Source organism: Andrographis paniculata, unplaced genomic scaffold (genome assembly GCF_009805555.1).
Source record: "Andrographis paniculata isolate CXL003 unplaced genomic scaffold, ASM980555v1 Contig80END, whole genome shotgun sequence".
Taxonomy (NCBI): Eukaryota; Viridiplantae; Streptophyta; class Magnoliopsida; order Lamiales; family Acanthaceae; genus Andrographis; species Andrographis paniculata.
The window spans coordinates 5,256,771-5,400,949 of NW_026137618.1; the positions used below are offsets into that span (position 1 = coordinate 5,256,771).

General features: G+C 37.4%; 11 protein-coding genes and 1 pseudogene across 12 annotated transcripts in view; 8 read left to right on the forward strand and 4 right to left on the reverse strand.

The window, feature by feature from the left end:
- Positions 1-1,003, forward strand: part of LOC127241004 (protein ENHANCED PSEUDOMONAS SUSCEPTIBILITY 1-like) — a 1,398-nt gene extending 395 nt beyond the window's left edge. The window contains exon 1 of the mRNA XM_051259880.1: positions 1-1,003. This exon is cut by the window's left edge and continues 395 nt beyond it. Coding sequence (XP_051115837.1) covers positions 1-946 — 946 coding nt within the window. The 3' untranslated portion in view covers positions 947-1,003.
- Positions 1,004-10,698: 9,695 nt separating this feature from the next.
- LOC127240864 (uncharacterized acetyltransferase At3g50280-like) lies at positions 10,699-12,158 on the forward strand. The gene has a single exon (XM_051259712.1). It carries the CDS (start codon positions 10,777-10,779, stop codon positions 12,127-12,129), a length of 1,353 nt encoding a protein of 450 aa, XP_051115669.1. The 5' UTR covers positions 10,699-10,776; the 3' UTR covers positions 12,130-12,158.
- Positions 12,159-23,288: 11,130 nt separating this feature from the next.
- On the forward strand, positions 23,289-24,853 carry LOC127241032 (protein ENHANCED PSEUDOMONAS SUSCEPTIBILITY 1-like). Its single transcript, XM_051259910.1, has one exon. It carries the CDS (start codon positions 23,324-23,326, stop codon positions 24,653-24,655), a length of 1,332 nt encoding a protein of 443 aa, XP_051115867.1. The 5' UTR covers positions 23,289-23,323; the 3' UTR covers positions 24,656-24,853.
- A 5,269-nt stretch (positions 24,854-30,122) lies between these two features.
- On the forward strand, positions 30,123-31,204 carry LOC127241005 (protein ENHANCED PSEUDOMONAS SUSCEPTIBILITY 1-like). Its single transcript, XM_051259881.1, is given in 3 exon segments — positions 30,123-30,688; positions 30,971-30,984; positions 30,987-31,204. Coding segments are annotated over 3 exon segments (798 nt in total).
- An 11,094-nt stretch (positions 31,205-42,298) lies between these two features.
- LOC127241038 (uncharacterized acetyltransferase At3g50280-like) lies at positions 42,299-44,068 on the forward strand. The gene has a single exon (XM_051259919.1). The coding sequence runs from the start codon at positions 42,386-42,388 to the stop codon at positions 43,736-43,738; it is 1,353 nt and encodes a 450-aa protein (XP_051115876.1). The 5' UTR covers positions 42,299-42,385; the 3' UTR covers positions 43,739-44,068.
- Positions 44,069-55,043: 10,975 nt separating this feature from the next.
- LOC127241096 (protein ENHANCED PSEUDOMONAS SUSCEPTIBILITY 1-like) lies at positions 55,044-57,935 on the reverse strand. Its single transcript, XM_051259987.1, has 2 exons — positions 57,493-57,935; positions 55,044-56,237 (listed from the first exon to the last, which is right to left on the reverse strand). The coding sequence occupies exons 1-2, from the start codon at positions 57,918-57,920 to the stop codon at positions 55,262-55,264; spliced, it is 1,404 nt and encodes a 467-aa protein (XP_051115944.1). The 5' UTR covers positions 57,921-57,935; the 3' UTR covers positions 55,044-55,261.
- A 9,267-nt stretch (positions 57,936-67,202) lies between these two features.
- Positions 67,203-69,018, forward strand: LOC127241071 (geranylgeranyl diphosphate reductase, chloroplastic). The gene has a single exon (XM_051259960.1). It carries the CDS (start codon positions 67,438-67,440, stop codon positions 68,833-68,835), a length of 1,398 nt encoding a protein of 465 aa, XP_051115917.1. The 5' UTR covers positions 67,203-67,437; the 3' UTR covers positions 68,836-69,018.
- A 9,763-nt stretch (positions 69,019-78,781) lies between these two features.
- Positions 78,782-81,880, forward strand: LOC127240918 (malate dehydrogenase, chloroplastic). Of its 2 annotated transcripts, none has more exons than XM_051259770.1 (2): positions 78,782-78,956; positions 80,304-81,880. In XM_051259770.1, the coding sequence occupies exon 2, from the start codon at positions 80,312-80,314 to the stop codon at positions 81,536-81,538; it is 1,227 nt and encodes a 408-aa protein (XP_051115727.1). In that variant the 5' UTR covers positions 78,782-78,956; positions 80,304-80,311; the 3' UTR covers positions 81,539-81,880. The 2 variants fall into 2 exon arrangements, with proteins under 2 accessions (XP_051115727.1, XP_051115728.1); XM_051259771.1 differs by lacking the exon at positions 78,782-78,956 and adding an exon at positions 78,978-79,116 and having other exon boundaries at positions 80,304-81,767.
- Positions 81,881-82,581: 701 nt separating this feature from the next.
- Positions 82,582-86,326, reverse strand: LOC127240919 (HVA22-like protein a). The gene is made up of 6 exons (XM_051259772.1): positions 86,165-86,326; positions 86,001-86,070; positions 85,739-85,765; positions 85,475-85,597; positions 83,891-84,137; positions 82,582-82,870 (listed from the first exon to the last, which is right to left on the reverse strand). The coding sequence occupies exons 2-6, from the start codon at positions 86,063-86,065 to the stop codon at positions 82,796-82,798; spliced, it is 537 nt and encodes a 178-aa protein (XP_051115729.1). The 5' UTR covers positions 86,066-86,070; positions 86,165-86,326; the 3' UTR covers positions 82,582-82,795.
- Positions 86,327-88,417: 2,091 nt separating this feature from the next.
- Positions 88,418-90,107, reverse strand: LOC127241006 (protein DETOXIFICATION 8-like; annotated as a pseudogene).
- A 4,741-nt stretch (positions 90,108-94,848) lies between these two features.
- Positions 94,849-98,949, forward strand: LOC127241008 (ABC transporter G family member STR2-like). Its single transcript, XM_051259882.1, has 3 exons — positions 94,849-95,340; positions 96,700-97,403; positions 97,923-98,949. Exons 1-3 carry the CDS (start codon positions 94,849-94,851, stop codon positions 98,902-98,904), a joined length of 2,178 nt encoding a protein of 725 aa, XP_051115839.1. The 3' UTR covers positions 98,905-98,949.
- A 100-nt stretch (positions 98,950-99,049) lies between these two features.
- LOC127241127 (NAP1-related protein 2-like) lies at positions 99,050-103,042 on the reverse strand. The gene is made up of 10 exons (XM_051260032.1): positions 102,742-103,042; positions 101,499-101,621; positions 101,200-101,250; positions 101,008-101,079; positions 100,812-100,925; positions 100,662-100,723; positions 100,001-100,061; positions 99,841-99,897; positions 99,686-99,745; positions 99,050-99,379 (listed from the first exon to the last, which is right to left on the reverse strand). The coding sequence occupies exons 1-10, from the start codon at positions 102,871-102,873 to the stop codon at positions 99,311-99,313; spliced, it is 801 nt and encodes a 266-aa protein (XP_051115989.1). The 5' UTR covers positions 102,874-103,042; the 3' UTR covers positions 99,050-99,310.
- Between the last annotated feature and the right edge of the window lie 41,137 nt (positions 103,043-144,179).

The following is a 144,179-nucleotide window of genomic DNA, read 5'->3' on the forward strand; positions in this document are numbered from 1 at the left end:
CTTCCCGACGAAAGAAAGTCTGAACTACGAAGAGTTGTCGAAGCCTTTGCTTGCGGTGCAAGTGACCGAGCTCGACGACGGCTTCTTCCTCGGCTGCGCCGTTAATCACGTCGTCGTCGACGGAGCATCGTTTTGGCACTTCTTCAAATCCTGGTCCGAAATTTCGCGCGGCTTGGAATCGATATCGAAGGCTCCTGTTTTCGATCGGTGGTTCCCGAGCAACGTTAGCGACGAAAATCGCGCGATCCGTCTCCCGCCGTTAGATCAAAATCCAACGGTCAATCCGGCTCCTCCTCTGCCATTGCTCGGAAGAGTTTTTCACTTCAGCAAAGAGAGTTTAGCCAAGCTAAAAATCAAAGCCAACACGAAACCCGGTTGCGACGGAAAAATAAAAATCTCGACATTTCAAGCTCTGTCAGCTCATCTATGGCGAGGCGTCTCGCGCTCACGACACTCGGAAAGTGTAACTAATTCAAAAGAGCCGCAATTTTTTACGCTAATAGTCGATGCGAGAGCACGAGTGCCCTTGCCGGACGGCTATTTTGGCAACGCCGTTTACGGCGCGAGCGTTGAAGTTACCGAGCACGAACTTCTACACAACGGGCTAGAATTTGTCGCAGGGAAAATCAACGAATTGGTTAGTCGACAGACGAGGGAAGCCGCGATCAAGTCCGTGGAAGATTGGGTCGCGACGCCAGTGATCGTGAGGAAGGGGTCTTTCAAATTTCTCATCACCGGTTCGCCGCGCTTTGATGTCTACGGCTGCGATTTCGGATGTGGAAAACCGGTCGCTTCGAGGAGCGGCGGAAATCAAATTTTTGATGGGAAGGTGACCATTTTTCCGGCGGCTCGATGTGGCGGCATTGATGCGGAAATTTGCTTGTCGCCGGAGGCGATGAAGGCCATGGAAGACGATGTCGAGTTCATGGAAGCGGTAACCATTTAGATCGGAATAAAATTGCTTGTATTTGATGTCGTTTAGTTCGATTTTTTCTTGACACAGTAGCAACGAGTGAAGAAAAATAAATTAAATGTACAACAGAATGATAAATTTAGAATTAAGATGAGATCTACTATAATTATGTAAAAAATTATTTTTACATTAAAAGAAAATTGGGGCCAGCCCCTAGTCCCTATGTAGATCCGCCACTAATAAATTATGATATTAAGGTATGTTGAAGACTAAGTTTTTGGTATTAAGGTATGTTGAAGACTAAGTTTTTGGCATATTTATCTTGTAACATTGTAACAATAGAAAACTTATGGCCGCGAGGTCGGCGCCTTTATAATTTGATTGTCGCATATAATTTGTTTAGTGTGAATTTTTTTTTTTTTATTATTATTGAAAAAAATTGAAGCATAATGTCAACTTGAATTTCATATTATGCACTTGTCATCGTGAGATTATAAGTTTAAATTTGTCAAAAATATGTGCGGACATAAATACTATGTAACTCTTGTTCTGTAGAACCTAATTTGCAGAATAATTCTCACTGTCTTAAAAGAAAAATAAAGAAAAAGTGTATTCACTTCACACCAAAGTATGTAAATATTCATAGAAATACATCCATGTTTGAGGACATGCATAATGATAGGACCGTTTAAATAGATGTTTTGGAGCTTCTGTTAAGAGAGTTTCATAATTTTCACACATTTAGTCCTCCTTCAATGTCTATATAGCATCTGCGTGGAATGTCGGCGGACACATGTCAGCCAGATCAGCACCGCCACGTGAACAAGTTTTAGTTTTTTAGTTTTATTTCTTTAAATATAAAAAATAAAAAAAATAAAATTATATATAAAATAAAAAAAATTATCCATATATCTGTCAAGTCAGCGCCAATTTATATATTAGTATATTTTTTTTTAATTATATTTATTATATTAAAATATAAAAAATAAAAATTATTCGCAAACCGGCCACATGGTACTAACCTGACCGACACGTGGATAGTTTTTATTTTTTATTTGATTTATTTTAATTTTTTTTTAATTTCATACTTTATACTTTATATTTTTAATTTTAATTTTATATTTTTGTATAAAATAAAATAAAATAAAATAAAAATATCCACGTGGCGGACACGTGTCCGCCACATAGGGCTGATCTGAGCGACATGTGTCTGTCGGAATGCCACGCAGATGCCACGTAGGCATCAATGATTAAACATGCGAAATTTTTCTAGTTACGGAACTATTTTAAAATAACCTCCAATAAAGAGACTAAAACAAAAAAAAGAGTCATAACGGAACTAAAAAAACAGATTACTCCTAATATAATGTTTTTAAAGAAATTATTAAAAAAAATAGTACAGCAAACTTCAAAATGTTTATATAAACAGCCATCGTTGCTTATCAGGTGGTCATACTTTAATTTCGCCTTATTATTTTATTCACAAAATTTTAGATCAACGCTAAGAAATTATCATTTTGCACTTATTTTGAGTATCGTATCATGTGAACATTATACATGGCGCGAGTTCAAAGGCCTTAAGCAAAAAATATCGAATCCCTATTTATAATATTATTGTTTTTCTTGTTCTAAGAGAATTTGAAAAAAATAAAATATTTAAACCTTGAAAATTAACGGTTTGTTTTGTTTTGTTTTTTTTTTTTTTTTTTTTATAAACTTGGAAAAATTTTGCTTTTGGAAAACACAGAGTCCAAATAGTAGAAACTTGAAATTTTGGGAGTAAAGAAAGACACCCTAGTATTTGCTCTTTTATTAAAGTCAAAGATAAGATATATGACTATTCGAATGACCAGTTGTGAATGTGGAGAAAGGCCGACAGTGATGTTGCGGAAATAATAACAAAAATAAAAACACACAAGAATATTGCTAGTATGCACACAACTGCAAAATAAATATCAGTTGTTATGTCACAGAAAATGCAAATGCAATATAACAGTGGTGAGTAAGATTGTCTCAGAGAAACAATAATGATTTGATAACGCTAAATAAAGAAAGGGGAATAATTCAAATAGAAAGAAAATATATTAAGCTAAAATATGACCAAATACCAATTAAATACTCTAGCCTATGCACTAATTTTTTCGGGATATAAAAATATGTTCATCGACCGTAATCAAGTTTATTAATTTATTAGATAAATTGGTTATAGTTAATCTACACGCATTCACAATCAAACATTTCCTTACTTTCTTATAGTTAATATAATGTTTCCTTACTTCATCACACTCTTTTTAATTTCTCAATCTTAATCCTTTTTTCAATTTAATATCCATAGTCTTTAAATTGTCAATTTACCTCGGGGCCTTTTTATAAATTATCATTTTTTCCACACTACCGTCTCCTTAGGCGTAATCACGCCTAAGACTTTTCTGTATTCGGTTTCTTTTGTCCATCATATGCCCAAAACTTTTCCAACTCCACATAGCTTAATAAATAACCCAAAACACATCATCATGTGTATATATAAAATTTCACATCCAAAGATCACCCAAAAAATAACAAATATTATAACTTATAGTTAAAAATTTGTTGATCAAATTGGATGTTTACATTAGTTACAATTCAACGAAATGACAATTTTTGGGTGCAAACCCAATTTCTATATAAACAAATTCCAAAAACAAATTCGTGCGGGCTCAGCCCAAAACGGACAATATCATACTAGTGTTGAGTTGACCCAGTCCCAGCAGTACTATTAGAGTCCGGTTCAAACCTAAGCCCCACATTGGAAGTTTTGAAGAAAATTTCACATCTTATAAGTCCCATATAAACTCCATTAGTATGAGACCTTTTGGAGAAAATCCAAAATTAAATCGGTGTGGACTCATCCAAAATTAAATCGTTGATTAAAAACTTTCAAAGTCTCTGAAATTTGTTAATTCATAACAAAAAAAAAAAATAAAAAATACAATACCTAACAAATCTTATAAATATACTGTAAGATAATAGAAATTAGATGAAATGAGTATGATATTTATTTTATTAATATATAGAATTAAGTGATTTATTAATTTACTGGGCTTAAATGTATTTAGTCAGTGCGAGCCTCTTATGTGCAGAAACCCGGTAACTTATTAATTGGTTGATGATGCCAATTAATAATAAGGGATATAAATAGGGTTGTGATCCCAGGTCTAGACACAATAACCATTACGTTCCATATCTCATCGTGGGAGTAACGGCATAAACCCTAGCGGTTTTCTCAGGAACGGTTGCGCCATAGGCTTGAAGAATACAAAACCCTCAATTGTTTGTAGATTCGAATCCGACTATGCTAATGGAATAAGGTTAGACATAATTTGCTTTATTTCTATCTCAATTATTACAAAATTGTAGATTCTGGGCTCTGATAAGTTCCAACAGTTGGTATCAGAGCCTTTTCGTATTGGATTATTGAGATATTTTATTTATCAATGGATAGGAATCAAATTGGTGTGAATTTTTATTATAAGTTTGTCGATACATTATATCCTCCTGCCGTTGCGTTTGTATTTGCTTCTTTGCAATCGATGTATATGATTATAGAATCATGATCAATTTGATATTCTAAGATATCATAATATGTCATTGAATTTGAGAACAGACACGAATCCATGCCCATTAAAAAGGTTCTGCATGAATCCATATATTATTGGAATGAAATTGTTGGGCTTTGTTTGTTTATTTATTTATTTATCTTGATCACTGCGCTGGCATTTATGGATTAAATTCACTTGTTTGATCAAAATCGTTGGCATGGAGACACACATTATATTTGTTGCACAAGTTGATGTCTATTTATATTTTTTATACTATTCATAGACGTCTATTGCAATTAGACGATTTGATATCCATTTAGATTGCTTTTAATTTTTAATTTTTATACTATTATTACATATATATATATATAATATTTTATGAATCAAAGCAGCCGTATTAGATTATGAATATGATTGTGTATGTGCATGTGTTCATTTGTATACATGTTTGCATGCATGTGTACTATGGTAAATTAATTATGTGTAAAATTATGTTTATGCACATATGTTAAAATTCATGTTGATTGAAGTTCAATATATATATATATGCATTCGGTTTAATGATTGTAGAATTTATTAATTTATGTGTGTATGTTATTAAATTTGCAATTAAATTTGATATATGCAGAATTTATTTTTTTGTTTATTAGTGTTGATTTTATAAAATCGAATATTCATTATGATTCGTTTGATAGTCCAATTAAATTTGGATTACATCAGCATGTATTTGGACAAACATGCGTTTATTCAAATTCGACTATAATTATTTAGTGTATTAAATTATAGTCTCTTTGGGTGCCACATTTTGTATATAATTCCGCTGCATTTGGTACCTTCTGGACTACTTGATTATTTTAATTAGTCCATAAATTAATTGTTGTTGTTATAGTTTTCATATGTATTGGACATACATAATTTATTTTCAGGTGAATTTAATTAGCAATAATTAATAAAATATTTTATGAATTGATTGAAATAGTCATGTTGCCAAAGCAGCATCTGCTGTGTAAATCAGTTTATTTATATAGTAGAAGGTTGTGTGTGAGATTTAAAAGGCTGCTGATTGACCCAAAAGCAACTCAGCCACTAAGTAGTTACATGCATGTTTAGTGATATTGAATGTGGTGATAATAATTTGATTATTTGTGTGTGAATAATAGATCTGTCCAAAGATAGGGTGTTGTTCGACACACTACTTTATTGTCAACATTCGATTGTCAAAACAAGTTTATCATTAGTGAGTCAGTAATTTGTCCAAAGATAATTGCTGATGTTGCTCGATAACTTGTGATATGACTGCTAATTTATTTTATGAATTCACATATGGAACATTCAATTGCTTATACACATGTGCATTCAGTTGCTTATACATATTCTTCATTTCTATGGAATCAGACTCGTATGCATTGAACGCAACTTTGATTCTAGTTTAAAAAAATTATAAATTCATTAATAATGTTTGTTGCGTGTTGACGGTGAAAATCAAGTATTTGACGTAAGTGTTTATGTGTATTTTAATTTATGTGATTATTCTTCGGCCCAAAGGCAGTCGGTAATTGACAGAATGAAATATACATCTGCGATAGTTTGTATGAGAAGATTATATGGATTTAACTTATGTGAATAGTAAATCAGTCCAAAGATTGGTTGCTGTTTGACATTACTTATTGTCCATATATGATTATTGCAACAAGATGACTACTAGCAATCAATGTTATTGATCCAAAGATTGATCATTGATGTTGCATTTAGTATCTTGGGATGAAAAAATAGTATTATTGAGCTTCATTATGATTCATTTGGTTGCATTAAGAATAGACCAACCCACTCATACGGAGAAAAGCACTGCAGATGAAAAACAGTTATTCGAGAAGTCTGGTAGGTCCAATGCTTAAGTCTGATGATCATTAAGAAAAACACTCCATAAAATTTTGGAGTATGATATATGATGATATGGATTCCTTGTCGAAATTAAGAAACTTTTTACCAAAAGCGATAAGGCGGAAAATGAGTATTCTTCTTAAGAGTTTCATTACCATGAAATTAACGACATAGGAAACATAAAGGAGGACGTCCTGAACATGTCTAATATTGCTACTAAATTGAGGGCACTTAAGTTAGACTTTTCGGAGGACATGTTTGTCCTATTAGTCTTGCTCTTGAAATTAATTTAATTTAAGTTCATAGACACACCTGGGGGTGGATTTTGGAGTAACAACTCACATCAATGTGTCTATGCAAGATTATTTCTATTTCCGAAAATCAATTGATGGTGAAAGATACATCTATATGGGTGACGGCAAGAAGGTTAAAGTTTAAGTCATGGAAAATTTTAGATTATTATTGAGTACTCGTTACTATTTGAATTTGGATGAGACATTTTTCATGGTACCATATTTAGTCGAAATTTAATTTCAATCTCTATTTTGAACAAATTTGGTTATCATTGTTCATTCAGATATAAAGTTTTAGTCTCTTTCAGAATTCAAAATTGGTTGAAACTAGTACATTATTTGATGATAATAATCGTCATATGCTTAATAGTCTGACTTCATATCATGAATTATTTATTGAACATATTCATATAACTTCCATGATTGCGGATCCGCTTAATTGCTAAAGGGTTTCCACATAAGGTCTAAAGTGAGCATGTTGCTCGTTTGATAGTGGAACCATATTTCGATACTTCGGTTTAGTGGGAGCCGATTAGTAATGTTCAAATACTATTAAAGTTACATTGGTTTACACCACACAGTTCAGTATTCAATGTTCAATATTCAGTGTGCAATATTTAGTTTTAATTCAGTATTCGGTTGTTCTAAATTAAAGTTAAGGTGGATCAGTTGGAAATAAGCATGTTAATATCACATTACATGAAATTTCCATGTTGTGCATCCGCACTTGATCGAATCTTAGGTTATATTAGTGTTGTGACCATTGTTCGGTCCCATTGTGATAAATGCAGTGACGGCTGCCTTGATCACATCTAATAACTACATTATTAAACAAATTTAAGACTTCCATATAGTAAAAATTGAAAGTAAACAAATTATTATATTTTAATAATTTTATGTATTAAAAATTAATATTCAAGAGTATTATCCACCTGCAAAGCAAAGATGTTATTTGAAATTTTGTAATAAATTAACAAATAATAATATTTTATTAACTATGAAACTGTGCAAGATAATTTTGATCTTTTTGCTCTTTATACTCTATGTATAAATTGAATGTTTGTGTAATGATATATTTATAATTTACATAAAAGTTAAATAATATTTTGATAGCGTGAGATTAATTTTACTATAATAGAAAATAAATGCGTTTGAGTGTAATGGACAAAAATGGCAAAAAAAAAAAAAAATTACTTTGTATTGTGACAAAAAAAATATCAATTTTTTACGTGAATATGTTGACGAACTAAACATATACTACTAGAAAATTGAGCTAAAATAAGTATATATTTAATAAATATATATTTTATAATATTATATTTAATAAAATAAAGATCACTTAATGAGGCTAGTTGAGCCAACCACGAACAATAAAAAAAAAAAGCAAAAAATGTAACTAGCCGAACTGGTCTTGCCAGAGTATTTTTGAGACAATTTATTGTAACAATATTTACTCATCAATCTAACAAGACAATTCGTTTCAGCATTATGTGACTTTCCAAATTGTCACTATCAAACGACCATAGAAAAAGTTTCAAACTAATTGCAAGAATATTCAACAAATTATCTCGTAATGGCTGCGGGTTCCCACGTCATCCAAAAAAATTGTGACAACAAAACTTTCAACCTGTAAAAATTTTCAGCGAATCGGGTACAGTTGTACAACACAAATTTCCGGCGAATCAGGCGCGCTGTATAGCGGGATTCTCCGACCACTAACTAAATTGCCGCACTGTTGTCGCTTCTGATTCAGTTCCCTATAACTTTTTCGGCGAGAATTCAAATAGTTTAGGAAAACAAAAGTATTTTAAACGCGGGCATGTTCTTCGATAAACATGGCTATGTTTGAACCTTTTGTCGCTGATTGTTTGAACACCACGCCAGTGTTCATTTCAAATTAAATGCCACGTCATTTTTTTCGGTTTGGATGTAAAACAAGGTAATCCCTTTTTTTATAGGACTAATCTTGATCGATATTTTATTGATTCACATGATCATCATTTTGGTTGTTTGTGAACTAGGAACGGGTAATGGTTGTTTGTGAACTAGGAACGGGTAATGGTGTTTGTTACTTTTATCCTGTATTTATCTCGTTGGCAAAATATATTCTAAATGTTTATAAACATCGCTATTTCTATCATTTGGCTGAGATATATTTTTGCAATTTTCTCCAAATTCTTTTATACCGGAAATAATCGAATAATTTAAAATAATATTTGAATTAGCCATTTGTGACTATCATTACATATCGCGTGCATTGGGTGGGACATAGAGCTTATGATTTCTTTGCTTTTGTCTTTGCCTTTTCTTTCATTTCTAAACATTTCCGTGCTGAAAATATCGGGAATTTTGAATGAAGTGTAATGAATATTATTGTTTTAAAAAGAAGTTGTAATTCCTCCCTATTTCGAGTTAAATCAAATTTTAACATTGAAATAATTCAATAATGCATCCAACATTGAGTTTAAAATCGAGATTACATGTTATACCTCCGGAGTCGAGTTGAATTTAAGAAAGTTTGATTAGATTATTTATGTCAACGAATCCACTTGAAAGAACTTTTAAAGTTAAATATTTGATCTACTTGGAAAGCTTCCAAGGGTGTGAGGGATATGCATCATTAATTATTATATAGTCAACCAAAGTTTTCCGGACATAGAATTTTATGATTCTCAAATCACTATATAAATAAAACAACGTTCCAAAATCCAAGACCAACAACTTCAATGGACTATTGATGCTTAGAATAAACATATTGAATATCTTCTCCACTGCATTCCCCGAATTCTGATCATTCTTTGGGCCTTGCACAGTCATTTATAGTGCCCTGTTCTGTAGTAGTTCCAACATTCCATCCGACTTGCGTCCTTTTTGCCCTTATTTTTCAGCCTTGATTTCAACCTTTCCCGATCTTGACATTTTTTCTTTGCCTCAGATTTATCTTTATTTTTAGTACTTATGGCAAATATGGATCCATCTCCAATATTTAAACCCGAATTTCTTCTAATCTTCTCGTTCAAGATTAAGTCCTTGATTGCATCAAATATTACTTCTTTTTCCTTGGATGATGCACGAACGGCTGTTACTATCGAATCCAAACTTTTTGGAAAACACGACAATAAGATTATGGCTTAGAGCTCCATGTCAAATTCAATATTCACCGACGCCAACTATAAGGTTATCAGGTTGAATTCGTTCATTAGTGTAGCAATAGGAGTACCTTTAGGTTGGATAATTTTCGCATCAGGTAAACTTTGTTTGCGCCAGAGGATTGCACGTACATATCTGACATGATCCTCGTAACTTCTCTTTTTGAATCGGCCGAATTTATGGACTGCAGCACGATCACTAATCTTGGCTTCAAATCAAATGAAGCATAGAGCTTTAATACCAGTTGTTGAGAAAATTGAATCACTAAAATAAAAAAGTTCGATAAGAATAATCTGTCAAACAAGATATTTTTACTAGTATTTTTTTGGTGTATCATATATAGAAAATAAACTAAGTATATATAGATATAGAAAATAAAACCCTAAGCAAAACGCAGTCAAGAGGCTAGACGTGCGACTCCAACTTTGACTTCACAACATAACAACATCAAATATTACATTTTTATAATTTTTAATATCCTCCAAAACTTCAAACTTATGTGATCCTTTAAAGGTTGATTGTAGTCTAGCAATATTCATTGCTTTTTCCTCTTAAATTCTAGCATTAAACACTTATTTTTTATTTAACATATTTTAAATATAAAAATTTTAAAATTTCATTCAAGCATTACATCATATACTATTTTAATTAAAAATTTTACTATGTTTGAATTCGTTTTAAATTACATACCAAAAATATGGATCCTTTCCCGTTTCTCATTTACAACTTTTATTCGATAAATAACCTTTTCGAAATTGCAGTGAGGATTCGAAAAATGATTACTCTGCCACTCTCTTTAGCCCCACCCACTAATTTCATGATTCGGACAGCCACAATGCTACTTTCAAACAAAGATAATTCAATTGGCAAATTCCTCGTGTTTTTGGCCCTCATAAGTTTCAATCATAAATTTTAACGAACTCAAACGATCGATCGTCTCAAATCTGAAGCTGTATTCGGAATGTCGAAGGTTGAACTGATGCCGTCTTGTCGGGTTCGGATGGCCGGCGCCCGCGCTGCCGCCGGCCGCCTCAGACCTCCGGCGATGCCAACAACATTGGAGCTACCTCCATGGGATCTCCTCCACCTCCGGCGCGACCCTATTCGAAGAGGCCTTCTATTCTACAACGACCCTCAACGACGAGGAGAGTTCAAATTCATCGTCGATCGCCTCAAGAATTCGCTCGCTCGGACGCTCGACTTCTTCCCTCCGCTCTCGGGTCGCCTTGGCTTCGTTACGCATGACGACGGCACCTCGTCTTACTTCATCGATTGCAACGATGCGGGAGCTGAGTTTGCTCATGCCGTTGCGCGTGGAGTTTCGGTGTCCGATGTCGTCGAGCACAAGTACGTGCCGGAGATAGTGTCGTCTTTCTTCCCGATGAAAGAAACTCCAAACTACGACGAGACGTGGAAGCCCTTGTTGGCGGCGCAAGTGACCGAGCTTGACGATGGCTTCTTCGTCGGCTGCACCGTTAATCACGTCGTCGCAGATGGGGCATCTTTCTGGCACTTCTTCAAATCCTGGTCCGAGATGGCGCGCGGCTTTGACACGATATCGAAGGTTCCTATTTTCGATCGATGGTTCCCGAGCAATGTTACAGATGAAAATCGTCGGATTCATCTCCCACCGTTGGATCAAAATCCAATGGTCAACACATCGCCGCCCCCACCGTTGCTCGAAAGGGTTTTTCACTTCAGTAAAGATAGTTTAGCCAAGCTAAAAAACATAGTGAACTTGAAATTTAAAGACTGCGGAGAAACCTCCACATTTCAAGCTCTATCAGCTCATCTATGGCGAAGCGTCGCGCGCTCCCGACTTTCAAGGAGTAGTAAAAATTCGGAAGAGCCGCAATGCTTTATTCTATTAGTCGACGCGAGATCAAGAGTGCCCTTACCGGACGGCTATTTTGGCAACGCGGTTCATTCCGCGAGGATTGAGGTTACCGAGCATGAACTTCTAGAAAACGGGCTAGAGTTTGTTGCCATGAAGATCAACGAACTTGTAGGTCGACAAACGAGGGAAGCCGTGGTCAAGTATGTCGAAGATTGGGTCGAGACGCCGGTGATTAAAAGGAAGGGGGCGGCGAACTTTCTCATTGTTGGTTCGCCGCGCTTTGATGTGTACGGTTGCGATTTTGGATGGGGAAAACCGGTTGCTTCGAGGAGTGGCGGAAGGCGAAAGTTCGATGGGAAGGTGACGGTTCTTCCGGCGGCTCAAAGTGGCGGCATTGATGTGGAAGTTTGCTTGTCGCCGGAGGCATTGATGGCCATGGACGATGATCTTGAGTTCATGGAAGCGGTAACTGTTTAAATATGGATCATACATGGAGCTGGCAAAAATAGACACGATTTAAAAATTCTATATGAATTCGGCATGAAAAAATTGTGCCTAGACTTAAAAAATTGGCCCAAAAAAATTTGGGCCGTGCCTGATCCACTACGAGTATAAACAGGGTTGTGTCGGAGCCGATCAAGGTCCGGCCAACTAAGGTGGGACTGAAGAAGTATTTTACATATATATATATATATAAATAGTACTTGCTTCGTCACGTAAAATTATGTGTATTTAGTTGGAAATAGAGACTAAAAAATATGGATATTTTCGCATCTCAATATATAATTATTTGTATAGTATAATAATTATATTTATTAATATACTTTTTAATTATTTTCTAATAATATACTTGTCTAAATTCTCATATTTATAGAAAACTGGACAACTAAAATAGAATGGAGGAAGTATTTTCTTTTTATTTAAAAATTGTACTCCCCTCGTCCCATCAAATTATGTACATTAGTTGGAAATGAAAACCAATTTTTTTTTTTTTATATATTTTAACATAAAAGTGATATAGATATAAAGTAAAATGAATGTATTATAAAAAATTTATTAAAATTTGATTAAAAATTTATGGATAAGTAAAAAAATAGTACAAATTAATTATTGTTTGTTAAAGTAAATATAATAAATTGTAGGTAGATATAATTCTTTATTATAAATAGATTATACATAAAAAAAAAAAAAAAATCAAATAAGGAGAAATAAGTAAGAAAATGATTTTTTTTTGGTTCTCTTTTTTTAATAGTGTTTCATAAGTAATACTCTCTTGTTTTTAGGTGTTTATTAGATCTATTTAGTATAGTAATAGATTAACCCCAAATTGTTGGAATAACATCTAATCTAAAAGGTAAATTATAGATTTAAACACAAACATATATATATATATACACACACACGGACAGAACCAGCCATAAAATTTTGGGTGCAAAATGTCAGTTCATTTTTTTTCGATTCAATATATATAATTTTTTTTGGTGCAACCCGGTTGTGAATAGAAATTTTGTTAAGTTATTTTGATATATGGATAAGTGGTGTCTTAATTCCTGCATAAAAAACTTTCTATTTTAAGCAAACAATGGTTGCAGGGTGACATATATTGCAACCGTGCCCCAGCCGAGGTAGGTGGATTTGGCCTTATCCAATTTGTCCATTCCTTAAATGTTTACAAAAGAAAAAATGTATATTCGAGAAAATGTCAAATCATGGAAACTCACTCTTTTTATTTTGGTGTAAAAGAAAATTAATATGAAATTTTTTATTCCAAGAATGTGAGTGATTTACTCAACCGTACAAGAAAAATAGAGTTGGTGGTGAGTATAGTTGAAAGTAAATTTTAGAAAAACAAAAAAAAAAATTGAGTGAAGCTCTCATCATCTATCCATATCGTTTCTCCTCGATTTTGAATGGCTGTTTGATACAAAAATTCACCGGAGTTGATCAGAGATAGGAGATAAAAGGGGTTTCAACCGGAGAGGATGATCATGCTCTGACCAGCTCGGCTATATGGTCGTTGTCAGTACATGTTTGTGACAACGTTAACCTGTGAATGTATTTTTCAAGGTAAACTATGATAAGAGTATGGGTTGACGAAGTTGTGATTGTTTATGTTCTATAATCAGTATTGATTAGTAGAATCTCTCCTGGATTGGTATCCCTCGGATGTAGATTGGTTGATAATCGAACCGGGTCAACAAATACCTTGTCTTATTTGTTGTTTTGAGTTTTGCATTTTATTTGTCGTCAAGGTGTTGTTTTATCTGTGAACTAACCACGCTTCGTGAGTTGACCATATTTTAAGTGTTCGAAGGTGATTTGTTCAATCCTTCACTTCCCAAAATTTTTATCCAAGTCGTAGTGACTTGCACTTCATGGACATCCTAGAAAAACATTTTCTTTACATATCATAATTTCGCTAAAAATATCAGGTATAGTCACAATTTTGCCAAAATTATCCTGTACATGTGTCATTCAATGGCAGCCGTGCGTGGATTTGGCAGTCAGTGAAACTCACACGCGGTCAATATACTGAAATAACAAAAATATGACACTTACATAATATATTTTGAGTACGGAATACGATGAAGTGAAAGCAAAAGAAACAACTAAGATCGAATAGGGGGTAAGTTTGAATAAAAATTCAATTTCTTTCCCAATTCACTAAACACTACAAAATAATAATAATAATAATAATAATAATAATAATAATAATAATATATTTGTAACAAAAATTAGGGACCGATGGCGTTAGCTATGGAAATTTTAGGGATAAAATTCCCCAAATTTCATTACTAACTAATATAATAAATTTATGGAAAAAAATATATAAAAATATTATTTTCTTATAGTGTAAAATCCGGTTTAAAAATAGGTCGATCTATATATTGAAGAAGAACAACGATGATGATGAAGTTCCGACCATTTTACCTATTTATTTTTTTTATTTATTTGAATTTTGTAACGGAATCTCATATAAAAAGCTATTATTATACTCCCTCCGTGGAAAATAACCCATTTTGGTTAGAAACAAAGTTATTTAGTTAGTGTAGATTAATAAATTTATAATAGTAAATCATGATATTATTATTATTATTATTATTTTGTATGAGTGGTATTATTGATATTTTAAAAATATGTATTAATATATATAATTAAATTTTTTTAGAATATATGTTTAAATATCTTTAGTATTATATTTCAAAAAAATATTCAATATTTATATCATTTTGTAGATAATAAAAATTTATATAATACAAGTAACATATATTTATGGGTAAACTGTTTTTTTAGTCTTGTATGTGACCAATTTTATCATTTTAGGACTTTAAGTGAATTTTGTTCGAAAATAGTCCCGTAAGTAAAAAATTTTTGCTAAAATGGTCCTCCGATGCCGGACTTGCCACGCTAGCCCGTTGTTGTTGTGGCACTAACCCGGCTGACATGTCATCGCCATGTAGATGTCACGTCAGCGACACATGGAATTTTTTTATTTTTTACTTTACAAAATGTCTTGGTAAATTATTTTTTTAGTCCGTATATGACCTCCTTTATCATTTTTAGGACATTTGAGTAGAATCTGTTTCAAAATAGTCATGCAAGTTTTAGCTAAAATGGTCCTCCAACGTGGCATCTACGAGGCGATGACATGTCAGCCGCGTAAGTGCTACGTTAGCAACGGTTGCCAGCGTGACGAGTCCGGCACCGGATGACCATTTTAGCGAAATTTTGTTTACTTACGAGACTATTTCAGACAGGGTCACTTAAAGTTCTAAAATGATAAAGGGTGTTAGATACGAGACTAAAAAAGTAATTTACCCTATATTTATTTATTTGTAATTAACTTAACTAATATTTATAAAAAAAATAAAAAATTTTAAATATAGATAAAAATATTTATTTATTAAAGAGAGAGATAAACATAAATGAGTTTTAAATAAGTCCTATATATAAGAAGTTATACATTTAATTGAATTTATTTATATTTTTTAAATATGTTTAAGATGAATAAATTTATTAAAAATAAAAATGGATCATCTCTGACGAGAGAGAAAAAACCGAAAAAGAAGTCATCAATACCGGGACAGATAGAGTACAATATTTACTTAAAGAATCAAAATGAAAACCTCTCTTCTATCCACTCAAAATGAAATTGTTGCTGAGGACGCGGTCCAGTGGGGCCTTGCACCTGCCCTTTTTGGAATTGCTGGAATTGAGGGGCATTTCTGCCAGCCATATAAAAGACCTCCGCCGGGTTTTGAGCTTCATCATTTGAGCACTCAGCAACCTGCGGACCTTGTTGGTCTTCATAAGCTCTTTCCTCATATTCCGCGGCCTCTTGCAGCGCCTGTTTTCCTTTATTACGCAGGTCCTGCTTCATAAGCTTAGACAGCTCCTTAAGTTGGACCGACAGACTATCGATCCTTGGGTCGTGAGATACGGAAGCAGGGACCTGATATAGACCCCTCGATGGCTCGGGCCTGTTGGACTCTAGCCAACTTGACTGATTGGACGCCATTTTCTCTATCAAAGCCCTCGCTTCAGAGGCACAGCGCCCCATCAACGAGCTTCCTGCCGCTGCATCTAAGGACATTCTGAGTTCAGGAGTAATTCCTGAGTAGAAAATCTGAAGCTCCATGAAGTCCGGAATTTCATGATGAGGGCAGTTGCGGAGCAATTGTTTGAATCGGCTCCAGGCTTTGGGAAGAGTCTCATCACTCGCCATCTTGAAAGTAAGTATTTCATTCCTCTGGCGAATGGTTTTTGAAACAGGATGATATTTGCTCACGAAGGCCTGCGCTGCTTCCTTGAATGAGCCAGGAATGGGATAAAGATTATCAAACCATTTCCTGGCCTCTCTTGTTAAAGAAAAGGGAAACAGAATCAGTTTGGCAGTGTCCTCCGTGATGCCGTGCGATTTGGAGGTGGCAGCGGTCCTATTGAAGTTCTGTAGGTGCTCGTACGGGCTTTCATTGAGCAGCCCATGAAATTGACTCTGGCTCGCCAGGCTAACGAGCGCTGGTTTCACCTCATAATGGCCAGAGCTTCTAGGCGCAGAACTTGTAATTAAAGTGTGATCCAGAAGGGACTGGTAGTGAACGTCCATAGGGACTTCAGCAAGCGGGCGATTAGCAGCCCTGTGTCCCTCAGCCCTCTGGTAAGGCTCAGCAGTAGGTGGTGGAGGAGTGATGGTTGCGGGCATCGCAGGGATGTTGGCATCTTGTGCCGTTTGGGAAGTGATAAATTCTCCCTGCGCAGCTTGAGCTTGTTCCACCTAAGCAAGGTGCGCTTGCAGCCCTGCCATTCCTTGTTGGATGCTATTGAGGGCTCTCAATAGATGCTCCTCAGTCTGTGAAAGTGCAGGAGGAATGACAGCAGGGACCACAGTGGGGACGTGGAGCGGCACCTCCTGCGAAGATGCAGATGTGGCGGAGTTTGAAGATGTCCCAGCGGCAGTCTGGAAAGCTGGGATGACAGTAGAAGGAACGGTGGCATTTCCTTGATTCGCCATGAGTTGTTCTCGCACTTGCTCTCTGAACAGATGTCTCTGTGATCGAGCGGAAGGAATAGGACTCGTGGGACGCTGAAAACGCTTCGGACCCCTACAAAATGACAGCCACACAAAAATAAAAGTTAGAGAAATTAATTAAACATAAAAGTCACGGTTGCAGCGAATTAAAAGTAAATTATGGCGCTTCTTGAGATTTCCAATAGATAATTTTCATGAGTTTAAAATCCCCGGCAACGGCGCCAAATTATGATAACCGAATTTGTTATTATTGCAATTTGCATACAATTTCATAGGGAATTCTATTTGAAAATTAATGAGCAGGATTTTATAGGAAAATGATCAGGTATATCAATTGTGTGGTTGTAGACCCTGAGTAGTTACCACAATTATTTATACTCTTTTTACTGGTGAGTTTTCAGGTCGAACACAAGGATTTTAAGTCATGAATTGCAAAGATAAAAATCTTGAAGAAAGCTACGAAAAAAAGCAAGAAAGGATCCGCTTGCAGCGGGTCCGAAATTTAACTACTGAAAGCGGTAAATAAAGCAATAAAGATGAGCGGAAATGAGCGAAGCGAGAGGTGGGACGCCAGTGGTAACCAAATGATCGGGACGTGAGCGGAAGTGGGGACCAGGTGATCGGGGCATGGAAGAATCGCGGTTACCGGAGGATCGGGGCGTGAGTGAGCGGCACAATATATATATATATGTATATGAGTGAATTAGAGTGAAGGAGGGGTGCTGTGTCTGATCTGTGCGTTACTAAATGGATAGATTTCCCTGGATGAAGTGAGCGAATGATGTAAGTGTGTTATCGGAAGAATATATGTATATTATGGAAATGATAGGGGAAAGGTGTTGTAATTATATAAACTAAATTGTAAAGAACTCATCACGCTGGTATTTTGGCCTGGGGGATTTACAACAAGACTTCAATGACACCCAGAATTAAGACCTTATAAGAAAGAAACCTACTGTCATTAGGAATTTCTGAGACCTAATAGACCCCCGTCTATGTTCCGTTAATTTTTCCAATTTCTGCCTCATTAGTGGCTTTACCCCTTATGTTACTACTATTTAATCAAAATTGAATTTAGCACTGTAGTTAAGCAGGTCAACAAGGCTCCCGCGTAGTTAACTACATTGAACTACCTTGAAACCGCTTTTGGCGCATAACAAGGCTTAGATAATCAATTCTTCTCTCGCTCTATACCAGTGAAATGAAATTCTCTAAACTTGATTTATATAAGTGTGGAAAATTGTAAAAGAATTTAATTTGAATAAGTGAATGATATTTCTTTATATACTACGAAAGCGTGAAAGATTAGAACTACAAAGCTGTAAATGTAAATGAAAGCAGTAATCTAATCTAAGAAAGCAGTAAAAAAAACGTGACCAAGGGAGAGGGGAGACCCCTACTCCCTTGGCCATTCCTGTGGAGAACTCCCTTACAAGGTTGGAGCTCTCTGAAACAGGAAGACGACGAATGTTAAAAGTATGCAAAAATCACCAAAAAATTCGATCCCTTACATAAAGATATCTGGCCCCATTTATAGCATGTGTAAAGAGACGGTTGCAAGTAGTTGTTAGGCAGTTCCAACCGCTGGGCAATTAGGCGGTTGCTGGTAGTTATTCTGTTGAAGCAGTTGCTGGCCATAACTCCCAGGATGCCCGCTTCGCTTGCGTTGAAGGTTAAGGGCACATATCTTCCTCGCTTGCTGGAAAGCTGGAGGGCATCAGCGCAGCTCGGCTTGCTTGTGCTGGCTGGAATTGGAATGGCTGTACCGCTGCAGTTGAAGTACTTAGTTGAAATCTGGTGATAGTCTGCAGCAGTGGGTATCTAGACTGTCGCTTGCAAGTGGGAGAGGCTATCGCTTGCAGGCTGTGAAGGTGGCCGCTTGCCTCTCATGCCTTAGTATTTTCAAAATATGTTTTGGGCGCTTGTGAGCGAAGGCGGCTGTCGCTTGCTGCGTCTGCCTTAACTTTTCTGGTTCCAGATTACCGCTTAAGAGGGCAAAAATCGTTAATAATCTCAACAACGAACTCAGGATCATGCCTAGTGATATAAATCAATATTGTATGCCGATTACGAATTATTTTGATGGTTCTTATGCAGAAATTCGAGTAATACACATTTTTGTCAAGCTAAGAATATGCTCATATTTGGAGTCATCAGTCCTATCGAACACAAAATGTATATTTCTCTTATGGGTAAATTGCATAATACTTAATTATATTTTAGTAAAACTAAATAAACATACCTTGTATTCTATTTATTAAGTAAAACTCTTATGTTAAATTTAAGGCTAAATTAAAAAAAATTTGCCCGTAGATTCACAAAATTACGTAAAATCCCTCGTACTTTCAAAACTGCAACAAACTCTTTCGTGATTTCATAAACTCTGTATCTAACCCCTCGACTGTCCTTATTTAACTTTATTTGACTGGCAAGCGCTCAAAATGCAAATAAGTTTCAAAATCTTCATTTCTAAACCTCGAAATTGCAAATATACGCATTATTCTTATTATTTAACATTAAGAAATAGTCAATATAGTTAGAAAGAGTTATTTTTCTCTGATTTTAGTTTTTTTCAATGTTTTCTAATGCTAAATATAAGAGAATTTATTTCAAAATTTATTAATTTTAATTATAAAAGATAAAAATAAATGTCAACGGAGTATATTATGATAAAAATAATATTCGGCCCGCCTCTAAAGTTATATTTACCTTTTGCGTCACTGTACTTAACATTAAAAATATCATTATATTTATATAATTTTTTGTATAAATGTTCTTCTATTTAGTATTATAAAATACTAATAGAAATATTTTTGCAATTTTTTTTAATTTGTACTATATTTTGATATAATAATTAACATTTAAAGATCAACATGCAAAAAAGTAAATTAGACCCGTAAAGTCGGACGAAGATAGTAATTTTTATTGATAAATAGAATTTTGTAAGTTAAACATATACTTATTATCTTATTTTATTATATATTTAAAAATAATTAAACAAAAAACTTATATGCATCGGATTCAACCGGGCCGGGCTGGCCCGGTCCACAGAAGGAATTAAATCATTTGGATAAATTGATTTAAAGAGTACTATATATTGAGGGTGGAAGAGAATGAATTGATTACAAGAAAATAATGAATATGGGAAAATTTTAGTAAAGTAAAAATCTGTAAAAAAAATAAAATATTGTCATATTTAATTTTTGGGTTTTTTTACTAATAATTTATATGTCATTATTATGAGATCGAAATAATATATTCTTTTAAAAAAAGTTAAATAGTAAATAATAAATAAATAAATAAACACACATTCATGTTCTTAATTATTTATTTTTCAATTATTATTTTTTTTGACTAAAAAAACAATATAAATGGTGACATTTTTATTTTTCTATCTCCATTTTCCTTGCACTACACATCTCTGGTGTCGCTGTGTGTTTGGCTGAGAAATCGAGAAAAATTCCAAAACATAAATAAAGATATGTTTGTTTAATTAGTGTTTTAATTTGATTTTTATTATTTGATAGATTAAATTGTGTCGATGGTATATCTTGCATTGCTTATTAATTTTTTATGAAATATATATATATATATATTATATTGGGGTAAACTGATTTTTTAGTCCATTAACTGGACCTTTTATTATTTTAGTCTCGTGAGTAGAGCATGTCGCAAACTAGTCTCATAGTAAAAAAATTTCGTTGTTTTAGTTCTCCGGCGCCGGAAACGCCCGCGTGGCTTGCCGGAGGTGCGCTGACCTGGCGGACACGTGGGTTTTTTATTTTATTTTTAATTTTTTTTAAAACTTATTTTTAATTTTATTTGGTCCAATTAAAAAAATTAAAAAAAATTAAAAAAATAAATAAATTCACGTGTCCGCCAGGTGTCGCTGACCTGGCGGGACGCCTGGCTGACACGTCACCTCCGGTGAGCCACGCAGGCGTCTCCAGCGCCGGAGGACTAAAACAGCGAAAAATTTTTACTTATGGGACTAGTTTGCTACATGCTCCATTTACGGGATTAAAATAACAAGAGGATTCAGTTACGGACTAAAAAAACAGTTTAAGCATTGTATTGAGCAGTAGAAATATTGAATGAGAACCAAACACCAAATGAATTGCAAATTTATTTAAAGCATTGACCCAATCACGCATATGCACGTATTTAAGAACAATACTATTTCAAATACTTTATTATATATTGTAGTCTTCGAAACAGATCATCAGATCTGGCAGAAAAAAAAAAAAAAAAAAAAAAGTGCAAAATTAAATGACTTGACCCACATCACGTAAATACTCAAATTTAAAAATCCATATTATTTCAAATTCTTTATTTATATAAGGTTATCTTATAAATTTTAGGTAAATTAGTATAAATCTACATATGGTTTATGAGAAAATTGTACGGAATTTCCTATTGTTTAAGTAGTTATGTTTCAAAAATTCTGCATATAATCCATTTTTTATTATTAGTTAATGGTAACTTGAATTTCTGAATTACAAGTTAGGGCCCGTTTAGCACAAATACTCTGAATTAATGGTGGAAAAAGGGATTTTATGTAGGATTTTTAAAGCTATAAAGAAGTTAATTGCCATCGTTGAATTTGGAACTCTGAACATAGCTTCTCTCAATTCAACCAAGTTGCCATAGGACGGGTTTTTGTGGTTAGTTCACCCTGGCGGGATCGCGACCCTTTGGTTCGAGTGTCCATAGACATCGTATGACACAATTTCTAAACAGAAGAGGTTCGTACAAGTTTTATAAACCATATGTGCATTTTATGTTGATTTGCCTAAATTTTAGTTGTATTTAATATAAAACAAATTTGCTTAATGTTAGCGTTGTGAAGTCAAAGTTGGAATCTGAAAGGTATTGTACAGCCAACCCTCGAGTATCGTCCAAATAATTTTATTTCGCTGCGTATTACGATTTTGACTTACACTTTTATATATATTTATATATTCTCTCTACAATCCACATCTGAAAAACTAGTAAAAGTACCCGACTTGCCGCTATTTTGATTGAACTGGGTCAAAAAATTGTATTTTGGTGTGATTTCTTGATCCTTCTTGATTTTCAATTTCTGTAATAACTTAAAATGTTTGTTTGGGGGTTTGGATGTTGAGTTGGGATTTGAATAATAAAAATTTTGAGTTTAAACAGTTATATGATACGATATAAATAGGTATTGGTGTGATGTTTTGAATGTAATATTAATTTTTAATATAATATAAAAAATAAAAAATATGTGTTTGATTTAATGTTTTTGAAAAAAAAAAAAAAAAAGATAAATAGTGTATTTAAAATCCAATCCCCTAACAAACACACCCTAAATAAAAAGTATTTTATGCAGAATTTAAGGTAAGACAATACAATTTTATGAAATAAATTTATGGCTTAATTATTTACTTAATGTGACCTAAAAAAAATAACCACGTCAAATTCTCATCTCAAAAAAAATAAATAAATAAATAAAAAATAAAATAAAATAAAGAAGGCAGCTACATATATATTGTTCAAATATGTATAAGTGTTATTGTATTCTCACCTAAGAGAGACACTCACCTAGAGTTCATAGAAGGGGTCAGTCAAATATTTATGTTATATACTTATAGTTATTATATATATAATTTATTTGATTTACTTGAAATTAAAAAAATATTGTAATTTTATGGTCCTAGGTTATTTTGCAGTGGTAAAGTAGATTCTAATTCATAGAGTTACAAATTTTTGAAATTTTTTTAATACTATCTTTCATCTAAAAATATTAGGAAAAATATTTTATTTAATTATTTAAAATTTTACTATAAATAAAAAATATTATTTATATATATTTAGAAGTCACTATTTTTATTTTATCCCGAGCCTTTAAAAAATTAGAACAGAACCTAGATGAGATGGTCATTTAATACGGTAACTATTCAACTCATTTGTGCTTCGGTCAACTCACGTTATATATAAATAAGTAATATACTGTCATGCCCACGATATCAAATAATAATAATAATAATAATAATAATAATAATATAATATAATATAATGTCACGGGTTTGGTAAGTACATATGTAAATGTCATTGTGCATAAGCTTCAATCGTAAAGGATCGATTGGTGGTAGATCTGAACTTTTTTTTAAATTTTGAATGGCGAGTTCTGTTGATGTGATATCGTCTTGTCTTCTTGGCATCGCCGGCGCAGATCTCCGGCGACCGGCGATCCCGACAACCGTGGAGCTAACCGTATGGGATCTGGTCCAACTTTGGCGCGACCCTATCCGGGAAGGGATTCTATTCACCGGCAGCCCCGGCGGCGACTTCATCGATCATCTCAAAAATTCACTCTCCTGCACACTCGATTTCTTTCCGCAGCTCTCGGGCCGCCTTTGCGTCGTTAGAAATGACGTCGATGATGGCACCGAGTCTTACTTCATCGATTGCAACAATGCCGGAGCTGAATTCATACATGCCGTTGCACGTGGAGTGTCCGTGTCCGATGTTGTCGAGCCCAAATACGTGCCTCGGATAGTGTCGTCGTCTTTCTTCCCGATGAAAGAAACTTTGAACTGCGAAGAGCTTTGGAAGCCTTTGCTGGCCGTGCAAGTGACCGAGCTCGACGATGGATTCTTTATCGGCTGCACGATTAATCATGCCGTCGCCGACGGGGCGTCTTTTTGGCACTTCTTCAATTCGTGGTCGGAAATTGCCCGTGGCTTCGACACGATATCGAAAGCCCCGGTTTTTGATCGTTGGTTCCCGAGAAAGTTTGTTGATGAAAATAGTCGGATCCGTGTTCCACCGTCAGATAAAAATCCAACGGCCGCAGCAGCTCCTCCTCCGCCCTTGATCGAAAGAGTTTTCCACTTCAGCAAAGAGAGTTTAGCCGAGCTAAAAAATAAGGCGAGCCCGGAATCCGGATGCGCCGCGAAAATTTCAACGTTTCAAGCTCTAGCATCTCATTTATGGCGAGGCGTCACACTCTCACGACATTCAGAAAATATTATTTCAGAAGAGCCGCAACTGTTTATTCTACTGGTCGACGCAAGAGCAAAAGTGCCGTTGCCGGATAGCTATTTTGGCAACGTGATTCATCCCACTTTCGCGGTGCTTACCAAGCATGAACTTCTACACAACGGGCTAGAATTTGTCGCCGGGAAGATCAACGAATTGGTTAGTCGACAGACGAGGGAAGCCGTGATCAAGTTTGTGGAAGATTGGGTCGAGAAACCGGTGATCAATAGAAAGGGGTCGGTGAAATTTGTCATTGTTGGTTCGCCGCGCTTTGAGGTCTATAGCTGCGATTTTGGATACGGAAAACCGGTCGCCTGGAGGAGCGGCGGAAAGCAGAAGTTCGACGGGAGGGTGACGGTTTATCCGGCGGCTCAAACCGGCGGCATCGATGTCGAAGTTTGCTTGTCGCCGGCGGCGATGAAGGCCTTGGAGGATGACGTCGAGTTCATGGAAGCCGTGACCATTTGATTTGAACCATTTTGCTTGTCAATCGTTGATGTTATATATATATTTTTTTTTAACGACGTGGGAAACTGCTGCCGCTACTCGAAAGTGCGCATTGGATAAACTTCGATCGAACCTAATATCCTGCAAACTAGGCCCGACAAGCAAGTCATACTAGACGAACCATGTGTGACAGTTGACCTGAGCCGTGTTGATGTTATATTTTTGTTTGTATTGTATTGTGTTTTTTGTTTGTTTTTTTTTTTTTTTTTTTTTTTTTTTTTTTTGTATCATACACATCGGAAATTTCCTCAAACTCAAGCACACACTCACGACTTGAAATCGAACATAAGATTTGGCCCTCAAATGAGAAATGTCTCACCTTTTATTTACAATGATTTGACTATATTGTATCTTTGGTTATGTTCTTGTGAGATCATCTTGATATCTTCACTATTTTTTTACTTATTTTTTCTTTCTGCTACATCGGTGGAGATTTTTTCTTTTAATATTTTATACTCATTCCAACTTTTTAAATTTAATTTTTGTTGTCATATTTTTATTTGTAATTAATTAAATTTTTTTTTCAATTTTATGATTTATTAATAATTTGTGGATTAAAAAAATATATAATTTATTATTTAATTAAGTTTAATTTTAATTTATTTTTAATTTTATTATGAAGTTATTTTGTTATTGTTAATTTTTTAAATAAATTTAATTAATATTTATATGTATATATTATAAATTTAAATTAATAAAATATATTCAATATTGGTGTTATTTTATAAAATAAATATTTTTATGAATTATAAAAGTATTAAAAATTAAAATATAATAATATATTTAATATAAATTAACAAAATAATTTTTATATATATGTATATATAATATGCATATACCATGTGTCCTAATTAAAATGGGATATATCTCCAATTTTTTATTTTTTTCATTTTAAAAAATGTTGAGGTGGCGCATATGCAAACAGGAATCCCCAACACATATGGTGGTACCATGTCGGATGCAGAATGACCGTCTCATCTAAAAGTTTGAATTGTTAGAGAAACACAGTAATTAATATTTATTCGCAAACAGGAGTCTTCAACATTTACTACTTCAAAAGAGCCGCAACCGTTTATTCTATTGGCTGATGCAAGGCCAAAATTGCCATTGCCGAATGGCTATTTTGGTAACGTGATTCATGCCACTTGGATGGTGCTTACCGAGCATGAACTTCTACACAACGGGTTAGAATTTGTTGCCGGGAAGATCAAAGAATTGGTTACTCGACAGACAAGGGAAGCCGTGTTCAATACCATAGAAGTTTGGGTCGAGAAACCCGCGATACTTAGAAAGGGGACGACGAAATTTATCGCTGTTGGTTCGCCGCGCTTTGAGGTCTATAGGTGCGATTTTGGATATGGAAAACCAGTTGCCTGGAGGGGTTCATTTACCTACCCTCAATGTATTGTGCTCCTCCAATACCGATCAATCACCATCCACCACGTGTATTTAAATTTTGTATTTTATTAATTTTTCATAATTTTTTAATTTTAAACATACACATGGCGGATGGTGATTAGTAAGCACAATACATTGGGATAGGGTAACTGAACTCGTTTGAAGCTATTAGGTCTAGCCGGAGATTTACGCAAAGCATATATATTTAATAGCGGTCGCAAATTTCCAAGCTATAAAATAAATAAATTATTAAATAAATGTTAAATTCTCTCCCTATCTTAATTCAATGTATCATTTTTATTATAATAAAAGTAATCGAGACAACTTAAGGGTGTAGAGAGTATTTTTCACTTGCTGTTGGCTGGAGAATGCCAAAACAACATATCATCACGTGGCAAACTAATGAACATAAAGTTGTAGGCTAGGGTTGCTATCCTATGTATTTACATATATATATATATATATATATATGCTTACTTTATATAAGGCAGTGTAGAGTAGGTGTGCATCATAATTGTTGACCATGTTGAATAACTGTAAAATAAATTATTAGATTTGAATTTTTGAATTTGAAATTTCGAATTCAAAATTCAAATTCAAAATTTAATAACAAGATTATGAGACTTTGATTACGAGTTTATTTTAATCTATATATATGCCTCAAACTTTGTAAACTAATCCAATTCTCACCATCATCTTGTTCAATAATAAAAGTTCATCCCATTATAATAATAATCTAAAAAAAAAAAAAAAAACCAACAATAATTTCTTCTCAATTGGGATTGGCTAGCTTTTGAATGTATTATTCTTAGAAGTATTATTCATTTTGTTGTCATAAAAAAAATCAGGCCTACTCGGTTGGTCGGTCGGTGTCGATACAAAATAAAAAGGGCTGAACTAGAAATTGCAAATAGCAAAATACAAAACAATGGAATTTAATTAGTTGAGCTGAAATGATGCAAAAACATAACAAGAAGAAGAAAAAATAAGAAAGCAATAAAAGTAGTTCCGTGAGGGATTGCCGAGTGGTGTGAGGTGGACTCGTGACTATGTGATTATGAGTTCAAATCTTCGAAAAATAAAAGTTGCGTATTCTCACGTCATAAAAGATAGGTGATGCTCTTCTGATTTCAGGTAGAGATGACAATTACGAATCGACTCAATTTTTTTTCTTCCGATCTAAAATTTTACATTAACTATATAATTATTTTTTGATTTACTTATATATTTAAAAATATTTAAATAAAAAACTTATTCTATAAATCGTGCCGGGCCTGGTTAGCAGAGGCTTAATTAGGTATGACCTGGCCAGATATTCAACTGTGTCGGGCTGGCTCGATCCTATAAATAACTGTTCGGACTTAATTTTGATTATTCTATAAATCTTGTCGGGCCTGGTTCGCACAGGCCCATGTATGTCCCGGATTTTCAATCGTGCCATGCTGGTCAAGCCCTATAATTATTTGGGCCTAATTTTAAAACCCAAGTACTTATTTTTCGTGCCTTACTCGATGCAGTTTTTGTATTTATTCTTGCTAGCTATAATTCCAAGCCTCCAAATTTTTACAACCCAAGTTCTCTAACTCTCGCACTTTTACGCACTTTCATAAGTTATCACACAAATTTTTACCACCCGAGTTTTCTAACTCTCGCACTTTTACGCACTTTCATAAGTCATCACACGTTTGAAATTATGGTCCTTCTCCATTTATGTGCTTTTACTCAATCTGCTCTCCTTCCACCTGATCCGTTGAGCCTACGGGCTCTTCGACTTGCCCGAGTTTTGGGCTTTTTTATTTGATGAGTAACAATGTTATTCAAGAAACAAGCCCACCCTTAATTAAAATTTTGGTTTCGCCACTCGACAGACCATCTGTAAAATCTTGGTATGGGCCCTTAGCAGAATCTTCTATAAAAACCTGAAAGATTTGTATTTTTTATTGGCTAAATTGCATACAAAATTTATATGTAGTTTTACGAAATTGCGTTAAATCTTTCATATTTTAAAAATCGCATCTAACCTCTTCGGCCGTCTTTATTTAACAGTCTTTGACCTGCACACATCCACAATGCAAATAAGTTTTAGAATCTACATTTCTAAACCTTTAAAATTACAAATATACTCGTTATATTTATTATTTAACTTTAATAAACAATAAATATACTCATAAATATTTATTTTTCTCTAGTTTTAACTTTTTTTTAATGTTTTTTTAGGCTAACTACTAGAGAAATGAATATATTTATAAGTTTAGAAGTTTAGAAATTAGTATTCTGAAATTCATTCGCAGTTTGAAGCGTCGTGCATGTCAAACACCGTTAAATAAGGACGACCGAAGGGTTAGACTCAAAGTTTATGAAACCACGAGAAAGTTTGAAGCAATTCTGAAAGTACAAAGGGATTTTGCATAATTTTGTGAAACCACGAGTGAATTTTGTATAATTTAGCCTTTTCTATTTGGATTTACACATGTCAATCATGGAACAAAAGAGTAAATTCATTAATTCATTAAATCAATTTCATCCTCAATCACTTCCCCCTCCAAGCTTGTTTATTTGTTTGGATAAATCTATTCCAATCCATTCAAGTCATCATCTTTAGATTTCCCTTTATGTTTATTCATTGGTTCTCACTACTACAAAAAAGAAGTTGAATAGTTGAGTAAATTTATCGCAGATTTTAATTTGTAATAATTAAAAGTTATGAAGAACAATTCGTGGCACATTTATGTCACAACTTTTTATTTTGACTATTCCGTAGGTAATATTTGCAAAAAAATTACAAATAACTTTCGGTGACTATTTGAAATAACGGTTTATGTAATGAAAAATATCCAATATATTTCTATTATATGTATTTTTTTAATATTTTGTCACAAATATTGTCACGAAATTTTTTCGTGACTAATTTAAGTTGCGGCATAAATAACAAAAATATTTGCAACATTTTAATTATTAATTGTCAGTGGCTTTTTAAAGTCATATCATATGTAACGAAAATAACCACAATTTTTTTATTACCATTCATAGGTATTTAAAGTAACAACAAAATAACAAATAATATGCATAGCATTGATAAATATTTATTGGCTACGGATCCGGTGGTGACCCGATATGCTGATTTGATTGGGTTAACATATCATATAAAGACATTCAACATATATTATATATTATCATTACATATTTATGATACAACATATGTAATATTATAATTAATATATGATATTTTATAATACAGTCTATGTTGTGTTATACAAATATATATATATTGTATGTCTTTATATATGTGATATGTCGATTGATTGCATCAATTAACACCTGGTCTGGGCTATATTTATTACACATTTATCTTTTGCATCATTGTACTTAATATTAAAAATATTTTTATATTTGTATAATTTTTTTTACAAATGTTCTTCTACTAGTGTTATAAGACACTAATGAAAGTAATTTTATAATTTTTTCTTAATTTGTACTACGTTTTGATATAATAATTAATATTCAAATATCAACACGCAAAAAGTAAATGAGACCCTTTGGAGCCGGACGGAACTAGGAGGTAGGACTATATATAAATACAAAGATTACATCTTTAATATTCATTCAATGCTACCTTTGTAACATAACTTAAAATATTTACGCAGTTTTATTCATATATGTATGTGTGTATATATATATATATATAAATAGCACACATTACTGAGTATATATGTCATTTTGTATAAACTTTACTTGCAAAGGATCGACTCCTGGTAGATCTATACCTAATTTTAATTTCAAATGGCGAGTTCAGTTGACATGATATCATCTTGTCTTGTCGGGATGGCTGGCGCGGATCTCCGACAGCCGGCTATCCCAATAACGGTGGAGCTAAACGGATGGGATCTTGTCCAACTTCGGCGCGACCCGGTCAGGGAAGGGATTCTGTTCAACGGCTTACCCGGCGGCGAATTCATCGATAGTCTCAAGAATTCACTCTCCGGGACACTCGATTTTTTTTCCGCCTCTCTCAGGTCGCCTTTGCGTCCTTATGCATGACGGCAACGAGGGCACCGAGTCTTACTTCATTGATTGCAACGATGCCGGAGCTGAATTCATACATGCCGTTGCACGTGGAGTGTCTGTGTCAGATGTTGTCGAGCCCAAATATGTGCCTCCGATAGTGTCGTCGTTCTTCCCGAAAAAAGAAACACTTAACTGCGAAGAGCTTTTGAAGCCTTTGTTGGTGGCGCAAGTGACCGAGCTCGACGACGGATTCTTCGTCAGCTGTGCCATTAATCATGTCGTTGCTGACGGAGGGTCCTTTTGGCACTTCTTCAACTCCTGGTCCGAAATAGCCCGCGGCTTGGACACAATATCGAAAGCCCCTTTTTTTGATCGTTGGTCCCCGAGCAAGGTTCTTGATAAAAATAGTCGGATCCGTGTTCCACGGATTGATCGAAATCCAACGGCCACGGAAGCTCCTCGTCCGCCCATGCTCAAAAGAGTTTTCCACTTCAGCAAAGAAAGTTTAGACAAGCTGAAAATCAAGGCCGGCTCGGAATCCGGATGCGGCGCGAAATTCTCCACATTTCAAGCTCTATCAGCTCATTTATGGTGAGGCGTAACATGCTCGCGACATTCGGGAAGTATTACTACTTCAAAAGAGCCGCAACCGTTTATTCTATTGGTCGATGCACGACCAAAATTGCCGTTGCCGAATGGCTATTTTGGTAACATGATTCATGTCCCTTGGACCGTGCTTACCGAGCATGAACTTCTAAACAACGGGTTAGAATTCGTCGCCAGGAAGATCAACGAATTGGTTACTCGACAGACGGGGGAAGTCGTGATCAAGGCCATGGAAGATTGGGTCGAGAAACCCGTGTAGTCAGAAAGGGGACGTCGAAATTTATTGTTGTTGGTTCACCGCGCTTTGAGGTCTATGGCTGCGATTTTGGATTCGGGAAACCGGTTGCCTGCAGGACCGGCGGAAAGGAAAAGCACGACGGGAAGGTGACAGTTTATCCGGCAGCTCAGCGCGGAGGCATCGACGTCGAAGTTTGCTTGTCGCCGGCGGCGATGAAGGCCTTGGAGGATGATGTTGAGTTCAAGGAAGCTATAACCATTTGAATGATAGTAATGATATTAGTCGGATCGTATCTTCTGTCCCATTAATACTCCCTATCCCCTATCCTCACATACATAGTATATATGCATATATACATGTATATATATTATATATATACATGTGTATGTATACACATTATATGTGTGCGGATAGAGGAATAAGGTTTAGTTCTGGGATAGAGGATCCCATGGGGATATTAGTACTTGCAATTGTGTTTATTTGTTCATGTTGAATAAATCCCAATAGTCATTTTAAATAATAGAAAATTATATATCACATTTAATAATCAATTTAGAGAAAATTTCACAATATATCTTTACATATATCCAAATTATAGCTCTTGTCTTACAAATTTTGTGCTAATAATTTATATCTTACACCTTCCTAAAAATTGTAATTTTTGTATCCCATATTGCTTTTGTTTCTATTATTGCGTTATTTATCATAACTACTATTACACCAAGGTTGCAAGATTAGGGATTGGCGAACTTTTTCGAGACCCTGAGCAAAAGACATATTTTAGACCTTATAAATACACTGTTAAATCTATTTTCAAAACAATATCACTAACGTTGGTGTGAGCTGGATAAGAGGTTGATGACGGTGATCCGGCGGTGTCGATTCAGGAGAAGATGTGAGGTGTATCGGCAGCGTTTCATGGTGGTGTTCGAAGGTTTAAAAAATGAGAAGGCTGAGGGAGGGAGAAAGAGAAAAAATGGCAGGTTTGATCTAGGTGGGTGGGCGCGGCATGGTAAAATGTGAACGAGATAGATTTAGGCGAAAATTAGATTTGGAAAAATGAGGTGTTAGAAAGAAAATATAGAAAAAATATATATAATTAAAATTGAATTAGATAATTCAGAAAACAAAAAACTATAAACTATAATTTATAATTTAATTTAAAATTTTAAAATTTAGTAATAATAATAATAATAATAATAGGATAATATTTTAAAAGTACGAGTCTTCTTTTAATTAAGAGCTCGAGCAATTGCTCACCCAACTCCTACTAAAGTTGACTGCGATTAGGGACATAGGTAAAATTATAAGTATTAGCCCATGGAAGAATCTCTATTGAGTAATTCTTTTTCAACATAATCATTATTTGTCAAGAAAGAAATAATAATAATAATAATAATAATAATAATAATAATAATAGAGGATGAATCAGATATTGAATTGGATTGTACTGAATCATGCCGAATGCTTTAAATATAATACCTTAATTTATACCATTAAATTATATAATTAATATAATTAAAGTATAATGATATTTGAAGGTATTCAGCATATTTCAACATGATTCAATTCAGCATCCAATCCACTGATAGTTAATAACCAATTTATGTGTCCGATCAGAAAAAAAATAATAACCAATTTATGTGGCTTAATCATGGTTTAATGGTGGCTTAAAATAGAAGATTCATAAGCTTACAAATTAGAGACATCAAAATGGGTTGAGCCCGAGTTGGCCCGCCCCGTCTTACTGTTAAGGAAGGTTCGGTTGTGATTTTTTAAGCCCGTTGAAATGCGGGCCTAAATGGGCCAACCCGCATTAGCCGCAGGTTGAGGGTGGATTAGCCCGCAGGTCAAGTAAATATAATAATTAATACTCACTCGTCTAACTAAATATATTTTTTTATCTTTTTTACTGTCATATTAAAAAATTATAATAAGACTAATCAAATATTAGTATAAGAATATATTTTAATTTTTTATAAATTACAAACATACCATTATAAATAAGTTAAGACGAATAAAATAAAATTTATATTATCATTAACTTAAATGAATTATCAATATTGTCTACACGGTTGTTTCTCTTCTCTAACTATGTTATTCATGACATTGTTATTTGTTTCGATTTTTCATCATTTGTTTTGTTCGTCTTCCATTTTATTATTTTATAATTTTAAAAATTCATAAAATTAATTATTATTTATTTTTAAAATGATGTATTTTTTATTATTAATTTTTTAAATACACCCATTAATAATATTTAGAATTGAGAATTTTTATATTTGTTATTTATTTTAAAATATTTATTATTTAAATTCTACAATAAAACTATTTTTAACTATTTTTAAATATTAATTACGAAAATATTTATAATATTAATATTCTTTTAATATTTTTAAAAAGTCCGTGGGCTAGCCTGCTTAGCTCGCCACCCGCCAGTGGGTTGGATTAGGCTGATGAAATTTTGATCCGCTTCGCCGCGGATGGACCCGCACACAATACGCTTATTTGCGGGTTAAGGTGGATTGTGGATCAATTCGTCCTACTAACCCGTTTTGACAGATCTATCACAAATTTATGTCGTTTAATCATGACTTAATTGAGGCTTGAAATGGAGGATCCATAACTTCAAACTAAGAGATAAACACAAGCAAAGTGTAGTACAACATTTGGAAGTTGTCGTAGTCAAAGAGTAATTGTTGTAATTTTCTTCTTCTTGATTGTTAGTATTTCCTAATTTGGTCGCCCTCGACGAAAATAGTAATAATGTGCTTTCATTTTCTTCATACAGCGTGTATTGTGTTCCAAAATATACATGGTACCAAATCCTAAAAGATCTGTGTTTTCCATTTGGATTTACACTTGTCGATTTATCGTGGAATGAGTAAATTAATTATTCATTATCAATCACGCACCCTCCAAGCTTGTTTATAAATTTCGATAAATCTATTCCAATCCATTCACGTTGTCATCAATTATTGCCCTTTCTGTTTATTCACTTGAAAACAAAAAATTTAAAAAATTTAAAAAATAAATAAATATACAATGATTAGAACATTAAATCAAACAATGGTAATTTAAAATGCAAGTTCTATAAAAGAACACACTCTACTTTAACAAAGATTTCGACACTGAATGTTGAATCAATCTGAATAAAATCATAAGCAAAACTTGTTAGTTTTGCACTTTAAACCAATGCTTCTACTATTTCATATGATTTATAATAAAAAAAATACATAATTTTTCTTTAAAAACATCGTGACATCAAAATTCTGTTTAAAATTTAGAACACAAATAAAAGACTCGAGCTCAAACAGAAACATGCTTGCTTTCTGAAGGATGGGCTAATGGCGAAAAACAATATAAATAGACGTAATCAATGACTAGACGAATAAGCAACCTAGCTCGCCATAGAATTGATGCACGAACTCGCTCGCTTTGGTCTTCAAATAAATCACTAGAATTTGATAAAAACATGACTAGTACCTTGACCACCATATGTGTAGCTAGGCAACGAATTTGATAATTGTTAAAATATAAAATTGAAATTCTCTATTTCAATTATAAGAATTCTCTCGTATTTATAATGACATAGAAATCATCTAAATGATATAAGAAACTTACAAATTTCTTAAATAAGATAACTATTATAAATATAATATATATTTTCTAAATATATTTTAACAATGATGTCGATTAGACTCGCAAACTTTCTTGAATTCGATTAACTAGGATTGGGTGGATAAGTAACTCGTTCGACAAACTCGCTTGGTAGCAAATTTTTTTATCATCAAATTCAACAATACTCCATTATTCAAACACCACAAACCAAAAGCAATTCTCTTCCTCTCTCTCTCCTCTAGCCTCCTAACACAATTTAATCTCCTCATGTTTCGTCGTATCTCTGAAATATTAGGATGTCACCTAATTTAAAAAAAAAAAAAGTTATTTTATTTTTGAAAATATTACGCCAAGAACAGGTGACACTATCGTAATGTATTCATGTTACGGAAAGAGATTTTATATTTTTTTTATACATGAGGTGTTGCTGATATATATTTTGTGTGCCGTCAATACAGTAACAGCCGTCCAAACAAATGTCTACTTTTTTTTTTTATGTTATTTTGATACTTCCTCTGTTATTAAAGTAAAAAACGCTAGCATTCTTTATTTGTCTGTCATATAAAAATAAGTTTATTTTGTTTTTTGATAAAATAACAACAAAAACAACCAAAGCGTCCTCAATATCCGTTACAAAAATTTTAGCTAAATCTTTTTCGTTACTATTTAATATTATATATGACATATATAATGAAACACAATATCTTGATTGTTACATATATTTTCATAAAGTTTCTCCATAACTATTTAAAGTCATAGTATAAACTATTTAGCTTTTATTTATTTAATTAATGCATATTAATTTAATTTATTGTAGATATTATGATAAAATATTATTTGCGAAAATTTACTGGCATCATAAAAATAAAAGATTAAATTAGTATAACACTGAAAAAAATTTATGATGTATTAAAAAAATAAAATGATCGAGTGAGTCCGGGTTACAACGAAAGATAGAAAATTGGTCGGAATGAAATATTTTTTTTAAAAAAAAAAAAATGGTTTGTTTTTCACCCACACACACATCCCATGGGAATTGTATACCAAAGGATTCAACAGCTTGAACTATACACCATCAATTTTAAATAAAAATGGTTGATGGTTAATGGATAAAATTCAAGAAGCCTACATGTAGTACTAAACAAATTCAAACACATTAAAAAAATAGAATTTTGATAAATTTGAAAATTAAATTGATAAGATCAAATTTTTTGTTAAATAAGTATGTAACAATATATCCAATACATATTTCATGGGCAACAATATTTATATAGTAAAAATATGAAAATTAAAAATAAAAGCAATTATTTATAAGGAATAACTAGGCTAAATTTTCTTCCAAACATAATAGTTTGCAAAGTAATTTAGACTAAACAAACTATTTGTGGGAAGCAAGATTTGAAGGCGTCAGTGGTTTAAATACTCGATATCGTCAAGTCATTCCTTAGATGACACGTGGCTTACCATGTTGCGAATCGTGTCCGTAATATTATCCCGTGACTATTTTTATTGGGCATATTTTATGGTAGTGATATATATATATATATACATATGAAGATCATCTTTGTTCTATAGAAATGTATCGACAAATGTAATAAAGTCAAGAGTTTTTTTTTTTTCTGAACACTGCAAGAAATTATCAATTTTGTAACGAGGTTTTTTCGTTCATAAATTCACTTTTTCCGTTACTAATAATATTAAAGACGGAATTAGAGATGGAATTACGTTAGCTATGTGAACTTTAGGAACAAAATTCTGTTACAAATATACTATTTTTTTAGTGAAATAATCTGAATTGCAATGGATAGAATTTGTGTGGTCTCTATCTCTGGTCCCGTACGGACCGGACCACCTGCAATGTCCAACTTAGGTGGGAGAAAAAGAGAGGGGGAGGCGGATTTCATATGGGTGGATGAGCGCGGCACCGCGCGGCGGGGCGCGTGATATATATTAGTGTTTTGGTTACATACTCACATGTATTGAACCTGGGACTCAACCTTAAAAAAAAGAATGTCTCACCACTTGAACTACAAGGTTTTGACAAAGGGTTTAGTTCAAAACACTTCGGCATTATGGACAAATGGTTGTACATAGAAATATTAAACTTTACTTTTATTTACATAAAACATCGGGTTCAATTATTAATTAATTTTAAAAATATTACTCTCTTCGTTCCACTTATTGTGTTCATTTTTTTCATTTTCGTATGTCCTACTTATTCTATTACTTTCCTTTTTTAAGGAAAGAATTATATATTTTAATCTCATTTTAAAAATTTTAATTTATAATTTTTTCTAATTTTAATTAGACTAATTAGTTATCTAAATTTTAATTTAAAATTATTTTTATTATACGATAATTATTTTCACTAATAAATTCTTAATTATTTACTAATTATACTTCTCTTAAATTCTCGTGTATACATTAAAGAGGATACGACAACAGACGAGACGGGGGGGAGTAAAATTTTGAGAAAAATTATTTTTGTTTTTACGGTAAATTATACTTCCTCCATCCGTTATAATTATGTCGGATTTTAATTTTTATGAACAATCAAGTTATAGTAAACAACTTTATTCCCTTATAATTTTATTATATTATTCTTACTTTAGTAAATAATAACAATTTGTCACTACCTTTTTTATTTTATCACATTACTTTTTATCTACTCTTTAATAAATTATCTGTAATAATCTCAATTTACTTTTCACATAAACTTATTTTTATATTAAAATATTATTATTTCTTAGTTTGTGTATCTAAGCAAAATGGCATAATTATCTTCGACCGAATGAGTATTAATTAATTTTGATCTCATTAAAAATTTTCAATTAATATTAATCTCATTCAAAATAAAATTAAATTTTAGTGTCACCAGTAACTTTCCAACCGAAATTATTGACATGGAAAACATGGATGAAATGCATCCGCATTGATTTACTTAAAAGATTAAATTTTACAGTCATCTGTCAGTACGACTGTGTTCAAATATTGTTGCAACATGTTTAACATTGACATAGGTTTTTTTTTTTTTTTTTTTGATAAAAAATAATAATAAAAAAAAAAGTACAACCATTTTGGATCATGGTTATAATGTACATATTTTTTAACTATTTTAATTCAATGTGGGTCTATCGTAGAGTTGGCAAAAATTCACCAAACACGACAATTCGATACGAAATAATTAGGTTTGGGTCAAAGATTTCAACCTAATTATGTATACGGGTTGACACGAACCCGACATGATAGTAAACGGATCGGGTTAGGGTTGAGGCTCTCAACTCGAACCCGACACAACAACTCGATTATAATATATTAATATTGATTAATATATTTATTATATATGTAAAATAATCATAATTTAATAATTTTCTCATAAATTAATGTAAACTAAGTTCAATTTTAAATAATTTAACCTAATTTACGCTCAAACCAATAAAAATTAACATAATACGACAACATAACAAAAAAAATTATTTAATTTGAATCAAAGAAATTCGGCTTAATTATGTATACAGGTCAACACGAGTCAACTCGAACCCGACACGATAATAAACGGGTCAACACGAACTCGACACGATGATAAACAAATCGGTTTAGGGTTGAATAATTTAACCCGTTTAAAGTATTTAACCCGACACAAACCCGGCATGAATCGACCCATCGCCGGCTCTAGTCTATTGTATAACAAAATATCTTGAGAGTGTTCAAACATAACTATATTATACATGTTCCAACTACTTGAATTCAACATCGACGTATTGGGTAACAAAATATCAAAATAATTATTATTTTTGTACTTATTTTATTTACAATAAACATATATAATCACATTATAAAATCATTGATTTTAGTGCAATTTTGTATATAAACTATTGATTCAACTAATATTTATTGTATTAAACTCAATACTATATATAGTAGTATATAATAAAAATAAAAAGTATTTTAGACCAAACATATATATATATATATATATAACTAGTTTTAAGCTTGTGCGATGGACAATTTTATTATTTATTTTATATTTTGCCATCACATTATAAAATATAAATTTAGATACTGTAATTATTTTGGCTTTTTTTTATATTTATTTTTGTATTTAATTATATTAAAATTTTTGAATTAAATAGGCGTTGGATTTAATATTTTGTATGCAAAATATATAGTTTTATACAGAATCATAAGATTATATACAAAGAAACTCCATAGAGTTTAGTATTTTTAGTTTTATATATATATATATATATATATATATATACATATAGAGGTAAGAATATAACCAATTTTGTTTACTCAATGTGCAAAAATTTTCAAATTATACTATGTCATGTATATAATCTTTTAAGATATAAATAGTTCATTATTGTTTTGTATTCAAAATATTCCACTACAAGAAAAAATAATTTTTGTAACAAAATTTTTTTGTCTTTAAATTTACTTTTTCCGTTACTAATGACATTAGAGACATAATTAGTAATGGAATTACGTTAGCTACGTGAACTTTAGGGACGGAATTCGGTTACAAATATATTATTTTTTTGTAGTGTTCAAAAAATAATATTTAAGGGGAAAAAAATGAATAGTAGTCCTAATATAACCAAAATGTATCAATTTTGATTCCAATATGAAAAAAAAAAAAAAAAAAACACACATAAATTTTAGTATCATTATAAACATTATCAATCAATTTTAGTCTTATCGTTAAAACATCAACAAATAAATGTTGTAGCTGAATTTGAAAAAACACAGTCATGTACAATAAAACATGGGGCCGTCGAGTCTGATTTGCAGGGTATTAAGTTCGGATGAAAGTTTACTCAATGCGCACTTTTTAGTAGCAGCAAAAATATGGACATGTTGTCACAGTTAAGTCGTGTGTGATAGTACATGGCCGTGTAACTCTCTAAAAACTCAAAGCCTCACGGCTGTGTATGATCGCGCGTGCGTTCCTTTGGAATATAATTGGATTGGAAAGCACTACAAGAAAAAATAATTTTTGTAACAAAATTTTTTTGTCTTTAAATTTACTTTTTCCGTTACTAATGACATTAGAGACATAATTAGTAATGGAATTACGTTAGCTACGTGAACTTTAGGGACGGAATTCGGTTACAAATATATTATTTTTTTGTAGTGAAGATTTGATTTGGGTAATATTTATCACTATATATAAAATTAAGATTATAAAATAATTTTTAATATTTATCATACAATTATTTAAATAGTATATTTGTAACGAAATTTTGTTCCTAAAGTTAACATAGCTAACAGAATTCTATTCCTAATTTCATCTCTAATATCATTAATAACGGAAAAAATAGATTTAAGAACGAAAAAACTTCGTTACAAAAATGATATTTTCTTATAGTTTGGATTTATTTATGATATGATGATTGATATTGATATACAAATAGAATTATTTATATTATACACAACATTATTAGTTTGTATTATGGAATGATTTAACATCAATATAATTTATATTGACATTCAGTTGATGCGTTATTTTTATTAAAATTTAGCATATCATAAAGAAATTAATAATAGAAAATATTGATAAACACTTATACATATGATATATGTAAAATATATTTTTTTTATATTTTAAAGTTTAATCATATATATAAATAAAAATAAAGTTTAATTATATAACAATAGATAAAATATACATATAAAGTCAGACTAATATAATAAATATATTAAAAAAAATATACGAATAAATAATATTGACTTCAATATATATACACACACAGTATTGTTGGAAGAACAAACCATTTAAAGTTTAATTATCAAATTTTGGTAGTTTGACAAAAATTATGGTTAAAAAATAAAAAAATCAAAATCAAATTGCATAATTTTTACAAATATAATAGTTTTTTAAAATCATACTTACATATGTGTAAATATATATATTAATTTTAAATTTATAATTTATGGATTAAAATTATTTTTGAATATTTATTATGAATTTTGAAATAATATGTTAATGATTATTTTTTTATAAAATGGCAATGAATTTTTAGAATATTATTAAGTGACTTTGTTATATATATTTTATCTAATTATGAAAGTTATTTTAGTTTTAAGTAAATATATATTTGATTGAGATTTTTTTTTTTTTTTTTTTTTTATAGTATGCATTTAACAAGTAGTACAACTAATTGATACTTATTCGCTCCAAAAACGCTGTATTTAAACAGGGCTGCAACGTATGATTCCGTGACACAGAATTATCTCGAAACTTTTTACCGAGACAAAATTTCGAGATAAATTGACATTTTTATGGTAGTGCATGTTCAACATGACCATGTTGTCGCATTCATATTTGAATACGATTTGAACACGGTCGTGTGAAATCCAATGTGGCTATGTTGGTTACTTATAAAGTTTAATTATTATTATTATTTATTTTTTTTTGCGTACAATCGAATTCCATCAAATACGATCGTGTTCGATCCATATTAAATGTCGGCAATTTTCATTGGGAAGCTAACAATAAGACCAAAATTAATTAATTTTATTTTGAATGAATCTAAAATTGATTGATTTTTTATCAAGTTTGAACCATACAACAAAAACACGTGAAGAACGTACTATTTTTGTTTGTTCAATTTTTACTTACTTTCTTATATATATATATTCTATCTTTTATGAAATTTTCTCCATTTTTTTTTACTATTCAAAAATTCTGGTTTTCTACACAAAACAATTCATGTCTGAATTATTTCTTTTAAAAAATAATAGAAATAAAAACATTAAAAAATTTGTCATAATTTTCATCAAAAAATAAGAGCAGGCAAACACCCTTAAAAATACACTGCCATTATTAGTAATTTTCCGTTAAAATATACTCTTTTGTAGTAAAAAAATAGACTCATTTACTTTTTGCTTCGAATTTTAATATTACACTATGTGCTTTTTTATCCTGTATAATAATAATAAAAAATAATAGAAATAGTAGTAAAAAAGTAATGAAACAAACTAGAGATATTAAAACAAAAGGCTTATTTTTGGGTAATTTGATTCCTTTTATTATTTTAAAATTTTAAATAGATAATGTATGAAAATAATCTTATAAATAAATAAATAAAAAATCACTAAAATGGTACTCTGGTGCCGAATTCACCACGCTATCCGCCACTGTTGACGTGGTGCTCATGCGTCTAACATTTATTGGCATTAGTGACATGTTGGATGACCAGTTTAGAGAAAAAAATTTAGGTGTGAGACTATTTTCAAACATGCTTCATTTAAAGTCTTTAAATAATAAAGGAGGTCAAATATATGACATTAAAAAAACAGTTTACTAAGATATTTTATAAAATAAAAAATTTTCATTCGTCGCTGACGTAGCATCTACGTGACAATGACATGTCAATTACGTCAGCAACGGTGGCGAACATGGCGAATCCAACACCAAAAGACTATTTTAGTGAAAAAAAAAATTACTTATAAACTATTTTCGACATAGTCCATTTAATCTACTAAAATAATAAAAAATGTGATATACTGGACAAAAAAATATTTACCCTAAATATTTTTGCTAAAATAATAAAACAAACTTATTTTTATTAGTTCTATAACAAAAAATAAATAAATAAATAAATAAAATTATTATCATAAAATATTAGCTTCAAGTTATTCAAATAATTAAAAAAAATAAAATCAATCGAACTAGAGATACTAAAACATAAAGCTCCATTTGTTTTTAGCTCCACCCACAAACAATAATCGAAATGCAATTCGCAGATTGTCGTATAGTATATATTCAGCCAAGTCGAACGATCAATTCAATGCAGTACTTCTGAAAATTATTGCCAATGGCGACAATCAACGTTGTCCAATCCTGTCTGGTTCCGATGACCGGCGCGCGACTCCGACCGCGGCCGCCGCCGCCGGAGGTGCCGAAAACTATGGAGCTAACTCCATGGGACCTTATCAACCTTTTGTACGAATCAAATCGCGCCGGGATTCTGTTCGACGAACGTCCGAATCAAGAGTTCATCGATCGCCTCAAGAATTCGCTCGCCCGGACGCTCGATTTCTTCCCGCCGCTCTCCGGCCGTCTCGGCGCCGTCACGCACGTCGACGACGGCGCCAAGTCGTATTTCATCGATTGCAACGATGCGGGAGCTGAGTTCACTCACGCTGTCGCGCGCGGAGTGTCGGTCGCGAATCTTGTCGAGCCAGAGTACATGCCTCGGAAAGTGTTGGCGTCGTTCTTCCCGGAGAAAGAAACTCCGAGCTGCGAGGAGCTTTGGAAGCCGTTGGCGGCGGTGCAAGTGACCGAGCTCGACGATGGCTTCTTCGTCAGCTGCGCAATTAATCATGTCGTCGCCGACGCGATATCTTTCTGGCACTTCTTCCACTCCTGGTCCGAACTTGCGCGCGGCTTCGACACGATATCAAAGCCCCCGGTTTTCGATCGTTGGCTCCCGAGCAATTTTGGCGACGAAATAAATCATCCGATCCGTATTCCACCGTTCGATCAAAATCCAACGGCCAACGCCACTCCTCCTCCGCCCTTGCTCGAAAGAGTTTTTCACTTTAGCAAAGAGAGTTTAGCCGAGCTAAAAAACAAGGCCAACTCGAAATCCGGCTGCGACGAAAAAATGAAAATCTCGACATTTCAAGCTCTATCAGCTCATCTATGGCGAGGCGTCGTGCGCGCGCGACACTCGGAGAGTATTACTCATGTGAAAGAGCCGCAATCGTTTATTCTATTAGTCGACGCAAGATCAAGAATACCCTTGCCGGACGGCTATTTTGGCAATGCGGTTCATCGCGATGCGATTGAGGTTACCGAGCATGAAATTCTACAGAACGGGCTCGAATTTGTTGCCGCAAAGATCAACGAACTCGTTGGTCGACAAACTAGGGAAGCCATAATCAAGTCCGTGGAAGATTGGATCGAGAAACCGGTGATCCCGAGTAAGGGGTCCGTGAAATTTCTCATCACCGGTTCACCGCGCTTCTTTGATATCCGTAGCTGCGATTTTGGATGCGGAAAATCGGTTGCTTCCATGACCGGCGGAAGGCAAAAGTTTGATGGGAAGGTGACGATTCTTCCGGCGGCTCAAGATGGCAGCGTCGACGTGGAAGTTTGCTTGTCGCCGGAGACTATGATAGCCATGGAAGACGATGTTGAGCTCATGGGAGCGGTAACCATTTAATTATTTCGTTGTTATTAAAATAACGCGCGTGTTGTGTGTAATTAAGATATTAAAATGGCGGCATTCAGATGCTGGTTAGGGCTAATCAATATTGTGTCGATTAGCCGTACGTTGTTGTGTTAGCTTTTTGGAGCTAATCAATAGTTTGTTGATTAGCCATAAGTCGTATTAAAGGATCTGTTATCCGATCAAAAAAAAAAAATGACGGCATTCAAATGCTGATCAGGGCTAATCAATACTGTGTTGATTAGCCGTACATTGTTGTGTTAGCTTTAATATGTTGTTATTGTTGAAAAAAAATTGGGAGATAATATTAAGATGAGAATAAATTGCTGCCAAAATTGTATTTATTAAAGCATACTGGAGCCTATATATATAGGCTTAGTCTAGAAAATTTTCAAATGGTTAACAGACTCCAAAAGACTCTCAACAAATTTAATAACAAACTCTGACTTAGTCTACTAGTGATTCTAGTAAACTCTTATTTAAATAACACCTGAAAAATGAAATAATATTTCAACAGTTATCTCCGATTAAATTAAAAAAAAAAAAAAAAAGAATATGTTGTTATCCATATGCTGATCAGAGCTAATCAATATGGCCCGTAAATGATGATTTGGTGGCGTGGAGAGTGAACTTGTGTGTGTGAGGTCAGGGGTTCAAATCTTGCGCCTTCAGGTCCACGGCCTAGTTTGGCAACAACTGCGGATTTCCATGTTATGTTATTATTTTCAAGCATATAATTTTTTTATATTTCATTCGTGTTATATTCATATTAGTATTTAAATTATTTTTAAAAAATCGTACTAATTAATACATTCAAGGTGCATTTACTTTGTAAGATATAATTATAATACATGTATTATTTTAATGAATCCTATGATAAGATAATCCAATGTTAACTAGAATTGATTATTGTATAATATTATTAATTTCGCCTAAAATACTATTAATTAAATGATAAAATTAATAGTAAGTTATCATTTTATCATGCGATGGAACAACGATGTTCTCCGAATTTTACTATTTTTATGTAATCCCTCCTTATTGCAGCAATACTAGATATATTGCACGCGCTCACGATTATTTTTCAACATTTTTTACATTTGAATCCGAACAGAAAACTCTTATATATGAGCAAACTCACAATAAAATTTGTATGAAACTACAATGCTTGAAAAAGCGCGGCCGTCTAGTCATAGTAGTCTACATGAGTATATAATATGAATTGTTACATTATATGTTGTATTCATCAACAGTGTAATATATTTTGAAAACATCGACATATGCTATATTACCCATATAAAAATAATATTATTCGCTAAGACTACGATATAATTTATCAATTTTATTTAAAGAAAATATTTTATAATAATAAATTTATTCGAAACGAAACTTATCGGGATTCAAGTAGATATTGAAAGGAAAGATATGATTGATAAATGAAAAAGGCTAGACTAATGTGAAGGGGAAGATGGTTCTTCCCATATATATGATTGATTTTAGAATATAAATAAAAGTTATTTATGTACTATGTAATGATAAATTATATTAATTGATGATGTTAACATCAATATAATTTTTACTGATATTTATTTACTTAATGTCTTATTTAACATGACATGAATAAGTCAATAATATGAAGTATTAATAAACACATCTACATATTTTATATTTAAAATAAAAAATTTTATTTTTTGAGCATAATTATATAAATAAAATATAATAAATGCATAACAACTAATATGCAATAAGCTATATATAAGGATACTTAAGCTCCTTAAATATATTAAAATCATATTCCCTCAGTCCCGATAAGGTGTCCAGTTTATTGTAGATACAAGAATTTAGGAGAAATATAATTAGTAAATAATTATGAATGTATTAGTGAAAATAATTATTTAATAAAAATAATTTTAAATTAAGATTAAGATAACTAATTAGTAAAATTTATTAAAAATAAAAATAAAAATTTTAAAATGAGATTAAAGCGTATAATACTTTTTCAAAAAAGAAAATTGACAGAATAAGTGAGACAGACGAAAATAGAAAAATTGATACAATAAGTGGGACGGATGGAATATAACGTAAAAACAATATATAAACATCATTTTAGTCGACCATTGATACAAAAATTTATTGTATGGCAGATCATGTGCTGATCCGACCAAGTCATGATGTTGATTTGACCGGATCAGCATATGTTATACACATAATCAGCATATATTTACAAATAGTACATATGTTGAATTATAACAGAACATGTGTTGAATTATAAATATATATATACAGAGGCGGATGCAGTAGTAGGCAAGGTGGGTCAATTGACCCACCAAAAAAAATTAAAAATAATAATAATTATCACTAAATTACAAATATATCCTTCTTAAGTATTAATTCTATTTTTATTTCATGAATTAGTTTCGGTATTCGAAAAGACTCATCAAAAAACTTATTGATGTCTTATTTTTTTCCCTCCAATCGACTTTCTTCTTTTAATAAAAAGATATTACAACTACTTGCATAATTATATTCTACAGAATTGTCAGAAGCAAAATTGATGATTTTCGAATCGTTATTAGGTAATTTCATTATTGATGTTTAATGTGGAAATATTTTGAGATTTGAAAATTTCAAATGAATGTTCGATGGAACTTGTTAAGACAAGAAAAAATAGCAACTGTAAACGTGGAAAAATTATTTTCAACTATAACTATCAATCAAAAAAAAATTACGGAATAGTATGGAAGAGTAATTATTAAACGATTGTTTTGTTACTTTTCTAGAAAGAGATGTGTTTACGAAAGTTAATATAAATGCTATTTTCGGCCGATACCAAAATATAAGATCTCGTCGTGAATATTTATAACTATTTTGATGTATAAATTATTGTTAATTTCAAATTTCGTATTTTTCTAATGTAAATTTTTGTTGATATATTTATTTATTTATATTTTAATTTAATTATATTAATTTATCGACCACCAAATTCAAAATTCTAGATCCGCCACTCTATCTATATATATATATATATATAAATTAAGAAGTGGTGACTAGTGACTACTACATGATCATGCATTGGAAGATTTGAAAGTGATTGTTGCTGCCTTCAGATTTGTTTTTATTGATTGTTGTTGGCTACACATCAGAATTTTGTATATTCTGTCTATAGTATCCTCCAATTATTGTATTGATGATTAATTAATTGTAATATTCTCACATATTTGAGATAACTGTGTAGTTATAAGTGGATTTGTTTAGGGGTGGATGGCCACAATATACCGAAATTATTTATTTATTTTTATAGTTTTTGTAAAAATTAGATAATAATTTGTCTTCAAAAACTATAAAATAAAGTTTAATCAATTATTTTATTTTTTTTCCAAAAAAATTATTTAAAATATTTTATCTCTTTTATTTGTATAAAATTTGCATTATTGGATTCATATTTACAATCAAATATTAGTTTTGAACGAATATAGTGTTTCATGCAAACTTTAAATTAACACAAGAGGGTTTCACGATTTCCATTTTTACTAAAACACAAAATAGTGTTATATAATTTACCTTTAAAGTAATGACATGAGTAACCAATATATTCATAATATTTCAATTTCGTACTTTATGTTTCAATTAAATGCCGGTTAATTTCATTTGTTATAGATATTGTTATGAAAATTTTCCGTGATTAATTTAAGTTGTGGTGCAAATAAAAAAAAATGTATGGAATAATTTAAATTGTTATAAATATGATTATAATATAATTTTTGTGACTCTTTAAAGTCATGCTATTAGTAACATGAACATTTACAATTTTATTTATTTTTTTCTCATAGAATATTGCTCACAACTATTTAGAATAATAACAAAATTAAACAAAGTGTCCTCAATATCGTAATTTGTTACAAAAAATTTAATTAATCTTTTTTCGTTACTATTTAAAATTATATGACATATATAATGAAACACAATATCTTGATTGCTGCATATATTTCTATATAATTTATCAATAACTATTTAAACCAATAGTATTATTTAGCCTTTATTTATTTAATCGATACATATTTATTTAACTTATTGTAGATATTATGACGAAATATATTTTTTAAAATTTACTGATATCATATAAATAAAAAATTTAAATATATTATTAACTCTAAAATTTTCGTTATGATATGTTAAAAGAAATAAAATGATCGAGTGAGTTCGGGATACAGCGAAAGATTAAAATAAAATAAAATATAATAGTTGATGGTCAATGGATGAAATTCAAGAAGATTTTTTTTTTTTTCAGAAATAACTTAAATGAATGAATTTTTTACCATAAAATATTCCCCTTTTTCTTTTTAGAAGTATTGATTTTACCGATAGTAATAATATTCCCATTCATTTATAGTATATTGTATATACAATAATCGAATCCGAATTTCTTTATAAACACCTTATTTTGAGAATTTAAATCAATCAATCCAATTTCAAATCTACATTTAGTACTAAACAAATTCAATCACATTAAAAAATTGAATTTTGATAATTTTGAAAATTAAATTGATGAGATCAAATTTCTTGTTCAAAATTTTATGAACAATATATATATCCTTAAATATATATGTAACAATATATGCAATAAACAAATTCATGGGCAACAAAATTAATATAGTCAAAATATGAAAATAAAAATAAAAGCAAATATTTTATAAAGAGTAACAAAGTTAAATTTCAGTCTAAACTTAATAGCCTGCAAAGTAAGTCACATTAGCTGAACGAACCATGTGTGACCGACAAGATTTGTAAGTGTCAGATAGTTTGAACCCTCAACCTTACAATCATAAGTTCATCCCTATACTACCAAGTCAGGACATGACTTACCTTCTTGTGAGTCATGTCCATGATATATATTATCCGGTGACTATTTTTATTTTATCGCGAATATGATTTGTTAGTGATATATATATATATGAAGAATATCTTTGTTCTATAGAAATGAATTATTCTCACTCTTTTAGCCTTATCGACAATTCTAATATAGGAAACAATTTTTTTCTGAATGATCTGGATTGCAATGGATAGGATTTGTGTGGTCTCTATCTCTGGTCCTGTAACTTTGGATTTACCTCATATATACACAAGTTTTGAGGGTCTAACCTGAGTCATAATCTCGAGACAGAGATATTTCACCATTTTATCTACAAGAGTTTGATTTATTGAAAGTTGTATGTCGTAACCGGTTGTTTGATGGAGTGTCAGAAGTTTGCTTGTCGCCGACCGGACAGCTTGAAGGCCATGGACAATGATCTTGAGTTCATGAATGAAGTAACCATTTAAATCAAATTCAAATTACTTATATTTGTGTTTTGGTTACATAAGATCTTGGAAGTTTTAGTATTATTTCATAAATAATAATAATGGATTTGTTCATTTTGTTTTTTTTTGCATAAATATTTATTTTTTATGTTAGGTATAGAAAATTATATTCGTAATATAAAAATATATGTATTTTGTATCAAATTATTAATTTTTGTGAGTGGATAAAGTATATATTGTGTATATATATTATTTTTTTAATAATATTTATGGAGAATCGTTCCACGTACAAATACTAAATGAACAAACTCATTTTTTATGTTAGGTATAGAAAATTATATTCGTAATAATAAAAATATATATATTTTGTATCAAATTATTAATATTTGTGAGTGGATAAAGTATATATTGTGTATATATATTAATTTTTTAATAATATTTATGCATAATCGTTCCACATACAAATACTAAGTGAACAAACTCATTTTTAAAAATATATATACATTTTATTCACCCAATTTATTTTTTAGTGGTAAGATTTTCATAAATATTACAAAAATATATTATATTTTTAAAAAAATTTTGGATAAAATAATTTTTAGGGTATGGTATGAAAAATTGTGTTAGAAATATAAAATATATGTATTATTTTAGATTGAATATTTGCTATTTAACTTCTTATAATAAATATTTTGACTTTTTTATTTATGTATAAGATATTTTGTACTTTATTATTATTATTTTTAGAGAATCACAAAAAAAAAAAAAAAAAGTATTGGGATAACAGAACGAATATATATATAACATATATACTCATTCACCTTTAAAAGAAAAAAAAAATAAACAATTTAATAAAACATATTATTTAACTTATACATTTCTAATAAAAAATAATATTTTCCTATACAAAATATGACTTGAAATATATTGTTCAAATTTTAAAATCAAAATTCAAACCAAACACAAGACATAACATGCAAATTACTATTCAAACCAAAAATCAAAATAAAAAACAAAATCGAAATAAAACCATCGTAATAAATGGCTCCCATTCTCTTTAACCCCACCCGCACAATCATCGACTAGGCAAAATCCATTGTATCTGTTTTGTACAAATTTGCAATGTCGAGCTTAGGAGTAAAAAAAATATACTGAAAATTTTAGTATATTGTTTATTTTTTCTATGCCATAATTTTTTAGGTACATTTTGTATATCGCATTATATTATTACTGTTGGGTGCAAACTCAAGTCTCACATCGAAAGTTGTGAAAAAAATTTCACACGCAAATCTGTGCAGGCTTAGCTCAAAATTGACCCAGTCCCAACTGTTATGAAATGTTACATATATTGGGATTAGAGTATAAACCAATACATGAAATATAATTAACACTACAAAAAAATAATATATTTGTAACCGAATTCCGTCCCTAAAGTTCACGTAGCTAACGTAATTCCATTACTAATTATGTCTCTAATGTCATTAGTAACGGAAAAAGTAAATTTAGAGACAAAAAAGTTTTGTTACAAAAATTATTTTTTCTTGTAGTGTAAATAAGAATAAAGAGAAGTAATAATACATATTTATAGTGTTATTCTTAATTTTGATATTTTTGTTATTTTGGCATATTGATAATTTCTCGATATACAGTTAACTTTTGGTACAATGTACATTTTTATTTTTTTAATTTTTTTGACGTGGGAATTCGCTTTGGTATGATATTCTTTTTACACCGGTATTTTGTGTATTGTATACGGTATGACATCAAAATTATCGCCTCACCTCTAGTAAAGCTCAAGCCCGAGTACATGCCATGGATAGTGTTGTCGTCTTTCTTTCCGATGAAAGCCTTCAATCACCATGAACACAAAGAATAGCTGCAATCAGCAGATTTCTGCAACCTTTCGATTCTATCTTCAGTGCTCCCTTGAATTGATTCTTTCAATTTTGACGGACTGACGGTCATATGAGTATGATCGGTTTGCGACATCCCACTTAGCTTCCTTGCGTACTCTTTTGGGGTCTCTCCCTCTATTCACATTATGTCAAAATTACTTTTCATTGTCTCCAGATGTATCGTTTTGACATGATCTTACAAATTTTCTCAATATACGTCGAATATGTATAAAATTACTTATAAAATCTATTTCTCAGTACAAGTACATTCAATCCAATCAGAAGTATGTAACTTAGTGAAATAGAGAAATAAATATCATCGTTGGAGGTATATATGGCTTTCACTTAGGGATCTTTTGACACCATGTAGAGCTGTTAACAAGCCGAATCGAGCCAAATTTTAAGTGTTTGTGTTCGTTCGTTAACGTTCGCGAACAAGGCTCGCGTTCGTTCGTTAAGCTTTCGAGCTCGTTCGTAATGTTCAAGCTCGGCTCGTTAAGGATTTTTATTGTTTAAGTTCGTGTTCGGCTAGTTTAGGCTCGATTAAGCTCGTTCGAGCTTGTTTGTCTCACTTTTTTTAATTTATATAGTATAAATTAAAAAAAATTAAAATTATTTTATTTATTTATTTTAAATTGATATTTTATTTATTTATAAATTATAATTCGATATGTACATATAATATTTATAGTAAATATATTAGTTTAACGAAAGTTCGCGAACAAAGTTCAGGGTCCTTCGTTAACCAAACGAGTTTGTTTATATTGTTCGGCTCGGCTTGTCAATGTTCGCAAACGAACTTTAACCGAGCTGAGTTTACGAATGGATCGGTTCATTTAACAGTTGTAACACCAGGTATGATTGTAGCTAGCTTAGACGGCTATAGGTTGAATATATCATTACAATTTCGTCGAATATTGATTTTACGACACCCAACAAATCTAGTTTGAGGCAATCCCAGACCTCCTTGGCAGTCATTCTTTTTATGACTTGTAGCAATAGATCTTCCGGGAGCAATTGGAGAATGAGCTCCCTCGATCCGTTATCCTTTCTCACCTCAACAATCATGCATTCCATTGGTTCGATAGCAATTAAAAATTGATTGAAAGAATGACTCCCGACACATGTATTCATAGAGTTTTGAATTAGTGGATAAACTAATACTAATGCAAAAGAGCCCCGGTTGTTTATTCTATTAGTCGACGGAAGAGCAAGATTGCCGGACGGCTATTTTGGCAATGTGGTTCATCGCAATATGATTGAGGTTACCGAGCATGAACTTCTACGAAACGGGCTCAAATTTCTTGACGCGAAGATCAACGAACTTGTTTAACTTGTTGGTCGACAAACAAGAGAAGCCGTAATCAAGTCCGTGGAAGATTGGGTCAAGAAACCGGTGATCCCAAGTAAGGGGACTGTGAAATTTCTCGTCACCGGTTCACCGTCCTTCCTTTATATTCAAAGCTGTGATTTTGGATTAAGGATGTCAACGGGGGCGAGTTCGGGACGGGTTTTGCAAGCTCCGCGGCTCGCTCTGCTAGAAAATATTATGACCTAAAACATGCAACGGTTTTTAAAATATTGGGGGGTACCATGCAATTTTTAAAGTAGAGGGGGAATTTACGCTGAGTTTCGAAACCACAAGGCAGTTATGGGCAATTTTGCCTTTTTATTCGGTTTTAAGAGTTTATTTTTACTATTTTTGAGGCTAAATATAAGAAATATATATATTTGTAATTTTAGAGGTTTAGAAATTAAAATTCTAAACACAGTTTGGACGCATTTAGGTCAAATACTGTTAATAAGGACCGTCGAGAGGTTAGACGCTGAGTTTATGAAACCATAAAGGAGTTTGACGCAATTTTAAAAGTACAGGGGATTTGGCGCAATTTCGTAAAACCACGGGTGAATTTTGTGCAATTTAGCCTAATAATAATATGCAAAGATTATCATGCAAAATGTAAATGAGACCATGAGAGGTGGACAGAGGTAATAATAATTATTAAAATATCCGGATTCAGATCCGGGTCCGGGAAGGGGCGGGTTTTTAGTAAAACCCGTAATCCACCCCAAACCCGTCCGGGTCTAAAACTCAAAATCCACAATCCGCCCTGAACCAAATCTTTTAGACTTGAACCCACCCCATTAAAATCGAGTCTGGGGCTAATCCGCCCCATTTGACATCTCTATTTCGGATGGAGAAAATGGTCGCTTCAATGACCGGCGGAAGGCAAAAGTTTGATGGGAAGGTGACGATTTTTCTGGCGGACAAAAATGGCAGCGTCAACGTGAAAGTTTGCTTGTCGCCGGAGACTATGATGGCCATGGAAAACGATGTTGAGTTCATGGAAGCGATAACTATTTAATTATTTTGTTGTTATCGAAATAACGTGTGTTACGTGTTGAATTAAGATGTTAGAATAGCGACATTCAGGTGTCGATCGTACTATGTTGTGTTAGATTTATAGCTAATCAATAGTTTGTTGTGTAGCCATAAGTCGTTGTATTAAAGCATTTGTTGTTATTATTTTTACGAAGATATTTTTTTATCGCTTTCATTCGCGTTATATTAATATCAGTATTAAAATTACTTCTTTATAACATTTGTACTAATTAATATTTTTAATTCATTATTTTTACTATTTTATTTTAATATAATTATTGTCATATTAATAATTATTTATATTTTTAAAATAATATTAATTGTTTGTCTATTTTTTATTAATTTTATTCATATACATTTACGTATATTTTTACATTTTACTTTGATTTATATATTTGGATTGGACTATTTTTTAGGTAATGAGAAATTTATACAAGATATCAAATATATATTTTCTATTATATATATATATATATATATATATAGTGATGATGGCCACCGTAGTGTACCACATTTATACCAAGAAAAATCAAATTTCAGACTACGAAAATAAATGAGAAATTGATAACTCTTTCATTCCACAGTTTGTAATATAATGAAGAATCGTAACTTAATTTTTATAAATAGTGAAATGGAGGGTTATCAAATTTTCTTTTATTTATTATATTCAAAAAATAATATTTAAGACATTTCTTTTATTTTTTTTTAATAACACTTACATAATTAAATGTGTAATTACAAACATCAATTGAATAAAAAAATATATTTTGTTCGTATTTTAATATAACCCACGAAAAAATTATACAATAAATAAAATACATGATATTTATACACACAGGCGGATCTATGAAGACAAAGTGGGTTCACCGGACCCCGCTTGAATATTATGTATATCTATTAATTATTTAATTTATTTGTAATTCAAATATTTAAATAGCAGATTATATTTACAAATTTATTTTTTAAAATTATTTCAAGGATTGTGATTTAAAAATAATAAAAATAATTAATTATATAATTTATTAATATTCTTCTTATTCAAGTTCTAATCTCTTTTCATTTTTATTTTACTCTAAAGTGTTATAAATAATAATGTAATTAAATATTTTGAACTTATGAAAATGCCCTAGGAAGAATTATAATTTATCTCCTGTATATTACTCCCTCCATCCTAGCCACTCTTTCTATTTCTGTCGGTCTCAAGTCATTTGTTTTTTTTATTTGAAAATATAATTATACATTTTAATAATATTTTAAATTTTTTAATTTATAAATTTTTTTATTTTAATTAAACTATTTAGTTATCTTAATCTATAATTATTTTTATTAAATTATAATTATTTTTACTAATACACTTCTTAATTATTTATTAATTATACAATTCCTAAAACTCCGCAGTTAAACAAAATAGAACAATTTAAGTGAGACGGAAATAGTACAATGATAATTTATACTCACTCCGTCTCATAATTATGTATCCATTTGCTTTTTAGGTAGAGTTTTAGAAATATTAGTATTACAGTGGGATGTAGTAGGAATAAAGTAGAAATTACTAAAATAACCTTATTAGTATTGTTTGATATAAAGGTAATAGCATTTGTGTAATATATTGTAAGTTGTAAGGGTATTTATAATATTAGGTAGATAGTACAATTACTAAAAAAATGAATACTTTATTACGACGGACTAAAATGAAAAAAATGAATACTTTATTACGACGGACTAAAATGAAAAAAATGAATAATTTGTTATGAAATGGAATGGAGTACAATTTAATCCTAAATAAATAAATAAAATAGGAGTTATCCTATGTACATGAAGATGTTATTGCATAGCAATGGCAACATCACAACCTTATTATTTTCCATAGCCAATTTTATTCCCAAACTTATCTTATCTCCTAACATCGATCTCCAACCACATTCATTCTTTTAGACAACACTAAAGACTACTAAGAGCTTCCAAGAACTCTTCATCCTCTTCCATGGCCTTCATAGTCTCCGTGCCCAAGCAAACTTCAACGTCGATTCCGCCGGGAGGTCCGGCCGCCGGATAAAACGTCATTTTTCCGTCGTATTTTTGCCCTTTCCCGCTCCTCACGGTGATCGGCTTCCCCCATCCAAAATCGCAACCATAGACGTCGAACCGGGGCGAGCTGCTAATGACGAAGTTCGTACACCCCTTGGTGAACAAAACCGGGTTCTTAACCCAATTTTCCGCATACTTAATGGCTTCTTTCGTCGTTTGCTTCGAAACTAACTCGTTAATCTTCATCCCCGCAAACCCTAAATCATTCTTGATGATCTCGGCGACATTCACCGCCGCTTGATCGACATACGCCGCGTTTCCAAAATAGCCCTCCGGCAAAGGGATCCGATCCCTTGCGCCGACTAGGAGAAATAAAACGGAGTCTTGATCGGTCGTTTGGTTTTCAACGCTATTCTTGATATGTCGAGCGCGCAAAACACTTCGCCATAGGTGAGCTAGGAGTGCTTGTAGAGAAGAGATTTTATCCGTCCCGGCTTGCAAATTCGCGATGGATTTGAGTTTTTGTACGCGTTCTTTGCTAAAGTGAAAAAATCTCTCGAGCAATGGAACCTCGTCGACATTTTTTGTGTCATCTTGGTCGAGTAATGGGACCGGGATTAGGGGATTTTCCTCGGCGACATTGCTAGGAAACCATCGCTTGAAATTAGGATTCTTCGATATGTTAGGTAGGCCTCGAGAGATCTCCGACCATGAGTTCATGAAATGCCAAAACGAAGAGCCGTCGACGATTGTGTGGTTCACCGTGCAACCGATGAAGAGGCCGTCGATGAACTCGGTGACTTGCACGGCGAGCAACGGCTTCGACACACCTTCGTAGTTGAGAAGTTCGTTGTAGGGGAATAAGGAAGCGACTATTTCGGGTATGTATCTGTCGAAATCGAATACGAGTTAAAAGAATAACAAGTGAAAAATGAATAATACTCCGTAGTAGCAGATGACCCATTTATTCCGGACATAGTTATTTAGATAGTGAAGATTAATACGGTATTAAGTTAAGATATTACTTTTTTTTTTATATATGAGTAATGTGCTCGTATTTTTAAAATATGAATTAAAATTTGAGTTTGAAAAAAATATATAGAATATATGTTCAAATAATTTTAGCATTATATTTAAATAAATATATATACAATAAAATCTATATATTATGATTTAACATAAACTAATTTTTCTAAAAAAAAAAGTCTTAAATAGAAATAAAAATATTTGTTCAATAACAAGAAAAGATGAAAATAAAAGAGGGCTTAAGATATTAGAAATTTAATAAATTAATTTATATTTATTGAATTTTAAAATAAATAAATTTATTAATAATAAAAATTGTATATGTCCTAGGACGGACTATTACTCTAAAAAGGTTTAAGACTCTCACTACCTTCATATTTTTTTGAAGTTTTTTATTATTTGTCAATAGTAATTTAAAAATATATATCATGTCAATATTTATTATTTTTTTAAATACTACATTAACTATTTATTTTATATACAAAACATCACATATAGTAATAATTATTTAAATCAAATCACAAATTTACTTTTTATTCTAACATTTTACTATTTTCATAACTATAAAAAATTCAAACTTTTCAAACCTCTTATATACCGCAAATTTTAAAATTCGACACAAAAGAACAGTAATTTTTTAAAATAAAAGATACTCCCTCTGTTCCACTTACCATGTCCATATTGCCATTTCTGTTCGTCCCACGTCTCATGTTACTTTCTTTTTTCGAAAAATGATTACTCATCTTAATTTTATTTTAAATTTTGTAATTTAAAATTTTTTTAATTTTAATTAAACTAATTAGTTATCTTAATCTTAATCTATAATGATTTATATTATAAGTTAATTATTTTCACTAATATATTTTTAATTATCTACTAATTATACTTATCCTAAATTTTCGTGTCCACAGTGACCAAGACACCCAATATGGGACGGAGGTAGTAATATATTAGAATGATGCAAAAGTTCTTTTCGAGAGTTCTCTTTATATTTTTTCCTCACGTTTTCCCAAAAAAATTAATATATCACACACATTCATTATTTTTAACAAACACACCCACAAAGCTAAAGAACAATACCAAACTAAAAAATCAAATCACACATATTATACATATACCTCGAATCAACGATGTCAGAAACTGACACATTCGAAGCGACAGCATGAATAAACTCAGCTCCATCGTTGTTGCAATCGACAAAAAAACATGTGTCCCGGCTTTCACCATGTCTTAGAGCTACGAGGCGGCCGGCGAGGGTGGGGAAGAAGGAGAGGGTTCGGGAGAGCGAATTCTTGAGATGATCGGCGAGGGCTTCGAAGGAAGTGTCGGGATAAGGTTTTTGTAAGAAAATACCCTTTTGGATAGGGTTAAGCATGAGGTATGCCAACTCCCATGTGGTAAGTTCGATTCTTGATTTGGTTATTGATGAATTATTGTTGTTTGTTGCCATTGGGACACTCCATGAAGACTTGACAACAATTTTGGCCATTGTTCTTTGATTAATGTTGTTTGTAATGAAACTCATCGAATGTGTTGTCATTTGCATCTATATATAGAAAGAAAGAACAATGACAAAAACAAAGACGTGCATGTGTTGGATTTCTTTTGTGAGTTTTTGGATTATCTCAAAATGTGTTTTTTGCTATTTTGATAAGCTTGATTGTCTAGTTTTTTTTTTTTTTTTTTTTTTTACGTAACCAATGATCAATTTTATTATCTCATTTTTCGCAAAATGACGACGAACGATACAGAATGTTCGAAGTACATATTCATTAATTTCTTTATATTTTATTCAATCAAAAATTAATATTTTTTATAAATATTCTGTATTAAAATTTAATAGTTATAAACATTTAAATATATATATATGTAATTTACTTGTAAGTATTTATATGTAAAATTAATCTACTGTATTTGTAAAATTGAGTATCATATACATTGATATTTTCTATAAATATTTTGTGTTATTATTTAATGGTTGCAAATATATATATATATTATAATTATTTACTTTTCATATTGTTATCTATCTATTTATTTGTTTATTTTCTAATGGTAAAAAGTGAAATTATATGGTAGAAATTAAGAATTATATGCGAAGATAACGAAAAAAAAAAATTGAAGTTAAAAGAAGAAAATAAATAAGGGTATTGTAGGAATTTTAAGTAAATAGAGAGTAAAGAATAATAAATTAATAAGAATAGGGAGTAAATGAGAAGAATTTAGGGTTGGTTTGTTTGGGGGTTTGGATTTTGAGTTAGGATTTGAATAGTAAAAATTTTGAATTTGAATAGTTATATGATGTGATATAAATAGGGGTTGATGTGATGTTTTAAATGTAAAATTGATTTTTAGTATAATATAAAAAATGAAAAATAAGTGTTTGATTTGATATTTTTTAGGGAGGAAAATTGGAATAAATAGTAGAAGTCCATCAAAATCCTTCAAACAAACACACCGTTAGTGTACAGAGAATAAATAGAAGATTGAATTTAGAATTAGAAAGTGTAATGAAACTTACCTATAAACAAACTTATTTACTTTTCACATATAGTAAAAATATTAAAAAAGAAAATTATAAAAATATTTTTATTAGTGTCTTATAATATTAATAAAATGATATTTGTATAAAAAATTATACAAATATAAAAATACTTATAATATTAAATATAATAACGCAAAACGTAAATGTGACCCACGAACGGAGAGAATATTTGATATTAAAATAAAAATACTCCATGTGTCGCCCGCATTGAGGTGCGTGAAGATAATGGGGTCCGGGAGTCAGGCGGGGCCAATGATCCCGGCTCTATTTAACACATGGGTTTGTATACTTGTCTTTTTAAATTTATTCTTTTTATTATTTAATTATTAATTTGTTAGTATTACTTTTAATATTTATTTTTAATAATAATATATTCAATAATTATTTTATTTTAAAATATCAAATAAAAAATCAAAATAAAAGTAAAACACAAATAAGCACACCTATATAGTGATGTACATTGACATGAGTAATTTTGTCGGAAAATTTATGTTCGAAAAATTTGAACATGATGAATCAGCTTACTCGAAACGAGTTGGGCATGTCTAGTACTACCTCAATCATTTTGTTTGAATATGTTAATTAATTAATGTTAGGTAAATTAAAATATATATATATAATATATACTCCCTCCATTCGGCTCTAAGGGTCTCATTTGTCTTTTGCGCCGTTACACTTAACATTAAAAATATCTTTATATTTATATATTGTTTGTTAAAATGTCATTATAGTAGTATTATAAGACACTAATAAAAGTATTTTTGTCATTTTTTCTTAATTTGTACTACGTTTTTATATAATAATTAATATTCAAATATCAATATGCAAAAAATGAATAAGGCCTTAGAACTGGACGGATGAAGTAATATTTTCTCTATGATAAATATTCATGTGCTAAGAGAAGATTAATTAATAAATACTGAAGGCACACGAACTATAACATGATAGCATGTAAAGTATAAATAGACAATAATATATAAGTAAAATTGTTCATAACCCCTATGTGATTTTGAAACTTCACGTAAAATTTCAATGTATTTTAAAATTTGTATGACATTCTTCTATACTTTAAAAAATGTTGCATAAAACATTCACTTCCATGAAACCTTCTTTGTGTGATAAGAAGACGTTCCTATCCTTTTTTTTTTCTTTTTCTTTTTTTCTTTTTTTTTTTTTTTTTTTTGCATAGTGGATGATTTTATGCAATATTTTTTAAAATATAAGGGGATGTCATGCAAATTTTTAGGTAAAGTGAAGATTTACACTGAGTTTCAAAACCACATAGAAGTTTCATGCAATATTTTTTAAAATATAAGAAAGTTATACAATTTTTAAAACAAATGAGGAATTTACGTTGAATTTCGAAATCACGAGAGAGTTATGGAGAATTTTGTCTAATATATATATATATATGTGTATTAACATAATATAAATATAATATACAAATTTACAGCATATGGTAATAGTTCATATAGCACATACTATCATTAAATTCAGCATATAAAATATATATATAAAAACAACTCATCAGTAATATGTGAACTTTCAGCATATAGCTTTGCTTAAGAGTGTGTTAATTAATTAAATTGTTTACCTTTTATATCTGATGATTAAAGTCAATCAGCATAACACCCTAACCACCTTGGTGATAAATATTACTACCTCTGTCCATTTTTTATTATCCTAAAGTATATTTATACGATTTTTTAGATAATTATCTTTTTACTATGAATTGACAAATTTATCCCTTATGATATGATAGAGATTAAAAGCGATAAATGAATTCAGGGTAAAAAAATAAAATTTGTGTTTAAAAAATGAAATAGACCAGTAGTTATTGGACGTTTCAAATAGGAAAATAGAACATTAATTTGTTTGTTGACGGGAAAGAGTATATACATATATATATATATATGTATTGACTAAAATATCTTAGAAAAAAGTTGCAAAATGATATAATTGTATGCTAATAATTTTAAGTGAATCATAAGGATATTTTATTATTATTATGTGAAATTCACATTTACTATATTAGAAAATAAATATATCGATTATGTACCATCTAAAATAATCTCATGAATACATATTTTGTTTGTTCTCTATCCTACTTTTCGAATGTAAAATAATTGTGCTTGGGTAAACAATTTTAACTTAGTAAATATCCAAACAACTACATAGGAATTTCATTCACATTTTATTTAAAAAACTCAACGCCTCACTTCATCCCTTTCGCGCCGTCGTCTGAAGATCATTTCTAATTTTTTAAGGAATTAGAGAGAAATGTTTTTTAGCTATTTATGTAGCATTTTCTATCATTTTGGTCTTATAATTTAAGCATGTATTAAATTGGTTTTATGTATAATATAAAGTCGTTGAAAAAAATCTCAAGTATTAGAATATTACTGTATGTGCTGATCGGCACAGTCGGAGCTAATATTGGCTTTTCACGTGACAATTTATAGTACTAAATATAGGAAATCAAATTAATATTTCATTGTCAAATAATTTTTTTAGTAACTATAAATTTGATATAAAAATATTTCTAGATAAAATATATTTAAATGACGAAAATAATAAAGAGTGTCACATAAATAAAATAGGATAAAATCAAAATAAAAGATCATTCTTGAATTTATATATATGTATATTATTAAAAATCTTTTTTATTATTATTATTTCTAAATATAAATTACTATTTATAGCATTAATATTAATATTTCTCACCTAGATATATCTAATACACATAATTTTTAAATTATAGTTTGAACTCATCGTATTGTGACATGCAAATATTTTTAATAAGTTGAATTTTGAAAACTTCTTATAGCAAAGGTAGATAATAGCGCGGATGCAAAATCACCGTCTCACCTAAAAGCTCGAACGTTTAAGGAAATGCAGTTATTAATTATTCATCCGTAAATGGGAGTCCTAACAAGTAGATACTATTTGTTGGATATGCGAATCAGTTCCAAAAGAGGTATAACGCTTCTAAGTTTTATACGCAGCAGAAATATGAAACCGTCGGTGGTTAGTAAAAATTTGAACGAGGTTGTCGTGTGGTTAAAACTCCAGTGTGTGTATGTGCACGATTTTGTGGCTGAACTAGTGCAAAAACAAGAACAAACAACACACATGATGATTTGTTAACCCAGTTCGGTTTTAAAACCTACACCTGGTAGATACCAATCCAAGAGCTTTTCACTAACCCAGTACCAAGTTTACACCATATAAGACACTAAACAAATCGACCTAACATATCGTCTACCTAAGCTCCTTTTTTAAAAAAAAATACAAACATGCTGGTTTTTGTTACACCGCGACAACAATTTCAGTAGACTCGCAGTCAAGCAAAAAGTAAGGTGGCATACCGGTTGGTCATCTCCTTGGGATTTGACGTCATGAACTCCTTCTTTTGGTAAACTTTAAATCTCTATAAATACACTTCTCAACTCTCTATAAGAAAGAAGGGAATATTTTGCTTTTTTGGTGTGAGAAATTCATGTGATTCACACACTATTATCGAATTCAAAATACACTTTGCACACCAAAGACAAATATGGTATGTGTGCATATTTTGTGCAGTGTGTTCGAGACATTAAATGTCATGAAAGCTGTGTGTAATACGTGACTTCTCTTACATATCCTCTACACGAGACAATTTGATTTGTCTCATTCCAACATAAATAAGGCATGTTTTGATATAGCCAAAGCTGACTACTCGGTCAATTGTATGATTGTTTAGCAGATTTTTCAAAATGACGTCAAACAACGATTGTGATCATTGACCTGCAATTTTGTTCATACGACAAAAATAGATGCAAAAAAGGGGGTTTGTCTTTTTTCATAATACAACACTATTAATAAACTATAACAAGTAATTAAAATATGTTTTTAATGATCTACACTTTTAAATACTCAAAATTTTGTATTAATTATTCTTAATTATTTGGAAAAATCATTGTATAAGTCTTAGTTCAAAAGTAACATCTTTTAAATCACTATCAAATGATATATCGTATGTGAAAATTATATTTAAAAATTAATAAAATATTCATTTATTTTAAGAAAATTATTTATCTACATCATATTATGCTTTTTGCCATGTCCAAAAGTTAATGAAATGATCGATGTCAATAGTCATTAATAGATTTATATTATTTGGAATCACTTCTAAATCTACTTAGTCCAACAAACAATTGTTTATTTGCCTTTTCCATATTAATCGACATATTATTTAATATATATATATATATATATATTACATGTACTATGTTCTTTTACAAAAAAGAAAAAGAAAAATAAAAATAAAATAAAATAATTTTGATTAAAATTATAAATATATATATAATTATGCAAATATTCATACAAAATATAATATAAATTTTATTTTTTAAAAAAATTAATAATTCAACGTATAATATTATTTTTATATTAACCGCGTGTTTCTTTGTAATTAACATCCAAAACATCTCAAACTAAAAATAATAAAACAAAAAGACATGTTATGTATAATAACTACTTTTAGTTAAAAGTATTTGTTGGTTGACTGAATTATATATAAATAATTAAAAATTATGTGTATCCTTCAAAATATGAAAAATAAAAATATCAAAATTATTTTATATATTTCACAAATCAATAAGATATTATTTTTTTAAATTTATTATAAAAATTCGAAAAAATATTTTGATTTGGAATAGAAAAAGTATTATTTTTTTATTTACTATATAAATATATATAGATATATATATATATATATAAATTCAAAATAATACAAACTACTCCAAATATATCTAAACTCGAGATTGAAACCAAAGGAAAATAATTGATGATTTGAATTGAGTTGCGTGTACCTTTGAGTCACTCAACATGTAATAAATCATAACATACGTCAAGTTACAGAATTATTTTGTAAACAATAAAATTTTTTATAATATAAATAAATAAAAAAAAATTATTTATTAAAGAGTTAAGTTTTAAATATATATAAATTAATTTTTTTTTAATATATAAAAATAAAAGGATTTTGAATGAATTCTTATATGATGTATGATGTTATATACATCCTCCGTCCACTTATAAACTTTACATTTATTTTTGGCGCTGTGTTTAAGAAATAATAGTATTTTAATTATAGTAAATAGTTAAAAGTAGTGTAATGACATTTTTGTCCTTACTTTTTTGTGTAAAAGTAATGATGTGATGTAAAGTAAGAGTATTTGTGGAAAAAAGTAAGGTATTTAATGAAATGTTAACTTTGTAATTCGACGTCCCAAAATAAAAATATGTAAACATCGTAAATGGACGGAGGGAGTATTATTTAGTTAATTAAATTTATTTATATTCCGTAATATATGTTTTGATTTATTAAATTTTACCCCACAAAAAATTATATTATTAGAAAATAAATAAAAATAGAAATGGTGTCTATTTTTATAGGAATGAGGAAGTACAACACACCAAAAATATATATTAACCACATAAATCAAAATTGATAAGTTTTTTCTATTTATTTACATATACATATTATATGGTAAGGAAATGAACCAAAATATTGATGATTATCATAAATTGTACTCCAATAATTGGTCGGAATGGGTGTCCTTGTATTATTGAAAAAATAAATAAATATTTTTATTAAAGCGATTTTTAATAAATGTAAAAAAAAAAAATTATGTAATATATTACTTTCTCCGTCATTTAAATTTATATTTTTTTATTATTATTATAAAAATATATTATTATTTTTCCATTAGAAAAAAAAATGTACTTTTTTTTTACCAATAAAAGAAAAAAATAATAATTATTATTATTTACGTTTAGATGTATCATACAATATTTTCTCTTCATTCAAGTTCATCTCTGTTCTTCTATTAATCTCCGCCGACGAAGATTCACGAAGACGACAACAATTCTTTTTATTGCAGACACAAAATATTCATTTTTTTTTAAGTACGTACATATTACAAATACTCTCACATTTATATTTATTTATATTAATACATTTATATTCATTTTACACATCATAACGATAAAATAATTTTTACCTACCAAAATTATCACTAACTATCATTAAAATATAATATTTATTAAATTTTGTGCAAAAAAATAAATATTTATTTTCTAAAGTAGATGATCATTCATATATACTTTTACATTTCTTTTTGAATTACTATTGTTTCTAATAAAAAAAAAAAACAATTATTATCCAATTTCACTAAAATGTATACCAAATATTTGGGCATATGTTACAAGGGAGAAAGTATTAACTAATGTATAACAAAACTATTAAACCATTATAAAAAATTTCAAAATAAAGTGGATTAGTTTTAGTGTGATTTGTTTTATCGAGCCTAGTTGAGGCTATTAGTTTCGGTCAAAAATTTGCCTAGAAGGCCAGAACGCACTTGACAAATAAGACTGTGAATCCCACATTATCAAATTAAAATAAAATAAAATAAAAATAAAATGGGTTGGTGGACCAAGAACAATTGGGCCATTTTGGGCCCAACACAATCGCCATTACAAACCTTCCAAACGGCCTTTTGTCATTATTCACATCAACATAAAATAGTATACAAATAAATTTTAAAATATATAAAATATTTATTGGGCCGGGCCAATCAAGCCCATTTAGTATCCGGGCCTTGTCCGTTATCCAATCGGCCCAGACAGTTTAAAAATTGTAGACCCAACAAACCACTGTAAATAAGGGCTTTATTAATTCAAATTATTTTATACATAAATTCAAATTACATAAATATCAAAATCTCTAGTATTAATAAAATATTATTATTTTTTAATTTACTATGAAATTCCAAATGACTCAAGAAGAAGGGAATGTAAATTTTATTTTTTTGGAAATTGATTTAATTTTAATTTTTTTTTTTTTAAAGTAATTTTACTTTTTAAAAAGTGACAGAGTATATAATTTTATTTTTAAAGTGATGTAAAAATAAATAATTTAACACGTAGTTTATAAATATGAAAAATTATACTCTCTTTATTTTAAAAGAGTGTGTTGTTTTTTTATTTTCGTCTGTCTCAAAACAATTGTCTTATTTTTTTATTTAGTAATTGTGGTTTCTACTATATAACAAAACTACTCGTATTTTTCTACAATATTTATACAAATGTCACTACAATTATCTCTTTAACCTACTTTTTCAACTTTCATAAAGTAAGAACAATTTGGTCATTTACATTATATTTTATACTCACTTTCAATTTAATATCATTATTACTTAAATCTCGAGTCCTTCCCAATCAAACATCTCTTTTAGAAAAAGTGAATATAAAAAATACTCCCTCCGTCCAAACAATAAGTATACATTTACTTTTGGCGCGAAGTTTAAAAAATAATATTATTTTAATTATAGTTGGTAGGTGAAAATAGTGTAATGACATTTTTACCATTAATTTTTGGTATAAAAGTAATGATGTGATATAAAATAAGGGTATTTGTGGAAAAAAGTTGGGTATTTAATGAAAATGTTACTTTGTAATTGGACGTCCCAAAATAGAAATATGTATATTTTGTAGCTGGACGGAGGAAGTATAGAATTAAAAAATAAAATGTACTTTAAAAGTAAAAATTGAAGTTTATGCTTAGGATTAAATTCAGTTTACTTAGGTTAAATTTAATGTAATTGTAACTACTACCAAAAAATAATGTAATGGATCAAAGTTAGGAATGTCAAATGGGGCGGGTTAGCTCCAGATCTGCTCTGGACTTGGTCTTAATGGGATGGGTGCCGATCCAAAAAATTTGGTTCGAAACGAATTGTAAATTTTGAGATTTAGACTCAGCCGAGTTCGAGGCGAGTTAAGAATTTTGCTAAAAATTCGTCCCTCTCTGGACCGAATTCAAATATTTTAATAATTATTATAATTTATTTATATTTTTATACAATATAAAATATATTATTTATTTATTTAAATCAAATTTATCTTCTTGTTTATCTTATAGCTCGAAGGATTTGGGACATGACGGAGCTGAAGCCATGTTAAAGCGCATTACGGATTTTGGGTTCCGCAAAACCCGCCCCAAACCCGCGTGATAACATCCCAAAACAGCATAAGAGCAATCTATTCTACACAGGTCCGGGGGAAGACCCATTTTTAATACGGGCCGGGCCGGACCGCATTAAATATCCTACCTGCAACTTCACGTACAACTACTACGTGGTCAATCGACAGCCAAGTCAGTAAATTTCAGTGGGCCCCCATAAAATATTCTAAACGTCCAGGACTTCAAGACCAAACAAATCCCGCTCATAGATGATGAGAAATGTACACTTTGGCTCTGAGATCCCGGGACCTTCCGTAAATTAGAAAAGTAACAAGGACAATATCTGCCTGCTTTATCCTGAATCAATCTTCACCGTCCGATCCCACCGATCCTACGGCCGTCCCTTCCTCAAATCTCAAAACCATATCCACCAGAAATCACTGCACCCCATAAACTTCACCGCCAGTTCTTCTCCACTGCCTCAACTGATCGGAAAATCTCACAACAATGGCCGCCGTCGCCGTCAAAACCTTTGTCGGCCTCCGCCGGATCTCGCCGGAGAACAACGACATCCGCCTCCACAAGCCACCCGCCGGATCTACACAACACCACCGGAAATTCCGCGTAATTGCCTCAAAATCAAGCCCAAGAGTCGCCGGCCGGAACCTCAGAGTCGCGGTGGTCGGCGGAGGACCTGCAGGCGGCGCCGCCGCGGAGACGCTCGCGAAAGGAGGAATCGAAACGTACCTAATCGAAAGAAAGATGGACAACTGCAAACCCTGCGGCGGAGCTATTCCTCTCTGTATGGTCGGCGAATTCGACCTCCCGCTCGACATCATCGACCGGCGAGTCACCAAAATGAAGATGATCTCGCCGTCGAACGTCGCCGTCGACATCGGACAGACGCTTAAGCCGCACGAGTACATCGGAATGGTCCGCCGGGAAATCCTTGACTCCTACCTCCGCGACCGCGCCGCCGCCGCCGGCGCAAACCTAATCAACGGACTGTTCCTGAAAATGGAAATCCCCAACTCCAAAACGACGCCGTATCTGTTAACATACACAGACTACAACGCCAAGGCCAGCGCCGCCGGCGAGAAGAAAACTCTGGAAGTCGACGCCGTAATCGGCGCCGACGGCGCCAACTCGCGCGTCGCCAAAGGCATAAACGCCGGCGACTACGAGTACGCCATAGCTTTCCAGGAGCGCGTTAGAATCTCCGACGAGAAAATGAAGTACTACGAAAACCTAGCAGAAATGTACGTCGGAGACGACGTCTCCCCCGACTTCTACGGCTGGGTATTCCCCAAATCCGACCACGTCGCCGTCGGCACCGGCACCGTCACACACAAAAACGACATTAAAAAGCTCCAAATCGCGACGAGACTCCGGGCGCGCGACAAAATCGCCGGCGGCAGAATCATCCGCGTGGAAGCGCATCCAATCCCGGAGCATCCTCGGCCGCGGCGCGTGCTCGACAGAGTAGCTCTGGTCGGCGACGCGGCGGGGTACGTAACGAAGTGCTCCGGCGAGGGGATCTACTTCGCGGCGAAGAGCGGGCGGATGTGCGCGGAGGCGATCGTGGAAGGATCGGAGAACGGAAAGAGGATGGTGGAGGAGAGCGATCTGAGATCGTACCTAGAGAAATGGGACAGGACGTATTGGCCGACGTACAAGGTGCTGGACATTCTGCAGAAGGTGTTCTACAGGTCGAATCCGGCGAGGGAGGCGTTCGTGGAGATGTGCGCCGACGAGTACGTGCAGAAGATGACGTTCGACAGCTATTTGTACAAGAGAGTGGTGCCGGGGAATCCATTGGAGGATCTGAAGCTGGCGGTGAACACCATCGGAAGTTTGATTAGGGCAAATGCTCTGAGGAAGGAGATGGAGAAGATAACTGTATAAGAAGACTAAAGGGGCGACTACGCTGCACCGCGGTGCACTGCGCCGCCGTGTCGTTTCGTACGCTGCTGCTGCTGGCGCTGCCGCTGCCTTTTCTTTTCTTTTCCTTTTTTTTTTTTTTTTTTTAAACTAATGTAAGGTAAACGATATTTATTCGCTTATAAATTATTATTATTTTTTTTTTAACCCACACATTCCTATCCGTAATCAAATTTAAAATAGCAAAAATTAAAAGTAGTTTCATTCAAATTTTATTTTGTCATTTTTAGTATCATTCAATAAAATTTATCAAAATTAGTTTCCTTCAAAAATTAGTTTCATTCAATAAATTGAAACACCGTCGTGTTTGAATATGTGTCTGTGTTTGAATTGTAATTGCTTGAACACGGCCATGTAGCGTGCTGCTTCAAATTTTGTTACAGCCACGTCAGTATAAATCGTTAAAATTTTTAACGGTGTGATAAAAAATAATAAATAAATTTTTGAATGGGACTAATTTTGATGAATTCTTTTGAATGAGACTACTTTTGATTTTTGTTCAATTTAACCTAGGGTGTGTTTACCCGTGAGATTTGGATTTTGATTTTGAATAGTAAAATTTTGAATTGAAATAGTTTTTTTGATGTGATATAAATATGTATTGGTGTGATATTTTGAATATAAAATTTAATTTTAGTGTAATATAATAAATAAAAAATAAATATTTGATTTAATATTTTTTAGAAGGAAAAAATATCGGAATAGTAAAACATGAAATTAAATATACGCCTAGTTCTCAAGCAAAGGATTTTCCTTAAACTTGATTTACAATGTTTGAATGAGAAGGGAGGTGAATGAGTTTAGAATTATTTATAAATAATAAAATTAATATATTAAGATAAGTATTTAAAATGATGTTTTAGATATAAAAATTTTAATATTTTATGGAAAAAAATATTAAATGAAAATCGAAGATTCTAAAAAAAAAAAAAAAATTTGTTGTGCGCAACAAAACTTTGTGCTATTTCATTAAACTGTTTTGTATCTATATATACTTACATGCTCACGCTTAACAATCCTAACCAAATTGTACAACAAATAGACACAACAAGAATTTGTTATGGTCTTTTGCTTTCGGAGTGCATCAGATGTAGAATGATTGTCTCACCTAAACTTTCAAATTATTAGAAAAACAACCATTAATCATTTATCCGCAAACGAGAGTCCCCAACAGAATGAATTAATTAAAATGAAGGTCAAGATGGAATATTTGCATGTGATTGTATGTTTGAGGTGCACTTCTAAATATCTTCAATTTTGAATAATTTGCAGTAGTATAAAACTAATTTTTGACAGCCCCTCAAAATATTCATCGATATTTTGGATGAGCATTTTGGACAACAAATTATGAAACACTGGTCCAGAGAGACCTTTCGTAAGAATATCAGCAAGTTGTGCCTTGGTGGGTATGTAATCTATTTCGAACAATTTGGCTTGTATCCTTTCGCAAACAAAATGAACATCCAAATCGAAGTGCTTTGTCCGATCATAATGCGTTGGAATTTTGCTGATTTAGATCGTACTTTTATTGTCACATAGCATCTATGGTACTCCCATGCAAGCAATCTTCAATTCGCTGAGCAAATTTTGGATCCTCGTAATTTTACCAGCGCAGCTCGCCAAACCACGATATTCAGCTTCCGTGGAACTTCGAGCCATGCCTGACTGTTTCTTTGATCTCCAACTAATCAATGAACTCCCAAGGAAATGCAGTACCCAGTCACTGACCAACGTGTCTCCCAACAAGCGCCCCAATCACTGTTGTTATACCCGAGTAATGTCATCGGAGACTGATGGCAAAATAAAAGTCCTTATTCGGGTCTTGATGTAAGTATCGGATGACACAAATAGCTGCCCGCATGTAATTTTGAGTTGGGGCATGCATGTACTGTGAGAGGACCTGTATACATAGGGATGGAAATGGGTCGGGTATGGGTCAGGTCCATCCGGACCCGAGACCCGACCCGAATACACATGGTTGGACCCGAGATTCGAACTGGACCCGATTATACCCGGACCCGACCCGAATAATACTCGACAAGACCCGATGGACCCGAAATTATTTTTTTAATTTTTAAAATTTAACTTAAAATTGGACTCGAACCCGGACCTAAACCCAACATATATTAAAATTTATATATTTTATTCAAAAATATTATAATAAAATAAATAAATAAAACTAAAAACGTATTTTCAATATAATTTATATTATTAAAAATTAATTTTTTATATATAATTAATATATTAGTAATATATTAATCGGGTCCGAGTCCGGGTAGAGTCCACCATTGACCCGAGACCCGATAAGGGTACACAATACCCGACTCGGACCCGGATCCGATGCCCGTATAATTGGACCCGATCCCAAATAAATGGGTCGGGTCCAGGTCAGGTCTCGGGTCTACTCGGACCCATTGTCATCCCTATGTATACATAATATCCACACGAGTGAAGGTTATATAAATGAGCTTTACCACAAGTTGACGGAAGGCTGTACCATCATCAAGAGGCCTTGAGAAGTCTTCGGCCAGGTAGTGATTTACCTCAATGAGAGTGACATGAGATTTAGCTTCTATGCAACCATATTCCTTAAGTAGATTTGAGACAAATTTTTGTTGACACAAGCGGATGCCAATGGAGGAATGTGTGAGCTCAATCCTAAGGAAAAAACGAGGAATTCCTAGAAGTCGCATGCGAAATTTCTCTTGAAGCACCCTAATGGTTGTGTCCATATCTTCACGACAACTGCTAGCCAAAATAATATCATCCACGTAGACTAATAATATAAGAATATTAGCATTACCCGAATGTTGGACAAAGCATGATGGGTCAGAAATCGTCTGAACAAATCCCATCTTTAACAAGGTAATAGTAAACCTCGTATTCCATTATCGAAATGCATGCTTTAATCCATAGAGCACCTTCATAAGCTTCCAAACATGAGCGGATGGAATATCCTCACCAGTGAGATCAGAATATCCGTAGGGGAGCTCCATGTAAATATCTTCATCGAGATCGTCATTTAGAAATGCATTGTGGACATCAAGCTGCTCCAAATGCCAACTAAAGTGAGCTGCAAGAGCAGACACAAGACGAACAATAGTGTGTTGAAAAACATGACTAAAAGTCTCATGGTAATCAAAATCTTTGCGTTGATTATAACCTTTAGCAACAAGTCTAGCCTTATATCGTTCTAAGCTCCCTCCGGCTCTCCGGCTCTCACTTTAGTTTTAAAGATCCACTTGCATCCAATAGAAGCGCAACAAGGAGGAAGAGGAACAACCGACCATTTGTGATTCTCCTGTAAGACTATTATTTCGTCAGTCATAGCTTGTCTTCATGTTCCCGCGCCACTTTCATTTCGGACCGTGGTTCCGGACAAGAAGGGAAGCCGTAGAAATGAGATGAGAGGACAGTGCAAAGTCAAGAATAGAATTAAAAAAAAAATGAGATGGAACCTGTGAGTGCAACGAAACATCCAATACCAATAATCTGAAATGCAAATGACATGGATATGCTAATGTTTTCAAACTATTATTTATAAAATGCACTCCCTCCAAAATATTATTTTCTATTTTAGTAAAAATAATCATACACCAATATCAAAATACTATTAACTTTTATCTGAATTAAAAATATATCATTACACATATATAACAAAAATGTCAAAATTTCTTGCATACTTTCACTAACTAATAAAATACTACTCCCTCCGTCCCACATACCGTATCTGCTACACTGTAGATACGGTATTTTAGGAGGAGTGTAATTAGTAGATAATTAAGAATGTATTAGTGAAAATAATTATCCTATAATATAAATAATTATAAATTAAGATTAAGATAACTAATTAGTTTAATTAAAATTTAAAAAAAATAAATTAAAAAGTTTAAAATAAGATTAAAGTGTGTAATCATTTTCCAAAAAAGAAAAATAATATGGTATGTGGAATGGACAAAAACGGCAACGTGGACATGGTACGTGGGACGAATGGAGTATTATTTATTAATCTAATATAAAACCCCAAATACCCCTTTGAACCGAGACAGTGGGAGTATTTTTCTAAAAATATTACATTTAAAACATATTTTTTAATTTAAAATATTTATTGAAAATATATTTTTCACAAAAAATAATATAGCCAATAACTGTTGTATATTCTGCATCAAATAATTATTTTCTTCTATTATTTTTAAATTTTTCAAAATTACAAACATTTTCAAAAAATTTATTTGCTTGTTTGTGGGTTAGGAAACTGAATTTTAAGTTTTTAATTGTAAAATTTTAAATTAAAATAATTTATAATATAATATAAATATATATTAAAATATATTTTTAATGTAAAATTTATTTTTTGTGTAATATAAATATAAAAATTTAATGTGAAATTTTGATTGCGTCTAAAAGTAGGTTATTTATATAGAGTCCCATTGGATTTTTTTTTTATTGTCCATTGTGGCTCTTACAATTCTTTATTCGACAAGACTTCCAAATATACAAATTGATTTTTTCCTTCCACTTATAAATATATTTCCAAAGGTCAATGGTTTTTTTTTTTTATTTTTATTATATTTTTTTTTTTTTATTTTTATTTTTTATTTTTGTTACTTCTAATCAGGTCAATTATGTTATTTTATTTAGTTAAAGAAACTAAAAAATAATACTGTTTTAACTCAAATTACTTCTTCGTTTTTATCAATTTGTTTTTTCACGTAATTTTAAAAATATTAATATTATATTTTGATGTAATAAAAATAAAATAGAAAAATGACTAAAATAATTTTATTAGCATGTATGATATAATGATAATGATATTTGTGTAATATCTGGTAAGTTGTAAAGTTATTTGTAATATTTATGGGACGAAGGGAGTATAATATTTTACTTCATTAACGTATATATTTTTTATTTAATAAAAATAATTATATACTAATATTAAAATATTTTTAATTTATCCTTACATTATTAATGATATTATTACACTTACAATTATTTTGTACATAAAATTAAAGGACAAAAATATTAAAATTTTTTACGCACTTTTATTGACTAATAAATTAAAAATTAGTGTATTCAAGTGGGCGGAAGAAGTAATATTTTAATATAATAAACATGTAAAAAAATAAAAGTACTGTTTTTTTTTTGTATTTATGAATTTTAAAGGTTTTTTTTTTTTTGTTAATCGTTGACAAATATATATTAAAATATTTTTTTATTATTTTCTAAATTTGTAGGAGTAGAAATAATTAATTTGTACATTCAATATTTTTTAGAAGATACATTTCTCTATAAATATTATAAAAATATAATATAAATACATATTACATAATATATATAATATATATATTTTATTTACTTACAAAAAGTCAATAATCCAAAATATTATTTTTTATATTACCGAAACAATTTTTTATATCTAATACTATCTTCGTCCGACTTTAACAGTCTCATTTACTTTTTGCGTATTGATATTTGAATATTTAATTATTATATCAAAACGTAGTACAAATTAAAAAAAAGTTATAAAAATACTTTTATTAGTGTCTTATAATACTAGAACATTTTGTAAAAAAAAAATTATGCAAGTAAAAAGATATTTTTAATGTTAAGTATAATAACACAAAAGGTAAATGTGACCGTTGGAAGCAGACGGATGGAGTATAAAAAAATTCATTGAAATACTTCATTTGACTCTCTCTTTCTCATTGGAATGGTGATATTTGCTTTTTGCACGTAGATTTTTGTTGGATTGTAGTAAAAAGACAAAAATATCCTTATTAGTATAGTGTAATATAAAAGTAATGACATTTGTGTAATATATTGTAAGTTAAAAAGATATTTATTATGTTAGGTATGTAGTACAATTACTAAATTAGAAAATTGTAACTTTGTTTTGGGACGGACGAAAATAGAAAATGACAACCTTTCAACAAGGAGTATAAAAATTGAACAAACACACAATTTCACTTCTTCTTTCTTTCTTTTTTTTTTTTTTTTTTTTTTTTTTTTTTTTTTTTTAAATTATAAAGTACAATCGTCACTCAATTTATTTACTTCAATAATTGAAAATTGACCAATTTCGAATTCTATAATTAGTCCTAATGGCATTTGATATTCAAAATTAGATTCATACTCCATTAGATAGAAGTTTTTTTAATTTAAAATTTCTATAAATTTATTACTATTAATTATTAAAAATTATAAAATATTAATAGAAAAATACGTGTAATTTTCTTTCCGAATGTACTATCCGGAAGTCGAGTAGAAAAATAACTTTAGCCGATACTACGCTCAACTCTCTTTTAAAATTTGAATTTAAAATTTTCAAATTTTAAACTCAAATATTAATTTGAATTATATTTTTTTAAATATGAAATTAACACGAGTATTTTCAATATAATATTTTTAAAATTTTTTTTTTAATGATAACATTTAAAAAAATATTTTGTGTATATTTTGTGGTCACACAATATTTATATTGACCATTTGTTTTTTTGAAGAGGTATCAAAATAAAAAAAATTAAATAAAGACAAATTGGCCGAATGGAATCCTACCTTTCCCTTGTATCAACCGACATTAATGCGCTTTTCGTCACGGCCAATCCCAGCCGTCCATCCATAACTTTATCAACGGCTACGATCGTTCCTCTCAGAATCATGCTGGCCCAAAAGTAGATTCCCTTCTTTTGCTTGAGCGACTCTTATACCGTGTTTGGCCAAGCGTTTTTTTTTTTTTTTATTTTAAATTTTTAATAAATCATAAAAGATTATTATTTATTTTTTTAAATATCTATAATATATATAGATTTATTTTGTTTAATTTAGTAAATACTCGCTCTGTCCGTCACGTTACATTTAATTTTTTTGCATCATTGTATTTAACATTAAAAATATTTTTATATTCTATTAATATTATAAGATACTAATAAAAATATTTTTATTTTTTCTCCTTATTATACTATATTTTGATATAATAACTAATATTAAAAAGTTAACAAACAAAAAGTAAATATAATCCTTAGATCCGAACGAATGTAATACTCCCTCCGCCCAGCTAGATAGTATACATATTTTTATTTCGGGACGTCCAATTACAAAGTAATCATTTCATCAAATATCTCATTTTTTCCACAAATACCTCTACTTTACATCACATAATTACTTTTATATAAAAAAATTAAAGGCAAAATTGTCATTATATTATTTTTACATACCTACTGTAATTAAAATACTATTATTTCTTAAACTTCGCGACAAAAATAAATATATATTTTTTGGTTGGTCTGAGCGAGTATAATTTTTACGTACTTATAATGATATTGGCATTTTCTCTAAAATTACAATTATAAAATTTTCTATCAAGTGTATTTTTGAAGACATTCAATTAATACTCCTATATTTTTACACAATATTATCACATAATAAAATATAAAAATTCTTTAATTTGCGTGAAGTAAGGTATAAGATGTTTGTTTCTATTTATATATTCACTCCATTCCGTAGTTCAAATTTATATTTATTTTTATTTTAAATTGTAATAAAAAATATTTTTGTACGTAACATTTTGATAATTTTTACTATAAAGGCAAAATGTAACCATTATTACTTAATTCTATTAAAATAGTGTTAAAATATTTAAGCACTAAGCACACAATTTGACGACGAAAAAATATTTTTTATTAAATAACGAGTAAATATAACATTTTGAAGATGTGTCTTCATTTTGTATTTTTATTTTAATGTATATTTCAGATGTGTTTCCCTAATAGTTTGAACTTTTAGATAAGGCGGTCAATCTGGCATACTATCAGAGTTCTAAATTAGGGTTTATTGCGCTCCAACTGCGTTGCCGCCTCGTTTCGCTGTCAACTGTCGCTCACCGGACGACACCGTCACCACCACCGCCTTCGTCTCGTCAAGACCACCTAGCCCCCAAAGTTTCGTCGCTGTCGGCGGCGCGTTGCGTCTCCACGCACTAGTGATGCAAATTGGCGTTGGAAGCCTATTTTCGCTGCCACCTTCCCGCCACGTGTGACAGCACGTCTGGCGGTTTCCAGCCGCCGCCTTCGGTTTCAATCCCCGCTGTCCTGGTATAGTCATCTGATTTGAATTCATTTTGCGAATGTTATTGGGTTGGTTAACTCAGTTTGATTATTTTTTGCATGCAATACTATTTTTTATCTTCTCACTTCATAATATGACTTTTAATATGGATCGTGTGGACAGTTTCAGAATTATTGTTCTACTTTCCGGTAATAATGATGATTTGTGGGCTGAATCTATAAAAAACTTCTTGAATGCTAGAAGATTATGACGTTATGTTACTGATATTTTAATGGACCGGTTGCTCCTAATGTTACTTTGCGGTGCCTCTCACCAATAAGGAGCTAATGAATTATCGGAAAGCCTTGAATGATTGGGATAGTAAAACTAACATTATTTTTACTTGGATTCGGAATACTTCTTCCAAGTCCATTCAGATCCATCTGCACCGCATGGACACTGCCAAAAAAGCATGTAATTATTTGTGTATCGATATCAAGCCGCTTGGGCTATGCATTATTATCAGTGTATCTGGTCGTTGAATGCACTGACACATCACCCGGGCCAGGATATAAATGAGTTCTTTTCGACAGTACAGTATGTGAAATCGCATTGATGAAGTAGATAAATAGATCGAGCACTTTCGGTTGATTCAACACTTGATGAAACTTGGTCCAAAATATGAGTCTGTGCGTGCTTCTTTGCTTTATCGCCATTCCTTGCCTTCCTTGGAGACAACGATCAAAACGATTGTGGTTGAGGACATTCGTCTCAAGATGCTCAAGGCTCCTACATTGATTCGGCTCCTCTACTCCTCGTTGCAAGGATACTCGCACAGATGTCCGACCATCTCAATTTGATAAATATCGCAGTTGTCCGAATGCTGATCATTTTTTTATTCACTACCCTAAGATTGAGTGTCGCTACGGTCATCAGAATGGCCACACATCTATCCTAATTGTCCCAAGAATTTGAAGTTTGGTTAGTTCTCTTCTTCCGGCTTTTCCTCTACCATTGTTGCTACCACTAGCATATCACAGCCGTCTCAGCCGCCTCCCACTTTTGAGGACTTGCGTCACATGCTCACTCAGGTCCTATCAGTCCATCATTCTTTAGCATCAACATCACAATACATAATATCAGAGCCCTAAGATCTCGAGTTTAAGTCTCACCGTCCCCATTTTGGCATATACATGTGCAAAATTCGCATATCTTTCTTTGCACCTGAGAGGGCGTATTGAGGACTCCGTTTGCAAATAAATAATTATGAATATATATATTGTTATATATTATGTTAATATGTATATATATATTTATATTTTTTATTATATTTACGAAAAGTGTACTATAAAAAAAATTCAAAATGAATAAATCTTTTATACTTGTATTTTATGTTAAATTATACTAAACTCGTTTTGTCTGGCTATCTATATTGTATTCGTATTTAAATTTAATTGAAATTATACTCATTTTGTTGTGAAAAATGTCACTGAAAAAATATTTAGGTAACAAAAATTCTATATATAAAAATATATTTTATTTTAAAAAATACATAGTGTAAATAGTAGGATGGAAGGTTCGAGACAAAAGAAATATATATTATTTAATAAACTTAAATAAATAATTATACTTTATTTAATTTAAATTCATACTATATTTATTTGAATTTTTTTAATGTGAGAAAAATTAAAAAAAATATTTTTAAAAAAAATTTAAACGTGATTTTTTTTTTTTAATTAAAAACGATATAAAAAAAAACCAAACAGTGACTATAATAATTCGAAATCCAACAAATATGCTAGGCAAACAGAGCCTACCATTTCTGACTCTATTTGTGTGTATATATGTGTATATATAAATGCACATGTGGTGTATGTATAGGTTTTAACGAAAGCTTTCGGCGGAGGACGACAGGAAACCCCTCTCGAGAGCTTCACATTTCTCCGGTGTTTTCCGCGTGAAAAGTTTCCTTAGAATAACCGACGAACCTTCGGTGACCCTTCAAAATCGTTCACCAAACTTCGAGGATTTCACGCCGGAAGGTACGCACGCTATTGTATTTTTATATTTAGCTGTTTTTTGAGATTCTGTTGAAAAGCTGCGGTGAACAGTTGCGGAGATTTGGAATTTATTCGCTCTGTTTTAGTTTGTAGATCTGACGCATTATATGTGGTTTTCCGATTAATGGTTGATTAATTATCGGTAATTTTTTCGCGTGTCGATGGCAATCGCTCCTTGTTTATCTCTTGATTTGGATGTTTCGCGACAACTGGCTGTAGATCTGGAAGTACTTTTTTAATGAAATCAAATCTGAGTTTTGCTACCAGCTGCTGTATTTTCGTGGATAATTATTTATGGTTTCGTTACAGATGAAATTGTGAAGATCTTTTATCTTTTCAAAAATTTCTTATCTGATTTCATCTGTTAATCGGTGTAATGTTTTGGTAGTTCACTGGTTTCTCTGTTATTTGATGATTAGGGTATGAGGATTGAGTTTGCAGGTTTAGGTTGAATTTTGATTGATTTTTCTCGCCACTTGTTAGGAAGAAGAAAAAGTTTCAGATCTTGGATTTAAGTCCTCGAATATCTGTTGATGTATAAAATTAACTGTAATCAGCAATAGTTTCAGATAGAACATTTTGCTAAAATTGATATGTTGTTATCTGCCATTAAACTGCATATATGATAATATGAAGCTTCTTTTCAGAGTAGACATTATCAATGTTACAAACAAATTTTACTTGTCGTAATATTAGAGTTGACAATGGGTCGATTTGTGTCGAGTTGAATACATTAAATAGGTTAAATCACTCAACCCTAATCCGATCCGTTTATTATCATGTTGGATTCGTGTTCATCTGTTTATTGTCTTGGCGGAGTCGTATTGACCCGTATACATAATCGGGTCAAAATCCTTTATCCAAATCCAATGTTTTTTGTCCGCAGGTTGCCTAATTATCAAAATTAGAATTATTTTACATATACAATAAATATATTAATTAATATTAATATATTATAATCGGATTGTCGTGTCAGATTCGAGTTGAGGGCCTCAACTTTAACCCGACCCATTTATTATCATGTCGTGTTCGTATCAATCTGTATACATAATCGGGTCAAAGTCTTTAACCCAAACCCAATTATTTTACGTCGGGTTATTGTGTCGTGTCAGGTTTTGTCAGCTCTACGAAACATGTAATCACTTTCTTTATATGGTGAGTCTTGAAATCAATTATCAAGATCTGAATAATACTCAAATGAGCATTCAAGATTTCCATTTTTGTCTAGTTGGAAGATTATTTGTGCATAACATAAATAGTCAGTTGCTCATATTCGACGTCTTTCTTTTGTAGTCCTCAGACGTAATCGATATTTTGTAATTTCTGTAGGTTCCGAGATGGCCGCAACATCAGCAACCACTTTTTCGATTGGGTCGACCGCATCCACGCGCCCGAGCATCACCCGTCTCACGCAATCAAAGGCATTAGGCTTCAAAGTCGACGTAAAAAACAACCTCAAGAGTTTCAGCGGCCTCAAGGCGTTCTGTGAATCGGAGTCGACATTCTTAAGCAGTGAAAGCTGTGCAGCCCTCAAGCGTACTTACCGTCGCCGAGCGCAAAACCAGAGCAACCGCGCCCCCAGCTGTGTCCAGCCTCAGGCGTCCTACAAAGTGACGATTCTCGGTGCCGGCGGTGGCATCGGCCAACCTCTGTCCCTCTTGGTCAAAATGTCGCCGCTCGTCTCCGCGCTGAATCTCTACGACGTTGCGAACGTCAAGGGAGTCGCTACCGATCTCAGCCACTGCAACACGCCGTCTCGAGTGTCGGATTTCACGGGCGAATCCGAGTTAGCAAATTCTTTGAAAGGCGCCGACGTCGTCGTCATTCCCGCCGGCGTTCCGCGCAAGCCGGGCATGACCCGCGACGACCTCTTCAACATCAACGCCAACATCGTGAAAACCCTCGTCGCCGCCGTCGCCGACAACTGCCCCGACGCGCTGATTCACATCATCAGCAACCCGGTGAATTCGACTGTCCCTATCGCCGCTGAAGTTCTGAAGCAAAAAGGGGTTTATGACCCGAAGAAGCTCTTCGGCGTCACGACCCTCGATGTCGTCAGAGCGAACACTTTCATCGCTGAGAGGAAAAACCTACGGCTCGTCGACGTTGACGTCCCCGTCGTCGGTGGCCACGCCGGAATTACCATCCTACCCCTGCTGTCGAAAGCGAAGCCGCCGGTTACGTTAACTGACGAGGAAGTGCAAGAGCTGACGGTGAGGATTCAAAATGCCGGGACGGAAGTCGTCGAGGCGAAGGCTGGGGCCGGGTCGGCCACACTATCAATGGCGTACGCGGCGGCGCGATTTGTTGAGTCGTCACTCCGCGCGCTCGATGGGGACGGCGACGTCTACGAGTGCGCGTTTGTGGAGTCGAACGTTACGGAGCTCCCGTTCTTTGCGTCGAGGATTAAGCTTGGGAGGAAAGGAGTCGAGGCGGTGATATCGTCGGAGCTCGACGGGTTGACGGATTACGAGCAGAAGGCATTGGAGGCGCTGAAACCGGAGCTGAAATCGAGCATTGAGAAAGGGATCTCTTTCGTTAAGAAGCAGCTTGTGGCTGCGTAAGGGTAATAAAAATGGAATCTTGAGTTGAAAGATTGTGCTTTTTTCCTGAGGAAGAATAACAACAGCCACGCCGGTGAAAGGTGATATTTGATTTACGTTTCAGTTTTGTAGTGACTTATTGATGATTTGAAGGCTTGGTATTGATATTGAAAGTGCTTTTGTTATAGCATAACAAAAACGCAAATACTAATTGGTTTAGTGTATCATATCCATTGGTGCGTTTACTTGATTTTGGGTTTGGCTTTTTGTTTTGGATATGGTATTTTATGAAAAAAAATAATATACTCCAAATTTGTCATTTTTTATTTTTGTCCGTTCCAAAACAAAGTTATTATTTTCTAATTTAGTAATTGTACTACCTACTTAACATAATAAATATTCTTTCAATTTACACTATATTACACAAATGTCATTAATTTTATATTATACAATACTACTAGGGGTATTTTTGTGTTTTTTTTATTACAACTTATTATAATATTAATATTTAAAAATTTACGCTAAAAAAAGTAAACGATAACTTTGCACCGAAATTTATGTGCAAATGCAAAAAGTAACCAACAACTTTGCACCGGAACGAAAGGAATATTTCTTACGTGGATTGTGATTGTTGCTTATTAAAATTTTTATATGATTTGATAATCTGCAACCTTTATTCTTATGATTTTACCGTCATTGAAAATAGTTGTAAATTCATTGAAAATTTTAAGACATGATTGGTTTGTTTTTTATTTGTATTTTGTGAGGGGTTATTTTTCATATTTAATTTCTCAAAAAAATATTTAATATAAATATTATTGTTTATATTATTTTTATAACTTACATACAAAAATTCAAATCAAATCACTAAACAAACAAACCCTATGTTGTTTCCAAAACATCACGTTAAAATCATTGTTCATACCAAAACTAAATTCCAAAAAAATACACAGTGGCGACAAAATTGAGATAGAGGTAGTAAAATGAAATAATTTGTACTTCATTAAAAAAACAGAGGCAACATTTTCCCGCACCGAAGAACAAATAATGATCTTCAACAAAAGAGAAACTAAAATAGAAGTTCTACTCATGTCGATTGCGTAGTTAAGTTAGAACACGGAATATATAACAAACACGGGAGACGTGATCAGTGTAAACTATAGTAGGACGACGCAAACATCAAGTCATAGCACCCTTCTTTACAAAAGCATGTCGGAATTCCCCTACATAACGAAGAAAAAAAAAAGGCATTTTACCTCAAACAGTATGTAAAAGTGCTCAATAGTCGTCATCATATCTGTAGGTGTCGTTGTAGAATGTGTAATTGCTGCTCCTTGAAGTGCTCTCCCTCGACTGTACGACCGAACATAATGTAAAGCAAATTCGACTAATATATGCGGAAAATAGATTAAGGGCAGTTAAACAATAATAACAATGGTAAATTATATAATATACACCGCATCTTTGTTTTAACCTAAATAGTTAAAATGCTTTGTGTAAATTTTATTGTATAGTTCACATTCGTGTTACTGAAAAATGCACATATAACACAAATACGATCAACATATTCTCTGTAACTTAATGGTGAATTATGAAATAAAATTTTATGGAACATGTTTCTTTTTCACTTATGCAATTCTCGTAGTTCTCCGCAAAAATTTATTCTCTTTTCACAAAATCTATATTTGTTTTTCTTTTTCGTTTATCCACCAAACATATACATTTTTCGTTTATACACTCCCTAATTTACACTGTTCAAACATTATACTTACACCTCGTCAACTCAACTATACACTTCCCAAAATACCCCATTTTATGCCACAATAAACTAATATAACATTATATTCAGTAAAATTCAATTTCAGCTCATACAAATATATTTTTCGTGGATGGAAAAAGTACTATTTTTTTCATAAAATATCACATTAATTTACTATTTAAAAAAAATGCAAAGAGAACATTTCCTTTACGTGCATAAATGAAAGGGTAAATTATATAACATTCCATTTTGTTTTAATAAAAATGCATAATAGTGATTTATTTATTTCGTGAAACTCCGTAGTGTTAATGTAAAATTCGCACGAAACATCATTTTCATCCCAAATAAAGATTATTTAAAATATTTTGCGTTTTTTATTTGTATAAAACTTGCGTAATTTAGGCCTTTATTATAATCAAACATTAGCTTTGGACAAAGAAGATATTTCGTGCAAACTTTACATTAACACAAGGATTTCACGCAATAAATAAAACAGATGATATTTTGTGCATTTTTACTGAAATACAAAAAAGTGATATAATTTACCTTTAACTGAAAAAACAAATGTGATGCAAATATATTACCCTTACAATAATAATAATGCTATAGCATACCTTGTGAATCATTTTCTCGAAAGCTTCGGATCCATTTTCTTGGATATATTTTTCTGCGGCTGTCAGAATGTCGTCAGGTTTGCTGAAGATATCCTTCTTCCTCGGAACATACCAGATGTTAACACTCTTCTGCCGAGTGACCAGGTATGGCCGAACAAAGTGCTCGTACACATAAGCAGCTCCACTGAAGTACGGTATGACTAACCAGCAGGTGAAAATCAGCTTCGTGTATGACCAGAACGGTAGCCTGGAGGCACGCACATAGATTTCAGATAATCACAAGCTTTTAACAGCACCAAAAGGTTCGCATCACAGACTACGTAATAGAGAATTATAAAAATACTCTTCATAAAATGGCACATTCGATCCCACAAAAAGTGATCGTTTCAATTTCTTGATCCACTAGTGACGAAAAATCGAGTCTTGGCCAAAGCTTATAAAGAGATCACTTCACACTTGTTGAGAATCAAGGGTCTGTTCTGTTTAGGATTTTTTTTTAAAAAAAATTTCTTTGTTATGCAATCATCACGATATCTTATAATAATACATTATTTTTTCTTACAAAACATTACATCAAACCCTAAACATAATCCCAAACACCCTAAGATCTCGGAATTGCTCCCCTTTATTATCAGTCTATCCATCTATTGTAGTTCATGTTCTCTCTTCTATACAAAGGTGTGTTAACTTTGTGGGATGAGATTATAATACATAGGGCTATTTTAATGGATTATATAATCACACGATAAAACAATATAATGTTTACTATAGTGGATTATTATATAAATTTATTATTTTTTAATCAAAATATCCATAATTATATGATTAAACTAATACTACATTAACTATTAATAAAAGACAAAATAGTCTTTTTAGCATCAAAACTACTTAATATTATTTAATCCTACTTAGAAGAGAATGAATAATCCTTAATTATGCTGCTATAGCTTCACTTAATTACGAACTATAATAATATATAGTAAACATATGATTAAGTTGAATAAAATAATATTATATTACCATAATAATCCAAAGTAAACACACTCAAACTGTATAGGAAGAACTATAATCTATAAAAAATGCACAAGTTTCGCATAGCATCAAACTTTTGCTCCATAAGACTCCAAATTATTTTTGTGAAGGTCAAAAACTTAATGATGAACAATTTATCAACAGCAACAAAGGAAAATTCATAGGATTTGGATCTTACTCGAAATCCTCCAAAATGGTACACATTATAAGCATTTTCTAAAATTCGGCTCCGTTTGTTTGTGGGTTTTCAACCCGAACCTTACTATTCACTAATTTTTCCACTCTAAAAAAATATTAAATTAAACATCCATGTTTTATTTTTTCATATTACTATAAAAACTAATCTACATTCGAAACATTAAATCAAACAATATCTGAATATATAGCATCAACCAACTATTTCAAAATTTAGTATTGAAAACCCAACTCCCAAACTGTCAAACAAACATCGAAGAATTGATCAAGGCCAACCACACAGAAATAAGGCATCAATCCAATAAAACCCTCTCATCTCAACATCGAAAATTAGAACTAAATTAGACAAGAACTCACCATTCGATAAGCTTTGCAAATGTAAGCTCAAAAAGGGTGATCATGGAGTAAAGCACCCAATAGGTAAGCCATTGCTGATCATCAACAGGCGATTTCGTCTCGATCGCCCTAATCGATGCATATCTTCCCAATACATCAAAAGGCAGCCACAATTAACCAAATTACAAACATTTATCAATAAATCACAGCTGCAAAAACTTCAAATTTACCATAAAATTAAGAGCAAGCAATTGAAATACGATGAAAAAACAGAGCCAAACTTACAGAGGATAAACAAGGCTAACCACCGGTCTGCAAAAAAACGCCCAAAAAACATAATTATTTCACATAACAATTCTCACAATTCAAAATCAACATTCTCTAATTTCAATTCACATTTCCCATTATCCAAATTAAGATAGAAAACTGAAAAAACACCACCGCTAAAATTAGGGATTGACCACAGCCAAAAAAACCCTAAAAATCGGGCCAAAAATTGACTAATTGAACAGTTAGAAGCCAAATAGGAGAAACTAAGATATGATACCCAGCAAGAACGTCGAAATTTTTGGCGAGAACTTTGAGGAAGCTCGCGGCTCCAGATCCGCCCATTTTTTCTGAATAATCAAACCACAAAATTAACCGCCGCGGTCAGAGGAATAAAAATGGCTACTGATTAGATCAGAAGTTGAGAAATGGGTGGGAAGGTACCTGGTTGGTAAAAATGATTGATCACAAGAGGTGTGGTGTAGGTAGTCTGAGAGTAGAATGAAGTTCGTTCACAGAGAAGAATCGAATCAAGACTGGAAGAAAGATGACGAAGGCAGATCGACAAGTGCTTCCACAAAATAACGAAGGCTTGCTGAGTAAGCAATTTCTACTTATTAAAATATTCTCTATATTTCTATATATAGAGAATATAAATAAATAAAAATTAAAAAATAAATATGGTATAGAATTGGATTTTAAATACATTATTTTATTTTATTTTTTTTAAAAAAATATATCAAATTAATTATTAATTTTTTATTTTTTATATTATATTAAAAATTAATTTTACATTCAAAATATCAAATCTACACCTATTTATATCACATCAAACAATTATTTAAATTTAAAATTTTTACTATTCAAATCTCAATTTCAAATTCAAACTCAAACAAACGTACGTGTAATTTTTATATTTTTTGCTTTTATAAATAAAAATATTTTAATATTGGTAGGATTATATGCTTCTGAGTTTTAAATAAACCATAAAAAACAGTGAAATGAATACATTGATCTGAAAATATTTATATTTATATTAAAATTATATATTTTTAAAATTAATTTAAATAAAAATATATCAAAAAATATATATATAATTTTAGATATAAATAACATTTTCCTTGATCCAATTGAATGCATCTTTAGGTTCTTGCAATAGAGATTTTAAATATATATATATATATAGATATATCACATGTGTGTTTATTTTGTATTTCAGTTTGAAGAAATATTTATATATAAAATATTATAAATTGTGTATATAATATAAAAATAATGAACGAGTGTAAAATATATTAATTTATTGAAAAATTATATTCAAATTTTTTTTTTCAAAATATTTTGGAATTTTATGTAATTGTTTTTTTTTAAACATCGGATAGTCTCACACTTTCTAATAACTCTTAGTTTTAAATCATAAAAGAATATATAATTAAAACTTTTCAAACAAATTTGAATTATAAGAAAAATTTATGTACATTTTACTGGACGAAGAAAATAAAGTTAATAATATTTTGATACGATGAATAAAATATTTTATTATAAACTAATTATATATAAATTTAAGTAAACAAAAGAAATGATTTTTCTAAACAAATTGTAATATAACTTTGAAAGAATTTTAAAATAGTCATAGACTATGGTTGATATAATATTAACAAATATTGAATAAAAAAAATTATAGTGTAAAATTTTAAATAAATATATATTCAAAAATTATTATTTATTTCTATTAAAACCACCTATTCTATCAAATAAGCTTACAATTCATAACGAAGGGAATATACTTTTATTTTAATTTGAGATGAAAATTATTATTTAATTTGATGCATATGGTAGAAAATAGTGTGTTAAAATAATATTTTGCATGATTGTTTATAAAATAATATTTTAAAATATTATTGAATAAAATTTCAAATACAAAGCAAACAAGCTATTTATTTTTCATACAAAAATATTTTAGGGTGTTTCTTTTATCATATTTGATCAAATTTTTACCTTTTACTAAATTTTTTATTTTTTTTAGAAAAATATCAAATTAAATATCTTATAGATATTAAAAATTAATTTTGCGAGCTTTGTTTAGAAAGAGAAAGTGTTGTTCGATACTCTCACCCTAGTCCATCTATCCTCCATGTTTTGAATGACTATTTAGCACTTTAACTTGTCAGAGATCTTGCCGGAGATTGGGAGAATCGGAGTTCTAACCGAAGAAAATGATCAAACTCTGAGCAATTTTGTTCTGCGATCGTTGTCAATATGAATTTGTGATAACTTGAAAATTGTGGAGAGAATTTTCAAGGTAGATCATTATAGAGGTGTGAGTTGAAGGAGTTTTTCTTTTTTTAAAAACTCCAAAATTTTCTATATAAAGAAAGCTTGTGCTCGGGTCTTTTTTTCATTTCTACATCACGGCCTTATAAAGATTTACCTATTAACACGGTCGTGTCATTACACTTAACTTTGCGAAATCATAAACAAAGCTATTTCAAAATCTCAATATTATCTTGTGTTGCAAAATTATTTCTTATTTCAATTGTAGGGTATTATCTTTATTGAATAATAATTCATCGGTAGCTTTACTCGTGCCTTGAAATATTTTTTCTCTTGCTTCAAATGCATGTTTCTCATAATCCTATGATTTGTTATTATCAACAATGAGAAGGATTTCAATGTCGATCTCACCACGAGACCACATCAAAGGCCTTTGCCTCTTAAATGCAGCACAAATCTGGCTACTAAAGCTACTGGAATTCTCGATTAGATCGTAAGATCTGATGTTGACGTAGACTGCTATGTGTTGCCAACCGTTTCCCCTAACAATCCCGGAGAAAGCTATTTCGAAGCCATCCATGATGATGCAAAGTGAGAGAAATAGGGAAATTTGATTCACATAATCAATGACTTCGTATTCGTGATTGTATGATATCCGAACACATGTTGACAACTTAATACAATTGCGCTTGCTGCAATGCACTCTGCAACACTATGTAGAAGATTGTTTGGGCAGTTTTTGGTCGCGTTGCTCCTAGTTCATTCGATATCTGAGTGCTTGCAGTCGCTTCAAATGAATTGGGTATGTGATAATGGAGCGACATGGCCATAAAACAAATGGACAATACAGATGTCTCAAGCTATCCGTAGCAGCCCATAGAGTAAAACGATAATTTCATAGGACCATCACGCCAAATAAATCATCAAGGCTTCCGAAATGACCAAAGATTAAAATGGTCTTATAGTTAGAAAAACCTCCCGTGAGAAAGAAGCCCAATGTGTTTTCTTATAGGATGAAGAATATACCATATAAAGCCCAAGAATAAATGCATTAAACCAATACGATATAGCAATTGAAAGGCTAACGTCTGCACTCCCTAATTTAAGCTGGAAAATAAATGCCCAACAAAGAGGCAGATGGAAACACAGAGTAACTACTGTGCTTAGAAGCATCAGAAAGATCATACTTTGAATCTACAAATATCGAACCAATGTTTGATATATCACATATGGGAATAGTGAAGGGATCAACCACATCACATATTTTCCTGCCTCGACTAAAGTAAAAGGGTCATGGCTAACAAATATAAATAGTTTGTTGATATATATCCACAGAATAGAGATGAGGAAAGCCACAAAACATAGACATATAATGCCGGTTAATGTGTATATCCCAACTCTTCGGTATTGTTGTGCTCCATATGCCTGTCTACATAGAGTTTCCAAAACAGTGGTCATACCAAAGATGATGTTGTAGCCGGTGACATTAGCGATGGAAGCACTGGAAAAAGAGAGCTTGCCAAGATGGCCGAGCATAATAACAACAAAATGCACAGAAGGTACTGCGAAACCGTAACCACCAGCATTGGAAACGATATGCTATTAACCTTATTCATCTCCGCCCAATCAGAATCGAATTGAGGCGCCTCGTTCCTTTTTCCTTCGGCAGCAACAACGGTGCTTCACACTCCTCTATTTCCATAGGTGCGAGGCTAAATGGAAAGGAGGAAGTAGAGTTGCATAGGAAAGGAAATGCGGAATTGCAGGCGACACTTCACTTTCTATTCCGAGTTGTGGTTATTAGGTTTTGTAATCAAGGTGGATTATAGTAAAACTTTTAATGGATTGAAATCCCCGGATGTAGGTTGGTTTATAACCGAACCATGTTACCAAACACCTTGCCTCATTTACTATTTTGAAAGTTTAAACTTATATCGTTAGAAGTAAGTTGTTATAACTATGATATAACAATATTTCAGAAGTTTGCCCTATTTTAAGTGTTCCAAGGAGTTTTGGCGGAATACTCATTCGACATTAATATTTTCCTTGTGAGAAAATTATGGCCCGTACCTGATTTGGAGGAGACCCAAGAGGTGGAATGGTTGGTTTTCATGGTTGTGGCCGTGTTCGTGGTAGAGGTCGTAGTGGTCTACGTGGCTGTATCAGCCTTGTCCTTAATCCTGGTGAATTTTTCGGACTTGTTCTTCTTGTTGATCCCATTACCACTATTTCTGCCATAGAAGAAGATCGTCCATAACAATATGATGAAAAGTTGTTGCTGGAACTATTCTGTATATACTTGGTAGTCAACTGATGTTCTAGAGGAAACAATTTCAAAAGCTCCAGTGGGAACTCATGCAGATGAAGTTGGTGTTGTTGGTGTTATGAAATCGACGTTGCTGATGTTAGGGATGTTGAGATTGAAGATACTAGAAATATTTTTTATGAGCAAGTTATTATTGAAAATGATGCAAATGGTGTTCCTAATGAACGTATTGTTACTGCACCATTGTTCAACAATCTAAAAGTGGTGAAGTTTCTGACGATGAAAGGATCAAAACAAATGTTAATCCATCTGAGGCGGTTGTAGAAGCGCATGTCCCATTCACACTGATGCTCTTGGTGCCGAAGAAAAATGTACAAATTTTGATTATAACAAATCTGCCTCTAATGATAGTCTCAATTCCATTATAGACAGGGCTATGGATAGCCTCTCTCCTCAACAGGAGGAAACACCTACAGACAAGTCAAACCCCCATTTGGAACATGAAGCTCATCAATCTGTTCGTCGTGAGGAAGAAAGTGAGGAAGTTGTGGTCACACAAGAATCACAATTGGTGAAAAGAGAAACTGAGAATTCAAAAACTCATTCCTCATTCTCAAGAAAGGAAGATTGACAAGAAAGAAGCCTATTATCGTGGCTCATGGAAAATCTGGAAAAAGACTCAAGCGCACTACTTTGAAGGAAAGATCAAAACTAAGAAAATCAAAGTCTCGGAAACAAGACGAAGGGTCCCATCCAATTTCTACAGACCAGACAATGGATATCACTCACTTTGATGATTCCGCTGAGGGTTTTGAGTATGATGTTGTAGCAAATCATGGGTTCGTAGCAGATACACATTTAAAAAATCGTGTTCATGTTGAAGTTGGACTCTCTGAATATTTGTAGGAGAAATGAATACTCTATTGGGTTGTAAGCATCAAAAGGTATAGTCTCAAACTTGTAAAAGAGTTTTATGCTAACATTTCTGTCAATATTTTGAACGATGGAACCCTCTAGTTCCACAGGGCTTACGTTCATAGGAAGGTGTTTGAGTTGAGCCCTCGTGTTATCAACAAGTTATTGCAGTTACCTCTTGACAACTCTGAAGAACTTTTATTCATATTGCTTAAAGAATTAAACCGAAATGTTGCATTATATATCTCTGCCAGAAAGTCGAGGGACTTTGGCAGAAAAGAACTCACAACAACAGAACTTACAATGAAGTTCCAATACCGATTCCATTTATGTGCATTGAACGTGTTTTCCACAAACAATGCATCCAACATCAGCTCATAAATGGGTCAACTATTGTTTTCTATTGATAAGTTATGTTCCAACATCAATTTTGGTTTTCTGGTAATGGTAAAATACACCATAGGTCCAAAATTAAAAGCTACCAAATACCTTGCCATGATCTCCCTTCTTTTGAAAGAAAATGGGATTGTGCTCAAACCAAGTGAGGATGTGGTTCAGATTGGCTTCTTCAAGTTGAAGACAAATCTTCAAAAGCTTCACAACGACATCATAGAGAACACCCCCTTGGACGTTACTAATCAGCTTATGAAAACGCGTTGTTCACTCCTTGAGGTAATGTAGGAAAAACTGACTATCAAAGTCACTTTGGGTGACCATCGACAAAACATCTCCCGTGCAATCACTCTGCTTCCGAAAGATGCCTCTGAACTTGCTGATGATGAGGCTTTGGAGTCTTTTTAGTTCTTGGAGCCCGTTCGGATGTTTTTGGCATCTGCTCCTCTGATGAGGAAAGATGTGCAAGAAAGGGGGAGCTATGGAGTTTTTGTTGCTGATATGTTGCTATTCGTTTGTTGAACTTGTTGTTTGTGTTATTGTCTTGTTGCTGAAATGTTTATGGGTTGGATGTAATCACAATCATTGTAATTCAAAAGGGTTGTCACATTTATCTTTTATTGGTCTGTAATCAAATTTTAAACTTATCTTTTGAAGTATTAAAGTATTTGGTTAGGTGTGGAAGATTTTCTTCTGCACATTGAACGTAGTCCCATATGCATAAAAGAGAGAATATAAAAAGAATAATTTTTCCCATTATTTGTTTTGGCATATGGGTATAACTCACTCCTACAGACATTATTGTCAAGGGCAAAAAACAGCAAGCAATCACACTCAGACTGCAACTCCAGTATGTATTTATTTTTGTCTTTCCCTTCAAATATCCATACAAGAAAAATTGTAAATGAGGATGCAAATATTATCAGAACTGTACAGAAACTCCCCATGCCATTTATGTGAAAATAGAAAATAATGATTTTGTTTTTGCATGGACAACATCTTGGTTGTATAGTCAACCGATGATAGTTTTTTGGTCGTGAATAGGGTTTGAGAGATTTGTTTATAGAGAGAAAATATTGTTTGATAGTTTCACCCTTGCCTCATCCACTCTCCATATTTTGAATGAGTGTTTAGCACTATAACCCGTTGAAGGTCTTTTCGGAGATGGGAGGAATCGGAGTTTTAATCGAATGAGATGATCAAACTTTGAGCAACTTTGCTCTGTAGTAACAACTTGAACATGTTGAGAGAATTTTCAATGTAGGTCATTGTAGAAGTATACATTGAAGGAGTTATAGTTATTAAGTTTTATAATCATGGTGAATTATAGTAGAACTTCTCTTTTATTAGAATATTCCGGATGTAGGTTGGTTTATAATCGAATCGTATTACCAAACACCCTGCCTCATTTACTAGTTTGAAAGTTTATGCTTATATCTTTGGCAATAAGTTGTTATAATTGTGATATAACCATATTTTGGGAGTTGACCCTAGTTTAGATGTTTGAAGAAATTTTGGTGGAACATCCATTTTGCAACAATATCAAATATTTATTTTTATGTGAATATTTTCGAAGTATTTTATCTCAAAAATATTAAAATTCAAAACATAAATAAACAAAAAATACAAGTAAAGTAACCGTAAATTTTTAAGAATTATATATATATATAATTGAATAATAAAAAACAATTTTTATACAAAATAGTAATTCTATATATATCAAAATTATAAAATAAAAAAAAAAATCTTTAAAGAAAACATTTATATTCAATATTTGATATTTATTGTTTAATATGTATTTATCAACTTATTTGTTCTATTTATATTGTATTTACATAATTATTTTAATATGCAATATTCGCATTCTTTATAAAAATAGTTTTTTAAATAAAATATTACATTCAATATACTATTTAAATTAAAATTCTAAAATGCTATCAAATAAACATATTTTTTAAATATAAATTTGAGACAAATATATTTTTAGTTTTGTAGATATCAAATTTTTTAGAAAACTATTTAGAGCACAATTGACCCATGTAGTAAATTTGTTTAGAAAAATCCAAAAGTGTGGATATTGGTTTTCATAAGCATCAAGTAAGCAAAGAGGCAATAACTCCATTAATATTTTAGTAATTTAAGTAAAATATTTATAAAAATAATTTTATATCTAATTTGTAGTCGACTAAAAAAATCATATTAAAGCCCAATTTTTAGGCGGTTTTCTTTTTTAAATAAAATACACACATCTTACAAAATTAAATTCATACCATTTTGTGTTAAAAATTAACAACTAAAGATTATATATAAAATTATTCTACAAGTAAATTATATAACACTGTATTTTATTTATTGCTTGAAATTAGACTGTGTTAATTTAAAATTTGAAGAAAATATCCTATTTGTCCAAAAATAGTGTTTGATTCTAAATAAAAATCTAAATTACATGAATTTTGTATAAAATATTTTAAATAATTTTTAAATAATTGATCAATCATTTATTTTTATAATATTTTTTTTTAAAAATCAGATAATAATTTCTCTTAAAAAAGATAAAATGAATGATTAATCAATTATTTATTTATTTATTTATTTATTTTATTTAAAAAATTATTTAAGATATATATATTTTTTTGGTATCAAACTTGCATTATTGGGTTCGTATTTACAATCAAATATCAGTTTTGGACGTATAAAATGTTTTGTACAAACTTTAAATTAACACATGAAAATTTTGTGCAGTAAATAAATATATGATGTTTTATTCATTTATACTAAATACATATTGGAGTGTTATATGATTTATTATTTATTTATTTATTTTGTATAAACTTTATTTAGAAGACCAAAATGAGAATATATACCACATAAGTGATTAAATATACATTAATAACTAAAAATTTTCTAAATAATTGAGTCGACAAAATCGAGGGATTGAATCCAAAACAAACAAAACTAACACCAAAACACTAAACAACTCTCTATTTCTTGGCATGATTCGAATGTTTACAAAGACACAATCACAAGAATCCAAAATCAAAATGATTTATGAACCAAACAAGAACTATTCGATCAAACTTTCGAACCCAACAAAATTCCCCAAACGGATCTCCCAATGCACAAAACCAATTAATCACTTAGAAAAAACCTCCCAAAGACCAACAATTTCTTGGCAACAAACCCTAATTTATTACCTCCATAAACCTCATTTTTTTGTCTCCCCTCACATACTCTTCCTCACATTTTTTTTCATTTTTTTTTTCAATAATTTTTTTTAGCTATGAAGACTAATAATTCCGGCGAGGGCCGCCGCCCCGACATGGTGATCGACATCGGCCGGCCGGTGGATCTCGCCGGAGGGCTCGAGTTTTCCGGTTTAACGTACACGGTGATCAAGAACATGAAGGACGCAGATGGGCGTTGGACTAAGCAAGAGGCCGACTTGTTGCACGAGATCACGGGGTACGCGCCGAAGGGTTGTGTCACGGCGGTAATGGGCCCGAGCGGGGCCGGGAAGTCGACATTTTTGGATGCGTTGGCCGGGAGGATTTCTTGGGAGAGCTTGGCCGGGATGGTTTCCCTGGATGGAGTCGAGGTTAGTCCGAGCTTGATCAAGAGGACATCGGCGTATATAATGCAAGATGACCGGCTTTTTCCGATGCTCACAGTCTACGAGACGCTCATGTTCGCCGCTGATTTCCGGCTCCGGGGAGTGTCGCGGGCCGACAAAAGACAACGTGTCGAAAACCTCATCGAGCAACTTGGTTTAATGGTAACTTGATCTTTAAGCTTTGTATTAAATTTATAAGATTTTAAATAAAAATATACTCCCTCTGTCCCACTTACTGTATCCACATTGCTGTTTTTGTCCGTCTCACATCTCATGTCACTTTTCTTTTTTGGAAAATGATTATACACTTTAATTTCATTTTAAATTTTTTTATTTTATAATTTTTAAAATTTTAACTAGAGTAATTAGTTATCTTAATCTTAATCTATAATTATTTATATTATAGAATAATTATTACTAATTATATTTATTCTAAATTCTCATGTCTACTGTAACTTGAACACGGTACATGGAACGGAGGGAGTATTATTTTATCACATAAAAGATTAAGTTTGTTTATTTAGCATTTATAGGTGGAACTATTTTTTATAAGTATTATAAAAATATATATAATATATACATATTAATATAATATATAATGTGTATTTTATCAACTTAAAAAATAAAAAAAAAAATCAACCATTAAATTTGAAATATTATTTTTTCTATTAACAATCCAATCCCATAAAGAATACTTACTTCTAAAAACACAAAGTGAACAAAATAATTACTCCCTCCGTCCCGCAAGAAGGTTGTCATTTAGTTTTTGCATCGTTATACTTAACATTAAAAATTTTCTTAGTCGACCAATATTATTGTATTTGTATTATAAGAGACTAATAAACGTATTTTTGCTTTTTTCTCTTGATTTCTACTGCGTATTGATATAATAATTAATGTTCAAAGATCAATACGCAAAAAGACCATGGCAACTTTCTTGCGGGACGGATAGAGTATATCAAAATAGTATTCAAATAAAAACTCAAATCAAACACTCTATTTTAAATTAGTTTCAAACCATAACTAAGTAAACTATCATATTTTATTCTTTTATATCGGCAAAAAAAAAATCCAAAAAAATCTATTTTTTTTAATATATTTAAAAAATAATAAAAACTTTCACTCAAATAATATAATAATTTTCAAAAATACATTAGTAATTCACAGTAATAATGGTAAAAATTCTGTAATATTAAAAATGTAAGTGTTTGGTTTCTATTTGAAACTAAAATTACATATTACTATTTATTACATAATTTTCAATAAAAATAAAGTAAATTAATTGAAGTTTTGAAAATAAACTGTTAATTAAAAAAAATTTAATTTTTATAATAAAAACTTATTATTTCTTTACCATGGATTTGCTTTTAATTTTGTGTTTGCCTTAAATAGTAGTTTAATTTGATATTTTATATAAAATTTGATATATTTTTTTTTTATATAGAAAATCATAAAAGTAAATAGTAAACAAATTTATAACAAATACTCAAACCTAACCATCGTTATACTTATTGCCAATAGTCAGCCAGAAACACATACATCGGCGATGAGGGGACGAGGGGAGTCTCTGGAGGCGAGCGGCGCCGTGTCTCAATAGGCGTCGACATAATACACGGACCGCCCCTACTATTCTTGGATGAGCCAACCTCCGGACTCGACTCTACAAGCGCTCATAGCGTCATCGAAAAGGTCCACAACATAGCCCGCGGGGGTAGCACCGTGGTCCTAACCATCCACCAACCCTCGGCTCGGATCCAACTCCTCCTCGACCACTTGATCATCTTGGCTCGCGGCCAACTCATGTACCAAGGACCGCCAAAAGACATGACGCCCCATTTGGAGCGAATGGACCGTAAGGTCCCAAAAGGCGAAAGCTCCATCGAGTATTTCATTGACGTCGTGCAAGAATACGATCAATCTGAATTCGGGGTCGAGGCTTTGGCCAAGTATACGCTCACGGGGGTCAAACCACCGCCACTTTTTACACACGACGAGATGCCTTCGCCGGCCGGCCACTCTTTTCCGACCCGACCAAATGGCCACCACCACCACCGCCACCGCCCTCCGGCGGCGGCCGGAGCCACGCCTAAACGCCTCCCTTTGCAAACACTTAAACATGGATTTGATCATAGTGTTAGGAGCCAATATTCTTGGAGTGTTAGCCAATCCATGACTTTTACACCGGTTAGGAAATATGGAGATCAGAGGACCCTAGCTCAGAAAAGGTACGTATCATTTTTAATAAAAATATATAAGTAATATTATATAATTTATTTTTATATTAAAATATATTCATTATTTTATACATGTGAATTTTTTTTGACGGGATGAAAAGACAACATGTGAATAAGGATGGTACAATAAGGATGATACAAAATAATAGTAAAATATTAAATTTTTGTTGTATCAAAAATTTTGATACGATATGGTATCATATCAAAATTTTTTGATACGATAACTATATACCGTCTGATATTTATAGTATATATCAAAAATATCATATACTATTTTGATATTTCGGTATAAATTAATATATTGATACGGTACTATAATCGGCTATACCAATTTGTCATTATGATATCGGTAAATATATCGATGTATATTTTTAACATATTTGAAAACTTTAGTACGATATACAATATGATAACAAGCTATTCTAATGGTTTTTCCCACATTATATCATATATTAAACTTATCTTATATCGTTTAATTCTGATACCACTTGTTTGAATTTTTCGTTGCAGTCCCTCTCGCGGGTACTATGCGTACTCAAGCGACGTCCTACAAGGGACCCCGACGCCTCGTAGTAGCGACTACACCGTAAACGAAGACGACTACATAACACATAGTAGCTTATACCCGAGCGACCTCCCGCCCGACCGTCGCCACCACCTTGTCGGCCCCAAGTTTGCGAACTCGTTCTTCTACGAGACGTGGATACTCATGCGGCGCAACTTCATCATCATCATGAGGACGCCAGAGCTTTTCCTCTCCCGTCTCGTCGTCCTCACGTTCATGGGGATCATGATGGCAACGTTGTTTTGGCATCCGAAGGGCGACTCACAAGGGATAACGAATCGGATAAGTTTCTTCATCTTCACCGTTTGCCTCTTCTTCTTCTCGTCCAACGATGCCGTCCCGGCGTTTATCCAAGAGCGGTTTATATTCATCCGGGAGACGTCGCACAACGCATACCGATCGTCGTCGTACACCGTCGCCGGCCTCGTCACCTACCTCCCGTTCCTCGCCCTTCAGGCGGCCTTGTACGCCGTCATCGTATGGTTCCCATTGAAGCTCGAGGGCCCGTTCGTCTACTTCCTCCTCGTCCTCTACATGTCCCTACTCTCGACAAACTCGTTCGTCGTGTTCATTAGCTCGATCGTACCAAACTACATTCTCGGATACGCGGCCGTGATTGCGTTCACCGCGCTCTTCTTCCTCTTCTGTGGATACTTCTTGGACAGCAACGCAATCCCCGGGTACTGGAAATGGATGTATTACGTCTCCACGATGACCTACCCGTACGAGGGGCTGCTGATGAACGAATACGAGACGAGCAATCCGTTCGGCGGGATCCAAGGATACAACATTCTGAAATCGCTAGCCATAGGGACGAAGGCGAACGAGAAATGGGAGAAGATCTACGCGATGCTCGGGTGGGCGGTCTTGTACAGAGTTCTTTTCTACATCGTGCTTCGATTCTTCTCCAAGAATCAACGGTCGTAGATATACCTGCAGCTCAAAAACAGAGTAACATCGTACGATCGTGTCATGTACTTCACCTACTTACATTTTTTTCGAAGTACAACACAACTAATGCACACGACGCAATATACCCATCTTTGATCGAAGAAAAGAATCGCAATCTTCATGTCAAAACTAAGACTCGAACATTCGATTAATGAAAGAATCTACTATAGTATCGCGAAGGAGAATGAGCTTTACACGCAATAAATAGTGAGCTATACCTCTTCAATGGCTCATTTCAACACAAGTATCAAAAAGCCTTTCAAAATATGGGACGATTATCAATCAATCGATGCAAAAACAAAAGACATAATTACTCTCTACCAAAGGTCCATCATGTATAAATTAAAAACTGTCCTAAGGAAGTTTAATGGCCTCTCGAACCTTAATCTTCACCCCTGTTGTCTTCATTGTCTTGCTCGCCTTCATCCTCGGAGTCATCGTCACCATGCTCCTAAATGTTGTAGATAATGTTTTAGAAAATCAAACTAATCCGTAACATGTTTTCTTGGTAACAAAAAGCAATGACGAAAATTTTCCTACTTATCATATACGCAGGTGTGCTAAGTTGTGCTTTCGCACTTGTTTTCATAATATGCAAATATACAAAAAAATATTTTTTTCGTCTTAAACACATTACACCAAGAACCTAATTTTGATTCGAAATTTTTTAAGGGTTATAACAAAATGTCGACATTTAAGCAAAAGCTGCAATCATGTCGACATTTTCTAACAAAATGTAAGGAGATTATGCACTTACTTCAGCATCGTCATCATCTTCGTCATCATCAATTCCAGGAAACTCTTCCTCGTCGCCGTCCTACAAGAAGAAAATTTACAACAATGATAAATAAATATCACATTTGAGCAGAGTAGAATAAAAATAAAATAAAACCAAGGCGCCGGATAAATTACATTGTTAAAGTACGTAATAGGATTTGGCCACAAATCATCCTTAATGACATCAGCCACCTGCCACATAATTTCAGGTAAAAGTTATTTTAGTTAGCTCAGAAAACCATCATTTCGATGTATATATATACTTAAAGCTCTTCAATTCCATCACAAAAGTTACCTCATCCACAATTCCAAAAATATCACCTTTATACTCCGCATTGCTGAACCAGGCAAAGAAGCTGCATTTGTAGAAGTGAAATAAGATCGTTGAGATATATATTTTATACATCTTTTGGTTTTAATTATTTAGATTTGATGTTTATTATTTCGGCATATCTACTTAATTATCCATTTTGTACCATCCCTAATTTCATTATTAATGAATAAGTTCGACTTTCTACCAAAATATATCATGGTAGCAGAAGTAGTTCTCGTCGGGTATATCCTTATAACCCTCGATTCTACCCGGAGATACTTGGGCTTTTTTTTTCTATTATTTCTTCCCACACATGTTCCCAAAAAAATTAATACACTACACACATTTATTATTTTTATATTCTCTACACAATTCCCTACATAAAAATTTTTTTTTTCCAACAATCTCACAAAACAAACACATCCTCAAATCTACGGCACTATGGTGTAGTTGCACCTCGCATTCAAACTTGAAATTTAGCGCTAATACCTCCAAAAAGCCATGTTTAACTAAGTTTTAGATAGTAGCAATTTTTTTTTAGTTCGAGTGAATTCATATCCCAAACGAACCCAAAAACGAATGAATATAAGCATTGCAAAGAAGCAGCCCGTCATTGCCAAAGAAAGAGGAGTAAAGAGACTACCTTTCGTCGACAAGAGGGCGTTTGTTCCCTTTCGCATCTTCAGGAACACCATTAGAAATGCCCTTCATATGTCCAAATTTATACAATGAATTCAAAACACGGTATACAAAATGTTTAGCTCTTCAAAAGCACCAATGCAAGAGAGCTTACCGCCCCTTCTTTCCATTTTATAGATGTTGCGGTGACTTTCGTCATCCCATCCTCTTGGAAGGCAAAAGTCTTTGTGAGCTTACTATCCTCAAAGTACGGATTTGGGTTGAATTCCTGAACAGATTTACGAATCAAACTCAAATCAAGTCATTTTCACAATAAATTACCATGTGATTGTAAGTGATAGAGCACTCACAAATGAGATGGAGTAACCAGATTTCACATCTTTGAAATCTTCAACTTCAAGGTTGCTTAGGTGCTTGAAAATCTAGAACAAGTAAAGGGAAGCCAGCCACGGGTTTATGCAAACACACACATACCAAGTACAAATTATGCTTTTAGAATTAGAAATCAGAGCAACAATAATTCTTAATGACGAATTACATACCTTTTGGTCTTCTTCATTCAACATATCACAAAGGGCAGGATGACTCATAAACTGTGGACACAATCCATTGCAACAAGAGTTAAGTGTGTGTTCCAAAGCTTGGGGAAAGAAAGATGGGAAATGACAAAATACTATTCGACGCGATATAATTAGGTGTTTGATGTGATGCCTTGAATGAAAAATAAATTCTGAGTATAATGTAATGGTTTGGAACGGAAATAAATTCCTGTAGATTTATAGTATAAAATAGGGTTGTGAAAACATAACCAAACAAATCTTGAGCTAAGACAAGCACTAACCGCAGTCAACCAAAAATCGGGAATGGATTTGATGACATCATTCCGCCTATCATAGATAGGTTTGCGTATCTCATTATACTTTTGTTCCACTTCCAAGACTTTTTCACTCGCTTCTTCGTTGATCTGAAAGCACACAAGGAAGACAATATTGCTCATAGTGTCAGCATCGGCTCCAAGAAAAATAAAATAAATAAAAAAATAATGATAATAATAATAATAAGAGAATACCTGAACATAACATATTAACACATGCAGCTTTCAGATTTGTGTAATGCCTCTTAATCAAAAAGAAAACTAATCAATTTACCGCCGGGAATTCACACAAAGTACAAACGACTTCATCCTTTTTTTTTTTTTTTACGGCAACTGTAACATAGCTAAGCTAATGGTTTGACAAATGCTTCACAAAATGATAATTTTTAATTGGTCGAATTTCACTCCTTTGGGTTAAATCAACAAAGAATTTGGGTAAACCTATATATTGACATTATCAGAAATGGAAAAAATTAAACATAGAAACACTCCTTCCGTTTTTATTTTTACATTCTACAGCACATTCCATTTTTAAGTCAAACTTTTCATTATCAAAACAACCAAAAAACACCGAAACAAAACCAAAACAAAAGTGTCACACTTTATTGAAACCATAAACAAATTTGACTGCGAAAATCTCAAACTGAGGAAGCCTCCGGGTACATTTAGAATTTCAGAGTTGCACATTATTAATAATGAAATTGGAGCCTACATACAAAACATACCAAATAAACTTAAATAACTACATAATCTAATAAATATAACCAAATAATAACGATTTAATCTAAAGAATCATAACAAATGGTGTGTTTACCCAACAAAAAAATTGGACACACTTAACGATTAATATTACTAAGAAAAATACAATGTATACACTCCATCACACAATCCATATCCTATCTATTAACAAAAAAAAACTACAATTCAGCTCAAAATATTAATATATTTTTTATTACCTATATTAAATATAAAAAAATATCTCAAACAAGGAAACACAAATCTGTAACAGAGGATATATCATGGATCAAAGTTTAAGTCTTTTACAATATCAAACAATTATTTCAATTCAAAATTTTAGTATTCAAAAAAACAAATCCAAAATTCAAACCCCAAACAAACACACCTAAAGATTTCTAGACTTTCGGGAAAGGGGATTCAATCAGTAAATAAATCTCATCCAATTTAGAGAACAATTGAAATCAGAAGTTACTTTTTCAAGCTCATCTTGAACTTGCTGAAGCTTTTCGATGGAGACGACGAGCTCTCTGTCAATTACTTCGGCGCCATTGTTTGCGCCTTCCAATTCCCCTGTCTTCTGCTTCTTTCCTTTGTCTGCTCCCATTTGCAATCCGAAAAGCGACGTTGTCAGAGGATTTCGGCAGGATTTTTGAATTTGGGGAAGAATTTCGTTAAACCCTAGATAAACCCTTCTCCCTCTCTCCCTCGGCGGGTGTTCTGTGGTCTTACTCTGACAACTGATTTTATTTGTAAGAAATGGAAGTGCGCCCGGGCTGCTGCGCTAGGGTTTCGACCAAAACCTAATACGATAATAATAATAATAATAATAATAATAATAATAATAATAATAATTTAATATCTTATCCATGTGTAAATTTTTATTATTATCTTAATATAGAATATTTTTAATTTTCTACATTTATTTTTATTTATATAAATATATTTTTTTAAAAAAAATTTAATTTATAGATTATTAAAATTCAAAAAAAAAAGGGATAAAATTAAAGGATAAAATAATTTAAATTAAACCATTTCAAAATATAAAAAAGTAATACTTGCAATTTATTGAAAAGACTGTGTCAAAAATAATAGGAAGGTGTTTATTTATTATTCATAGTTAATTTTTTTTTTTTTTCTGTAAAATATGAAAAATTATTATAAAAATAATATTTTAAGTATTTTTTGTTTACTTAATTATGCTTATGTGAAACTACATAAATTTTATGTAGGTTTGCCTAAATTAATTCAAATCCTATACTAACTTCAAATGTCTTTAAATCTTATTTGCCGCACATTATTCATTTAATATAACTTATAAAACACCTTTAAAAACTAGTAAAATTTTTCAATCCTCACCCACTCGTGAAAACATTTGGGCAATGAGCAAATTTTGTATTAGTCTTTGTAAATGTATAAAGGTATTTTTATAATACTATCTTCGTCCGACTCTAATGGTCGTATTTATTTTTTGCGTTTTAATATTTGAATATTAATTACTTTCTCCGTCCCGAATATTTTGTCCACGTTACTGTAGACATGGGAATTTAGGAGGGGTATAGTTAGTAAATAATTAAAAATATATTAGTGAAAATAATTATCGTATAATTAAAATAATTATAAATTAAGATTAAGATAATTGATTAGTATAATTAAAATTAAAAAAAATTATAAATTAAATTTTTAAAAATAAGATTAAAATGTATAATTATTTTCCAAAAAAAAAAATGACAAAATAAATGGAATGGACGGAAATTGATTAAATTTTTAAAAATAAGATTAAAGTATATTAGTAAGTTTTTAATTTTCGTTTGCATACGTATTTAATATGCCGGTTTTATGAAATGTATTGAAATCCTCTTAGCTTTAGGGCATAAATAAGTGAAATAGTTTCGAGTACATTATATTTTTAAGATTAATTGTCCAATATCTCTAATAGAAGCTTATATATATAGAACATATATAAGTCTTCATATGCCTAAGCATATTACTGATTCTATGGATACTTTTTAGCAATATATTTATTTCTATGGATACTTTTAGTAATATATCTATGATCATATTTTTTGTATTTAGCCATCATGTGTACTTGATCGTTAGGTTTATCAATAATTAAAAAAAAAAAAACTTAATTATTGTTGATTCCTCCAACCTCTTCTTCACTATATTCAAATTGTACAATAGGATACTAGATGGTTAGGATCATTTTTGTTCTTTTTATTATACACCGAAAAATTTAACAAAAATCAAATTATCAATAAAATAAAAATTTAGACATATTATTACTATAAAAAAATAGTATATTAGTAACGGAATTCCATCTCTCTGAACGATAAGGCTTACTGGATTTCTCGCGTTGATGCGGGTTCGTCGGCGCCCGTGCGCGAATCCTCGTTCGCAATATACGGCTGGACGACGGGTCCGTGAACCGCGTACAAGGTCGTCGTTCGCGATTTTTGGCCGTGACATGCATCGCAGGAAATCCATTTTCGCTGCCTACATATTCGTAAAAAATCCGCGCAGGAGTTTTTTTGGGAAGCCCACTCTGTCTCGATGGACGGCCTTTCCGGCATTCGTACGTCGGGTCACGAATTCGCTGTTGTCTGCCGGGGCAGACATCGACAATGATCCTTTCGCAGGTTCAACTACAGAATCCTAGTTACGAGTTCTCTTTTTTCTGAACGATAAAGCTTACAGGACTTCTCGCATTGACGCGAGTTCGTCGGCGCCCGTGCGCGAATCCTCGTTCGCTATATACGGCTGGACGACGGGTCCGTGAACGGCGTACAAGGTCGTCGTTCGCAATTTTTGGCCGTGACATGCATCGCTAGAAATCCATTTTCGCTGCTTACATATTCGCAAAAATCCACACAGGAGTTTTTTGGGGCGCCCACTCTGTCTCGATGGACAACCTGTCTGGCATTCGTACGTTGGGTCACGAATTCGTTGTTGTCTGCCGGGGCATACATCGACAATGATCCTTTCGCAGGTTCAACTACAGAATCCTTGTTATGAGTTCTCTTTTCTCTGAACGATAAGGCTTACAGGACTTCTCGTGTTGACGCGGGTTCGTCGGCGCCCGTGCGCGAATCCTCGTTCGCTATATACGGCTGGACGACGGGTCCGTGAACGGCGTACAAGGTCGTCGTTCGCAATTTTTGGCCGTGACGTGCATCGCTAGAAATCCATTTTCGCTGCTTACATATTCGCAAAAATCCGCACAGGAGTTTTTTGGGGCGCCCACTCGATCTCGATGGACGCCTGTCCGGCATTCGTACGTCGGGTCACGAATTCGTTGTTGTCTGCCGGGGAAGACATCGACAATGATCCTTTTGCAAGTTCAACTACAGAATCCTTGTTACGGGTTCTCTTTTCTCTGAACGATAACGCTTACAGGACTTCTCGCGTTGACGAGGGTTCATCAGCGCCCGTGCGCGAATCCTCGTTCGCTATATACGGCTGGACGACGGGTCCGTGAACGGCGTACAAGGTCGTCATTCGCAATTTTTGGCCGAGACATGCATCGCTGGAAATCCATTTTGTTGCCTACATATTCGCAAAAATCCGCGCAGGAGTTTTTTGGGGCGCCCACTCGGTCTCGATGGACGGCCTGTCCGGCATTCGTACGTCGGGTCACGAATTCGCTGTTGTGTGCCGAGGTAGACATCGACAATGATCCTTTTGCAGGTTCAACTACAGAATCCTTTTACGAGTTCTCTTTTCTCTGAACGATAACGCTTACAAGACTTCTCGCGTTGACGCGGGTTCGTCGACGCCCGTGCGCGAATCCTCGTTCGCTATATACGGCTGGACGACGGGTCCGTGAACGGCGTACAAGGTCGTTGTTCGCAATTTTTGGCCGTGACGTGCATCGCTGGAAATCCATTTTCGCTGCCTACATATTCGCAAAATTCGCGCAGGAGTTTTTTGGGGCGCCCACTCGATCTCGATGGACGCCTGTCCGGCATTCGTACGTCGGGTCACGAATTTGTTGTTGTCTGCCGGGGCAGACATCGACAAGGATCCTTTTGCAAGTTCAACTACAAAATCCTTGTTACCAGTTCTCTTTTCTCTGAACGATAACGCTTAGAGGACTTCTCGCGTTGACGCGGGTTCGTTGGCGCCCGTGCGCGAATCCTCGTTCACAATATACTACTGGACGATGGGTCTGTGAACGGCGTACAAGGTCGTCGTTCACAATTTTTGGCCGTGACGTGCATCGCAGGAAATCAATTTTTGCTGCTTACATATTCGCAAAAATCCGCGCAGGAGTTTTTTTTGGGCGCCCACTCTGCCTCGGTGGACGGACTGACCGGCATTCGTACATTGGGTCACGAATTCATTGTTGTCTGCCGGTGCGGACATCGAAAATGATTCTTTCGCAGGTTCAACTATAGAATCCTTGTTGTGAGTTCTACTTTCTCTAAACAATAAGGCTTATTGGACATCTCGCGTTGACGCGGGTTCGTCGGTGCCCCTGCGCGAATCCTCGTTCGCAATATACTGCTGGACGACGGGTTCATGAACAGCGTACAAGGTCGTCGTTCGTGATTTTTGGCCGTGACGTGCATCGCAGGAAATCAATTTTTGCTGCCTACATATTCACAAAAATCCGCGCAGGAGTTTTTTGGGGCGCCCACTCTGCCTCGGTGGATGGCCTGACCGGCATTCGTACGTCGGGTCACGAATTTGCTGATGTCTGCCGGGGCAGACATCGACAATGTTCCTTTCGCAGGTTCAACTATAGAATCCTTGTTACGAGTCCTCTTTTCTCGGAACGATAAGGCTTACTGGAATTCTCGCGCTGACGCTGGTTCGTCGGCGTCCCTGCGCGAATCCTTGTTCGCAATATACGGATGGACGACGGGTCCGTGAACAGCGTACAAGGTCGTCGTTAACGATTTTTGGCCGTTACGTGCATCGCAGGAAATCCATTTTTGCTGCCTACATATTCGCGAAAATCCGCACAAGAGTTTTTTGGGGCGCCCACTCTGCCTCGATGGACGGCCTGTCCGGCATTCGTACGTCGGGTCACAAATTCGCTGTTGTCTACCGGAGCAAACATCGACAATGATCCTTTCGCAGGTTCAACTACAAAATACTTGTTACGAGTTCTCTTTTCTCGGAACGATAAGGCTTACTGGAATTCTCGCGTTGATGCGGGTTCGTCGTCGCCCCTGCGCGGATCCCGTTCGCAATATACGGATGGACGACGGGTCCGTGAACGGCGTACAAGGTCGTCGTTAACGATTTTTGGCCGTGACGTGCATCGCAGGAAATCCATTTTTGCTGCCTACATATTCGCGAAAATCCGCACAGGAGTTTTTTGGGGCACCCTCTCTGCCTCGATGGATGGCCTGACCGGCATTCGTACGTCGGGTCACGAATTCGCTGTTGTCTGCCAGGGCAGACATCGACAATGATCCTTTCGCAAGTTCAACCATAGAATCCTTTTTACGAGTTCTCCTTTCTCTAAACGATAAGGCTTACTGGACTTCTCGCGTTGACGCGGGTTCGTCAGCGCCTCTGCGCGAATCCTCGTTCGCAATAAACGGCTGGACAACGGGTCCTTGAACAGCATACAAGTTCGTCATTCGCGATTTTTGGCCGTGACGTGCATCGTAGGAAATCAATTTTTGCTGCTTACATATTCACGAAAATACGCGCAGGAGTTTTTTTGGGCATGCACTCTGCCTCGGTGGACGGCCTGACCGGCATTCGTACGTCGGGTCAGGAATTCGCTGCTGTCTGCCGGGGCAGACATCGACAATGATCCTTTCGTAGGTTCAACTATAGAATCCTTGTTACGAGTTCTCCTTTCTCTAAATGATTAGGCTTACTGGACTTCTCGCGTTGACGCGGGTTCGTCGGCGCCCCTACGCGAATCCTCATTCGCAATATACGGATGGACGAAGGGTCCGTGAACAGCGTACAAGGTCGTCGTTAACGCTTTTTGGCCGTGACGTGCATCGTAGGAAATCCATTTTTACTGTCTACATATTCGCGAAAATCCGTAGAGGTGTTTTTTGGGGCTCCCACTCTGTCTCGGTGGACGGACTGACCGGCATTGTTACGTCGGGTCACGAATTCGCTGTTGTTTGCCGGGGCAGACATCGACAATGATCATTTCGCAGGTTCAACTATAGAATCCTTTTTACGAGTTCTCCTTTCTCTAAACGATAAGGCTTACTGGACTTCTCGCGTTGACGCGGGTTCGTCGGCGCCCCTGCGCGAATCCTCGTTCGCAATATACGGATGGACGACGGGTCCGTGAACGCCGTACAACGTCGTCGTTAACGATTTTTGGGCGCGACGTGCATCACAGGAAATTCATTTTCGCTGCGTACATATTCTCGAAAATCCGCACAGGAGTTTTTTGGGGCGCCCACTCTGCCTCGATGGATGGCCTGACCGGCATTCGTACGTCGGGTCACGAATTCGCTGTTTTCTGCCAGGGCAGATATCGACAATGATCCTTTCGCAGGTTCAACTATAGAATCAATGTTACGAGTTCTCCTTTCTCTAAATGAAAGGCTTACTGGACTTCTCGCGTTGACGCGGGTTCGTTGGCACCCCTGCGCAAATCCTCGTTCGTAATATAGGGCTGCACGACGGGTCCGTGAATAGCGTACAAGGTCGTCGTTCGCGATTTTTAGCCGTGATGTGCATCGCAGGAAATCAATTTTTGCTGCTTACATATTCTCGAAAATCCGCGCAGGAGTTTTTTGGGGTGCCTACTCTGCCTCGGTGGACGGCTTGACTGACATTCGTACGTCGGGTCACGAATTCGCTGTTGTCTGCCGGCGCAAAAATCGAAAATGATCCTTTCGCAGGTTAAATTGTAGAATCCTTGTTATGAGTTCTCCTTTCTCTAAACAATAAGGCTTACTGGTTATCTCGCATTGACGCGGGTTCGTCAGCGCCCCTGCGCGAATCCTCGTTCGCAATATACGGATGGACGACGGGTCCGTAAACACCGTACAAGGTCGTCGTTAACGATTTTTGACTGTGACGTGCATCGTAAGAAATCCATTTTTCCTGCCTACATATTCGCAAAAATCCGGGCAGGAGTTTTTTGGGGCGCCCACTCTGCCTCGATGGATGGCCTGACCGGCAATCGTACGTCGGGTCACGAATTCGCTGTTGTCTGCCAAGGTAGACATCGACAATGATCCTTTCGCAGGTTCAACTATAGAATCCTTGTTACGACTTCTCCTTTATCTAAACGATAGGGCTTACTGGACTTCTCGCGTTGACGCGGGTTCGTCGGTGCCCCTGCGCGTATCCTCATTCGCAATATACGGATGGACGACGGGTCCGTCAACAGCGTACAAGGTCGTCGTTAACGATTTTTGACCGCGACGTGCATCACAGGAAATCCATTTTCGCTGCCTACATATTCTCGAAAATCCGCACAGAAGTTTTTTGGGGCGCCCACTCTGCCTCGATGGATGGCCTGACCGGCATTCGTACGTCGGGTCACGAATTCGCTGTTTTTTGCCAGGACAGATATCGACAATGATCCTTTCGCAGGTTCAACTATAGAATCATTATTACGAGTTCTCCTTTCTCTAAACGAAAGGCTTACTGGACTTCTCTCGTTGACACGGGTTCGTCAGCGCCCCTGCGCGAATCCTCGTTCGTAATATAGGGTTGCACGACGGGTCCGTGAACAACGTACAAGGTCGTCTTTCGCGATTTTTGGCGGTGATGTGCTTCGGAGGAAATCAATTTTTGCTGCTTACATATTCTCGAAAATCCACGCAGAAGTTTTTTGGGGTGCCCACTCTGCCTCGGTGGACGGCCTGACTGACATTTGTACGTCGGGTCACGAATTCGCTGTTGTCTGCCGGCGCAAAAATCGAAGATGATCCTTTCGCAGGTTAAACTATAGAATCCTTTCTATGAGTTCTCCTTTCTTTAAACAATAAGGCTTACTGGACATCTCACATTGACGCGGGTTCGTCAGCGCCCCTGCGCGAATCCTCGTTCGCAATATACGAATGGACGACGGGTCCGTAAACACCGTACAAGGTCGTCGTTAACGATTTTTGACTGTGACGTGCATCATAAGAAATCCATTTTTGCTGCCTACATATTCGCAAAAATCTGGGCAGGAGTTTTTTGGGGCGCCCACTCTGCCTCGATGGATGGCCTGACCGGCAATCGTACGTCGGGTCACGAATTCGCTGTTGTCTGCCAGGGTAGACATCGACAATGATCCTTTCGCAGGTTCAACAATAGAATCCTTGTTACGAGTTCTCCTTTCTCTAAACGATAGGGCTTACTGGACTTCTCGCGTTGACGCGGGTTCGTCGGTGCCCCTGCGCGAATCCTCGATCTCAATATACGGATGGACGACGGGTCCATCAACAGCGTACAAGGTCGTCGTTAACAATTTTTGGTCGTGACGTGCATCGCAGAAAATCCATTTTTGCTGCCTACATATTTGCAAAAATCTGCACAGGAGTTTTTTGGAGCGCCCACTCTGCCTCGATGGATGGCCTGACCGGCATTCGTACGTCGGGTAACGAATTCGCTGTTGTCTGCCAGGGAAGATATCGACAATGATCCTTTCGCAAGTTCAACTATAGAATCCTTGTTACAGATTCTCCTTTCTCTATACGATAAGGCTTACGGGAGTTCTCGTGATGACACGGGTTCGTCGGCGCCCCTGCGCGAATACTCGTTCGCAATATACGGCTAGACGACGGGTCCTTGAACAGCATACAAGGTCGTTGTTCGCGATTTTTGGCCGTGACGTGCATCGCACGAAATCAATTTTTGCTGCCTACATATTCGCGAAAATACGCGCAGGAGTTTTTTGGGATACATTCTGCCTCGGTGGACGGCCTGACCGGCATTCGTACGTCGGGTCACGAATTCGCTGTTGTCTGTCGGGGAAGATATCGACAATTACCCTTTCGCAGATTCAACTAGAAAATCCTTGTTACGAGTTCTCTTTTCTCTAAACGAGAAGGCTTACTGGACTTCTCGTGTTGACTCGGGTTCGTCGGCGCCCTTGTAAGAATCCTCGTTCGCAATATACGGCTGGACGACATGTCCGTGAACAATATACAAGGTCGTTGTTCGCGATTTTTAGCCGTGACGTGCATCACAGGAAATCAATTTTTGCTGCCTACATATTCGCGAAAATCCGCGCAGGAGTTTTTTGGGGCGCCAACTCTGCCTCGATGAATGGCCTGACCGGCATTCGTACGTCGTGTCACGAATTCGCTGTTGTCTGCCAGGGCAGATATCGACAATTATCCTTTCGCAGGTTCAACTATAGAATCCTTGTTACGAGTTCTCCTTTCTCTAAACGATAAGGCTTACTGGACTTGTCGCGTTGACGCCGGTTCGTCGACGCCCGTGCGCGAATCCTCATTCGCAATATACGGATGGACGACGGGTCTGTGAACAACGTACAAGGTCGTCGTTAATGATTTTTGGCCGTGACGTGCATCGGAAGAAATCCATTTTTGCTGCCTACATATTCTCTAAAATCCGCACAAGAGTTTTTTGGGGCGCCCACTCTGCCTCGATGGATGGCCTGACCGGCATTCGTACGTCGGGTCACGAATTCGCTGTTGTCTGCGATGGCAGATATCGACAATGATCCTTTCGCCGATTCAACTAGAAAATCCTTGTTACAAGTTCTCTTTTCTCTAAACAATAAGGCTTACTGGACTTCTCGCGTTGACGCCGGTTCGTCGACGCCCGTGCGCGAATCCTCATTCGCAATATACGGATGGACGACGGGTCCGTGAACAACGTACAAGGTCGTCGTTAATGATTTTTGGCCGTGACGTGCATCGGAAGAAATCCATTTTTGCTGCCTAAATATTCTCTAAAATCCGCACAAGAGTTTTTTGGGGCGCCCACTCTGCCTCGATGGATGGCCTGACCGGCATTCGTACGTCGGGTCACGAATTCGCTGTTTTCTGCGAGGGCAGATATCGACAATGATCCTTTCGCAGATTCAACTAGAAAATCCTTGTTACGAGTTCTCTTTTCTCTTAACAATAAGGCTTACTGGACTTCTCGCGTTGACGCGTGTTCGTAGGCGCCCCTGCGAATCCTCGTTCGCAATATACGGATGGACGACGGGTCCGTGAACAACGTACAAGGTTGTAGTTTACGATATTTGGTTGTGACGTGCATCGCAAGAAATCCATTTTTGCTGCCTACATATTCGCGAAAATCCGCGCCAGAGTTTTTTGGGGCGCCAACTCTGCCTCGGTGGACGGCCTGACCGGCATTCCTACGTCGGGTCACGAATTCGCTGTTTTCTGCCGGGGCAGACATCGAAAATGATACTTTCGCAGGTAAACTATAGAATCCTTGTTACGAGTTCTTCTTTCTCTAAATGATAAGGCTTACTGCATTTCTCGCATTGACGCGGGTTCGTAGGCGCCCCTGCGCGAATCGTCGTTCGCAATATACGGCTGGACGACGGGTCCGTGAACAGCGTACAAGGTCGTCGTTCTCGATTTTTTGCGTGACGTGCATCGCAGGAAATCCATTTTTGCTGCCTGCATATTCGCAAAAATCCGCGGAGGAGTTTTTTGGGGCGCCCACTCTGCATCGGTGGACGGCCTGACCGGCATTCATACGTCGGGTGACGAATTCGCTGTTGTCTGCCAGGGCAGATATCGACAATGATCCTTTCGCATGTTCAACTATAGAATCCTTGTTACGAGTTCTCATTTCTCTAAAAGATAAGGCTTACTGGACTTCTCGCGTTGACGCGGGTTCGTCGGCACCCCTGCGCGAATCCTCGTTCGCAATATGCGGCTGGACGACGGCTCCGTGAACAGCGTACAAGGTCGTCCTTCGCAATTTTTGGCTGTGACGTGCATCGCAGGAAATCAATTTTTGCTGCCTACATATTCGTGAAAATCTGCGCAGGAGTTTTTTGGGGCGCCCACTCTGCCTCGTGGACGACCTGACCGACATTCATACGTGGGGTCACGAATTCGCTGTTGTCTGCCGGGGCAGACATCGACAATGATCCAATCGCAGGTTCAACTATAGAATCCTTGTTACGAGTTGTCCTTTCTCTAAACGATAAGGCTTACTGGACTTCATGCGTTGACGCGGGTTCGTCGGCGCCCTGCGCGAATCCTCGTTTGCAATATACGGCTGGACGACGGGTCCATGAACAGCGTACAAGGTCGTCGTTCGCGATTTTTTGCCGTGACGTGCATCGCTGAAAATAAATTTTTCCTGCCTACATATTTGTGAAAATCTGCGACGGAGTTTTTTGGGGCGCCCACTCTGCCTCGGTGGACGGCCTGACCGGCATTCGTACGTCGGGTCACGAATTCGCTGTTGTCTGCCGGGGCAGATATCGACAATGATCCTTTCGCAGGTTCAACTATAGTATCCTTCTTACGAGATCTCCTTTCTCTAAACGATAAGGCTTACTGGACTTCTCGCGTTGATGCGGGTTCGTCGGCGCCGCTGCGCGAATCCTCGTTCGCAATATACGGCTGGACGACGTGTCCGTGAACAGCGTACAAGGTCGTCGTTCGCAATTTTTGGCCGTGACGTGCATCGCAGGAAATCCATTTTTGCTGCCAACATATTCGCGAAAATCTGCGCAGGAGTTTTTTGGGGCGCTCACTCTGCCTCGGTGGACGACCTGACCGACATTTGTACGTGGGGTCGTGAATTCGCTGTTGTCTGCCGGGGCAGACATCGACAATGATCCTTTCGCAGGTTCAAATATAGGATCACTCTGCCTCGGTGGACGACCTGACCGACATTTGTACGTGGGGTCGTGAATTCGCTGTTGTCTGCCGGGGCAGACATCGACAATGATCCTTTCGCAGGTTCAAATATAGGATCCTTGTTACGAGTTCTCCTTTCTCTAAACGATAAGGCTTACTGGACTTCTCGCATTGATGCGGGTTGTCGGCGCCCCTGCGCGAATCCTCGTTCGCAGTATACGGCTGGACGACGTGTCCGTAAACAACGTACAAGGTCGTCGTTCGCAATTTTTGTCCGTGACGTGCATTGCAGGAAATTTATTTTTGCTGCCTAAATATTCGAAAAAATCCGCGCCAGAGTTTTTTGGGGCGCCCACTCTGCATCGGCGGACGGCCTGACCGGCATTCGTACTTCGAGTCACGAATTTGCTTTTGTCTGCCGGGGCAGACATCGACAATGATCCTTTCGCAGGTTCAACTATACAATCCTTGCTACGAGTTCTACTTTCTCTAAACGATTAGGCTTACTGGACTTGTCGTGTTGACGCGTGTTCGTCGGCGCCCCTGCGCAAATCCTCGTTCGCAATATGCGGTTGGACGACGGGTCCGTGAACAGCATTCTGCCGGGGCAGATATCGACAATGATCCTTTCGCAGGTTCAACTATAGAATCCTTCTTACTGTTCTCCTTTCTCTAAACGATAAGGCTTACTGGACTTCTCGCGTTGACGCGGGTTCGTCGGCGCCCCTGCGCGAATCCTCGTTCGCAATATACGGCTGGACGACGGGTCCGTGAACAGCGTACAAGGTCGTCGTTCGCGGTTTTTGGCCGTGAAGTGCATCGCAGGAAATCCATTTTTGCTGCCTACATACTCCCAAAAATCCGCGCAGGAGTTTTTTCGGGCGCCCACTCTTCCTCGGTGGACGGCCTGACCGGCATTCCTACGTCGGGTCATGAATTCGCTGTTGTCTGCCGGGGCAGACATCGACAATGATCCTTTCGCAAGTTCAACTATAGAATCCTCCTTACTGTTCTCCTTTCTCTAAACGATAAGGCTTACTGGACTTCTCGAGTTGACGCGGGTTCGTCGGCGCCCCTGCGCGAATCCTCGTTCGTAATATACGGATGGACGACGGGTACGTGAACAACGTACAAGGTCGTCGTTCGAGATTTTTGGCCGTGACGTGCATCGCAGGAAATCCATTTTTTGCGCCTACATATTTGCGAAAATCCGCGCAGGAGTTTTTTGAGGGGCCCACTCTGCCTCGGTGGACGGCCTTACCGGCATTCCTACGTCGGGTCACGAATTCGCTGTTGTCTGCCTGGGCAGACATCGACAATGATCCTCTCGCAGGTTCAACTATAGAATCCTTGTCACGAGTTCTCCTTTCTCTAAACGATAAGGCTTGCTGGACTTCTCGCGTTGACGCGGGTTCGTCGGCGCCCCTGCGCGAATCCTCGTTCGCAATATACGGCTGGACGACGGGTCCGTGAACAGCATACAAGGTCGTCGTTCGCGGTTTTTGGCCGTGACGTGCATCGCAGGAAATCCATTTTTGCTGCCTATATACTCCTGAAAATTCGCGCAGGAGTTTTTTCGGGCGCCCACTCTTCCTCGGTGGACGGCCTGACCGGCATTCCTACGTCGGGTCACGAATTCGCTGTTGTCTGCCGGGGCAGACATCGACAATGATCCTTTCACAGGTTCATCTATAGAATCCTTGTTACGAGTTCTTCTTTCTATAAATGATAAGGCTTACTGTACTTCTCGCGTTAACGCGGGTTCGTCGGCGCCCCTGCGCGAATCCTCGTTCGCAATATACGCATGGACGACGGGTCCGTGAACAGAGTACAAGATCGTCGTTCGCGATTTTTGGCCGTGAAGTGCATCGCAGGATATCCATTTTTGCTGCCTACATATTCGCGAAAATATGCGCAGGAGTTTCTTGGGGCGCCCACTCTGCGTCGGTGGACGGCCTGACTGGCATTCGTACGTCGGGTCACGAATTCGCTGCTGTGTTCCGGGGTAGTCATCGACAATGATCCTTTCGCAGGTTCAACTATAGAATCCTTGTTACGAGTTCTCCTTTCTCTAAATGATAAGGCCTTCTGGACTTCTCGCTTTGACGCGGGTTCATCCGCGCCCCTGCGCGAATCCTCGTTCGCAATATACGGCGGGACGACGGGTCCGTGAACAACGTACATGGTCATCGTTCGCAATTTTTTTCCGTGACGTGCATCGCAGGAAGTCAATTTTTGCTGCCTACATGTTAGCAAAAATTCGGGCATGAGTTTTTGGGGTGCGTACTCCGCCTTGGTAGACGGCCTAACCGGCATTCGTACATCAGGTCACGAATTTGCTGTTCTCTACCGGGGCAGACATCGACAATGATGCTTTTGCAGGTTCAACTATAGAATCCTTGTTACGAGATCTCCTTTCTCGAAACGATAAGGCTTACTGGACTTCTCGCGTTGACGCGGGTTCGTCGGCGCCCCTGCACGAATCCTTATTCGCAATATACGGCTGGACGACGGGTCCGTGAATAGCGTACATGGTCGTCGTTCGCGATTTTTGGCCGTGACGTGCATCGCAGGAAATAAATTTTTGCTCCCTACATAATCGCGAAAATCTGCGCAGGAGTTTTTTGGGGCGCCAACTCTGCCTCGATGGACGGCCTGACCGGCATTCGTACGTCGGGTTACGAATTCGCTGTTGTCTGCTGGGTCAGACATAGACAATGATCCTTTCGCAGGTTCAACTACAGAATCCTTGTTACGAGTTCACCTTTCTCTAAACGATAAGGCTTACTGGACTTCTCGCGTTGACGCGGGTTCGTCGGCGCCCTTGCGCGAATCCTCGTTCGCAATATACGGCTGGACGACGGGTCCGTGAACAGCGTAAAAGGTCGTGGTTCGCGATTTTTGGCCGTGACGTGCATCGTAGGAAATCCATTTTTGCTGCCTACATATTCGCGAAAATCCGGGCAGGAGTTTTTTGGGGCGCCCACTCTGCCTCGGTGGACGGCCTGACCGGCATTCGTACGTCGGGTCACGAATTCGATGTTGTCTGCTGGTTCAGACATAGACAATGACCCTTTCGCAGGTTCAACTATAGAATCCTTGTTACGAGTTCTCCTTTCTCTAAACGATAAGGCTTACTGGACTTCTCGCGTTGACGCGGGTTCGTCGGCGCCCTTGCGCGAATCCTCGTTCGCAATATACGCCTGGACGACGGGTCCGTGAACAGCGTACAAGGTCGTGGTTCGCAATTTTTGGCCGTGACGTGCATCGTAGGAAATCCATTTTTGCTGTCTACATATTCGCGAAAATCCGGGCAGGAGTTTTTTGGGGCGCCCACTCTGCCTCGGTGGACGGCCTGACCAGCATTCGTACGTCGGGTCACGAATTCGCAGTTGTCTGCCGGGGCGGACATCGACAATGATCCTTACGCAGGTTCAACTGTAGAATCCTTCTTACATGTTCTCCTTTCTCTAAACGATAAGGCTTGCTGGACTTTTCGCGCTGACGTGGGTTTGTCGGCGCTCCTGCGCGAATCCTCGTTTGCAATATACGCATGGACGACGGGTCCGTAAATAGCGTACATGGTCGTCGTTCGCGATTTTTGGCCGTGACGTGCATCGCAGGATATAAATTTTTGCACCCTACATAATCGCGACAATCTGCGCAGGAGTTTTTTGGGGCGCCAACTCTGCCTCGATGGACGGCCTAACCGGCATTCGTACGTCGGGTCACGAATTCGCTGTTGTCAGCTGGGTCAGACATAGACAATGATCCTTTCGCAGTTTCAACTATAGAATCCTTGTTACGAGTTCTCCTTTCTCTAAACGATAAGGCTTACTGGACTTCTCGCGTTGACGCGGGTTCGTCGGCGCCGCTGCGCGAATCCTCGTTCGCAATATACGGCTGGACGACGGGTCCGTGAACAGCGTAAAAGGTCGTGGTTCGCGAGTTTTGGCCGTGAAGTGCATCGCAGGATATCCATTTTTGCTGCCTACATATTCGCGAAAATCCGGGCAGGAGTTTTTTGGGGCGCCCACTCTGCCTCGGTGGACGGCCTGACCGGCATTCGTATGTCGGGTCACGAATTCGCTGTTGGCTGCCGGGGAAGACATCGACAATGATCCATTCGCAAGTTCAACTATAGAATCTTTGTTACGAGATCTCCTTTCTCTAAACGATAAGGCTTACTGGACTTTTCGCGCTGACGCGGGTTCGTCGGTGCCCCTGCGCGAATCCTCGTTCGCAATATACGCCTGGACGACGGGTCCGTGAACAGCGTACAAGGTCGTGGTTCGAAATTTTTGGCCGTGACGTGCATCGTAGGAAATCCATTTTTGCTGCCTACATATTCGCGAAAATCCGGGCAGGAGTTTTTTGGGGCGCCCACTCTGCCTCGGTGGACGGCCTGACGGGCATTCGTACGTCGGGTCACGAATTCGCAGTTGTCTGCCGGGGCGGACATCGACAATGATCCTTTCGCAGGTTCAACTGTAGAATCCTTCTTACATGTTCTCCTTTCTCTAAACGATAAGGCTTGCTGGACTTTTCGTGCTGACGCGGGTTCGTCGGCGCTCCTGCGCGAATCCTCGTTCGCAATATACGCATGGACGACGGGTCCGTGAAAAGCGTACATGGTCGTCGTTCGCGATTTTTGGCCGTGACGTGTATCGCAGGAAATCCATTTTTGCATCCTACATATTCGCAAAAATCCGGGCAGGAGTTTTTTGGGGCGCCCACTCTGCGTCGGTGGACGGCCTGACCGGCATTCGTACGTTGGGTCACGAATTTGCTGTTGTCTGCCGAGGCAGACATCGACTGTAATCCTTTCGCAGGTTCAACTATAGAATCCTTGTTACGAGATCTCGTTTCTCTAAACGATAAGGCTTACTGGACTTCTTGCGTCGACGCTGGTTCGTCGGCGCCGCTGCGCGAATCCTCGTTCGCAATATACGCATGGACGACGGGTCCGTGAACAGAGTACAAGATCGTCGTTCGCAATTTTTGGCCGTGAAGTGCATCGCAGGATATCCATTTTTGCTGCCTACATATTCGCGAAAATCCGCGCAGGAGTTTTTTGGGGCCCCCACTCTGCCTCGGTGGACGGCCTGACCGGCATTCGTACGTCGGGTCACGAATTCGCTGTTGGCTGCCGGGGAAGACATCGACAATGATCCATTCGCAAGTTCAACTATAGAATCTTTGTTACGGGATCTCCTTTCTCTAAACGATAAGGCTTAGTGGACTTTTCGCGCTGACGCGGGTTCGTCGGCGTCCCTGCGCGAATCCTCGTTCGCAATATACGCATGGACGACGGGTCCGTGAACAGCGTACAAGATCGTCGTTTGCGACTTTTGGCTGTGACGTGCATCGCAAGAAATCTGTTTTTGCTGCCTACATATTCGTGAAAATCCGCGCAGGAGTTTTTTGGGGCACCCACTATGCCTCGGTGGACGGCCTGACCGGCATTCGTACGTCGGGTCACAAATTCGCTGTTGTCTGCCGGGGCAGACATCGACAGTGATCCTTTCGCAGGTTCACCTATAGAATCCTTGTTACGAGATATCCTTTCTCTAAACGATAAGGCTTACATGACTTCTCGCGTTGACGCGAGTTCGTCGGCGCTGCTACGCGAATCCTCGTTCGCAATATACGCCTGGACGACGGGTCCGTGAACAGTGTACAAGTTCGTCGTTTGCGATTTTTGGCCGTGACGTGCATCGCAGGAAATCCATTTTTGCTGCCAACATATTCGCAAAAATCTGCGCAGGAGTTTTTTGGGGTGCCCACTCTGCCTCGGTGGACGGCCTGACCGGCTTTCGTACGTCGGGTCACGAATTCGTTGTTGTCTGCCGGGGAAGACATCGACAATGATCAATTCGCAGGTTCATCTATAGAATCCTTGTTACGAGATCTCCTTTCTCTAAACGATAAGGCTTACTGGACTTTTCGCGTTGACGCAGGTTCGTCGGCGCCCCTGCGCGAATCCTCGTTCGCAATATACGCATGGACGACAGGTCCGTGAACAGCGTACAAGATCGTCGTTTGCGATTTTTGGCCGTGATGTGCATCGCAGGAAATCCATTTTTGCTGCCTACATATTTGCGAAAATCCGCACAGGGGTTTTTTGGGGCGCCCACTCTGCCTCGATGGATGGCCTGACCGGCATTCGTATGTCGGGTCACGAATTCGCTGTTGTCTGCCGGGGTAGACATCGACAATGATTCTTTCGCAGGTTCAACTATAGAATCCTTGTTACGAGATCACCTTTGTCTAAACGATAAGGCTTACTGGACTTCTCGCGTTGACGCGGGTTCGTCGGCGCCCCTGCGCGGATCCTCGTTCGCAACATACGCATGGACGACGGGTCCGTGAACAACGTACAAGATCGTCGTTCGCAATTTTTGGCCTTGACGTGCATCGCAGGAAATCCATTTTTGCTGCCTACATATTCGCAAAAATCCGCGCAGAAGTTTTTTTGGGCGCCCACTCTGCCTCGGTGGACGGCCGGACCAGCATTCGTACGTCGGGTCACGAATTCGCTATTGGCTGCCGGGGCAGACATCGACAATGATCCTTTCGCAGGTTCAACTATAGAATCCTTGTTACGAGTTCTCCTTTCTCTAAACGATAAGGCTTACTGGACTTCTCGCGTTGACGCGGGTTCGTCGGCGCCCCTGCGCGAATCCTTGTTCGCAATATGCAGTTGGACGACGGGTCCGTGAACACCGTACAAGATCGTCGTTCGCGATTTTTGGCCGTGACGAGCATCGCAGGAAATCAATATTTGCAGCCTACATATTCGCGAAAATCCGCGCAGGAGATTTTTGGGGCGCCCACTCTGCCTCGATGGATGGCCTGACCGGCATTCGTACGTCAGGTCACGAATTCGATGCTGTCTGACGAGGCAGATATCGACAATGATCCTTTTGCAGGTTCAACTATAGAATCCTTGTTACGAGTTCTCCTTTCTCTAAACGATAAGGCTTTCTGGACTTCTCGCGTTGACACGGCTTCGTCGGCCCCTCTGCGCGAATTCTCGTTCGCAATATACGGCAGGACGACGGGTCCGTGAACAGAGCGTACAAGGTCGTCGTTCGCGATTTTTGGCCGTGACGTGCATCGCAGGAAATCAATATTTGCTGCCTACATATTCGCGAAAATCCGCGCAGGAGTTTTTTGGGGCTCTCACTCTGCCTCGATGGATGGCTTGACCGGCATTCATACGTCGGGTCACGAATTCGATGCTGTCTGCCGACGCAGAAATCGACAATGATCCTTTCGCAGGTTCAAATATAGAATCCTTGTTACGAGTTCTCCTTTCTCTAAACGATAAGGCTTACTGGACTTCTCGCGTTGACACGGGTTCGTCGGCGCCCCTGCGCGAAACCTTGTTCGCAATATACGGCTGGACGACGGGTCCGTGAACAGCGTACAAGGTCGTCGTTCCCGATTTTTGGCCGTGACGTGCATCGCAGGAAATCAATATTTGCTGCCTAAATATTCGTGAAAATCCGCGCAGGATTTTTTTGGGGCGCCCACACTGCCTCGATGGACGGCCTGACCAGCATTCGTACGTCCGGTCACGAATCCGCTGTTGTCTGCCGGGGAAGACTTCGACAATGATCCTTTCGCAGGTTCAACTATAGAATCCTTGTTACGAGTTTACCTTAATCTAAACGATAAGTCTTACTAGACTTCTCGCGTTGACGCGGCTTCGTCGGCCCCTCTGCGCGAACGGCTGGACGACGGGTCCGTGAACAACGTACAAGGTTGTCGTTCGCGATTTTTGGCCGTGACGTGCATCGCAGGAAATCAATATTTGCTGCCTACATATTCGCGAAAATCCGCGCAGGAGTTATTTGGGGCGCCCACTCTGCCTCGATGGATGGCCTGACCGGCATTTGTACGTCGGGTCACGAATTCGATGCTGTCTGCCGGGGCAGATATTTCCAATGATCCTTTCGCAGGTTTAACTATAGAATCCTTGTTACGAGTTCTCCTTTCTCTAAACGATAAGGCTTACTGGACTTCTCGCGTTGACGCGGGTTCGTCGGTGCCCCTGCGCGAATCCTCGTTCGCAATATACGGCTGGACGACGGGTCCGTGAACAGCGTACAAGGTCGTCGTTCGCGATTTTTGGCCGTGACGTGCATCGCAGGAAATCAATATTTGCTGCCTACATATTCTCGAAAATCCGCGCAGGAGTTTTTTGGGACGCCCACTCTGCCTCGATGGATGGCCTGACCGGCATTCGTACGTCAGGTCACGAATTCGATGCTGTCTGACGAGGCAGATATCGACAATGATCCTTTCGCAGGTTTAACTATAGAATCCTTGTTACGAGTTCTCCTTTCTCTAAACGATAAGGCTGACTGGACTTCTCGCGTTGACACGGCTTCGTCGGCCCCTCTGCGCGAATCCTCGTTCGCAATATACGGCTGGACGACGGGTCCGTGAACAGCGTACAAGGTCGTCGTTTGCGATTTTTGGTCGTGACGTGCATCGCACGAAATCAATTTTTGCTGCCTACATATTCGCAAAAATCCGCGCAGGAGTTTTTTGGGGCGTCCACTCTGCCTCGATGGACGGTGTGACCGGCATTCGTACGTCCGGTCACGAATTTGCTGTTGTCTGCCGGGGCAGACATCGACAATGATCCTTTCGCGGGTTCAACCATAGAATCCTTGTTACGAGTTCTCCTTTCTCTACACGATAAGTCTTATTGGACTTCTCGCGTTGGCGCGGCTTCGCCGGCCCTCCTGCGCGAATCCTCGTTCGCAATATACGGCTGGACGACGGGTCCGTGAACAGCGTACAAGGTCGTCGTTCGCGATTTTTGGCCGTGACGTGCATCGCAGGAAATCAACATTTGCTGCCTACATATTCGCGAAAATCCGCGCAGGAGTTTTTTTGGGCTCCCACTCTGCCTCGATGGACGGCCTGACCGGCATTCGTACGTCGGGTCACAAATTCGCTGTTGTCTGCCGGGGTAGATATCGAAAATGATCCTTTCGCAGGTTCAACTATGGAATCCTTGTTACGAGTTCTCCTTTTCTCTACACGATAAGTCTTACTGGACTTCTCGCGTTGACGCGGCTTCGTCGGCCCCTCTGCGCGAATCCTCGTTCGCAATATACGGTTGGACGACGGGTCCGTGAACATCGTACAAGGTCGTCGTTCGCGATTTTTGGCCGTGACGTGCATCGCAGGAAATCAATATTTGCTGCCTACATATTCGCAAAAATTCGCGCAGGAGTTTTTTGGGGCACCCACTCTGCCTCGATGAACGGCCTGACCGGCATTCGTACTTCCGGTCACGGATCCGCTGTTGTCTGCCGGGGCAGACATCGACAATGATCCTTTCGCAGGTTCAACTATAGAATCCTTGTGACGAGTTCTCCTTTGTCTAAACGATAAGTCTTAACTGGACTTCTCGCGTTGACGCGGCTTCGTCGGCCCCTCTGCGCGAATCCTCGTTCGCAATATACGGCTGGACGACGGGTCCGTGAACAGCGTACAAGGTCGTCATTCGCGATTTTTGGCCGTGACGTGCATCACAGGAAATCAATATTTGCTGCCTACATATTCGCGAAAATCCGCGCAGGGGTTTTTTGGGGCGCCCACTCTACCTCGATGGATGGCCTGACCGGCATTCGTACGTCGGGTCACGAATTCGATGCTGTCTGCCGACGCAGAAATCGACAATGATCCTTTCGCAGGTTCAACTATAGAATCCATGTTACGAGTTCTCCTTTCTCTAAACGATAAGTCTTACTGGACTTCTCGCGTTGACGCGGCTTCGTCGGCCCCTCTGTGCGAATCCTCGTTCGCAATATACGGCTGGACGACGGGTCCGTGAACAGCGTACAAGGTCGTCGTTCGCGATTTTTCGTCGTGACGTGCATCGCAGGAAATCAATTTTTGCTGCCTACATATTCGTAAAAATCCGCGCAGGAGGTTTTTGGGGCGCCCACTCTGCCTCGATGAACGGTGTGACCGGCATTCGTACGTCGGGTCACGAATCCGCTGTTGTCTGCCGGGGCAGACATCGACAATGATCCTTTCGCGGGTTCAACCATAGAATCCTTGTTACGAGTTCTCCTTTCTCTACACGATAAGGCTTACTGGACTTCTCGCGTTGACGCGGCTTCGTTGGGCCCTCTGCGCGAATCCTCGTTCGCAATATACGGCTGGACGACGGGTCCGTGAACAGCGTACAAGGTCGTCGTTCGCGATTTTTGGCCGTGACGTGCATCGCAGGAAATCAATATTTGCTGCCTACATATTCGCGAAAATTCGCGCAAGAGTTTTTTGGGGCGCCCACTCTGCCTCGATGAACGGCCTGACCGGCATCGTCGTTCCGGTCACGGATCCGCTGTTGTCTGCCGGGGCAGACATCGACAATGATCCTTTCGCAGGTTCAACTATAGAATCCTTGTTACGAGTTCTCCTTTCTCTACACGATAAGTCTTAACTGGACTTCTCGCGTTGACGCGGCTTCGTCGGCCCCTCTGCGCGAATCCTCGTTCGCAATATACGGCTGGACGACGGGTCAGTGAACAACGTACAAGGTCGTCATTCGCGATTTTTGGCCGTGACGTGCATCGCAGGAAATCAATATTTGCTGCCTACATATTCACGAAAATCCGCGCAGGAGTTTTTTGGGGCGCCCACTCTGCCTCGATGGATGGCCTGACCGGCATTCGTACGTCGGGTCACGAATTCGATGCTGTCTGCCGACGCAGAAATCGACAATGATCCTTTCGCAGGTTCAACTATAGAATCCTTGTTACGAGTTCTCCTTTCTCTCAACGATAAGTATTACTGGACTTCTCGCGTTGACGCGGCTTCGTCGGCCTCTCTGCGCGAATCCTCGTTCGCAATATACGGCTGGACGACGGGTCCGTGAACAGCGTACAAGGTCGTCGTTCGCGATTTTTGGCCGTGACGTGCATCGCAGGAAATCAATTTTTTGCTGCCTACATATTCGTGAAAATCCGCGCAGGAGTTTTTTGGGGCGCCCACTCTGCATCGGTGGACGGCCTAACCGGCATTCGTACGTCGGGTCACGAATTCGCCGTTGTCTGCCGGGGCAGATATCGACAATGATTCATTCGCAGGTTCAACTATAGAATCCTTGTTACGAGTTCACCTTTCTCTAAACGATAAGGCTTACTGGACTTCTCGCGTTGACGCGGGTTCGTCGGCGCCACTGCGCGAATCCTCGTTCGCAATATACGCATGGACGACGGGTCCGTGAATAGCGTACAAGGTCGTCGTTCGAGATTTTTGGCCGTGACGTGCATCGCAGGAAATCCAATTTTTCTGCCTACATATTCGTGAAAATCCGTATAGGGGTTTTTTGGGGCGCCCACTCTGCCTCGATGGATGGCTTGACCGGCATTCGTACGTCGGGTCACGAATTCGCTGTTGTCTGCCGGGGCAGACATCGACAATGATTCTTTCGCAGGTTCAACTATAGAATCCTTGTTACGAGTTCACCTTTCTCTAAACGATAAGGCTTACTGGACTTCTCGCGTTGACGCGGGTTCGTCTGCGCCCCTGCGCGGATCCTCGTTATGAATATACGCTGGACGACGGGTCCGTGAACAGCGTACAAGGTCGTCGTTCGCGATTTTGGCCGTGTGCATCGTAGGAAATCCATTTTTGCTGCCTACATATTCGCGAGAAACCGCGCAGGAGTTTTTTGGGCCGCCCACTCTGCCTCGGTGGACGGCTTAACCGGCATTCGTACGTCGGGTCACGAATTCGCTGTTGTCTGCGGTGGCAGACATCGACAATGATCCTTTCATAGGTTCAACTATAGAATTCTTGTTTTGAGATCTCCTTTCTCTAAACAATAAGGCTTACTGGACTTCTCGCGTTGACGCGGGTTTGTCGGCGCCGCTGCGCGAATCCTCGTTCGCAATATACGCATGGACGACGGGTCCGTGAGCAGCGTACAAGGTCGTCGTTCGCGGTTTTTGGCCGTGACGTGCATCGCAGGAAATCCATTTTCACTGCCTACATATTCGTGAAAATCCACGCAAAAGTTTTTTGGGGCGCCCACTCTGCCTCGATGGACGGCCTGACCGGCATTCGTACGTCGGGTCACGAATCCGATGCTGTCTGCCGAGGCAGATACCGACAATGATCCTTTCGCAGGTTCAACTATAGAATCCTTATTACGAGTTCTCCTTTCTCTAAATGATAAGGCTTACTGGACTTCTCGGGTTGACGCGGGTTCGTGGGCGCCCCTGCGCGAATCCATGTTCGCAATATACGGCTGGACGACGGGTCCGTGAACAGCGTACAAGATCGTCGTTCGCGACTTTTGGTCGTGACGTGCATCGCACAAAATCAATTTTTGCTGCCTACATATTCGCAAAAATCCGCGCAGGAGTTTTTTGGGGCGCCCACTCTGCCTCGATGAACGGCCTAACCGGCATTCGTACTTCCGGTACGAATCCACTGTTGTCTGCCGGGGCAGACATCGACAATGACCCTTTCGCAGGTTCAACTATAGAATCCTTGTTACGAGTTCTCCTTTCTCTAAACGATAAGTCTTACTGGACTTCTCGCGTTGACGCGGCTTCGTCGGCCCCTCTGCGCGAATCCTCGTTCGCAATATACGGCTGGACGACGGGTCCATGAACAGCGTACAAGGTCGTCGTTCGCTATTTTTGGCCGTGACGTGCATCGCAGGAAATCAATTTTTGCTGCCTACATATTCGCGAAAATCTGCGCATGAGTTTTTTGGGGCGCCCACTCTGCCTCGATGAACAGCCTGACCGGCATTCGTACATCGGGTCACGAATTCGATGCTGTCTGCCGGGGCAGACATCGACAATGATCCTTTCGCAGGTTCAACTATAGAATCCTTGTTACGAGTTCACCTATCTCTGAACGATAAGGCTTACTGGACTTCTCACGTTGACGCGGCTTCGTCGGCGCCCCTGCGCGAATCCTCGTTCGCAATATACGGCTGGACGACGGGTCCGTGAACAACGTACAAGGTCGTCGTTCCCGATTTTTGGTCGTGACGTGCATCGCAGGAAATCAATTTTTGCAGCCTATATATTCGCGAAAATCGGCGCAGGAGTTTTTTGGGGCGCCCACTCTGCCTCGATGGACGGCCTGACCTGCATTCGTACGTCGGGTCACGAATTCGATGTTGTCTGCGGAGGCAGATATCGACAATGATCCTTTCGCAGGTTCAACTATAGAATCCTTGTTACGAGTTCACCAATCTCTTAACGATAAGGCTTACTGGACTTCTCGCGTTGACGCGGGCCGTCGGCGCCCCCTGCGCGAATCCTCGTTCGCAATATACGGCTGGACGACGGTCCGTGAACAGCGTACAAGGTCGTCGTTCGCGGATTTTTTCCGTGACGTGCATCAAGGAAATCAATTTTTGCTGCCTACATATTCGCAAAAATCCGCACAGGAGTGTTTTGGGGCGCCCACTCTGCCTCGATGGACGGCCTGACCGGCATTCGTACGTCGGGTCACGAATTCGCTGTTGTCTGCCGGGGTAGATATCGACAATGATCCTTTCGCAGGTTCAACTATAGAATCCTTGTTACGAGTTCTCCTTTCTCTAAACGATAAATCTTACTGGACTTCTCGCGTTGACGCGGCTTCGTCGGCCCCTCTGCGCGAATCCTCGTTCGCAATATACGGCTGGACGACGGGTCCGTGAACAGCGTACAAGGTTGTCATTCGCGATTTTTGGTCGTGACGTGCATTGCAGGAAATCCATTTTTGCTTCCTACATATTCGCGAAAATCCGCGCAGGAGTTTTTTGGGGCGCCCACTCTGCCTCGATGAACGGCCTGACCGGCATTCGTACGTCGGGTCACGAATCCGTTATTGTCTGCCGGGGCAGACTTCGACAATGATCCTTTCGTAGGTTCAACTATAGAATCCTTGTTACGAGTTCACCTATCTCTGAACGATAACTCTTACTGGACTTCTCGCGTTGACGCGGCCTCGTCGGCCCCCCTGCGCGAATCCTCGTTCGCAATATACGGCTGGACGACGGGTCCGTGAACAGCGTACAAGGTCGTCTTTCGCTATTTTTGGCCGTGACGTGCATCGCAGGAAATCAATATTTGCTGCCTACATATTCGCGAAAATCCGCCCAGGAGTTTTTTGGGGCGCCCTCTCTGCCTCGATGAACAGCCTGACCGGCATTCGTATATCGGGTCACGAATTCGATGCTGTCAGCCGGGGCAGACATCGACAATGATCCTTTCGCAGGTTCAACTATAGAATCCTTCTTACGAGTTCACCTATCTCTAAATGATACGGCTTACTGGACTTCTCGCGTTGACGCGGCTTCGTCGGCGCCCCTGCGCGAATCCTCGTTCGCAATATACGGCTGGACGACGGGTCCGTGAACAGCGTACAAGGTCGTTGTTCGCGAATTTTTTCCGTGACGTGCATCACAGGAAATCAATTTTTGCTGCCTACATATTCGCAAAAATCCGCACATTAGTTTTTTGGGGCGCCCACTCTGCCTCGATGGACGGCCTGACCGGCATTCGTATGTCGGGTCACGAATTCGCTGTTGTCTGCCGGGGCAGACATCGACAATGATCCTTTCGCAGGTTCAACTATAGAATCCTTGTTACGAGTTCTCCTTTCTCTAAACGATAAGGCTTACTCGACTTCTCGCGTTGACGCGGCATCGCCGGCGCCTCTGCGCGAATTCTCGTTCGCAATATATGGCTGGACGACGGGTCCGTGAACAGCGTACAAGGTCGTCGTTCGCGATTTTTGGTTGTGACGTGCATCGCAGGAAATCAATTTTTGCTGCCTACATATTCGCGAAAATCCGCGTAGGAGTTTTTTGGGGCGCCCACTCTGCCTCGATGGATGGTCTGACAGGCATTCGTACGTCGGGTCACGAATTCGATGCTGTCTGCCAGGGCAGAAATCGACAATGATCCTTTCGCAGGTTCAACTATAGAATTCTTGTTACGAGTTCACCTTTCTCTAAACGATAAGGCTTACTGGACTTCTCGCGTTGACGCGGCTTCGTCGGCGCCCCTGCGCGAATCCTCGTTTGCAATACACGGCTGGACGACGGGTCCGTGAACAGCGTTCAAGGTCGTCGTTCGCGATTTTTGGTCATGACGTGCATCGCAGGAAATCAATTTTTGTAGTCTACATATTCGCGAAAATCCGCGCAGGAGTTTTTTGGGGCGCCCACTCTGCCTCGATGGACGGCCTGACCGGCATTCGTACGTCGGGTCACGAATCCGCTGTTGTCTGCCGGGGCAGACATCGACAATGATCCTATCGCAGGATCAACCATAGAATCCTTGTTACGAGTTCTCTTTTCTCTAAACGGTAAGGCTTACTCGACTTCTCGCGTTGACGCGGCTTGGTCCGCGCGCCCTGCGCGAATCTTCGTTCGCAATATACGGCTGGACGACGGGTCCGTGAACAGCGTACAAGGTCGTCGTTCGCGATTTTTGGCCGTGACGTGCATCGCAGGAAATCCATTTTTGCTGCCTACATATTCGCAAAAATCCGCGAAGGAGTTTTTTGGGGCGCCCGCTCTGCCTCGATGGACGGCCTTACCGGCATTCGTACGTCGGGTCACGAATCCGCTGTTGTCTGCTGGGGCAGACATCGACAATGATCCTTTCGCAGGATCAACCATAGAATCCTTGTTACGAGTTCACCTATCTCTAAAAGATAAGGCTTACTCGACTTCTCGCGTTGACGCGGCTTGGTCGGCGCCCCTGCGCGAATCTTCGTTCGCAATATACGGCTGGACGACGGGACCGTGAACAGCGTACAAGGTCGTCGTTCGCAATTTTTGGCCGAGACGTGCATCGCAGGAAATCCATTTTCGCGGCCTACATATTCGCAACAATCCGCGAAGGAGTTTTTTGGGGCGCCCACTCTGCCTCGATAGACGGCCTGACCGGCATTCGTACGTCGGGTCACGAATTCGCAGTTGTCTACCGGCGCAGAGATCGACAATGATCCTTTCGCAGGTTCAAATATAGAATCCTAGTTACGAGTTCTCCTTTCTCTAAACGATAAGACTTACTGGACTTCTCGCGTTGACGCGGCTTCGTCGGCGCCCCTGCGCGAATCCTCGTTCGCAATATACGGATGGACGACGGGTCCGTGAACAGTGTACAAGGTCGTCGTTCGCGATTTTGGTTGTGACGGGCATCGCAGGAAATCAATTTTTTGCTGCCTACATATTCGCGAAAATCCGCGTAGGAGTTTTTTGGGGCGCCCACTCCCCTTCGATGGACGGCCTGACCGGCATTCGTACGTCGGGTCACGAATCTGCTGTTGTCTGCCGGGGAAGACATTGACAATGATCCTTTCGCAGGTTCAACTATAGAATCCTTGTTACGAGTTCACCCATCTCTAAACGATAAGTCCTATTGGACTTCTCGTGTTGACGCGGCTTTCTCTGCGCCCCTGCGCGAATCCTCGTTCGCAATATACGGCTGGACGACTGGTCCGTGAACAGCGTACAAGGTCGTTGTTCGCGATTTTGTTCCATGACGTGCATCGCAGGAAATCCATTTTTGCTGCCTACATATTCGCGAAAATCCACGCAGGAGTTTTTTGGGGCGCCCGCTCTGCCTCGATGGACGGCCTGACCGGCATTCGTACGTCGGGTCACGAATCTGCTGTTGTCTGCCGGGGCAGACATTGACAATGATCCTTTCGCAGGTTCAACTATAGAATCCTTGTTACGAGTTCACCCATCTCTAAACGATAAGGCTACTGGACTTCTCGCGTTGACGCGGCTTTCCCGGCGCCCCTGCGCGAATCCTCGTTCGCAATATACGGCTGGACGACTGGTCCGTGAACAGCGTACAAGGTCGTTGTTCGCGATTTTTTTCCGTGACGTGCATCGCAGGAAATCAATTTTTGCTGCCTACATATTCGAAAAAATCCGCACATTAGTGTTTTGGGGCGCCCACTCTGCGTCGATGGACGGCCTGACCGGCATTCGTACGTCGGGTCACGAATCCGCTGTTGTCTGCCGGGGCAGACATCGACATGATCCTTTCGCAGGTTCAACCATAGAATCCTTGTTACGAGTTCTCATTTCTCTAAACGATAAGGCTTACTCGACTTCTCGCGTTGATGCGGGCTTGTCGGCGCCCCTGCGCGAATCTTCGTTCGCAATATACGGCTGGACGACGGGTCCGTGAACAGCGTACAAGGTCGTCGTTCGCGATTTTTGGCCGTGACGTGCATCGCAGGAAATCCATTTTCGCTGCCTACATATTCGCAAAAATCCGCGAGGGAGTTTTTTGGGGCGCCCACTCTGCCTCGATGGACGGCCTGACCGGCATTCGTACGTCGGGTCACGAATCCGCTGTTGTCTGTCCGGGCAGACATCGACAATGATCCTTTCGCAGGTTCAACTATAGAATCCTTGTTACGAGTTCACCTATCTCTAAACGATAAGGCTTACTGGACTTCTCGTGTTGACGCGGCTTCGTCGGCGCCCCTGCGCGAATCCTCGTTCGCAATATACGGCTGGACGACGGGTCTGTGAACAGCGTACAAGGTCGTCGTTCGCGATTTTTTTCCGTGACGTGCATCGCAGGAAATCAATTTTTGCTGCCTACATATTTGAAAAAATCCGCACATTAGTTTTTGGGGGCGCCCACTCTGCCTCGATGGACGGCCTTACCGGCATTCGTACGTCGGGTCACGAATCCGCTGTTGTCTGCCGGGGCAGACATCGACAATGATCCTTTCGCAGGATCAACCATAGAATCCTTGTTACGAGTTCTCATTTCTCTAAACGGTAAGGCTTACTCGACTTCTCGCGTTGACGCGGCTTCGTCGGCGCCCCTGCGCGAATCCTCGTTCGCAATATACGGCTGGACGACGGGTCCGTGAACAGCGTACAAGGTCGTCGTTCGCGATTTTTGGCCGTGACGTGCATCGCAGGAAATCCATTTTCGCTGCCTACATATTCGCAAAAATCCGCGAAGGAGTTTTTGGGGCGCCCACTCTGCCTCGATGGACGGCCTGACCGGCATTCGTATGTCGGGTCACGAATTCGCTGTTGTCTGCCGGGGTAGATATCGACAATGATCCTATCGCAGGTTCAACTATAGAATCCTTGTTACGAGTTCTCATTTCTCTAAACGATAAGGCTTACTGGACTTCTCGCGTTGACGCGGCTTCGTCGGCGCCCCTGCGCGAATCCTCGTTCGCAATATACGGCTGGACGACGGGTCCGTGAACACGTACAAGGTCGTCGTTCGCGATTTTTGGCCGTGACGTGCATCGCAGGAAATCCATTTTTGCTGCCTACATATTCGCAAAAATCCGCGAGGGAGTTTTTTGGGGCGCCCACTCTGCCTCGATGGACGGCCTGACCGGCATTCGTACGTCGGGTCACGAATCCGCTGTTGTCTGCCGGGGCAGACATCGACAATGATCCTTTCGCAGGTTCAAATATAGAATCCTTGTTACGAGTTCACCTATCTCTAAACGATAAGGCTTACTGGACTTCTCGCGTTGACGCGGCTTCGTCGGCGCCCCTGCGCGAATCCTCGTTCGCAATATACGGCTGGACGACGGGTCTGTGAACAGCGTACAAGGTCGTTGTTCGCGATTTTTTTCCGTGACGTGCATCGCAGGAAATCAATTTTTGCTGCCTACATATTTGAAAAAATCCGCACGGAGTTTTTTGGGGCGCCCACTCTGCGTCGATGGACGGCCTTACCGGCATTCGTACGTCGGGTCACGAATCCGCTGTTGTCTGCCGGGGCAGACATCGACAATGATCCTATCGCAGGTTCAACCATAGAATCCTTGTTACGAGTTCTCATTTCTCTAACGGATAAGGCTTACTGGACTTCTCGCGTTGACGCGGCTTCGTCGGCGCCCCTGCGCGAATCTTCGTTCGCAATATACGGCTGGACGACGGGTCCGTGAACAGCGTACAAGGTCGTCGTTCGCGATTTTTGCCCGTGACGTGCATCGCAGGAAATCAATATTTGCTGCCTACATATTCGCGAAAATCCGCGCATAGTTTTTTGGGCGCCCACTCTGCCTCGATGGATGGCCAAACCGGCATTCGTACGTCGGGTCACGAATCCGCTGTTGTCTGCTGGGGCAGACATCGACAATGATCCGTTCTCAGGTTCAACTATAGAATCCTTGTTACGAGTTCTCCTTTCTCTAAACGATAAGGATTACTGGACTTCTCGCGTTGACGCGGCTTCGTCGGCCCCTCTGCGCGAATCCTCGTTCGCAATATACGGCTGGACGACGGGTCCGTGAACAGCGTACAAGGTCGTCGTTCGCGATTTTTGGCCGTGACGTGCATCGCAGGAAATCAATTTTTGCTGCCTACATATTCGCGAAAATCCGCGCAGGAGTTTTTTGGGGCGCCCCTCTCTGCCTCGATGGACGGCCCAACCGGCATTCGTACGTCGGGTCACGAATTCGATGCTGTCGCGACGCAGAATCGACAATGATCCTTTCGCAGGTTCAACTATAGAATCCTTGTTACGAGTTCTCCTTTCTCTAACGATAAGTTACTGGACTTCTCGCGTTGACGCGGCTTCGTCGGCCCCTCTGCGCGAATCCTCGTTCGCAATATACGGCTGGACGACGGGTCCGTGAACAGCGTACAAGGTCGTCGTTCGCGATTTTTGGCCGTGACGTGCATCGCAGGAAATCAATTTTTGCTTCCTACATATTCGCGAAAATCCACGCAAAAGATTTTTGGGGCGCCCACTCTGCCTCGATGGACGGCCTGACCGGCATTCGTACGTCGGGTCACGAATTCGCTGTTGTCTGCGGGGCAGACATCGACAATGATCCTTTCGCAGGTTCAACTATAGAATCCTTGTTACGAGTTCTCCTTTCTCTAAACGATAAGGCTTACTGGACTTCTCGCGTTGACGCGTCTTCGTCGGCCCCTCTGCGCGAATCCTCGTTCGCAATATACGGCTGGACGACGGGTCCGTGAACAGCGTACAAGGTCGTCGTTCGCGATTTTTGCCGTGACGTGCATCGCAGGAAATCAATTTTTGCTGCCTACATATTTGCGAAAATCCGCGTAGGAGTTTTTTGGGGCGACCACTCTGCCTCGATGGACGGCCTGACCGGCATTCGTACGTCGGGTCACGAATCCGTTGTTGTCTGCCGGGGCAGACATCGACAATGATCCTTTCGCAGGTTCAACTATAGAATCCTTGTTACGAGTTCTCCTTTCCTAAACGATAAGCTTACTGGACTTCTCGCGTTGACGCGCGTTCGTCGGCGCCCCTGCGCGAATCCTCGTTCGCAATATACGGCTGGACGACGGGTCCGTGAACAGCGTACAAGGTCGTCGTTCGCGATTTTTGGCCGTGACGTGCATCGCAGGAAATCCATATTTGCTGCCTACATATTCGCAAAAATCCGCGCAGGAGTTTTTTGGGGCGCCCCACTCTGCCTCGATGGACGGCCTGACCGGCATTCGTACGTCGGGTCACGAATCCGCTGTTGTCTGCGGGGGGGACATCGACAATGATCCTTTCGCAGGTTCAACTATAGAATTCTTGTTACGAGTTCTCCTTTCTCTAAACGATAAGGCTTACTGGACTTCTCGCGTTGACGCGGCTTCGTCGGCGCCCCTGCGCGAATCCTCGTTCGCAATATACGGCTGGACGACGGGTCCGTGAACAGCGTACAAGGTCGTCGTTCGCGATTTTTGGTTGTGACGTGCATCGGAGGAAATCAATTTTTGCTGCCTACATATTCGCGAAAATCCGCGCAGGAGTTTTTTGGGGCGCCCACTCTGCCTCGATGAACGGCCTGACCGGCATTCGTACGTCGGGTCACGAATCCGTTGTTGTCTGCCGGGGCAGACATCGACAATGATCCTTTCGCAGGTTCAAATATAGAATCCTTGTTACGAGTTCTCCTTTCCTAAACGATAACTCTTACCGGACTTCTCGCATTGAGGCGCGTTCGTCGGCGCCCCTGCGCGAATCCTCGTTCGCAATATACGGCTGGACGACGGGTCCGTGAACAGCGTACAAGGTCGTCGTTCGCGATTTTTGGCCGTGACGTGCATCGCAGGAAATCCATTTTTGCTGCCTACATATTCGCAAAAATCCGCGCAGGAGTTTTTGGGGCGCCCACTCTGCCTCGATGGACGGCCTGACCGGCATTCGTACGTCGGGTCACGAATTCGCTGTTGTCTGCCGGGGCAGATATCGACAATGATCCTTTCGCAGGTTCAACTATAGAATCCTTGTTACGAGTTCTTCTTTCTCTAAACGATAAGGCTTACTGGACTTCTCGCGTTGACGCGCGTTCGTCGGCGCCCCTGCGCGAATCCTCGTTCGCAATATACGGCTGGACGACGGGTCCGTGAACAGCGTACAAGGTCGTCGTTCGCGATTTTTGGCCGTGACGTGCATCGCAGGAAATCCATTTTTGCTGCCTACATATTCGCAAAAATCCGCGCAGGAGTTTTTGGGGCGCCCACTCTGCCTCGATGGACGGGACCGGCATTCGTACGTCGGGTCACGAATCCGCTGTTGTCTGCCGGGGCAGACATCGACAATGATCCTTCGCAGGTTCAACTATAGAATCCTTGTTACGAGTTCTTTCTCTAAACGATAAGGCTTACTGGACTTCTCGCGTTGACGCGGCTTCGTCGGCGCCCCCTGCGCGAATCCTCGTTCGCAATATACGGCTGGACGACGGTCCGTAACAGCGTACAAGGTCGTCGTTCGCGATTTTTGGTTGTGACGTGCATCGCAGGAAATCAATTTTTGCTGCCTACATATTCGCGAAAATCCGCAGGAGGAGTTTTTGGGGCGCCCACTCTGCCTCGATGGACGGCCTGACCGGCATTCGTACGTCGGGTCACGAATCCGTTGTGTCTGCCGGGGCAGACATCGACAATGATCCTTTCGCAGGTTCAAATATAGAATCCTTGTTACGAGTTCTCCTTTCCTAAACGATAAGGCTTACTGGACTTCTCGCGTTGACGCGGGTTCGTCGGCGCCCCTGCGCGAATCCTCGTTCGCAATATACGGCTGGACGACGGGTCCGTGAACAGCGTACAAGGTCGTCGTTCGCGATTTTTGGCCGTGACGTGCATCGCAGGAAATCCATTTTTGCTGCCTATATACACGCAAAAATCCGCGCAGGAGTTTTTTGGGGCGCCCACTCTGCCTCGATGGACGGCCTGACCGGCATTCGTACGTCGGGTCACGAATTCGCTGTTGTCTGCCGGGGCAGATATCGACAATGATCCTTTCGCAGGTTCAACTATAGAATCCTTGTTACGAGTTCTCCTTTTCTAAACGATAAGGCTTACTGGACTTCTCGCATTGACGCGGGTTCGTCGGCGCCCCTGCGCGAATCCTCGTTCGCAATATACGGCTGGACGACGGGTCCGTGAACAGCGTACAAGGTCGTCGTTCGCGATTTTTGGCCGTGACGTGCATCGCAGGAAATCCATTTTTGCTGCCTACATATTCGCAAAAATCCGCGCAGGAGTTTTTGGGGCGCCCACTCTGCCTCGATGGACGGCCTGACCGGCATTCGTACGTCGGGTCACGAATCCGCTGTTGTCTGCCGGGGCAGACATCGACAATGATCCTTTCGCAGGTTCAACTATAGAATCCTTTTACGAGTTCTCCTTTCTCTAAACGATAAGGCTTACTGGACTTCTCGCGTTGACGCGGCTTCGTCGGCGCCCCTGCGCGAATCCTCGTTCGCAATATACGGCTGGACGACGGTCCGTGAACAGCGTACAGGTCGTCGTTCGCGATTTTGGCCGTGACGTGCATCGCAGGAAATCAATTTTTGCTGCCTACATATTCGCGAAAATCCGCGCAGGAGTTTTTTGGGCGCCCACTCTGCCTCGATGGACGGCCTGACCGGCATTCGTACGTCGGGTCACGAATCCGTGTTGTCTGCCGGGGCAGACATCGACAATGATCCTTTCGCAGGTTCAACTATAGAATCCTTGTTACGAGTTCTCCTTTTCTAAACGATAAGGCTTACTGGACTTCTCGCGTTGACGCGGGTTCGTCGGCGCCCTGCGCGAATCCTCGTTCGCAATATACGGCTGGACGACGGGTCCGTGAACAGCGTACAAGGTCGTCGTTCGCGATTTTGGCCGTGACGTGCATTCGCAGGAAATCCATTTTGCTGCCTATATATTCGCAAAAATCCGCGCAGGAGTTTTTTGGGGCGCCCACTCTGCCTCGATGGACGGCCTGACCGGCATTCGTACGTCGGGTCACGAATTCGCTGTTGTCTGCCGGGGCAGATATCGACAATGATCCTTTCGCAGGTTCAACTATAGAATCCTTGTTACGAGTTCTCCTTTCTCTAAACGATAAGGCTTACTGGACTTCTCGCGTTGACGCGGGTCGTCGCGGCCCTGCGCGAATCCTCGTTCGCAATATACGGCGGACGACGGGTCCGTGAACAGCGTACAAGGTCGTCGTTCGCGATTTTTGGCCGTGACGTGCATCGCAGGAAATCATTTTTTGCTGCCTACATATTCGCGAAAATCCGCGCAGGAGTTTTTTGGGGCGCCCACTCTGCCTCGATGGACGGCTTGACCGGCATTCGTACGTCGGGTCACGAATTCGCTGTGTCTGCCGGGGACAGACATCGACAATGATCCTTTCGCAGGTTCAACTATAGAATCCTTTACGAGTTCTCCTTTCTCTAAACGATAAGGCTTACTGGACTTCTCGCGTTGACGCGGCTTCGTCGGCGCCCTGCGCGAATCCTCGTTCGCAATATACGGCTGGACGACGGTCCGTGAACAGCGTACAAGGTCGTCGTTCGCGATTTTTGGCCGTGACGTGCATTGCAGAAAATCCATTTTCGCTGCCTACATATTCGCAAAAATCCGCGCAGGTTTTTTGGGCGCCCACTCTGCCTCGATGAATGGCCTGACCGGCATTCGTACGTCGGGTCACGAATTCTTTGTGTCTGCCGGGGCAGATATCGACAATGATCCTTTCGCAGGTTCAACTATAGAATCCTTGTTACGAGTTCTCCTTTCTCTAAACGATAAGGCTTACTGGACTTCTCGCGTTGACGCGTTCGTCGGCGCCCCTGCGCGAATCCTCGTTCGCAATATACGGCTGGACGACGGGTCCGTGAACAGCGTACAAGGTCGTCGTTCGCAATTTTTGGCCGTGACGTGCATCGCAGGAAATCAATTTTTGCTGCCTACATATTCGCGAAAATCCGCGCAGGAGTTTTTTGGGGCGCCCACTCTGCCTCGATGGACGGCTGACCGGCATTCGTACGTCGGGTCACGAATTCGCTGTTGTCTGCCGGGGCAGACATCGACAATGATCTTTCGCAGGTTCAACTATAGAATCCTTGTTACGAGTTCTCCTTTCTCTAAACGATAAGGCTTACTGGACTTCTCGCGTTGACGCGGGTTCGTCGGCGCCCCTGCGCGAATCCTCGTTCGCAATATACGGCTGGACGACGGGTCCGTGAACAGCGTACAAGGTCGTCGTTCGCGATTTTTGGCCGTGACGTGCATTGCAGGAAATCCATTTTGCTGCCTACATATTCGCGAAAATCCGCGCAGGAGTTTTTTGGGGCGCCCACTCTGCCTCGATGGACGGCCTGACCGGCATTCGTACGTCGGGTCACGAATTCGCTGTTGTCTGCCGGGGCAGACATCGACAATGATCCTTCGCAGGTTCAACTATAGAATCCTTGTTACGAGTTCACTATTCTAAACGATAAGGCTTACTGGACTTCTCGCGTTGACGCGGGTTCGTCGGCGCCCCTGCGCGAATCCTCGTTCGCAATATACGGCTGGACGACGGGTCCGTGAACAGCGTACAAGGTCGTCGTTCGCGATTTTTGGTGTGACGTGCATCGCAGGAAATCAATTTTGCTGCCTACATATTCGCAAAAATCCGCGCAGGAGTTTTTTGGGCGCCCACTCTGCCTCGATGGACGGCCTGACCGGCATTCGTACGTCGGGTCACGAATCGCTGTTGTCTGCCGGGGCAGAGACATCGACAATGATCTTTCGCAGGTTCAACTATAGAATCCTTGTTACGAGTTCCCTTTCTCTAAACGATAAGGCTTACTGGACTTCTCGCGTTGACGCGGGTTCGTCGGCGCCCCTGCGCGAATCCTCGTTCGCAAATACGGCTGGACGACGGGTCCGTGAACAGCGTACAAGGTCGTCGTTCGCGATTTTTGGCCGTGACGTGCATTGCAGGAAATCAATTTTTGCTGCCTACATATTCGCGAAAATCCGCGCAGGAGTTTTGGGGCGGCGCCCACTCTGCCTCGATGGACGGCCTGACCGGCATTCGTACGTCGGGTCACGAATTCGGTGTTGTCTGCCGGGGCAGACATCGACAATGATCCTTTCGCAGGTTCAACTATAGAATCCTTGTTACGAGTTCTCCTTTCTCTAAACGATAAGGCTTACTGGACTTCTCGCGTTGACGCGGCATCGCCGGCGCCCCCTGCGCGAATCCTCGTTCGCAATATACGGCTGGACGACGGGTCCGTGAACAGCGTACAAGGTCGTCGTTCGCGATTTTTGGCCGTGACGTGCATCGCAGGAAATCCGCGCATATATTCGAAAATGCAAGTTTTTTGGGGCGCCCCTCTGCTCGATGGACGGCCTGACCGGCATTCGTACGTCGGGTCACGAATTCGTGTTGTCTGCCGGGGCAGACATCGACAATGATCCTTTCGCAGGTTCAACTATAGAATCCTTGTTACGAGTTCACCTTTCTCTAAAACGATAAGGCTTACTGGACTTCTCGCGTTGACGCGGGTTCGTCGGCGCCCCTGCGCGAATCCTCGTTCGCAATATACGGCTGGACGACGGTCCGTGAACAGCGTACAAGGGTCGTCGTTCGCGATTTTTTTTGCATGACGTGCATCGCAGGAATCCGCGCAGGAGTTTTTTGGGGCGCCCGCTCTGCCTCGATGGACGGCCTTACCGGCATTCGTACGTCGGGTCACGAATCCGCTGTTGTCTGCTGGGGCAGACATCGACAATGATCCTTTCGCAGGATCAACCATAGAATCCTTGTTACGAGTTCACCTATCTCTAAACGGTAAGGCTTACTCGACTTCTCGCGTTGACGCGGCTTGGTCGGCGCCCCTGCGCGAATCTTCGTTCGCAATATACGGCTGGACGACGGGACCGTGAACAGCGTACAAGCTCGTCGTTCGCAATTTTTGGCCGAGCCGTGCATCGCAGGAAATCCATTTTCGTTGCCTACATATTCGCAACAATCCGCGGAGGAGTTTTTTGGGGCGCCCACTCTGCCTCGATAGACGGCCTGACCGGCATTCGTACGTCGGGTCTCGAATTCTCTGTTGTCTACCGGCGCAGATATCGACAATGATCCTTTCGCAGGTTCAAATATAGAATCCTAGTTACGAGTTCTCGTTTCTCTAAACGATAAGGCTTACTGGACTTCTCGCGTTGACGCGGCTTCGTCGGCGCCCCTGCGCGAATCCTCGTTCGCAATATACGGATGGACGACGGGTCCGTGAACAGTGTACAAGGTCGTCGTTCGCGATTTTTGGTTGTGACGGGCATCGCAGGAAATCAATTTTTTGCTGCCTACATATTCGCGAAAATCCGCGTAGGAGTTTTTTGGGGCGCCCACTCCGCCTCGATGGATGGCCTGACCGGCATTCGTACGTCGGGTCACGAATCTGCTGTTGTCTACCGGGGCAGACATCGACAATGATCCTTTCGCAGGTTCAACTATAGAATCCTTGTTATCAGTTCACCCATCTCTAAACGATAAGTCCTATTGGACTTCTCGTGTTGACGCGGCTTTCTTGGCGCCCCTGCGCGAATCCTCGTTCGCAATATACGGCTGGACGACTGGTCCGTGAACAGCGTACAAGGTCGTTGTTCGCGATTTTTTTCCATGACGTGCATCGCAGGAAATCCATTTTTGCTGCCTACATATTCGCGAAAATTCGCGCAGGAGTTTTTTGGGGCGCCCGCACTGCCTCGATGGACGGCCTTACCGGCATTCGTACGTCGGGTCACGAATTCGGTGTTGTCTGCCGCGGCAGACATTGACAATGATCCTTTCGCAGGTTCAACTATAGAATCCTTGTTACGAGTTCACCTATCTCTAAACGATAAGGCTTACTCGACTTCTCGCGTTGACGCGGCATCGCCGGCGCCCCTGCGCGAATTCTCGTTCGCAATATACGGCTGGACGACGGGTCCGTGAACAGCGTACAAGGTCGTCGTTCGCGAGTTTTTTCCGTGACGTGCATCGCAGGAAATCAATTTTTGCTGCCTACATATTCGCGAAAATCCGCACATTAGTGTTTTGGGGCGCCCACTCAGCGTCGATGGACGGCCTGACCGGCATTCGTACGTCGCGTCACGAATTCGCTGTTGTCTGCCGGGGTAGATATCGAAAATGATCCTTTCGCAGGTTCTGCTATGGAATCCTTGTTACGAGTTCTCATTTCTCTAAACAATAAGGCATACTCGACTTCTCGCGTTGACGCGGGAAAGTCGGGCCCCCTGCGCGAATTCTCGTTCGCAATATACGGCTGGACGATGGGTCCGTGAACAGCGTACAAGGTCGTCATTCGCGATTTTTGGTTGTGACGTGCATCGCAGGAAATCAATTTTTGCTGCCTACATATTCGCGAATATCCGCGTAGGAGTTTTTTGGGGCGCGCACTCTGCCTCGATGGACGGCCTGACCGGCATTCGTACGTCGGGTCATGAATTCGCTGTTGTGTTCCGGGGCACACATCGACAATGATCCTTTCGCAGGTTCAACTATAGAATCCTTGTAACGAGTTCACCTTTCTCTAAACGATAAGTCTTACTGGACTTCTCGTGTTGACGCGGCTTCGTCGGCGCCCCTGTGCGAATCTTCGTTTGCAATATACGGCTGGACGACGGGTCCGTGAACAGCGTAAAAGGTCCTCGTTCGCGATTTTTTTTGCATGACGTGCATCGCAGGAATCCGCGCAGGAGTTTTTTGGGGCGCCCGCTCTGCCTCGATGGACGGCCTTACCGGCATTCGTACGTCGGGTCACGAATCCGCTGTTGTCTGCTGGGGCAGACATCGACAATGATCCTTTCGCAGGATCAACCATAGAATCCTTGTTACGAGTTCACCTATCTCTAAACGGTAAGGCTTACTCGACTTCTCGCGTTGACGCGGCTTGGTCGGCGCCCCTGCGCGAATCTTCGTTCGCAATATACGGCTGGACGACGGGACCGTGAACAGCGTACAAGCTCGTCGTTCGCAATTTTTGGCCGAGCCGTGCATCGCAGGAAATCCATTTTCGTTGCCTACATATTCGCAACAATCCGCGGAGGAGTTTTTTGGGGCGCCCACTCTGCCTCGATAGACGGCCTGACCGGCATTCGTACGTCGGGTCTCGAATTCTCTGTTGTCTACCGGCGCAGATATCGACAATGATCCTTTCGCAGGTTCAAATATAGAATCCTAGTTACGAGTTCTCGTTTCTCTAAACGATAAGGCTTACTGGACTTCTCGCGTTGACGCGGCTTCGTCGGCGCCCCTGCGCGAATCCTCGTTCGCAATATACGGATGGACGACGGGTCCGTGAACAGTGTACAAGGTCGTCGTTCGCGATTTTTGGTTGTGACGGGCATCGCAGGAAATCAATTTTTTGCTGCCTACATATTCGCGAAAATCCGCGTAGGAGTTTTTTGGGGCGCCCACTCCGCCTCGATGGATGGCCTGACCGGCATTCGTACGTCGGGTCACGAATCTGCTGTTGTCTACCGGGGCAGACATCGACAATGATCCTTTCGCAGGTTCAACTATAGAATCCTTGTTATCAGTTCACCCATCTCTAAACGATAAGTCCTATTGGACTTCTCGTGTTGACGCGGCTTTCTTGGCGCCCCTGCGCGAATCCTCGTTCGCAATATACGGCTGGACGACTGGTCCGTGAACAGCGTACAAGGTCGTTGTTCGCGATTTTTTTCCATGACGTGCATCGCAGGAAATCCATTTTTGCTGCCTACATATTCGCGAAAATTCGCGCAGGAGTTTTTTGGGGCGCCCGCACTGCCTCGATGGACGGCCTTACCGGCATTCGTACGTCGGGTCACGAATTCGGTGTTGTCTGCCGCGGCAGACATTGACAATGATCCTTTCGCAGGTTCAACTATAGAATCCTTGTTACGAGTTCACCTATCTCTAAACGATAAGGCTTACTCGACTTCTCGCGTTGACGCGGCATCGCCGGCGCCCCTGCGCGAATTCTCGTTCGCAATATACGGCTGGACGACGGGTCCGTGAACAGCGTACAAGGTCGTCATTCGCGAGTTTTTTCCGTGACGTGCATCGCAGGAAATCAATTTTTGCTGCCTACATATTCGCGAAAATCCGCACATTAGTGTTTTGGGGCGCCCACTCAGCGTCGATGGACGGCCTGACCGGCATTCGTACGTCGCGTCACGAATTCGCTGTTGTCTGCCGAGGTAGATATCGAAAATGATCCTTTCGCAGGTTCTGCTATGGAATCCTTGTTACGAGTTCTCATTTCTCTAAACAATAAGGCATACTCGACTTCTCGCGTTGACGCGGGAAAGTCGGGCCCCCTGCGCGAATTCTCGTTCGCAATATACGGCTGGACGATGGGTCCGTGAACAGCGTACAAGGTCGTCATTCGCGATTTTTGGTTGTGACGTGCATCGCAGGAAATCAATTTTTGCTGCCTACATATTCGCGAATATCCGCGTAGGAGTTTTTTGGGGCGCGCACTCTGCCTCGATGGACGGCCTGACCGGCATTCGTACGTCGGGTCATGAATTCGCTGTTGTGTTCCGGGGCACACATCGACAATGATCCTTTCGCAGGTTCAACTATAGAATCCTTGTAACGAGTTCACCTTTCTCTAAACGATAAGTCTTACTGGACTTCTCGTGTTGACGCGGCTTCGTCGGCGCCCCTGTGCGAATCTTCGTTTGCAATATACGGCTGGACGACGGGTCCGTGAACAGCGTAAAAGGTCCTCGTTCGCGATTTTTTTTGCATGACGTGCATCGCAGGAATCCGCGCAGGAGTTTTTTGGGGCGCCCGCTCTGCCTCGATGGACGGCCTTACCGGCATTCGTACGTCGGGTCACGAATCCGCTGTTGTCTGCTGGGGCAGACATCGACAAT

What these genes read in the sequence shown, in the direction of transcription:
- LOC127240864 (XM_051259712.1), top strand. Translation starts at nt 10,777, where the DNA reads ATGTCGAAGGTTGAACTGATGCCGTCTTGTCGGGTTCGGATGGCCGGC.
- LOC127241032 (XM_051259910.1), top strand. Translation starts at nt 23,324, where the DNA reads ATGGCGAGTTCTGTTGATGTGATATCGTCTTGTCTTCTTGGCATCGCC.
- LOC127241038 (XM_051259919.1), top strand. Translation starts at nt 42,386, where the DNA reads ATGGCGACAATCAACGTTGTCCAATCCTGTCTGGTTCCGATGACCGGC.
- LOC127241096 (XM_051259987.1), bottom strand. Translation starts at nt 57,920, where the DNA reads ATGCAAATGACAACACATTCGATGAGTTTCATTACAAACAACATTAAT. An exon ending in TCTGACATCGTTGATTCGAG is followed by an intron (nt 56,238 to 57,492) that starts GTATATGTATAA and finishes CGATTTCGACAG; the next exon opens with ATACATACCCGAAATAGTCG.
- LOC127241071 (XM_051259960.1), top strand. Translation starts at nt 67,438, where the DNA reads ATGGCCGCCGTCGCCGTCAAAACCTTTGTCGGCCTCCGCCGGATCTCG.
- LOC127240918 (XM_051259770.1), top strand. Translation starts at nt 80,312, where the DNA reads ATGGCCGCAACATCAGCAACCACTTTTTCGATTGGGTCGACCGCATCC.
- LOC127240919 (XM_051259772.1), bottom strand. Translation starts at nt 86,065, where the DNA reads ATGGGCGGATCTGGAGCCGCGAGCTTCCTCAAAGTTCTCGCCAAAAAT. An exon ending in AATTTCGACGTTCTTGCTGG is followed by an intron (nt 85,766 to 86,000) that starts GTATCATATCTT and finishes GTTTTTTTGCAG; the next exon opens with ACCGGTGGTTAGCCTTGTTT. An exon ending in TCGAGAAAATGATTCACAAG is followed by an intron (nt 82,871 to 83,890) that starts GTATGCTATAGC and finishes TCGGTCGTACAG; the next exon opens with TCGAGGGAGAGCACTTCAAG.
- LOC127241008 (XM_051259882.1), top strand. Translation starts at nt 94,849, where the DNA reads ATGAAGACTAATAATTCCGGCGAGGGCCGCCGCCCCGACATGGTGATC. An exon ending in TCGAGCAACTTGGTTTAATG is followed by an intron (nt 95,341 to 96,699) that starts GTAACTTGATCT and finishes TATTGCCAATAG; the next exon opens with TCAGCCAGAAACACATACAT. An exon ending in AGGACCCTAGCTCAGAAAAG is followed by an intron (nt 97,404 to 97,922) that starts GTACGTATCATT and finishes TTTTCGTTGCAG; the next exon opens with TCCCTCTCGCGGGTACTATG.
- LOC127241127 (XM_051260032.1), bottom strand. Translation starts at nt 102,873, where the DNA reads ATGGGAGCAGACAAAGGAAAGAAGCAGAAGACAGGGGAATTGGAAGGC. An exon ending in TAAAATGGAAAGAAGGGGCG is followed by an intron (nt 100,724 to 100,811) that starts GTAAGCTCTCTT and finishes GGACATATGAAG; the next exon opens with GGCATTTCTAATGGTGTTCC. An exon ending in TTTTTGGAATTGTGGATGAG is followed by an intron (nt 99,898 to 100,000) that starts GTAACTTTTGTG and finishes ATTATGTGGCAG; the next exon opens with GTGGCTGATGTCATTAAGGA.